At 46.0% G+C, this 144,179-nt stretch overlaps 1 protein-coding gene across 1 annotated transcript; it reads right to left on the bottom strand.

The window, feature by feature from the left end:
• Positions 1-86,319: 86,319 nt before the first annotated feature.
• On the bottom strand, positions 86,320-127,538 carry LOC138480804 (homeobox protein CDX-1-like). Its single transcript, XM_069612550.1, has 3 exons — positions 127,041-127,538; positions 94,648-94,793; positions 86,320-86,682 (listed from the first exon to the last, which is right to left on the bottom strand). The coding sequence occupies exons 1-3, from the start codon at positions 127,435-127,437 to the stop codon at positions 86,452-86,454; spliced, it is 774 nt and encodes a 257-aa protein (XP_069468651.1). The 5' UTR covers positions 127,438-127,538; the 3' UTR covers positions 86,320-86,451.
• Between the last annotated feature and the right edge of the window lie 16,641 nt (positions 127,539-144,179).

The raw sequence follows: 144,179 nt of genomic DNA, 5'->3' as shown, positions 1-144,179 counted from the left end.
TCCCCCGTCACCGTATTCCTGCCTAAGGTATGCTGCCACTGGTTCAATCGCTAAGATGTAAAGTAGAGGGGATAGGGGGCACCCTTGTCGAGTGCCTCTGGCCAGGCTCCATTTTTCAGAAAAGGTGTTGTTGGTACGCACTCTGGCAGTGGGGTTGGTGTAAATGAGTTTTACCCAGTTCAAAAAAGCCGTTCCGATCCCCATCTTTGCTAAGGTGGCATAAAGCCATGTCCATCGGACCGAATCAAAGGCCTTAGAGGCGTCGAGGGACACAACTGCATATTTACCGGGCATGCCGTTTGTGCTGTGTATCACGTGGTGCAGCCTTCGCAGGTTCTCGGACATAGAGCGACCCTGCATGTAGCCCGTCTGATCCTGGTGTATGAGGTGTGGGACGGCTGCACGAAGCCTTCTGGCCAGTAATGCGGTGAGGATTTTGTTGTCTACATTCAACATGGATAGTGGGCGGTATGAGCCGCAGTCAGAGCTGTCCTTGTCGGGCTTAAGTAGGGGGATGATGGTGGCTTCAATCATGGTGTCGGGGAGGTGGCCTATGTCGTACGCCTCGTTATATACTTTGGACAACAGGGGGGCCAGTATGTCCTCATAGGCCTTATAAAATTCGCTCGGGAGACCGTCCGGTCCCGGCGTTTTACCCGAAGGCAATGACCTAATGGTGGCTGTGACCTCGTCGGGGGTGACGGGGGCTCCGAGGGGATCTGCCAAGTGGTCTTCCAGGCGTGGGAGCCAGATGGCGTCCAGGGCGTCTTCGATCGCGTGGTCAGGGGGCGGGGCTGGATCGGAGTAAAGGGTTTGGTAATATTGTTTGAACGCTGCGTTGATACCCACTTGCGTGTGGAGGGTCAGGCCGTCTGCATTACGAATGGAGCAAATGGGGTATCTGGGGGCTTCTCGTTTATAAAGCCATGCAAGAAGCTTCCCGGGTTTATCGCCCAGGGCATGATTCCTCTCCGTGAATTTTGTATAGCTCAACTTCCCCAGCGTCTCCCAGTGTGTTAGGCATGTTTGTTTAAGATCAATCCTCTTTTGCAAGTGGGCGGGATCAGGGGACGGGGTGGCTTCGAGATCTTGGAGTTCAGTCTCAGCGTGCGCTAGCAGGGACGTGACGGATTTTAGGGCCCCTCCAGCCGCGGCTATCATTTCCCCCCTAGTTACCACCTTGTAGGCTTCCCAGGCTGTGCCTAAGTATCTGACGCTATCAATGTTGGTCTGCCAGTAATGTGTGGAACCCTCCCTGATTTGTTCGCTGAAGGCTTTGTCCAACAGCGCTTCGCTTCTCAATTTCCACGTGGGGATGGGGGGCCTGGGCGTCGTGGTCACCCACGAGGTCATCAAAGGGGAGTGGTCTGAAAGTACCCTGGCTAGGTACTGCGTGTCCTCAAATCCCGCCACGTGCTCTTCGCTAATGAACAGGCAGTCTATCCTGGTATGGACCTTATGTGGGGGGGAGTAAAAGGAGTAGCCTCTGGTTTCGGGGTTTTGCACTCTCCACAGGTCTTTCAGGGCATATTGCTGCGTGAGGGCGTTCAATATCTTGGCGGGTGGGGAGGGGTCCCCGTGTTTACCATCCGACCTGTCTATGCAAGGGTTCAGGGTACAGTTATTGTCACCTCCCCATATCGTTATGCATTCATCACTCGGGGTCAGCCGAGCGTACAGCGAGCGAAAGAAAACAGTGGCATCATGATTCGGGGCATAGGTGCAAATCAGGCGGACGTCCCTCCCCTCTATGGTGCCCTGAACCAGGGCCATCCTACCTTCATTGTCCGTTTTGGTGTGGGTCAGCTTGACTGGGACAGAGGGGGCGATCCATATCAAGACGCCTCTGGCGTAGGTGGAGTAGGGGGAGCCCACTAGGGTGCCCCGCCAGACCTTGGCCAACGCTGCAAGCTTAGGGCCACATAAGTGGGTCTCCTGAAGGAGGGCGATTCCGACCCTGTGGCGTTTCATGTAGGCGTGGATGCGCCGCTGTTTGATATAGCTGTTTAGCCCCCTGACGTTCCAGGACATGACTCTGATCCTCTCAGCCATGGTCTGTGTGTGGTCGTGCGGCTGTGGGAAGCGTGAGGTTGAGGGGTTTGACGAACCTGGTCGTCCTGGTTGCAATTCCGCTGCGCTTGGTCCCGGTCCGGTTTGTGTCCAATTCAAACTGCAATCCCAACTTGGGGTGCGAACCCCCACAAACAACAACGTCTAACTTAACAAAAAACACAACTTCAAACATAACACGTCTAGCGAGGTTGCCCTTGCTCTGACATCCCCGTTTCTGCCCCATCAGACCAGAGTCTTCCGGTGCCCTACGGGCGGGTGAACTCACCCAAAGTATCCTGGGGTTAGGAAAGGGGCTGCCTCCGAAGGTGTTGTCAGGAGGTGCGCCACGACCGGCGCGGCTCCGGTTCCATCAGTGTCGCCACGACTATTGTCATATGAATGTACAATCGGCGACTGCAGTCAACGAGTGGAGAAGTTCCTATGTTGCGGGCGGCTAGGGCCCGCGCTGCTTCCGTTCGATGTCCGGGATCTGTTCTCTGTCCATCCATTCGCAGGCCTCTGCTGGGTTATCAAATAAGTGGGCCTTGTTGTTGCGCAGGACCTTGAGTCTAGCCGGGTAGAGGAGTAGATAGCGCAGGCCTGCTTCCTTGAGTCTCGCCTTGGTGTGGTGGAACTGGGCCCTGCTCCTTTGAACCTGCAGGGTGTAGTCAGGGTAGATTGCTATCTTTGCGGCGTCCCTCTGTATGGATCCGCCCATCCTGGTGAAGGCCAAAATGGATTCCCTGTCCCTATAGTTGAGGACTTTGGCTATTATGGGTCTTGGTGGGGTCCCCGGTGGGGGCCTCCTGGCTAAGGAGCGATGGGCTCTTTCAATAGTGAAGCCCTGCGACAGTTTCCCGGCCCCAATTTCCTGTATGAGCAGGTTCTCGACGTAGTTGGTAGGGTCGTTGCCCTCGATGCCTTCGGGCAGGCCGATAATTCTGATATTGTTTCTGCTGGCCCTTCCTTCGGCCTCCTCAGCCCTGTCCTCTAGGTTCTTCACTTTCTGCGCCAAAATGTCTACATCCTTTAAAAGTTGAGTTTTGGCATCGGTATTGTCTCGGACTTGGATCTCGAGAGCGTCCGTTCTGCCGGTGATAGAGCGCACATCCTGCCTCAGTAAATTCAGGTCGATCGCAACCGCATCAATCTTGTCCTCCATGGTTTTCTGGAGTGTCTTGATGGCCTCTAGCAGTTGGGAGTTAGCTGGCTCGGGTCTCGCGGCGCCCGGCACCTCCACAGGGGCAGAAGCCTCCGCGGGTCCGATCGCTCCAGCGGCCGCGAAGGACTCCATGGTAGTTTGGCGGTGTCTGCTTCGGGCGCCCTTAGTGGTCATGTCCTATCTTCGTGGTCCGTCAGGCCTCGGCAGGCACTACACAGTCTGTGTCCGATGGCGCCGTGCTGGGGATACTTCGTGGGGGGGGTTGTGCGTCGGCCGCCCGCCGGGCTGCGCCAGTGGGCCGCTCAGCAGGGCCCAGTGAGGGTGTAGTTAAGGCCGCATCAGGCGCTCCCCCCTCCGTCTCCTCGCTGCTCTTCTTCGGGACACAGGAGCACAGGTCTCAGCTTAGGCGATCTCTGCCACTTCAGATCGAGTCCCATAAAGGCTGGCCCCTTGCGGGTTCCTCCCGGTCGGACACAGGGCTCCGCTACAGCGTCAGGCTGGGCATCATCATGGCCGCCATTTTCTGTCCTCGTACGACGTTCCGTTTCTTTTCGATGGTGCGGGCCCTCAGAGGGTCGTGAGGCTCCCAAACTTCGTCAACAGGCGGAACACTCCTTCACACGACCTATATTCTGTTTTCAAGTGGCTGCAGTCAAGTTTAAGCGGTAGTTGGTGGCGGATCCATAATCGTATCGAGCGGAGCTGCGCCGAACACGTCCTTCCTACATGGCGGTTAGCCACGCCCCCCTCAGTAGGGCCATTTACGGTTGGTTCACGATGCCGTATTTCTCGCCATGGCAGAATGGTACTTTCCGCCATGCTTGATGGCGTTATGTAAATGTCCGCTAGGGTCAGAATTCGCGTACCGTTGCGCCATGGTGGTAATTACGGTTTTGCATGGCGCGCGTGCGCGTACTTGGTGCAGTTAGCGTTGGCGTTCACTACGGTGTCGCTAATGGCATCGTACTTTACGGTGACGGGTCATAGTCGCAACGAGCGGTATTCGATGGCGGTATTGCATTTCCGCCATCGTTTTTCGATTTCCGCCAGGGTCGTAATGAGGGCCAATGAAAGAAAATGGATTTAAATGACCATCTGTGTCCCCACAGGCCATCCCCACCCCCTCGGGTCCCCTGGTGATGTTCCCTTGTGCCCCCCCCTTCTTGCACACATGTGTTGCCTGTTTTGCTTGATTCGTCTACCCTGCTCCCCCTCCCCCCTCTCCAGTCTACTTATGCAGGAGTCTGTCCCGATACATTCTGGTTTCACCATCACCATCTTGTGGCCAATGCTGGATTTGACTTTTATAGACTTCATTGATTCACAGTGCATCACCCTTTCTCAACTCTCATGCTGGACTTCCTTTGCAGCTTGTACTCATGGTGCCCCTGGATCACGCTGTTCCCGTCAGCATCTTGTATCCTGGCTTGCAACAATATGTGTTACTACTGACTTCTGCAATTGTATTCGCTCTCCCCTCTTGCTTCTCCACTCTTTTTGACTGCTTACTCTCTGTTCTCTCCCTTTCTCCCTTTTCCTAGCTCCTCCCTTCCTCCCCTTACTTTCTTCTATGCACTTACTCTATCAGAATTCTCCCTGGACCTAGTATGATAGCAACCTCTTCTCTCTCCTCCCACCTCCCCTTACTTGTTTTTTGTCCTACCCCTCACACCCTCCAGCACTACCAGAAATGTTGTCAGGCCTAGTACAGTAGTCACCTGTCTGTTTCCATTTCCTTCCCACTCTCCCCCTCCCTTCCTTATCTATGTCTTCGCTCATGCACTATCTGAAATGTCGTCAGGCCGAGTACGATAGTTAATTTCACATCCTTACTGTTCATGGCCTGTAAGAATGTCATTGTATTTTCCCTTGTTCCCTCCCTCGCCTTGAAGCGCTTTGAAACACATTGTGTATATGCGCTATATAAATAAACATATCATATCATAGACAGTTCAGCTTGGATAGGTATGGTTTAATTGCGTTGATGAGTTTAGTGGTGTGGGCTGAGACGGAGGTGATGGCGCTGACCTGTCTAGTCATAGATAGTGTGGAATCTATGTAGACACCTCGAGTCTTGACGGATGTGGAGACAGGGATGATTGTATTATCAATGGTGAAGTTGGAGTACAGTTTGTCTAGTTTGCCTAGTGTCGTTTTTTGACCTAGTATGATGATTTCGGTCTTCTCCCCATTGAGGCAGAGGCCATTGACTGCCATCCAGGCTTGAATGGTGGTGTATATAGAGTGAAGTGCTTGGGCATCACTGTTGTAGGAGCCGGTGAGAGGTACGAGTACCTGAGTATCGTCGACATAGTTGGTATACGTGATACCTAGGTCATCAAGCTTTTCGAAGAGGGGCTTCGTAAACAGGTTGTATAATGTGGGTGCTGTGCAGGAACCTTGTGGGACTCTGCAGTGGATAGTGGTGGAGGCTGCATTGGCTATGTTGGAAAATAGTTCAATTGCCCTACCTTCCAAGAAGGATGTGATCCAGAGAGCTGCTTCATTGGAGAAGTTAGCTGATTGGGTGAGGTGTGAGGTGAGTGTTTTATGATCCACCAAATCAACAGCTGCCGAGAGGGCAAGGAGTAGTAGGAGGGCTGGGTTTCCTTTGTCCATGATTTGGGTGATCTGGTTTTTGAGGTCCACCAGGGCTGTTTCAGTGCCGTGACCTTTGCGGAACCCAGATTGCCTGGTCCCGAGAATGGAGTGTGATTCAAGGAAGTGTTGGATTTGGCAGTGGGCTGCTTTATCCAAGATCTTGACGAGGAACGGCACAGTGGTTATGGGATGATAATTGTTGGGCTGTGCGAGGTCTAGTGTGGGCTTTTTCAGAAGGGGGCGTACCCACGCTTCTTGAAGGCTGGCTGGAATGGTGCCTGTTCTGAAGGACGCATTAATAAAGACTGTCAGAAATGGGACAAGGAGGTCTGCGCAATCCTTTATGAGCTTGGGTGGAGAGATGTCCCCTTTACATGGAAGGTTTAAGGTTTTTGAGGAGGCTGATGACTTCGGGTTCAGTGTTGTCTCCAAAAGAGAAGAGAGGTTTGGTAGTGTTTGGTGGAGGGGAGGAGGGGTCAGGTGTTATGAGCCCAGTATGGTGAGGTAGGGCTTTGTAGTGGTCCTTAATTTCTTTTTTGAAGGAGTTCAATTTTATTGAGCATGGCAGATTGGATACTAGCACACCATGCTTCATCTTTGATGATCTCATCTGGGGTGTTTGGAGGAGAGATGAGTTCATTGAAGATAGCAAAGATTTCCTTTGATTGTGAGTTAGCATTGAAGATTCGGACATTGAAGGAGTTTACTTTGGCTTTGGTAATAGTATCTTTATACTGGCGGGAGATGAGGTTAAAGCAGTTCTTAGTATTGTCACTGGGGTCGGTTTGCCAGTTTTTCAGAACCTTCCTTTTGAGGGAGCGTAATGACTGCAGTTCTTCAGTGAACCAGGAATTATTGTGTAGCGAGTTTCCTTTCCTTTTTGCATTCAAGTGGTGCTATGGAATTGATGGCTGTAGAGAGGGTATCTTTGTATATGTCTGCTAGGGTGTTTCGGATCGTTGGAGAAGGGTGGGGCTAGTGCTGGGATGTTAAGGTAGGGCCGTAGGTTATCCTGTGCAAGTTATTTGGAGCTTCTTACTTGAACTGTGGGGGCCAGTGTGAGGATTTTCGGGGTGGAAGAGATGGGTACGGTGAACGCGATACATTTGTGGTCTGTCCAGGGCAAGGCTGTTTTGGCTGTGATAGTGGTGAGACAATTGTGGTCTGCAACCCAGTCGAGGGTGCGACCTTTGGAGTGTGCAGGGCTTGAGACTTTTTGTGTGAATCCTAGATCGGTGAGCTCTTTAGTGAGGGAGGCGGTGACTTTGTCATTGGAGTCATTAAATCCTACGTTTAGGTCTCCAAGAAGGAGGTTCTTGGTAGAGCGTGTGATGTTATCGCTAAGTAGGTGGGTGAGATGTCCCTGGAAGTCCGATGGGAGGCCAGGGGGGCGATATAGTATGTGAATGTTGGTGGTGTTATTGGGGGACAATGCAAGCTTGACAGATAGGATGTCGGAGTTGCTATCCCATGAATGACTAACAGGTCTGATGGCGAGGGTTTTTTTTACAGATGAGGGCTACTCCTCCTCCTATGTGACCCGGTCTGTCTTGTCTGAGGATGGTGTAGTCAGGAGGGAGTGCGAGAGCGACCGCAGGGCCGGATGCTTCATGTAGCCATGTTTCTGTGATGGCCAGTAGGTCGAGGTTATGGTTGGAAAGGAGGTTGTGTATTTCTAATGCGTGTGCTGGGAGTGAGCAAACATTGAGGAGGGCACATTTAATGTGTGGAGTGGGTGCATTTTTAGGCTTGATGCTGGCAGGGATGCTGCCTGCGTCAGGCGAAATGTGTGTCGTGAGTGTGTATTTTTGTATGTGAGTGTGTACGATGTGTGGGGTGCGATTGTGGGTGGAACGGGAGCCTAGGCGGAGAGTACGGTGGGCTGTGGACAAAGGAAGGTAGATGAGATCTAATGGTTGAGTTCTGTCTCTAGGTCTGGTGCGTCTAGTGGATAGTAGACATGAGGTGGCTATGTGTGAGCATAGAGGTTGTTGAGTGGTGATGAGAGTGGACATGATGGCGTGAAGGTGGGGTGCGGGAGTGGATTGGTGCAGTGGTAGTTGAGTGTAGAGAGAGTTAGTGAGTGTAGTGATATGGTGGTAGGTGGCTACAGTGAGTAAGAGAGCAAATACTGTTGTGATGGATGTAGAGCGACTGGTGAGTTTCTTACAGGGGAGCTTGCTTGTGAGATTGGGCAGCATGGTGCGGTTGATGGCGAACAGAGGACAAATATCACTATAGTCTGCGGACAGCACGGTGAGCAGGCAGCAATGGGCAAAATTGTCATTACAGGCCACATTTATACACAGTGAGAGGGCAGCAATGAGCCAAATGTCATTACAGGCCACAATTATACACAGTGAGCAGGCAGCAATGGGCAGAATATCACTATAGGCTGCGGATAGCCCGGTGAGCAGGCAGCAATGGGCAAAATGTCATTACAGGCCACAATTATACACAGTGAGCAGGCAGCAATGGGCAAAATTGTCATTACAGGCCACAATTATACACAGTGAGCAGGCAGCAATAGGCAAAATGTCATTATAGGCCACAATTATACACGGTGAACAGGCAGCAATGGGCAGAATATCACTATAGGCTGCGGTACTCCTGCAGAGCCTTCTTTTCTTTGAGGGACAAGGAATACATCCTACCGAAAGGTATGAAGGCCCCCGGAACGAGATCAATGCCACAGTCTTCAGGCCTGTGTGGTGGTAAGTCCTGGTTGTTCTTGTCAAGAAACACCTCTTTAACCTGAAGAATCTCTGTAGGCAGACAATGAACTCCTCTAGAGTCAGAAAGAAATGTAGCTACTGACCTGACTGTCTCGTAAGATAATTCCGATGGGCAGGACTTGCGACACAGTGCCGATGCGAACTGTAGTTCCTTGTCCAATCAATTGAGGGATTATGTTTTCCCTTAATCCCCGACGGAAGATAGTATACTGGGCAGCTACAGGCCAGCTGGTCTCTGTCGCAAGCCTCTTGAAGTGCGTAATGTAGGTAAGTAATTCAGTTGTGCCTTGTCCGAAAGTTCCTCACCGGCCACATAGGTGGTTTCTGGCCTTTCAAAAGTTTGTTTGAGCAGCGTCAAAAATGCTCCAAAATCCTGAAGAACTCGACTAGCACTGGTGACTAAAGGCATAGCCCAAGCATGGTCCGAAGCATAGGTGTGAGCCCAAAACGCAAAGTGCACCATACAGGCTTTGAAGAACTCTTTCAGCCATCTTGGTGCCCCATCGAACTTGCCTGACGCAAGTGCCATAGGGGGAAGTTCTGAAGGGTGCTGGTCTCTGTCTGTTATGATTTGCCACAAAACAGTGTTTTCAGTCTTGAGGGACAGTACTTCTTGCGAAAGCCAGTTTACTGCAGTACAGAGCTCCTGAAACTGTTCGGCAGTCGCCATTGGAGTGGTTTGTGGGTGTTGCAAACTGACAGGATGGCCTCCTTTACTGATTTCGTCACTCAATTTCGATAGATCCCCCTCTTCCTCACCTGATTCACTGTAGAGAGGCTGAGTGTCCTTATCCCTTCTTCTTCGTCTTGAACCTCGCTTTTTTTGGAAGAGATATGGTCTCCCTCGGAGGGAAGCCACTATGCCCGCCTGAATAAAGAGGGTGGGCAAGTGGCCTCCCTCCTCCGAGGAAGCCAACAAGAGGAAAAAGCCTAGGCCGGCTGAGAAAAACCTCTTGAGAGCATGGTAACCGATGATCTGGTATAAAGCGGAGAGATCGGTAACAGCTCCTGCAAGCAGCGGGAAGAAGACAGTCGGTACTCCAAGTGATCTGTACGTTAACAAATCCAAGGCAGGGAAAGGCCAAGGCAGGAGGTCTAATGCCGAGCTCAGAGGAAGCAGGGAGATCCACTGAAAGGTGAGTGACAGGAGGGAGTTGCGCTGAAGGGGAGCGCGAAGCTGGTGCAACCAGGAAGGGGAGTGGGAGACCTGCTGGAAACTGCAAGCAGACGGGGGCTCAGAGAGATAGAGAGCGTGAGTCAGATGCAAAGGAGAATCCAGAGCAAAGGTAGGAACAAGTGCCGTGCAAGAACGGCGAAGCGAGGGAGAGCCAGAGAGAAAGCAAGCAGAGCCAAGCTGCTAGAAACAGAAAGAAAACTAGCGACTCACCCAAAGGGATTCCAGGGGTTGCAACACGCTGACCGCCGGGTGCCAACTGGCTAAGGCAGCCCGGCGGCGGTCATGTTTTGAAATGACTAGAGCACGGCTGAGGGAACGGCGATGAACGTGGTGGCACTGTTCAATGGCGCCATAGCTTCCATCGGTTCCACAGGCGCCACTCTAACGGCGCGTGACAAGATCCTTGGCATACTTAATTAAAGTAAATTCATTATTTCCCCTATAGAAATCACGGGATGAGTCTTGTTGGCATTCGGAACCAACAAGCTCTTTCCAGTGTGTTTTGAGCCAGTATAGACATAAAGATTTGTCAAAAGAATTAATCCGAAAACCCTCTTTCCATGTGAGTGTGCAGGATGCAAAACGAAATTCCCCTGGATGCCCTTCATTTTAAATAAGAAGTGTGAAGCCTGGTAGTGCCTATGCACGTGCAGTGTGCAAAACGAAATTGACCCATTGTTCCCATTGTGCTCTGACCAAAACCACAAAGCTCTGCCTGTTATTTTTAGGTGTGGCAAAACAAATGTTCCCATTGCTTTTCTTTCCCTCACATTGCATCTGTGATTAGAATCCCCAAAACGATTTTCCCATTGTGTTCCCACTCTCTGCCACTGGCTTTCAATTCAGAGGGGTCAAGTGTAATTGAAGCTTGAAGGGTGGGGGTTGCTGGGAGAAAAGTATTATAATCAAATCAGCAATCACTGTGTGTCTTGAATTGTTCTTTTTCTGTATTGGTGGGTGATTTGAAATTACATTGTAACTGCATATCTCAGTTTTATCTGTGTGTTGGTGCCTTTACAGAACTCGTTTTTGTTCTTGTGTTGCCACAGAACTGGTGGCTGATGTTAGTCTATTTATCAAATTTGGTTTTAATAAATTGATAAATATATTTATTCTGACTACACACCGGCCTGGTTGTGGCACTGGGTACTTGTTGGGGTTGACTGCGAGACGGGTTGGAGGCCTTACCATACTGAACCTTAACAAAACTAATAGTGCTTTATTGTGTGCCACATTCATTGGGGGGAAAGGAACTCCCTGAGTTGAGTGTGACCGCATAATAAACCGTGACAAGACTGGGGGCTCGTGCTGAGATTGGTAGAGTTTTCACTCATGACAGTCCAGTAGCAGCAGATTATTCATTTAGGTGTAATTGCATTTCAGTGGATAGAAGTTGTGTTGCATTGTGAAGGCACCATTCAGACCTGTACCCTGGGTTTCAGAGCAGTGTGTAGATAGAGGTGTTCATTGAGTTGTCATTGTGAGTACAAACTAAGCAGGAACAGGGTTGAGATTCTGCCCTTGCATGGAGAGCACATTAGGTGCAGAACACATTTCAGAATGAGTACCGTAGAAATCAATATGGCCAGGAAGCATCTTCTATCAAATTGTTTATTAAGGGTGAATGGGTAGAACAGGAGCATGAAATGTGGCAGGCTAGAATGATGCATGAGGCTACCTCTGCAAATGTTGGTATGTGGCAGGATAATGGGCTGTTACATCAGGCCCTGACAGACCTTTATATGACATGGACCAGCAGAGATGAGCAAATTAAAATGGCTCAGCTCACAACATATGTACTTCCATGTGATGATCATGGAAAAAAAGATACCAGGATAGTGTAGCCTCTGCAAAACCAATCTGAGCTTTTGGATCAAGCACAGAGAGAATTGAAACAATTAGAGGAAAAAACACAACAGAGCCAAAATTCAGAGTTAAAATTGGAAAACGGTATTCAGCAGCTAAAAGATAAGTTAGTGACACAGCGGAAAGCGAATTTAGAGTTTGAGGCTTAATTTTCTGCACTGAAAGAGGAGTATCAAGAAAGTGTTGAAAACTTGAGCGCGAGTCAACAAAAACTAAGTGAGCAGGTTGTGCACAATAGAGCCTGCTTATAGGACATTTTTGCATTTCAAACGAAGATTAAACAACTGAAAGATGGGAGTAGCTAGTTGTTAATTAAGTATTTCAATTCTCAGGCATAATTCAATCAAATACGCCAAAATCTGAACACTCTGAAACAACAGAGAGAGTAACTCAGGGAAGAGAATAGCAAATTGTGTCAGGAGAAAAGTGCCCTTTGTCAGGAAGTGTGTCCGTTAAGGACGGACATGAATAAAAGTGAGTTATGTTGTCACAAGCTGACTGACATGAGGGTAGAAAATGAAAAATTAATGGGACATGTGAGGCAAGCAGTGTTTGACATAGAGCAGGCAACACGGGCCAAAAGTGCACAAAGGGAGGAGATTAGCAAAAGAAGAGCTCTGAATATGCCCAGACGAGACAAGCCTCACAGAAGGAAAATAACTCCCTTTGTGAGGAGAACAAGGGACTCAGTGACCAAGTGGTGGCACAAAACAAATTACTAGACGCTACTCAAGCCCTGGTATCAGAGTTGAAAGCTCAGGCCTCTATATATATCACCAAGAGATAAGGGCTGAGAAAAACAAATCTGAGAGATTTCAGAAGTAAATAACCAAATACAGACAGGCTTTGAGGCACCCGACGGTTAGAGTATGGAAAGGCACCCACCGATCACGGAGTGATGACCTCCTTACCAGGGACCTCAAGCCAACTCACCACATTATATACACACGGTGCTGCTAACTTCATGCCTACCAGTGAACAAGAACAGGGGTACATGAGGCAGCTGGACTCAACCAGGCCTAGTCCAATTAAGCCGGAAGGCCAGTCCTTATCAGACATTGGGGGTCATTACGAGGTTGGAGGTAAGTAACGGTCCTTACCGGCATGGCGTAAATAGCGTGTCCGTGCAGTCATTAGTCCGCTAACAGAGGACTATTATGACTTTGCGAGCACAAGCTTTGCGCCATGCCGGTAAGGGCATTACCGCCATGCCGTTAAAGGCACGAAAAATGCCCTTAGCGGCATCATGCATAGCGCAGATAGCACTACCGGCATGAACCAATGCGGCATTAGCGGGTACCGCTAATAACGGTCACCGTAAATAAGCGGAACCAGAAGTCGCGTCATCGCACAGGAATGGGAAGGAGCACGGCGGCCATATTTAAAAACACAATCCATTGCCATCCTCAGCAGATAGGACCTGTGGGACTCTGCTGTTTGTCAGAAAACCTTTTCCAAACACACCACAATGCCCAGGGCCCTTAAGAAGGGAGCTGCCCGCCAGCGCAAGGAGAGATTCAACGATGATCAGTTGGAGATATTAGCCTGGACACTGCAGGAGCATGCTGGGATTGTCTTTGCCAACCGCATGAAGAGGGAGGCAATCTAAAAAAAAAGGAGATCTGGGCACTTGTGGCACAGAAAGTTAGTGCTGTTGGAAACACCCCACGCACCACCAAAGACTGCCATAAGCGCTGGGACGACTTGCGACTCAGAGTAAGAAACATACTCTCCGTCAACAGGAGCCAGGCAATGGCAACATGAGGAGGTCCCAGCTCACCCATCAAGCTGACCTCATGGGAGGAGATCTGCGCCAGCATGATCGGAATGGAGCGGATAGAAGGTGTCGGTGAGATGGAATGTGGCGCCACAACATCGGCCGATGGAGGTGAGTGTCCTAAGAAAACACTGTAATGCAGAGTCTGATGAAAGTCAACCAATATGTCAGTCAAAAGAGGCAAGCCATGGTCCAACACACACACACTCCCAGCAAAGTAGGCGGACGCATCACAGACACATGCAGATGCCTGCAGCAAGGCAATGCCGTACCTGACACATACCACACAAAGATGTAAATGCCATAAGTCACACAGCATGCAGGCCATAACAAATATGCATGTCAGATAGCATAGCTCTTGGCCAACATAAGTGACCCCGACGTATGCCTGCATAACCCAAACATGTACCAAGCAACGTGCACATCCAAACTCAAATGCCTATTACCCTCAATTGTGTGGATGATCAATTGTCCAAATGTATGTATGATGCCTATCAAAACATCACTCATGCCGTCCCTCTCTTCGACCCCCAGAGGCTCTGACCATGACAGCGATGGGCAGGACGCAACCCCCGCGAAGACCACACCCCGGAAGAGGTCCCGGGATGATGCCAACCGCCCTTTGACCTCAAAGGGACAACCCAGGGGCCGCAGTGCACCACCAGGCAAGACACCCCTGCTTGCCAGTACACCGGTGCCGCCAAGGGCAATAGAGGCCGAAGCACCAACACCCATTGGCCGGCCTGAGGAATCAGCCGAGGCACCACACTCTGAGGAGTCAGGTTTGGCTGGGGAGGTGGGTGGCAGCCACAGCACCCCAGGCTGTGGAGGACCCACAGGTTGAGGCATGGGTGCCCATTGAGGATGATGCATCAAGAGTGCTCCGCACGCCCAGTCCACCGGCATCCCCCCACATATCATCCCTTGGAACAGACCACGCCACCACTCCGGAGCAGTCTTGGCAGGAGCAAATGGAAGGGCACTTCAGTCCCATATCGCCGAGTATTGAGGCTGAGCAGGACATCCAGGAACCATCAACCTCCACAGGTGCACCCGCAGGGCCGCAGCGTGCAGAACAGCTGACTGCCCTTGTGCGGCAGTTCGTTGAGGACAACGCACTGGCTAGGCAGGAGTGGCGGGAGAACATCGTCTCTCTAGGCAGGTCCATCTCTGAGAACACCGCCTCCATGGCCAAAATATTTGCTGAAAACAATAGCTGCCTCTGCGACGAGGTCTCCACCCTCCGCCAGGTAATAGGCCGCATAGCCGATGCCATGGAGGCAGGGCGTCTGGATACCCAATTCGAGCAGGCGGCCACACCGTCATCTTCTAGCTCGTCCCAGACGAGCCCACTCTGCAGGTCAACACGCACCCTGCGCCGGCCAGACATACCGCCACCTGGTCCGGGGAGTGTAAATTGATAGTTGGGGCAGCCTCATGTAGGCATTGGAGACTTGATGGGACATGTGTGGGGGAGTTGTGGAGGGAGGGGGGGGGGTGAGGGTGTGTGGGGGAGTTGTGGAGGGGGAGGGGGTGAGGGTGTGTGGGGGGAGCATAAGGGGGGTGAGGGTGTGCGGGGGAGTTGTGAGGGGAGGTGGAGGGGGGTGAGGGTGTGTAGGGAGTTGTGGGGGGAGTGGGGGGGTGGTGAGGGTGGTGGAGGGTTTTTGCACTATTGTTATCATTGTTATATTTAATACACCAGTTGTGTCAAAAGCAAGACCTGAGTGGACATTCATCATTGCGCATGTGTCATTTATTCATATACAGTGCATAGAGGGCATGTACCCACACACCCAGTGGCCTCTGTCAGAAGATCATGTCACCCTCTGCAGCCATGTCTGTCAGTAATATTGTGCAATCACTGACTGACTCACAGCACGTCCCTTCTGTGCATCGGCACCACAATGATGTGCAGCCACTTCTTCATCCCCTTCATCATCACCGGTTGGTACCAGTTCAATGTCAGGGGCACGTTGCGTCGGATAAACATGTTGTGCAGCATAACACATGCCATGATGGTCTTGGCCACCTTCTCATGCCTGTAGAGGAGTGCCCCACCTGACTGCCTAAGGCAGCAAAACCATGCCTTCAACAGGCCAAAGGTCTGGTCAATGACCACATGGGTAAGGGTGTGGGATCGATTGTAGTCCTCCTCATGCCTGTTCTGTGTGTTTCGGACAGGGGTGATGAGCGACGGCATCAAGGGATAGCCACTGTCACCTGCATGGGAGGCATTAAAAGCTATATGTCAGTCGATTGATGATGGACAGCTGTGCTAGTCACACATGTTGGCAGATTATCGTTGGCCACATGCACATGTCCCTGGTTGTATGGACGCCATTTTTAGGCCCTCAATGTGTCCTGTGCCATGGAATAATGGTGTGGGTTGCATCTTCAAGATAATACACGGTGTGCTCTGCCGTATTGTAGCTCATGCATTGTGTACGCATACCGCTGTGTTTGTGTAAATTTAGTGAGGTGTTGTGTTTTGTAGGATTTTCTGATGGGGAGCGTTGGCAGTAGGCTCTGCAATGCTAGGCATTCTGCGCTGATTTTTCCCATGATGACATGCAGCATTTCTGTGGTTGATCCGGGATATCGGGCACAACAATTTGTGATGATCTTCCTTGCGTCACCTTCCTTCTGCACCTGTTTGTAGTGGTATAGTTTGTGATTGCTGTAAACCAACTTCATGGCATGGAGGCCACCTATTGTTTCAAGAATCTCCTGGGGAGTCCGTGGTAGAGATCTGTATTCCGTTGTGTGCTTGAGGAGGGCATCCATAACTTGCTTCTGGATGCAAGTGAATGAGGGTGGTGATATGCCATGCATGTACCACACTGTGTGCTGGTAGGTGGCTGTGGAAAGGAAGTGGAGCACCAACACTACCTTCAGTAGAGGGGGGATGGCGGTGCGTATTTCAATGAGGCTGACAATCGTGTATCATGTCCACAATGGTGTTGATGGTGTCCCGGTCCAGACGGTACAGGGTGTGGTTGTGCTGTGTGGTTGGGTTGGAGGGACTGGCTCTGATGTTTGGGATTGGGGGCTGCATGCGTGGTTACGCTGGCTGCACTGGTGTGGCATGCTGGGCCTGTCTCACCCTCCTTCTCCTGCTGCGTCTCCTCTGTGGTGCCTGCTGTTGGTGTTGTTGCTGGTGTTGCAATGCATGCATGTCCTCCAGCTGAAGTGTTGATGCTACTATTGGATTGATCTTGATGTGGAAAGGGGTGTGGGTGTGCTCCTTTTGGTCAGGCCCAGACTCCATTGCCTCTACCTGTGCTGATGGGTGTGCACCTGTGGCAGTTGGGAACACTGCACATGGCATTTTAAAGTTGGTCAGAGATGCCGGTATTTACGGCATGCCGGAAACCACTTTTAACGCCTTCATGATGCCGGTATTTGCATGTCCGCTTCACTTGTGATCTCCTCCAGTTGACGGCATGCCGCTATTGCCGTTATGATGGCCCGCGTGGCCGCGCCCATGCCGCTAATAGAGGCACCGTTATTTACGATGCCGCTAATAGCGGTTTGGCTGGTCGGAATAGCCCGGAGCGGTAAGCGATGCCGGTAATCCTTTACTGGCATCGTTTATCCCTTACCTCCAACCTCAGAATGACCCCCATTGACGGGTATTAATCTTTACCAGATTTAAAAATACCCTAGCATGTACTTCTGACCAGGAGGGCTCCTATGATGAGAAGATCAGGGTGTCAGACTGGCAGATCCAAAGTTACAAAGGGACCACCTGGTCGGCTTTGCAGACAGAGAAGAACCAGAGTCCAGGCCTCAAAAGCGTATTTTAAAAACCATCACACATTCTGCGAGGTGGGGGAATTCTCCACCATACCCGGAAGAAGGGATAAGGAAGATGAGTACTCCCCTGTGCAAAAAGGGGAACCCAAGGGACGTGACCCTGATAGCCCACAGTGCCACAGGGGAGAAGAGACCAGACCCTGCCATTCTGGGAGGGATTCCCAGTCTCATAGAGGTAGGGAGCGCCTAGAGGACAGGGAGTGGACCACCAATAGTAGCAGCTCTGAGTCAGAGGGTGAGTGGAAAAGGAAGGCTGCCAAACAGAAGAGAGGTCTTGTAAAAGACCCAATTTGGCAAATAAAGGCCATAAAGAGCTTTATGACACCCTACCACAAGAATGCCAAATACTCAGTATGGGAGCATCTAGAACTGTATGACCAAATGGTATCAAAAATGATCAAACTTCCATGGAGTTCGTCAAATTGACATACTCCCCGGAATACTCCAGCTTCTTTGCAGAGTTGGAGGATCAAGATCACCAAAGATTGTCCACCTGTAAGGCAGCTATCTTAAAGCATTTCTCCATTCACAGGAACCATCAGGAGGCCTGCAAGGCGGCCTACAACCTGCAGTGTGGGGAACACCAAGCACCTAGAGAGTTTGTGCAAGAGCTGAAGCGGGCATTTACCCAGACCTCTAGGTGGGTGCACACAAATAGCCGGGAGTTCATTAACACTTACTTCCATGCACTCCTGAAATACATTATGACCCAACAGGTAAGTGACTTCCATGAGCGTAGGACCCTGGATTGGGTGATAGAACAGGCCACCCGGATTTATGAAGTACTAAAGCCCCCTGAGAATAAAAATCCTAAAAAACCCAAACCATCAACACACCCGCCGCTGCAAAGGTGGTGGGGGTGAAAAATACCCCCATATTGGACTTGGAAATGGATGGGCCTAAAAATACTCCTCCCGCTAACACTAATAAGCAGAATGAGAGGCAGAGGAGACCGTCTGATCCAACCCAATCGGGTGGTAGCCAGGCAGGGTATCTGACCATCTGACACTGCCACCTATATCAGCTCTAGATACAAGGGTAACAGACCCATCTTGGGATATATATGGACTCCCACGGCACAAGGGGGGGTTCCAATCAGGTAATTACTGCCCCAGGAAATCTTTCTCAAAACTTCCCTCAAAGAAATACTCCACTCCCCAACTTATGTTTCTTTCTCAGATACCCTTCAAACCCCAACAATCTTCCTCTCTCTCTCCCCGCTTTCAGGACAATAGATTCCCAAATCAGGGAGAAGGGAGACCAATGATGAAGGGTTATCAGGGAAATTCTCAATACCCGAGCTACTCTGGGAGAAGGGACAGCTACCCTTTTCAGGAGCAGCACAGGTATGAATCCAGACCCCCATACCAACCAGAAAGGATGTCTCAACTGGAGCGGCAGGTTTAACATTTGACACAAGACCTGGGTCACATGTTGAGGGCTCAGCAAAGCCCTCCAATGGAAATTGCTGCCTAGAACAGCTCGACATCCGGGCCCGGTCCCCGGAGCAATGACGGGAAGAAAACCCTGACAACCAGCTGATTCCAGAGGAAGGGGCCTGGGGGAGGGGAGATGCAAAGCCCTAGAGGAACCTTCCTTTCTCACCAGAGCAAAACCCATGGAAACATCTTAACCTAAACACAAATCTCCTACCCTCTGAAAAGCTGGAACCTAGGGAACAGGGCGTAAGTAGGAAAAATCAAGAGCAAAAGAAACCCCACTTTGTGGAGGAAGTCTGCATCATCCCGTTCAAAGGGGGAACAATCCTTGGAGGATTCAAGGAAGAAAATCTTCTCTTTCAGGGATGGGAGGATCCCTCCTAAGGAAAAATGGGTCGAGAAGACCCTAAATTAGGCTGGGTAAGTATGGGGACTTACCCAGAGCAACACATTCTTAAACCCCAACAATGTCACCCAGGTGACCCTGATAGCAATGAAGGATCCTCCCCCCAAATAGGTTCGGGGAACTGTCTCCATCAAAAGGGGGACAGCAAAGAATCAGGGGAGAAAGGGGACTTCCCCAGCCAGTTTGTTGCTGGGTGCAAAATCTTCTTTACAGATTACCAGACTCTGACACAGGAAACTTTCCAAGATCACACAGTGTCGGAGTTCAAAATAAAAGAATTAACTGCCAAGATGGCACAAAATGCTAATTTTCTTTGTCCCCTTGAAGATAGAGGAGGGCGATTTTATGCCTCCTTCAAGGTACAGGGTCATTGTGCCTTTTGAGCACTGGTGGATACTGGATACAAGCCACCCTCATGTCCATAAAGGTCTTTGACCAAATTAATTCAGAAAGAGGGAGAGTCACCAAATTCCCCTCACACCTCTTCTTGCACAACTTCAAAACTTCGATGGAAATGATATTTCCATTGAAGGGACTGCAATCTGGAGATCAAAAGTGGGCGACATAGGGTGAAACAGCCGGTGATAGTCGTGACTCTTGAGGGCACACTTCGTCTGCTGGAGAATGACCTCCTCTGGAGGTTATCACCCCTGATTGACTGCGTGAACCAGGTCCTCTGGACTAACCGGCCAATCAAATTAAAACAAAGTACAAATTATGTGAGTTTAAATGGCACATGCCACACGCTTGAACAACGGTCCGACCAAATAGAATTTCACTTTAGGAACAATCAAGTCCCAGGCATCACTGTCATCTATGTAGGAGAACAAACTGGTGATGGGAACCCTTCTCCATTTTTGAAAACTGTAAGTGGCATTCCACACTGGAAGGAAATACTCTGAAATATTATACCAATCCACAACTGAAAGCCCAAATTTCTTGATAAAAGATGATGAAAAACAGCTAAAAGTTTGACTGACATCCAGATAAAGGGTGAACAGCTGTTTTCCCCATTCAGATAAATTACGGTGGGGAACTTTTCTTGCCACAGTATGCCTGAATAACGGAAGAAGCTTAATCGGTGATGCATTATTCAGGAAACTCCCAAAATATCAGGCCATTCCCACGTTTAAGTTGATTGATAAGTGGGAAATGGATCTGGAAACTCCAAATTCCAAGCATCTCCTGCCTAGTAGGTGCATGCTAAAAATTTCCATTGGCGATAAAAGCATAGACCATTATTGTTGGGTTGTGAGAGATGTCCCCTCTACCTTTTACTTACAGTGACATTCTCAATCTATTCATAATTAATTTGGACCTAATTAATTACAAAGCCTGCTCCCGACTGGGGGGTAACCCCCTGGGCTTTGACAACACTGAGAAAACATTTTGGTCAGCTCAATTGCTACCATATGCAGTTAAAGTTCAAATAGGAGAAGAGGTCACCACTCGAGGACAGGTACGACAATTTACAATTCCCCTAAACCTTGAGCGAGGACAGAACCTCAAATACGAGGATGCTTATATAAATTTGAATTATCACCTCCAACAGCAAGGTTTGTATTTACATCCGACACCCCTAGTTGACCTAGTACTTGACACCATTTGAATATTGGTGGATAACAGCGACCCTAAAAGTATCACTTTGGGCGCAGACACCTTTATTGGAATGGTGGTTGATGCCCAACATTATTCTTTTGACTAAGGTAATTAGATCATGGTACCAATTCCAAATGACTTAAAATTTTGATGATATCCCTCTGGAAAAGATCTTCACCCGGCAAAGAGGGAATATCTTGGTGTACTCCTCCTGCCCTTATGGTGGGGAAAAGGTGACCTGTGACATCAGGGAGAATAAGGTGGTATTTCAGGTCAACAGTGACTACCTCCCATCCTTGAAACCTCATGTCCAGGTCAACACCATAACAAGAGATCTCTCTACCCAACTGGAGGATACCGCCAGAATTGCCAAACCTGATGTCTTTCCAGGATTTAAGCAGATGGTTGAACAACAAATCAATCTCGCTGATGCCTGTGAGACAGAGGAGCAAAAGCAGAAGCTGAAACAGGTGTTTTTGGATTTTCAGGATATCTTTGCATGGATTTGTACGACTGTGCTTGCACAGAGATACATTCAACCTCCATACATACGGACCACGAGATGGCTCCCGTATTTGTGAAGCAATACCGGTTGCCTCTAAAATCTATGGAGTCACTCACAGAGATTATTAAAAACTTTGAATCCCGTGGGATAATTTGTCCAGTTCACAGTACCTTTAATAACCCGATGCTGGGTATACTCAAACCCAACGGCCAATGGAGACTTTGCGCCGACCTTAGGGAGTTAAATAAACGGGTCCACATGCCAAGATGGCCCCTTCCCTACATCGATCAGGGACTGGCCCAGATCCAAGGGTCAGCGGTGATCAATGGTTACTGGACAGTACCTGTGAGTAGGGAAGACCAGTACAAACTTGCCTTTACCTTCAGGGGGCAGCAATACACGTGGACCCTATCCCCCTTTGGATACATAAACTCTGGCAATTAATTTAAAATCTTCCTACATAAGGCCATGCACGACTTGGGCAAAAGGGGAATCCTAGCCTATGTAGATGATGTCTTAATCAAGAGCTCATCTGTGAAGGAACACATATCTGAAATACGGTATGTGCTGATCCAGTTACAGAAAGACTGAACAAAACTGTCCTTTCAGATGGTGTAAAACCAGCGTAAACTTCTCAGGGCATGAAATTACCTCTGAGGGACTCAGTCCCCAGGCGAAAAAGGTGGAAGCATTATTGAAATTAAAAGACCCTACTACTCTGCGTGAACTAAGAATCCTTCTTGGACTCACTAATTATAGTAGAAAGTGCATTGAAGGCTACGCAGAGGTCACACAACCGTTGGTCCATTTATTTAAGGCTGGGGTCAAGTGGGAGTGGGGTCCAGAACATCCTGAGGCAGTGAAACAACTCAAGAGAAGCCTTTCCCAAGTACCTTGTTTGGCTTACCCCATAAAGAACAAGGAGTTCTTCTTGAAGACGGGGGTTCTCAAATAGTTGCTTAACAGCAGCATTATACCAAAAGCACGACAAGGTCAACAAAGTAATCTCGTACGCGAGCAAGACTTTGTCCTCCATGGAGGAAAAATTCAACGATTGCGAAAAGGCACTCCTGGCCACGGTGTGGCCGTTAAAGAATTACCGCCTGTTCATCCAGGGGGAGCACATCATTGTCGAGACTCCTCACCAGCCCTTGCAATATCTCCAAAGTAACCAAATCCGAACAGGGAACGTGAGTAATTCCAGAATTACTTCCTGGATTCTGTCCATGCAAGGCTTTCCTGTGGAGGTCAGATATGGCCAAAACAAGAAGAGTACTCTAGCGCAAGGTTTGGCTGATTTGCATGATTGTGCTCAAGAAAACTGTCTCGAGGATGAAAGTCTAAAGAACAAAGACAATATGGAGGCATTCCTTACTTCCCTGCACACAGTCTATTAGGAAGACACGTGCCAGGGGATACCCACAGTTAATGGCAATGGTTGCCTCTACCATGTTCATAATCACAGGAACAAAGAACTAGTGGCTGGCGTTGGGAATGCCTGGGTGAATGATGCCCCAGAGCCCTCTGCTGGGTAAAAAGGTCCCCAAAGTAGTCAGGTGGCAGTGTTGATAGCTGGACATCAAGCCATCTTCACTGCTGTGCAACACCAACTCAATAAACTGGTCATAATCATTCATTCAGATTATGTCAGAAATGGGTTTGTGGAGCACCTGATTAATTGGAAAAATCGAGGCATGCTGTGTGCGAATAACAAACCGCTCCGCATGGGAAATTAATCCAAGCAATTTATGATCTGGTCACCTCGAATGAGATGACATCTATTAGAAAAAGATCAGAGGTCACTCCAGAATAGAGGGACCAGACAAAACTGGAAATGACTTGGCTGGCCAGTTGGCCAAAACCGGAGCCATCCACAGGGATCTTATAGAAACTGAAACCCTGTTGGGGTAAATCCAGGTTGCTGCTGTCACCAGGTCCCAAAACACATGCCCAAAATGAACTCTTGACTGCCCTGTGGAGTAAAGAAACCCCAGATGCTGATTTCATAATGGCGCAAAAAGAGGACCTGATTATTGGGAAATGTTATCAACATATTGAAGACCCCGTGAATTTTCCTTTGACAGAATCCGATTATATCAAGAAAGAGGATCTCCGGGATGTTGATGAAGTTTTCCAAAATATTCTGAATCCAAGATAGTTTGTTGGTACGGACATCCATATCTGAATGTGACCAGTGGGTGGTACCTCCCTCATTCTAAAGCCTGATGTTAAGTCACACCCTTGATTCAGCCACTGCAGGTCATAGGGGGTTTCATACAACTTTAGAAATCTTGTGCAAGGTTGCATACTGGCCACACATGGGTCAGGACCTCGACCTATTCTTAAAGGAGTGTCTTGTGTGTGCTCAGTTTCAGGCACGTTCCCTCACACACAGAGCTCCCCTACAGAAAAGGGGAGTGACACTACCTTGGTCAGATTTGCAAGTCGATTTAATCAGCCCAGTTATGTTATGTTATTTTACTTGCCATTTATATAGCGCTCTATATATCATTGGTATGACCTCAAAGCACTGGTGATTCATGTTGACCATGAAATGCTTGTTTAACAAGTGGGTGGAATGTCTTCCGGGCCCAAATTGCAAGGCAGAGACAGCTGCCGCCCTAATGATCAATCACATCTTCTCTCGTTTCGGTCTTCACCAAAGGATTGAGTCATACCGAGGAAGTCATTTTACCAATGAGGTGATGACAAAGATGTGGGAGATACTTGTGGTAAAGAAAAAACTGCACATTGCCTACCGCCTAGCAGCGGGGGATTTGAGAGATACAATAAAACGATTGTAGACATTTGCGGCGGACTCTGAACCTAGTTGGGACATCCGACTACCGCTTGTGTCCTGATGGCCATCAGGTCTATACCATCCTCTGTTACAAACATGTCTCCATTCGAGCTCATGACTATACGAAAAATTGTGCTACCTCAGCATCTGCTCTATAGAACTCAAGAGCAGACCCTAATCAACGTGTCCACGGCTCAAAAGTAAATTAGAATTTACGAAAACACCTTCAGCACGCTTTTGCATACACTCAGCGAAACTTAGAAAAGTCGGCAGAGGGGATGAAAACCCACTACGACTTATAGACTACCAAGAAAGAGTATGAAGTAGGTGACAGGGTCTACCTGTACGATTTCCAAAGGAACCAGACCAGAGAGCAAAAGTACCTCCCCTCTTTGCGCAGTGCTTTTGAAATTGTCGACAAAATCTCACCTGTCGCATATACGATTTGCATCCCTAAAGGAGAACAGACAGAAGAGAAATGGGTCCATATCAATCAGTTGAAAAGCTGTCATCTCAGACAGACTTTGGGACTGATTGAAGAACCCAGTGAGGGTAGAGCCGAGGAACCATCTGAAGAATAAAGGTAAAGAATGGGTACCCGGATGGAGAAAATCACACATTTACACAGAGTAAAACCACTTTAACTTATCAGCAAGGTACCAAGAATAATTGTCAGTTTATGAATTGTGTACATCACGTAAAATGTAAGGTGTAACTTGTTTGTTGTCAATTCGCATGTCAATACCAGGGAAATTAGTACTGTATGAAATACTTAACTTCTCTTTTATTCTGGGCAGATTAAATAACTCCTTGCCTCTGCAGGCCAGAGGTGGAGGTACTGGAAAGGGAGGGGGTCCAGGACCAAAACCCAAAATCCAAAGAGTGCAGTGCAGACCAGAGCGCCACTCCCTCAGGACAAGGAAAAGAGCGGACATGCTCAGAACGAGATCCCTAGAATGAACACAGGCCACAAGGAAACAGAAACCCCACTCGCTCCTTGCATTTCTCTCTGTCTCATTGACGGTGTGGGGTGAAGTACAGCCCCTGAATGCTAGAACTAAAGACGCCAGAGTGATTTATAAATGCCCATTGAAACATAAGGCCAGCAGAGAAATGGTGATGTCAGACATGAGGCCTATTGAACCAAAAACAGGCCTAAATCACCAAGGAAAGAAAGTGGGCTGGAAATTCAAAAGTGCGAAGATATGCGCAATGCATTTCAGCAAGGAAATGAAAGACATGCGGATGATAATGCCATTTTACTCAATCCATGGAGAACTGAACTTTTACTTAAAGAGACAGTATTGTGTACATTATCTTCAATGCAATAACTGATGGTGCTCCAGGCAGCTAAAGTGAAACCAAGCTCATTGTGTTTACAAGAAATAAAAGAATTTCCTTTTTGTTTTTCCCTCATCCAAATGACAATATACAGAGAAAAATGCTCACTAGACTTTCAAAGTTTGAACCGGGTTTTCTCATGTAACTGCCCTATACATATGGACAATCCAGAAGTGATACTCATGTATTTTGATATTGTGAAATTAAAGAAACGTAGTACCTATGGATAAGGCCCAGGTGCCTTACAAGATGTTATGTCAAGTGTATTGAGTGAGAGTTTAAAAGGCCATTGCTTGCAGGGTACATAAGCCGTCATTTCTCCAAACATGAAACTTAACCTCCAAGACCTTTCCTCTTTGGCCCTTTAGAAAGGGGCTTCGGTGTCAACTATCAATCAGGGCCATTACTTAAAAATATAGAAAGAAATACACTGCTTTAGATGTAAACCACGGTAAAGACAGATAAGGCCATGCCTGTTCTTTCAGCAGAAGTGACCTTGAAGTCACAATTCCCATAAAATGTCTATTAGAGTTGCTATCAGGGCCCTCGCTGGCCTTGGGTGATGGGGAGGCGAACATAAACATGAGCCAAGCTCTTGCTGGTCATGCTTAAGTGAAAATTAAACTTAAAGTGAATAAAGCAAAAGCTGCAGTTTAAGTGAATGGAAAAATACATATGATTGCATAAAAAGGGCAGTGTAGATGCCACAATGGTCATTCCAGACGTTTACTAAAGGTGACAGTAACCCCCTTTGAACCATGCTTAAACGATTTCTGTGTGATAAACATAACTAAAGTTATTAATGAAAATTTGATTTGGGCCTACCATTGATTCCAATATATTTGAAAGTTGGTGTGAGGGAGAAGGAAATAATTCACATGAAAAATATGAAGTGGCATAGTTTTCACTGATATAGCTCCTGAGTAAATGAAGAAAACCCATATCTTTGCATAGGAAAGGCGTGCCGACTTCAGGTTAGCATCATCTGATTTGCCTTAAAATGGAGTTCTTAAAAATATACTCATACATGTTAAGATTTGAAAATGTACGGTACTTGCCAAGTTGATCCATTTGTTTTTAGTTTTAAACATGCTGAGCCCACTGTTATTTTGGGATGACAAAGCTTTCTCCTTCCACAGCTGTCATAACTCACTCCCCCCATCTCCTTTTCCTATTAGCACACAGGTGGGAGATGGGTAGAGAAAATCAACCAATCCCTTTCGCGGGAATAATGATATGTTTGTGATGTCATTTCCATATAAGTAAACCAGTTTGCATTAGAACTGGGATTTTTGTCACTTATTCTGGGAGGCAACCTGCTGCTAAACTCTTGCGAGAAACATCTTAGCAGAGAAGCCTAAATCTTGCAGTGGAGACAGGAACCAAGAGACATAGAAGCTGACTGGGACCCCTTGGATGATTCAAAGGAGGCAATCCTTGACTAACACCCTTGCTGTCCCAGCGGTGCCCTCCTGTTCCCTGATGGCCATTCTATTGTTCTTTTTCTGTATTGATGGGTGATTTGAAATTACATTGTGACTGCATATCTCAGTATTATCTCTGTGTTGGTGCCTTTATGGAAGTCAATTTTGTTCTTCTGTTGCCACAGCACTGATGGCTGATGTTAGTCTAATTCTCAAATTTTGTTAAAATAACTTAAGAAATATATATATACATATATATATTTATTCTGCCTACACACCGGCCTGGTTCTTAGTCCATTGTAGCACTGGGTACTTGTTGGGGTTGGGTGCGAGACGGTTTGGAAGCCTTACCAAACTGAACTAACACAACTAATAGTACTTTATTGTGCGTCACATTCATTGGTGGGAAAGGAACTCCCTGAGTTGAGTGTGACCGATTAATAAACCACAACAATGGGGACGGCAAGGAAGGGGCAAGACGCCACTTTATAGAGTTTAGTAAGGGGATGGCTTGACTAGGTACCTTCTCCTTGAGGATATCCTCAATAAAGTCTGAGTCTGGAGCAGCTTCATGCTTTGCAATTTGATAATTATTGGCTGCGTTTTTTAAAATGGCGTTAAACAACATCTGGTCGTGAACAGGTGGTAAATCCCTCTGTGGAGTAGAAGAAAGGCGATCTAGGCAAATGGCGTCCGGATCAGGCATATGCGTTGGTGGTAGCCAAGGGCCCTGATCCTCCGCCTGATCCTGCATTCAGTCTGGGTCCTGATCAGTCAAGTCTTGTGCAAAAGGATTAAGGTCTTCATAAGAATCCTCCTGTGTTGGGTCATCTGGGACCTCCAAGATATCTTCCTGGTGTCCTTGTGCAGAGATGGGTAGTTTCTGCAATTTGTAAGATATGGGGCAGGAATCCTCCTCTCTGGGTCGTTTGGGTGTAATATAATGTTCTGAAAAGTCAATGAACTGGGCCATTTTGTCCATGTATTGCTCAAACCTCTCCCTAGTCCATAGAGAAGGGGCAGAAAGGTCTGGAGGAGGAAAAGGCTGTCCATGAGGGGGAGATTTTCCCAATGGTATGTTATGTTACATGAATTTCTAAAGCGCACGGTCACCCTGAGGTATCTTGGCACTAGAGGGCTCGACAGACAAAACAAATATCATTCCGCCTAAAACAGAAGTGTCTTTACGGCTTTTCTAAAGGACAGGTGATTGGATAGTTTCTTAATGGCCAGCGGGAGCTCATTTCATAGCACAGCTGCTGCTATGGAAAAGGCTTGTCCTCCAAACCGCACCCACCAATAGGTAGGCACAACAAGCAGAACAGCTGATGCGGAGCACAGCCGTTGATTCGGAAGGTAGCTAATTAACTTTGCAAGGAGGAATTCGCACCCTGAGCGTGCATCGCCCCATGTACGATACACAACGCTTTGAACCTGATGCGTTGGGACACCGGGAGCCAGTGAAGGGTCTGAAGCACTGGAGAGATATGGGCTTCGTAGGGCGTGCCTGTTGCCACATAAGCTGCTATGTTTTGTAAACGTTGCAGTCACTGAATCAGGCCATTCGGCTGCACCAGATATAGTAAATTACGATAATCTAGCTAAGATAGTGCCATCGCTGTCACCTCAGACGGATGGAGAGGGGCAGGGATCCTGGGAAGCACTTTCCTTAATACTTTAAGCTGAAAGTGACCAGCTTGGCAGACAGCTGCTACTTGACTGTCCATGGAAAGCAATGCTGACAGGAGTACACTCAGATTTGTCACCTTATCCGCCGGGACTGGAAGAGAACTGAGAGAGCATGGCCAAAAAGAGGACACCCAGAGTGAGGGGTCAGGAGGACAGCCCACCATCAGCACCTCAGTCTTGTCTCCGTTCAACTTAAGCCAATTGTGGTTCCTCCAATCCCCCACGGCTGCCATAGGCATGACGACATCTCAGCCTGATCAAGATCTAAACGGATCAGGATCTGAGTGTCGTCGGCATAGGAGTAGCACCTGACGCCGAAGGAGTGGTTGAGACACACAAGTGCCCAGATGCAAGTATTAAATAGAATTGGAGACAAGGAGGAAACCTGCGGCACTCCACAACCAAGGTGACAAGGGGCATAAAGAAAAGGGGGCATAGAGAGAGTCTGAGTATGATCCGCCAGGAACGAGGTGAACCAGGCCAGTATCTGCCCAGATATACCCATTGGGCAAGACGTGATAGCAGAATGGGGTGGTCGACAGTGTCGAATGCCGCTGACATATCTAACAGAATCAAGGCACCCACACCACCTGCGGCAACCAGCCTGGCCATACCATCCTGGACAGCGACCAGAACACTCTCCGTGCCCCTGTCAGGGTCCAGGAGGTGAGAAGATTCAAGAAACGTGGAGAGTGAAGGTGACTCCTGGGACTCCAGAAGCTTCGAGAGGAAGGGGAGAAGGGAAATAGGATGGGAATTGGATAGAACAGAGTGGTCAAGTGATGGCTTCTTAAAAAGAGGAAAATCCCTAACAGTTTTGAGCTCTTGCAGGACCAGTCCTGACTGGCAGGAATTGTTGATGACTGCTGTGATCTCCGTCAGAATATCCGGGGAGATCGTTTTGATGACAGCCAGTGGGACAGCATTAGAAGGGGTGCACGACTTTTTTGGATGGCAGCCAATACCATCTCTACGGAAAATTGGGGAAAGGAGGACCACATCGTCGGATCACCATGGTCCACAATTTGAGTAGGATCGTTTTCACTAGTAGAGGAAATATTCATCACAGTGGAAATATTAACACGAATGGTTGTGTTCTTCGTGATAGAATATTGAGAAAGGGCATCACACAGTTCTTGTGTGGGTATAACATTAGGAATCCGGTTAGCTGAGGACGAAAGAGATACATTGTATTACCTGCTTTAATGGCTACCGCATAGGCAACTGAGCAGGCCTTATATTGTACTTTAAAAATAGGATCATAGGCCTTGCGCCATTTGCGCTCTGCCTGTCTCAATTTAAGCTGCGCAGCTTTCAAAGAATCTGAGAACTAAGGCTCGGATGGCAGTCTACGAGGTTGAATGAGACGTAGCGGGGACACTGGCCCTCATTACGACCCTGGCGGAAATCGAAAAACGATGGCGGAAATGCAATACCGCCATCGAATACCGCTCGTTGCGACTATGACCCGTCACCGTAAAGTACAATGCCATTAGCGACACCGTAGTGAACGCCAACGCTAACTGCATCAAGTACGCGCACGCGCGCCATGCAAAACCGTAATTACCACCATGGCGCAACGGTACGCGAATTCTGACCCTAGCAGACATTTACATAACGCCATCAAGCATGGCGGAAAGTACCATTCCGCCATGGCGAGAAATACGGCATCGTGAACCAACCGTAAATGGCCCTACTGAGTGCCTGTACACCACACCCTGGCCACATTGCACAACTCCTCGTAGGTGCAATGAAGTCACACAATGCAACCAGTGAAATGCACAAGTCACCCACGCATGCCAACGAACAAATGAATGTAGGGGCTCCAAGTGCCTTGTGAGTGGCCATCCATATTTGGCATGTCACCATTGCCGTACTGATGCAGCACAGGCATGCGAAGGTTCAAGTACAGCAAAATGAACTGAAACATGAGACAAAACAACAACAGGCCCCCATCGCCTGACACCAGTGCAAGGCAACATTCAAAGCAGTATCCTGAGGGAGACTGCACCAGCCCTGTACACATGCCAGTAAACAAACCAACCATCAGCATAAGCATGTACCACACAAGTTGGCAGAGTGACTGAGCAGCCAGGCTCATCTCAAGAGGGGCCAATGGGAGCTGCAGGGCACAGATGGCACGAATACAGAAGCTATTCCAATGGACATGACCTCAGTCTCCCTCCAAGAAACGCACGCAAACACAGGCACCTGTGACCAGCCATTTCCTGATAATCGCATCATTCCACCAATCCACCTGGTTGACCGGCATCTGTTACGCAAAAGCTAATCCCCCGCCCCTAAGCATGACATCATTAAAACAGTCATGATGGCAGCCCCTATCCCTGACCTTACTGGGCTTCGTAGGCAAACGCGGCCAGTACAGTACCACGCAACTATACTCAGAAGCCGGAACCCAATGCAGATCTACTCACAATACATCGCTCCACAAATAGGAATATGCAACATTACTTGCAAAGAATAACGCTACACGGTTAACATCAGACTAAAATTTTAATGCACATCAAATTCACCAAGCCCATACAGCTATTAGGTCATAAACCCCGAAATAACTACATTACTGTGGGCTGCATCCGCAATAAATGACCAGCCACTCCTTGTGTGACGCCCTGTTCCTTCATGGTACAAAGGGCTACATTCACGTTCAAAAAGGCAACATGGAAGCGCCTAGAACCGCAGGCCCGTCCCATTAGGTAGGCACTAGTCCAGCTGAAAGGTAGATATGTTGCTCCTAGCCACTAGTACTGCGTAAGGGCATGTGGCCCATTGGCGATCGTCCCATAAGATCGTAATGGTGCTCCACTGATTAACTCGAAGCAGCAGGTGTCGGGAGTAAAAGCCATCTGCAGGAGTGGCATACAGATGGCAGCGGCAAAAGGGGAGGAGATACCTGTCACCCAAATGAAATGAAAAAGAATAGTATGGCCATCAGCACTTCATTTGAATCACTCACTTCAATGATCACACCAAATCTACAGCCATATGCATGCTAGCCCACTCAAAAGGATTATTTCCACCCAAAAATCACTTGCCAATCATAACAATAAAAATCGAGGTGAAAACACTATTACAAACGAGTGTTCGTGTGCATGCGTCTGTTAAAACAGAATCCATGAGATGGGATTAGTAACGTGCATAGACACAAGTGTTGGAAGGCGTGTCGAGACAGGGAGGGTTCAACAAGGGCAGATAGACGATGGTCCCACTATGGCAGCTCTGCATCACATAGCGCAGGGGAAGGGGATAGATACCAAAAAGCCATGTACATGGCTAACTCTCTATTAAATCATCTGTCCATGCATCCATACATCATTCCCTCATCCCTGTATTAAAACGCCTGATTATTTACTCACATAACATTTGAAATTTCCATTGAGTCTGTGCGTAATGCAGTCTGCAAAATCCACTGTGCTCCAGCCCGGAATTCTAGTGATGTGAAGTAACATGTATTTGGGAACGTCCTGCCTTATCGTCCACTACGCTATTGCGCATCCCATACTATTCATATCAATCATTGCATTCTCGCCATGGCCCCTGTCCCAAGGACATTAAACAATAGAACCTTATATTTGCAGTCAGACCTGTGGGCGTCTCCTCGCCGCTAGCTGAAAACCGAAAGCGCTGTCCTTCGAATTCCTCATTTGCAACATCACGTCGAAAAGGCATCTGTGACCGCTTGAAATCACAAATTCATCCATGTAGTGCGGCAGTGTGTGAAAATGGCAACTGGCTTCACTCACAAATGGGACGCCCCGCCCGTCGGTGAACCTCGGTACAGTGCTCGCCCAAAGGGGATTGCAGCTGGCACAGGTGGAATGAATCACCACAGGTGGAGGCTATACAGCCTGAAAACACATAAATTGCACACCCAACCCCCTCCCACAACCACACCCACACCAAAATGCTACCGGCAGGACTAGCGATGTTGGGCCTGGGGGACCTGATAGCACTGCAAGTACTCCAACTCCAAGAAGAAGACGAACACCAACTACTACAACAACCGGCCGCACAGAGGAGACGCAGGAGGAGGAGGAGGGCAAGGCAGGGCCAGCAAGGCCCACCAGCACAGCCACTACCACCACGCAAGCAGCCCGCAATCCCACGCCTCCGAGCTCATCCGTTCAACCTCACTGCTGAGCAGATCCACACCCTCTACCGTTTGGACCGGGACACCATAATCTCCATTGTGGACATGACACACGCTGACCTTGTCAGCATGATAGATAGCCCAACCGCCATCCCACCCCTACTGAAGGTGGTGTCTGTACTCCACTTCCTGGCCACAGGCACCTACCAGCACACAGTCGGACAGTTGCATGGCATTTCACAGCCACTGTTCTCACGGACACTATTGCAAGTGCTCGATGTCCTCCTGAAGCACGCAGACGACTACATCTCATTACCACGCTCGGAGCTGGAGATTACAAACACAAAAGTGGGATTCCATGCACTTGCCGGCATACCGGGTTGCATTGGTGCCATCGACTGCACCCATGTGGAATTGGTTGTCCCACATGCCATGGAGGTCCAGTACCGCAACCGGAAACAATATCATTCTCTTAATGTACAAATGGTGTGTGACTCCAACAGGATCTTTACACATTGTTGTGCCCGATTTCCTGGATCAACCCATGATTCTATGGTCTTGAGGAACTCTACAATACCACGCTACATGGAGCAACACGCAGGGAACAGATCCTGGCTACTTGGTGAGTCTCAATCCATGCATGATAATGTGGGGTATGTGATGCGGCAATGACCTGGCAGGAAGGGGGGGGGGATGCGTACGTAGCAATGTCATCCCACAAACATCCTATCTTGTCCACATACAGGTGATGCCGGGTATCCACTGAAGAGATGGCTCCTTACACCACTCCGGAACCCACAGGACCAGCATGAGGAGGACTACAACCATGCCCACTCACGTACCCGTGTAGTCATAGAACAGGCATTCGGCCTACTGAAGGCTCGTTTCCGCTGCCTCAGCAGGTCTGGCGGGGCACTCCTGTACCGCCATGAGAAGGTTGCAAAGATAGTCATGGCATGTGTCATGCTACACAACATGTGCGTACGTAGAAATGTGCCTATGCCCCCTGACGCAGAACTGCAAGCACCTGAAGATGGTCATGATGAGGCTGGGGATGTGGCAGCACCTCAGGGAGTCCGCGAGGCACAGGAGGCCCGTGAAATTCGTCAGAGTATCATAGATTCATGCTTCTAGCACTCACGCCTGGTGGCTGATGCATGGACACGGCACTTGTGGCACTGTGTGTGTCGGGAACATGCACAATGTGGACTGTACGCCTATAAAGGACTCATACACAAGGAACAATGTCCACACATCTCATTGGATGATTATGTAATGTTCATAGCATATGTGAAGTTATGTTACACACCCCATCGACCCGCCACCCAAGTAAGCCCAACACTCCCCCTCCACCCTCCTACCTCCCCCCCGAACACCAGTGTCCAAAGATGCTCATTGTCAGTGGGCAGACGCTATTGCAAGCCCCCTCTCCGGGTTTCAGGGGCACCCCTGCCTGTGGAGCGCAGGTTCCTCCCAGATCTACGTTGGGGGCTGCCCTGGACGGAACTTGCAACGGATGATGTCTCTGCCTGCTCACGTCCATGCATGTCCCTAAGGGTTTGTGAGAGCTCAGTGAGCACACGGCGCACAGCGGCAAGTTCACCACATACGTCTTTGGACGTCGCATGCAGTTCCCCCCTCAGGCTCTCGGTGCTTCTCTCCATTTGTACCCTTAGTGTCTCTGTACTTCGCTCCATTTGTGCCCTAAGTGTCTCAGTAGATGTTTCTATGGCTGCCTTAGAAGCCCCACATTCATCAGCATGCTCCTTGAGGAGCGTGGCCAGTTGCTGCTGTTGCACGATCACCTGGTCGAGGGACTGTTGCCTCTGCTGGGCCATGGCCATTTGCGGTGGTGTCACAGAGGGGCTGATCAACTCCTGTTGCCTTGCCACAGGGCTTGTGGGGGATGGCCAGTCGTCGTCTTGTGGGTGCCCCTGCGTGGTATCCTCATGGTGTGGGGGATGAAACAAACAGGGGGATTGAGACAGGTCATGGATGGGTCCTACATCGACAGCACCGTTGTCTGTGTCGGAGCATGCTGGCATTAATGCAGTGTCACCTATGGTGCTGCTGCCATCAGAAGCAGTGCCTTCTGTGGCATCCATTGGGGGGACCTGTGGTGCTGCTGTTGTGGGCATGCTGGCTGCTGGGGTGCCTGTTGAAGTCCCCTCCTGTGTGCTGCCACTTGATTTGGGCTGCTGCCGTGTCTTGATCCGTGCAGCTGAGGTGGAGGGTCTTTGGCCGTTAGTCTTGGCCCTCTTTGCAGGTGTGCTGGTAGGGGTGTCCTGCAGCTCGTCGTTTGACTCGGACCCTGTGGTGGAGTAAAGGAGGGCGAGCGTTATTTATGGGTCTGTGGAAATTGGAATGGCAATGTATCACATGCATTGGGGTGGTACCTGAGGGTGATTTGGGTCAGGGCCTTGGAGGTGGTTTCATTTCTGTGTGGATTGAGGATGCAGTTGTTTTGCAGCCTGCAGTTAGGGTGTGCATGCTGCACGTGTAGAGGGTGTTTTTAGGATTTTTATTTATTTATGTATTTAATGTGACTTTTAAAGTGCGCTATCAGGCCAATGTATGTGGCCGTTCTCCTGGACATGTGTTTCTGTTGCACTATGTGGCCACATGGTACTTCACATGATTGGACATTGTGGATTTAGCATTGTTTTATTTGGCCCACCTACCTGATTCTTCGGATGTCTGCACTCCTTTCTCCATCCCTCCGACTCCCTCTATGCTCTCCATTCCAATGGTGGAGGCACAGATTTCTTCCCAGGGGGTCAACTTGATGGGTGATTCCGATCCTCCCCCGGTAGCTGTGGCAATGTTACGGTTGGCTGATAGTATGCTCCGTACGCGTATCCGCAAGTCGTCCCATCGCTTTCTGCATTGCTGTGGGTTGCGGGGTGCGGTCCCCACCGCACTTACCCGCTGTGCCACCAGGGCCCATATGGCCTTCTTGTTCGCAAGTGCCGTCCTGGTCATTTGCGTCGAGAAGACGACGGCAGCATTCTCCTGGAGGGTCTCTGTGAGCACGGTGAGTTCCTCATGGGAGAAGTGGACCTGCCGCTTGCGGTCGCACGCTTTTTTTGCTACTTTTCCCATTTTGTTTGTTATAACTAGGGTGGCTGTCGGGTTGGGATGTGTCTCAGGGTCGGATTTTTAATGGTTGTGTTGGGATTCTGATTTTATAGGTGTACGGCGTGCTGTTTCCCGTTCCGGCCCCATGTTTTTACTTCCGTTTCCGTATATTTACGGTCACAGTATTTTGCGATTGGCGCTCATTACGGTGACCGCTATGATGGGTGGCGGAATTGCACCAAGGGCGCCGTACGACGGCGGAGAGGGGCGTTTTGGGGACATTTCCGCCTTCGCGGACTTTGCACTTCCGCCATGGCGTAATGCTCGTGCCCGATGGGTCATAATTGGCCGCACTTTACTCCATCGTGCAATGGCGGAAACGCTATTTACGCTATGGCGGTCGGGTCAGTTACTTTCCGCCAGGGTCGTAATGAGGGCCACTGCGTCTGCTGGCTCAAGCAGTGCTTGAGAGAGGGAGGCAACTGGAGCCAGCCTGCACTTAGCAGTGATCACGGAAACCATGCTTTGAGTATCTGCAGTGTGCCATTAGCGCTGCCAGACTCTACCCGCAGGAATCTTAAGTTGCACCCCTGCTGTTTCACACACACAGGTCACCAAAAAAAATGGCCAGTCCACAATACAGGTTCAACTGACTGCAAAGTCAGAAAAGTTTCTTTTGCAAAAACAGATCCAACGTGTTGCCTAACTTGTCCGTAGGGCCTAATACATTTTGATGTAATTCAAGGTCTAACAGACTGTCAAAGAAGAGATTCAGGCTCGGAGACCTAGGGAGGTTGAATTTCAGATTAAAGTCCCCAGGTACCACCAGGTGCATATATTGTACTTGGAGGTCTGCCAAAAGGTCTGTGAAAAGTTCTGGAAAGTTCCCCGGAGGACGAGGGGGACGATATATAAGCAAAAAATAACATATGACCACAGGAGAAATAACACATTTAAAAAGTAGGACTTCCATGGCCAAAAAATGGTGGAAGCTAAACTGGGTGACGGTAATCTCTGAACTGTAGATTACTGCGATCCCACCCCCATACTGGGGTGGCTGTCAGTCCAGATGGATAATGCAGTAGTCAGGGGGGATAGCCTGGACAAGAGCTTGGGCCGAACCAGCCTGAAGTCAAGTTTCTGTCAGGCATAGTACTTCCGGGCGGCGATCTGATAGAAGAAAGCAGATTTCATCCGCATGTGCTGGTTAGGAGCGGGTATATAATAGCATCAGAGAGAGAGGTGGAGCATTTGCCATATTAGTCAACAACTGCTGTGACGGGGCTACCCTAACATCAAATGAGTTGTCGCTCCAACCAGGCGAGAATTTAGTACCTGTAGGGGCGAGCGACAGCAGATGCAACTTAAAATGGTATAGGCACCCATCCATCCCGTCCTTGGCACGGACGGGCACAGACGGGCTTGCCTTAAGTGTGCCCGCTGCGCCTGTCCGCTGCCCAGGCGACCGGCACGGCACATTTAATGCCTGCTGCAGAGTGAAATTAGGCCAAGGACTGCCTCCTAGAGAGACAGAAAGAGGACTGTCCGCTCTTTACGGCGTCCAAATACACAATCTTAAAAGGAGCGCAATGTCACATAAAAAACGCATGTGCGGCGTAAATAATAAACACAAAGTAGTTAAAAATAATCAGACAGTAAAATCAGAACTGTAATAGGGCAGAGTAGAGTGGCTTTATAATGGCCTTCCTGAACCTCTCGTTATGCGGGCGACCTGCACGGCACATTTAATGCCTGCTGCCGAGTGAAATGAGGCCGAGGACCGCCTCCTAAAGAGACAGAAAGAGGACCGTCCGCTCTTTACGGCATCTAAATACACAATCTTACTAAGAGGTAAAGAGAGGGGCCAGATAAAGGTGCCTCGGAGCGCCTCTCTTTTTCAATCTGTTTTTGGCAGACATGGGACCTTTCCTAGAATCGGCTGCATTGGCCAGCCCTACCTTAAATGGGAGAAAGATCTGTTGGCTGGCTTACGCAGACGATATAGTACTTCTAGATAGAACACTAATTGGTCTGCAATGTTGCTAGCGAGACTAAATGAGTATGTTCGGATAAACAAACTAACAGACAACCCTGCCATATCAAACATCCTCATCTTTAAACATCCCTTGTCAAAAACAAAATATAAGAACTGGAAACTGGGGGGCGAATGTATTAGAGTTGTAGAAACTGTAAAATATCTGGGTTATATTATGCACGCCCATCCAGCCCATTACAAGGCAGAATCTGAGATTATGGATAAGGTAACACAAGCTGCATCACAAATGATCAAACTGAACTATAAATTCTGTAAATTTTCCATCCTTCCGCTAGTGAAATATTACCTAGCAAAAGTGGTCCCAGTGATACTTTATGGTCTGGAAGCTAAACCGGGTCTCTGGTCAGCAAACTGGGAAGGTTTTGAAGGTCGACTGTGGAAAAGGGTCTTAGGACTTCCAAGCTGTACATCTATAGGAAGTCTGAGATTCGAGCTGGGCCTAAAGTCGCTGAAGTGTATGGCAGACTGGAAATTGATTTCCCTGTTTCGAGAAATAATTACGGGCAAAGAGACCTCCCTTTATGGAGACCTTAGGTCTCAGAAGCTACAGGGCAAATCATCTCTTTTGGTCTCACTTGGGGAAAAGGTAACAAAGGAACTCATAAAAATAGACCTTGATGAGGAAACCTTGGTCTTAAACCCACTCAAAATTTTTAAAAAAACTGGAACTCTCAGACTGGATTGAAACCATAGAGAAGGTTAGATCAGATCCAGTTCAAAGTGTGTTCTTGAGGGGGGAAAAGGAACTTAGGTGTCTTTCGTGCTTTCTAATGAAATTTCCAAACAGAAAGCTGTGGTCAAAATTCCTCAGAATGAGATTAAATTTGGTCCACTGCGGGGCAGTTTTAGAAAAGCGAAACCAAGGGGATAAGGCAAAAAAACTGTGTTCGATTTGCATAAACCCTGCCAAACACACATTAAGGCATTCACTTATGGACTGTGAAGGCTCATTGTTACACCGGTCAAGACTATTCAGGAACTTCGTGCGCAGAGAGGAGGACATTATCTCAGACCTTTTGTGGGACAGACTTATTTCTGGCATCAATGCCGCGTTGACATCAGCAGCCATCCAGGTGTTAACCAACTGTGAAATAATCATCTAACCAGTATAGCCCAGGACAATAGTCCACCACAACATTGTGCATTCAAGCGATACGTGAAAACATAAAACCAAAAAGCACAAACGCCTTGAAAAGTGGCAGGGTTGGCAAAAAGGAGAACAAAACGTTTTTTTTTCTCTCTGTCTTTTTCTTTTATTCTCTTTTTATTTAGACAAAAAATGTGTACATTTGCAAAGAAATTCTGTAACTTGTTTGATCCTTTGTAAAGGCTCATTGAGCCCAAAAAAATAAAAATAAAACATTTTTTAAAAAAATACAGAATCTTAAAAGTAGTGCAATGTCACATAAAAACCGTGAGTGCAACGTAAATAATAAACACAAAGTAGTTAAAAATAATCAGACAGTAAACTCATAGCTGTAATAGGACAGAGTAGAGTGGCTTTATAATAGCCTTCCTGAAGCAGGAACAGCCTGACCTCTTGTTATGCGGGCGACCGGCACAGCACATTTAATGCCTGCTGCCGAGTGAAATGAGGCCAAGGACTGCCTCCTAGAGAGACAGAAAGAAGACTGTCCGCTCTTTACGGCATCCAAATACACAATCTTTAAAAGTAGCAATGTCACATAAAAACCACGAGTGCTGCGTAAATAATAGACACAAGTAGTTAAACATAATCACACAGTAAAATCAGAGCTGTAATAGGGCAGAGTAGAGTGGCTTTATAATGGCCTTCCTGAAGCAGGAACAATCTCACCTCTCGTCCAATAAGACCTTAGAGAGAGGATGGGGGGCCCTCAGAATAATCCTCTGGACGTGAGGGGGCATCTTTGTATTCTGTGGCCACCGGAATTATAACCGCAAGGCTTTCAACGTTGACTCCACCGAGGCCTTAGGCACTTGTGCGCCCTTGGACGTTGTGTCAACAAAAGTGTGTTTTTTAGGGTGAACGCCCATTCTAGAGATATGCCCAGTCGCATGCGCGTGGAGGGCGTCGAACCACTTGGTTTGGAAGGTGCCATCAAAATATTTGGCGGCCCTGTGGGCATTGTACGTTTCTTCAACGACTCTTGTCTAAGAAGCCTTAGGGGTTGTGTGCTTGTGGTGCGTGGGTGCCCTGTTCGCCGTGGTGTGATTACCCCATAACAGTGCCAGTGGCCTGTCTGTCGGGCTGGGCATTTGGGAGCCTGAGGGCTCCGCTGAGAGGTCTATGGCTTCCAATTCGGAGCCAAGGTTGCTGATGGATTCCTCGTTGTCCGAAAAGACAGCGCCAATGGGGGAAAGGCTTTCGGCCTGCATAGTGTAGGCCGCCCACCGTTTAGTCCTCGTGTCTTTCAATGTTTTCGGTTGAAAGAGCTTACAGGCCTTGCGTGAGCGCCCCGTCGTGGTCGCGAGGAAGACACTGATTGCATCAGCGATGGGTGTCCTTCCAAGGAAACTTGCTGTTGCAAGACGGGCAGAATTAAAAGGGAGTCCTCTCAACAGCAGAGGGTAGTGACAGCCAGACCAAGAAGAGAAAGAGGGGGGTGAAGGAAATACATTCTCAGAGAGGAATAAACCCAGGGCCCTACTTTCCCTACTGTAAGGGCCTGGCCAGAGGGCCGTGGCCACGTTGTCGACAGTCATCGAGCAGTTGTAGATGCATTAGCGGCAGGAAACCCACGAAGCAGTCGTCGAGAAGGTTTGTCAGGAGACTAGACGACCGTAAGGCATGGGGACAACTTTAGCAATATAAAACTCTTCCGAGCTCTGCATACGGGACCAACTAGGTTGGCGGACAAAAACAACCTGAGGGACCTGTAAAGTTTTAAATTCCAGGGTGAGTCTTGTTATTAATGATATTTCTAAAAAGTGAAATGAGCACAGAATTTGTCATCCTCCTCTTACAAAATATTGCAAAGTGTTAAACCCCTGTAGTCCCGTATCTATGAACCTGCATAAGCAGACAGATGTGTAATGTGAAAGGGTAAGGGTGTTTTAACTTTGTACATTTTTACTGGAGAAGATTACATCGCCAGCCCAGAAATAGATGGAGACTGAAAATTGCACACACAGGCACATTAAAAGCTTTGTGCATATTCATAGATGGAAGTAAAAAACACATGTTGAGTGAAGTGCTGCACATATGTGTATTTAAAGCTACCCACACACGTATATTGAAAGTTGCACACACTTGTACATTGGAAGACTACACACTTGTGTGTTCACAGTAGAGTGAATAATCTCTGAAACATTATTTTCCAAATCCAAACCTGCACATACCGAATATATTCACAACCCCACATTTATATAGGGGAGCTAAGTGAAAAAATATATATTTGAAAAGTTGTTTGTTCAAGTAACTTTTCTCCAGTAACATACTTGTCTTGATACTGGGAAAACAGAGGGTAATTGGTGTATGCAAGCTGAAACTGAGGAGCTTAAGGTTGCTTATTGGGCACAAACGATTTGCGCTACTCTGACAAGGCTTCAGATGGGGACTTGTTAGGGCAAATATCTGATAAACCAGACAGGAACAGTCAATAAATAAGACACAAGAGCCTGTGTACGTTGTGTGATTCCAAAACACTTAATATCTCGATATTTGTGTGAGATTCTTTCAGCTGCCTTAGGTATGTTTGTGGTTTACTTTAACCCGTGATAGAAAACAATTAGCACATCATTGAAGGGGTCATCATCCCACTTTTAACTTGTTAGGCCTTTGTGCTTAGATACCTTGGGGTAGGAGCGCATTAACAACTACAGATCATTGTTTATCTACAAAGTATTTTTATTAATAACATTTGATCATCAATATAATATAATTTGATAGAACAACAGAATATATTTACATACAATGATCTAAAACATTGAGGAAACTATTCACACCTTACCTCAAATTTTGTATCATTCATCACATTTTTATTCATCTTTTTAAAGCTTCAAGTGAGCTCTTTGTTCTTGGTGGAATTTACTGGTAGAGGTATATATTGGTAGACAATTGCAAGGCAGCAGCTGCAAACCTATTCCACAATAAGAGGATTCAGTGCATGGAGAGAGGGAATCTGTCATTGTATTTGCATAAGTCAAAAAGCCACGTCTAAGACTTCTTTCAGTTTTATCGAGAAATGTTTGTTTTAAATTATTTCTGTAACTTAAGTCTTCCTTTTTATTAGTTTATATTTATAAAGATACATACAAACATGTATACATATAATTCTGAAAACACTCACAACTTGGTCCCTTTTCCTTAAATTATGTGTCTAGTATAGATTTGCAGTCCATGTAAAGGTTTCATTGTAACCTTTGTTTTCAAAACAAAAATCAACCCAATTGAGTCTTGACTTGGGAAACCTTACAGATTGACCATCTGTCATTAGTGCAAAATTATGTCTTTGGTCTAATACTGGGGAAAAGCAAAAGCCACAATATTTCTTCAAGCCTTAAAATTATGTGTCAGTTCTTGGTGAGAAACATATCTTTTTGCCGCTCCTAAAACACTTTTTGAGGAGCTGGTCTTTCATTCATAACTGAGAAATTATTTTGGTGAGTACTGAACAGAGAGCCTCAGTTTTGTGGAAAACTGTTTTCTTTGGAGAACTAGGCCAATCTTAAATTCTGCTAACAATGGACACCATCTTACATTCAAGGAAACCACAATGGTCATACAGCGACTGTTAGGAGTGTTGTATAGATGAGAAGCCCAAATAGTCAGTGCCCTCTTGATGTGACTTTATAAAAAATGTTTTAGGTGCATTTTCTACTGGCTCTCATTTTTGCTGAATTGACTTTGACATATTATTTCACCGTATGGATCATAAGTCAGCATATTATCAGCTGCAACAGGAATGCTTTCATTTACTCAACCCAATTATTCTTTTGGAACCCAAGTTTGACTGTGTGGTATCCTAGCTACCCCAATTTTCAACATTGTCATGTTAGTTATGGCTTGTAACTGATTGATTTAGTGACACCATCAACCTTGATGCCCTCTGTGAGTGGTGCCTATGCCCGGGTTTGAGAAACCCACTTCTACAACAAAGCATTATCAGATATGTGTCACTATACTGAATATATAGAAACCTCTACTTTGGTTAATTAGTGCTTGTTCAGTGATTGATTCAATCTGTGCCACAGAGTTGTAAGCACGCCTCTAATTGTTACACAACATCCAATTCAAACAGCTAAATTCCTTTAACACGTTTTGAAGTGTGCTCCTACCCTCTAGAACATAAAGTGACATAGGCCCATTGTTAGGTGATTGGCCCTGAGCTTGAGCATTAACTGTATATTTGCATTCTCTGGCAGTTAATGTCCCTGATTTTCCGCCAAAAGTCTATTTACGAAGAAATACATAAATCATTGAAGTCGCAAATAGGGATACCCAGACATGTGCTAGACTGTGATGTTCCACTCTCCATAGTTGTACTCATTGTTCTTGCAAACTTAGGAAACCAGATGTAACCGGAACTGTTGAAGCCAGAAACTAGACATGAAAATACGAGTGAGTTAGGAAGCCAACCTCTTATCACTATTCGACCCGAGATTTTTGATTCCAAATTATAAACGCCTGCCTCCCAATTGTTTGGGATTTTGAAGACATCCTGCTAAAGGAAAAATGAACTTCATCTTCACGTCCACTGAATCAGGATGAAAAAGACCAAAATCGCCCAACCGGTCTCTCCTGAGGCCTTTACAGAGTATGGGCCTCATTACAACCTGCCAGTCCGGGACCGTGCAAAATCCGTGATGGCGGTAAAAACGTTTCCGTGTCCGCAAGGGTGCGGAAAAACCGTCCGATTACACGCTGTCGGTCGCGCGCACCACACGGACTCGGAAACGTTGTTACCGCCGTCACGGAATACCCCACGGAAATGGAAATAACGAAGCCACAAGTGGCGCAAAACCCGTTTCCGCCTCCGCCGCCACGGACACGGAACCGGAAATACCATGATCGCCAAAACAGGAAACAGAGAGGCGGCCATCATATAAAAGCACAATCCATTGCCATCCAGAGCCAGCACAAGCACAATCCTGACTCTGAGAAGCCAAAAGGGACCACCAGCATGTCTGCCAGGATTCCTGCTCAGAGGCAGCGCAAACAGCGCTTCAGCGAGGCGGAGCTAACCGTCTTGGTGGAGCACATTGTGGACAATGCTGAGATACTGTTCAGCGCCGACCAACGGCGTGCCACACAGCAGCGGAGGAAGGAGGTGTGGGCCGAAGCTGCACGCAAGTGCACCGCTGTGGGCGTGGCAGTGAGGAGCGTGAAGGACTGCCACAAGCGTTGGGACGACCTGAGGCTGAGGGTACGCAACCTCATTTCCACGCACCGCCAACGCAGCAGTGGGACAGGCGGAGGACCCCCTTCCCCACTGAGGCTGCAAGCATGGGAGGAGCGTTGCAGCAGCGTCCTCCACCTAGAGGGAATCCATGGGATTGGGCAGGCTGAGGCAGGAGTGAGCCCACCTGCAGATGCCGGTAAGTGCCCAAACATGAATGCCTCATGTAAATATGCAGTTGTGAGTACTGGGCCAAAGGACCCATTAACAATCCCCCCCCCCCAGGCAGTGCATGTGTGGGCCAAAGGACCCATTATAATAATAATAATAATAATAATAATTTGGCATTTATATAGCGCTACGAACCCTTAGGTATCTGAGCGCTGCTTATTACCCACGGTGTGTGGTGCTCATTTATCGACCTCGGAAGGATGAAACGCTGAGTTTGGCGCTGCCGGGATTCGAACCTGCGTTCGCAGGCTCTGCACTGATGTCAAAGCGAGCGCTCTACTCGCTATGCCACTTGACCGGCTCCCCCCAGGCAGTGCATGTGTGGGCCAAAGGACCCATTAACAATCCCCCCCCCCCCAGGCAGTGCATGTGTGGGCCAAAGGACCCATTAACAATCCCTCCCCCCCCAGGCAGTGCATGTGTGGGCCAAAGGACCCATTAACAATCCCCCCCCCAGGCAGTACATGTGTGGGCCAAAGGACCCATTAACAATCCCCCCCCCAGGCAGTGCATGTGTGGGCCAAAGGACCCATTAACAATCCCCCCCCCCAGGCAGTGCATGTGTGGGCCAAAGGACCCATTATGATCCGTATGGCAACCAATATCACTGAATGAAGACACCAGCAATCAGATGCATGTGACTAACACTATTCAATGTACAATCTTAATGACGCATGTGATGCACCCATCTGCCACCACAACAACACTAATTGCATGCCCTTTGTGTCCCCACAGCCGTTTCAAGTGACAGTGATACTGCACAACAGGCCAGTCAATCAGCATCGGCAAGTACACTAGCCACCGCCACCACACAGGAGGATGCTGCCGGCAGTTCTGCACCTCTGGCCACATTACCAGCCACTACAGATGTGCGGCACACCACCACCACCACCAACATCCCCACCGTCTCCACACTGGCTGAGTCCAGACAGGTGCCACGGGAACCTATCATGGCCACCCAACACAACACCGAAGGCAGCAGCACTGCAGAGGGGGCGGCCTGCAGTGATAACAGTGCCCCGCAAGAGCACTCGGAAACGGGGCCACAGGGGGAGATGCCCACATTGGAAGACCTGGGCTCCTTCCATGAGCTGGGGTTCAGCCCCACTTCACTGGGGAGTCCCATGAGGTCGCCCACCCCATCCATGGCCGAACTGAATGCCCGCATGCAGCGGATGGAGGACCAGCAGGCTACCCTCACCCAGCTGGTGGAGAGGCAGCTAGAGGAATCCAGGCTGCAGAGGGAGAGCTACAGCGCCTCAGTGCGTCGCCTGTCGAGGTCCATTGGACGCTTTGCGAGCACCATAATGACCCTTGCACGCCATGTGCGGGAGGGCAATGACCACACCTCCAGGCTTGTGGAGGCCATGTTGGTTGGCCAACAGGCAAATCTGGCACGGATGCCCTCAATCCCTGATTCTGGCCAATCAAACACTACCACCCCATCCAGCTCCACTACTGCCAGTCCGAGAAGGCGCTCGAGTAGGCTAACGGGTCCCTTGGGCAAGGTTGCACAGAAGCGCACATGGAAGTGATGGCATGTGTGTGGGGCAGTGCAGGACACATGTGGACTACAAGGGTGTGAGAGGGGTGGGCACGTTTGGGTGGTGGGGTAGGTAGTTTTGGGGGTTTGGACAATGGGCTCTGGGTGGGGGTGGGCACGTTTGGGTGGTGGGGTAGGTAGTTTTGGGGGTTTGGACAATGGGCTCTGGGTGGGGGTGGGCACGTTTGGGTGGTGGGGTAGGTAGTTTTGGGGGTTTGGACAATGGGCTCTGGGTGGGGGTGGGCACGTTTGGGTGGTGGGTGGCCCCGGGTGTACAGCTTCCCTAACCAATGCACCTTCTTCCCTGTTGTTATTACATCAATACAGCACCATTTCAAATCACGACATACATGTGTGGACATTGATCATTTATTTTGCAGTGCAACTATTAATTCATTGTCGTCACCATGTTTGTGCATTACTGTGAATGTGCTGTGACTCAAAAGTAAATGCGAATCAGGGCATCCCGTGCTCTCTGGCCATCATGTGCACCCCCAGGGGGAGGCGGTGCCATCCTATCCCCATCTCCATCCCCATCTCCATCCCCATCCCCATCCCCATCTTCCTCATCTGCGTCTGGTGGCATTGGGATGTTCCTGTGCAGGCATATATTGTGCAGCATGGCACATACCAGCGTGATTTTGCCCGTCTTCACTGGGCTGTACAGCAGTGATCCGCCAGATCTGCTCAGACAGCGGAAACGGGCCTTCAGCAGTCCAAATGTCCTCTCAATCATTCCACGTGTGCGGATATGTGCCCTATTGTATGCCTCTTCATGCCTGTTCCTTGGTCTCCGTACAGGTGTCATCATCCATGGCGTGAGTGCATATCCCGCATCACCTACATGGGATGTAGATGGGGGAACATGTCAGTGTTTGTGGCATCATGTCCTCATCTGCTGCTGTGCATTCTTGTATCATCATTCATTCATGCATATGTACCATGCATTGTCTGGAGGTATGTTTTGGCCATCACGAGGAATGTCGCTGACTGCATATGGGCCTACACATTAACTTGCATGTTTGCTGTGCCCTGCGGGTGACATTTGATTGTGTGCATGTCCTGGTGCAGTGCTGTCCACACATGGCAGAGTGACTCCACTGTACGGAAGTAGTAAATACACGTCGTATCATTTACACGCCTCTCGTGCTTTTTGGGGCAGTGTTTCAATTGAGGGTGGGTGTCTGCAGTGGCACAGGGTTCATGGGACAGTGACGGGATTGGCTGTGGCAGCGTGTGCACGGGCACATTGTGGTGCCCTGTCATGTCTCCCTTCATGATGTTTGGCATCCGCTGTGTATTTGGTAGATGGAAGGGGGGGATGCATGTGCGGTCACAGCGGCACACTCACAATGCTCATTGGCCTGGACACACACACACCACTCCGACAGGGTTGTAGCATCGTCAGCTGTACTCACCCAATAGCCATGTGCTTTGTCCGGCATAGCGTTCCATGTACCGTGGCAACGTGGAATTCCGCAGTACCATTGAGTCATGTGATGAGCCTGGGAAACGTGCACAGCAGTGTGTAATCAGTTGCATGGCATCACAAACCATCTGGACATTCAAAGAGTGATACTGTTTCCTATTGCGGAACACCGCCTCAATTGCATGTGGTACTGTCAGCTCGACGTGGGTGCAGTCAACTGCGCCTATGCAATTTGGCATGCCTGCTATGGCATGGAAGGCCAACTTGGTGGCAATGACCTCGGGGAGGGTGCGGGGTAGGGCTATGTGTTCCGACACATGGCGCAACAGGGCATCCAGTACCTGTACCAGGATTTTTGAGAAACACGGTTGTGATATGCCGTGCAGCTCACCAACCGTGTGTTGATAGGTGCCAGTGCCAAGGAAATGCAGAACTGAGACAACCTTCAAGAGGGGGGGGATGGCGGTGGGGGTGTCAATTAGGCTGCTGATGTTGTCCTCAATCATGGCGGTGATGTGCAGGATTGTTGCACGGTCCAGCCGGTATAGGGTGTGGATCTGTCCTGGGGTGAGGTTCCAGGGTGAGGCCCTGATGCGTGGTATTGGTGGCTGGCGGCGGGGTCGGGCTGGCTGGGCAATGGGGTTTGCCATAGCTGCAGGGTTGGCTGGTTGCCGCCTGCGCCTCCTCCGCCTACGCCTCCTCCTCTGCGCCATTACTGCCACCATGTGCAGTACTGCCTGTTGGTTGAGTAGGCCCAGTCCCAGTGCTACTAGCCCTGCTGCCTGCATGGTTCTGTGTTGTGTTGGGCTGGGTGTGGCTCTTTTGTAGGCTCCCAGTGGCCTGCTAGGTCCAGCTGGGCTGATTTGGTGCACCTGTGCCCTGATTCAGTTCAGCAGGCAGTGTATAACGCCATGTTCGCGGTGGCGGCGGTTCCGCCACCGTGATCACGGTATTTCTGCCATTTTTTTCCCGGTATTTCCGTGTCCGCGCTAGTTGTGATGCTCACGGTGTTTCGTGTTGCCGGTAACGGAGGGGTTTCCGTGCAGGCGGAATTAAGGAGAACCCTATTTCCGCGGTGGCGGTTTAGGGTGGTGCTATTACCGGGGCCGCGGGTCATGATTGCGCGGACATGGAAACGGTGCCGGTATGGTTTTACCGGCAGTGTTAATTCCGGACCGGAGTACTTGTAATGAGGCCCTATATCTTGTTTTGCAGACCATTGTCCCTGTTATTTTAGGGATGCAGTGCTCTGTGCCCAGGTGGTTTCATGGATACCATCCTAGAATGTGCCTTTCATATGTTGGTTTTTGACCTGATTTTAAAGTTTATGGGGAGACTGTGACCTGCTGCAAACTGCCATTATGCTGTAATCCATTCATGGCTGGCGGTGGATATAAAGAGTTTGTCATGCCATTGTGAGTCATGGAGTCTGCAATTGGGAGTGGGCTTGCAGAAGCCAGGTCGCCCTGCACAGAGTCCAGCCCACCATACTGAATCATTTTCTTCTTAAATATTTTCCTTTCTTTCGCTCTTCGGTTCTGGAACCAGATCTTGATCTGTTAAAATAGAAAATGGTCGTGAGTTTTTAATTTAAAAAAAAAGGCTCTATTAGCTTAAAATAAACGTAATCAACTTAATCATCAAGTGCTAGCAAATATTCAAGTATTCCGAAATATATTATATGTTTAAGCCAACCCCACAAGCTCACATTTTCATTCTTTAGATATCAAGGGTCACTTTTGGGTTAAATATGTCTGGTTCTTACAATATCTTGGTGGTTGACTCGCAGTCAAAGTATGATAGCACTTGTCAGAAGCACACACTTCATTCACACTGCCACTAAATAGTCCGTTCGTATTCTCCTGTTGGGACAGGACACAAGCTAATAGATCCTCAGTTGAAGGCAAACGCTGTTTTCATAGATTAAAGCTTTTCCCTGGTAAACAGAATTCAGAACATGTAATTGCGTACCAGGAAGAGTCAACAGTGGCTGGCCATTATTAGCAAAAAGGCCTGGCTCTTTCTCAAGTTTTGGAGAGCACATAATCTCTTTTTGGAGCACATTTGAAATGAAGCAAATAAAAATAGTTTTAAATCTTTGATATTAAAAAGACGCATAAATATTACGCATTGCAAGTTGTTTTTACAAAGGGAAATGCCTATTTAAAACAGACATGTTAAAACAAGGCGTGACCTCTACATAACCTAAGCACTGTAAAGTTGTTCCATAAGCAACTCATTATTAAATAATATAGTCGCACTGTAAACAGTAGCAGAAACCCTTTCCCTTAGAACAGTAGCCAGTTTTGTACATATTTACCACGGGACATTGCTCAGTTTCCTGACATTTTTATTTTAAAGTTACACGTTGTGCATTTCTCTTTCACCTGTCTTAAGCAAAGTGAACAGGCGCATTTGCTTTGTAGACTGCCTGCGATTTACAATCTTACACTTTATTTGTCAAATGGTAAATTCTGAAGTATGACATTTAAAACGGCGCTGATCACTCCATTCAGATGGCGCTTCTTTTTCGAAATAGAACACAACGTTAACACTGCATTCTATGTTTTTACTGAACATTATTTTTAATGCTTTCCTTATTGTGTATTTTTTTTGGCATTATTTAAACGGTGTACCGAACAAATCCCTGATTTTGTAGGCAAGATACTATATTTTTTAAAAGTGGACTTAAAAGAAAGCTTGGCTCTTCTTAGTAGGACAGGGCTCTGTACTCTGTATTACGAGCTCTAGTCAGGCCTCTATGTCAGCTGCCAGACCAGTATCATTAGTGAAGAGCACAACCCTTCCACAACAGTGCTTCTGCCCGAGGAAGTAGGAGAATATGGATCTAATTCATGGAACCTTTAGCGCGGTGCAAAGTGAATTTGCACAGCCAACAAAGTTCCTGTTTCACAGAGCAGTGAAAAGTGTATTTTTGCAGAAAAAAGTCACTTTGCACAGCAAAAGTACTCTGCACCATGCTAATTGGGCAGTGTGTAGAGTACTTCTGCAGTGCAAAGTACACGTTGCAGCGCTCTGTGAATCGGGGTGTTTGTTGGCAGTGCAAAGTCACTTTGCACAACTCCACTTAGACCTTGAGCATGTGTGTATGGATAAGTATTTGTGATGCAGGAAAATTGCAATGCTTTAGAAGTATAAAGGATAGAATTACCCTAATTTGAGATATAAATTCTAAACTCAATTTATTAACATTCTCAGTCTCACCTAAAAACGTACTCAAAGATTCTGGGTAAGTACAAAGCGCAATCCATAAAGTGACATGTGCTTCCTAAAACATACACCAATTACTTATGCAATCAAGAAAATAACTAAAGCAACTAATGTATACGGTTAAACAAACAGCAATACTCAATACGTGGGAAGGGCTACAATACATATATAACACTGGAAATACATATACAAGACTACAAAACTAAAACTAGTTGTGCTTATTGTTATCTGGTGTTCTGCACAACCTCTCACAAACAACTAATTGATACTAACACACTCCTACCCAGTAGGTTAAAAATTAAAATCCAACATGTTTCATTCCTAAATAAATGGTCTAAATATCAGGAAATTCTTCAGGGGAAAATAGCCTTCTTCATTGTTGACAATTTGACCCACTTAAATTGCAGGGTAGCGTGGAGTATGTCACTAGACAGCAATCCTCAATATGTTGTAATTTCTCATGACAACTATTTTCCCAATAACAAAGTTTGCTGTACAGAACGTTGCTACCTTCTGTAGCTTTTTGTCTGTACAACGACACAACAATTTTGTGTCTTCTAATCGTAAATGGTTCCTGTCTGGATGGGATTCCCACACTGTGTTCCCATGCAATGTTTAATTCGAGCATTCATAGGCGTGGATACTGTTTGCTGGTCTGTCCTCCAGTGAAGGTCTAACTAGCTCTGATTGATCTCTGGTGGAACATGTCATCCGTCCCGGGCTCTTGCTACCTTTACAATTTCGTAAAATCCAACCCTGGTTACCGAAGACCCCTAAATCTGACGATAGTTTAAAAATGTTACAAACTATATACCCCTCCCTCCCCAATCTCGGTATCCCACCAAGCGAAGAAGGGAGCCTTGCCAGAACTTTTAAGAAACTGCTGCTCCTGTAAACTGTTCAGCTTGCCCCTGTGACACGTAGGGGCCAACAGTTCCTTTATTCATGATATTTTGCAATGGAAAAGAGATGAAAAGGAGTGTATGGTATCTTGGTCCTGAAAGATTTAACTAATTCCTCCCACTTATAAAATTTAGTATGGTCATCCTGGTCAACATCATTGTTCATACAAATACAGAGAGTTGTCAGGCCACCAGGGCACATGCATTACAGGACGCATGCATTACAACCTAATCTGGAAGTCTCTTCATAATTCCCCTGTGTTGGTGAGTTTTGGAGAATTCATTACTCTCAGTTGCATCAGAAAATCTTTTCTGTAATTTAAAAACTTCTGTACATTCCTGCCCTTGTCTTAGCCATCCCTCCTCCCCTTGGCGCCTGAAAAGTTTATATTCTTTCGTTAATAATCAAACCCTTGGCATTCGTGAAAGCTTTCCCTTCGCTTCTCCAACCCATATTCTGGCTATACTGTGGCCTTCCCCTCCCCCTTCTACTCTTCTCCTTTCCTTTACTCCTCTTAAACTTGATGACCTCAACCTTCAGTTATCACACAGAATATCGATGTCCTCTTGATCCCTGCCCCATCAAGATTCTTTATCTTGCCTCTACTGTTACTGCTTCATCTCTTCTTCACAACCGAAATGTGTCTTTCTACAGGCATGAGTCCAATTTAAAAAAAAAATCTCTTTATACCTTTTGACCATCAAATTACCAACTAATCTCCCAGCACCTACCAACATTCTCGAAGCCCTTGTTACTTCCCATCTTCATTACTTCATGGAAACGTTCTTTGCTTCACCCTTTTAGGCTGGGCTTCCTTCCATGTAGAGACACTGAGCATGTTTCTCACAACTGTATCTGTTTATCTTAATCTGAACACAGTGTTTGTCCTACTTGATCCGGACTTCTGTCTCCTGGCACCCAGCCCTCCACTTTTGCCCTCCAAACATATCCCCCACACACCGCTGTATGAAATCTCGTGTTTAGAAGTAACAAGGACCTTTCTTTCCTCAGTCACATTCGTGCTTGTATTTCCTCTTGCTTTCATCAGCTCTGCCTTCTTTGTCAGCTTCATACATGCCTTTATTGGCACAGATCTGGTGACCATGTATGCTATGGCCTCTGGGAGCATCCCACTCTCTTTACAACCGCACATGGGTTTTCTTGCTCTGGCACTCGTGGTTCAAATGGGTCTCCTGGCCATTTTGCAGAGAATGCAATGGTCTTAGCATAGCTTTTACAAGACAATGGCCCTCATTCTGAGATTGGAGGCAGCCATGGCCCAATACCGGGTCCGGCACCAGTCTGGTTCAATGGGGACATTGAACCAACCATTCCCAATTCCCATTGAGCCCGTATAGGGCTCAATGGGAATGGGGAAGGCACTAATAACGGGCCCGCACCTGGTCCCTTAGTGGGACCCGTAAAGGACGTGTGGTCAGACCACACATCCTTTAAGGTTCCCGCTAAGGGACCTCAGAATTGGGCAGTAAGGGATTACTTGTACCAGTCTCCTTAACGGTGCCCGGTATCCCTTACTGCCCAACTCAGAATGACCCCCAATGTTTTGTTGGACCAGTTATAATTTAGTGTCTGTGTATATAGCTAGAAATGTAGAAGGCTGTCACAGAGAATGTGTGTGAGGTTTAAGTTGGCATTTAGTAGGTTGCAAACCCCCTCTGTGGTAGATTGAGCTATGTAGGGTGCCCACATTTAGGGGAAGACACTTTTGGTGGCAGTACCAACTTAGAGAAAGACAGACTCTGATTGATGAAGTGTAGGGGTGACAGCAAGTCGGTGAGTGTATACATTCTCTGGTGCTTAGCAAGAGTACTTCAGTCTCAATGCCATTGTGTTGTAGATGGAGGTCAAGTGTTTCAGTGCCCCCTACATTTAATTATACAATTGGCTTGTGAGTTTAAGATGACACTGGGGTGATTAGGAATGTCCAAATAAGGGGAGAATGTAGCTCATGAACATAGGCAGTGATTCTGCACTGATAAGCATTGGTGTGGAGCCTGCTGAAACTAATAACTGAACTGAATGTCTTTAAGCTTGTGCAATAGTGGTATCTTGGTGACACAGAGTCTCCAGTTTACTAGACATGTTTCTTCATATAATTAGACCTGAAAGCAATCTTCCCCACTTTTCATGCTTCTGTAAGCGAAAGTAGTTATTTTGTTTTGTTGTGTGCCATCTTTATAGTTGCACAAGTGTGGAATACTTAAACTAACCACTTTGGCCAGCCGACTATGGATCTTATAGACTGGGGAATTCAGAACACATGTCCTTTGTCATCTCGCTTATGAATCAATGTTTTATGTCAGACTTAGTCGACAAATTCTGCCGAAGCTCGGATGACTGTTCCGTTTTCTAACAAGTGAAGCTCAACTCTAACTGCCTGCTAAATGCAGCCGGTTCGGACATGGGTCAGAGATTAGACGAAGGGGACTCCATTTCAGACAAGTTCAAGTGGTCCACATGTTAGTCTCCAACATTTCCATAACCATGGCAAAGCCAGTAGCAAGACAATCAGAGCTTCTCTTCTAACAGTCCTGTTGTGTGTTCTAACTCATTTGATTCTTGGACCTACTGTGCTTGACTATATTTATGATAATGCGCATCCCAAAAAACGAGTCCTCCTTTCTTTTAAAGGAACTGAGAGAGTTATGCTTCTTCCCTCAGTTGTTTGGATTAGGTGGCCTTCTGTGATTTACTGTAAGTGATTCGTTGTTCTGTTGACCTTGCCTTGCCCACCACACAAGGACCATGTAGATTGGGCTTACCCCTCAGCATATGTCTAAAGGAGCAAACAGTGTTATCATTTCCTCCCCTTGCTCTGAAGGAGTAAGAGATCTGCAGGTCTTCCGGCTTACATCAATGTGAGTGAGGCTGAATAACTAGATTGAGGGATCCAATGTGGTCCTATCAAGGACCACATTGACTCCCTGTTTCCTGGCCTGGCTGACTTTTGCAATCACTCCTTCGCCTATGGAGTCTTCCCATCCACCCTTAAGCACTCCTGTGTGCACCCTCTTCTTAAGAAACCCTCTTCCGACCCCTCCTGCCCGGCTAACTATCGCCCAATCTCCATCACTCCCTTCCTGTGCAAGCTTCTGGAGAAACTGGCTATCTCCCAGCTTAATCTCCATGCTGAATCTGTTTGTAGTCTTCATGACCATCAGTCTGGCTTCAGAGCTGCCAGAAGCACGGAAACTGCTCTCCTGAACATCCGTGAGGACCTGCTCTCGAACCTTGACTCCAACACTCCATGTGTTCTCATTTTGCTCGATCTCTCTTCTGCTTTTGATACTGTCAACCATACCATCCTGCTCAACCGTCTCCGTGATAACCTGGGTATCACTGGTCACGCTCTGCCGTGGCCGACCTCTTTCCTCTCCAATCGACCCTCCCAGGTCCAACTGGGGTCCTTCCTCTCTGACATCTTTTTCTCTACCTGTGGTGTCCCCCAGGGATCTAACCTCTCTCCCTGGCTATTCAACCAGTATCTGGCACTCCTTGCCCACTGCATCGCCGCTCTCTGCCCCAACTTTCAGTGCTATGCGGATGACACCCAGCTCATTTTCATGCTACCCTCGACCTCCTCCTCTCCTTCCCTCATCTCTGACTGTCTGTCTGCTGTTCAGGAATGGTGTGCCGTAAGTGACCTCTGCCTAAATGCCAGTAAGACTGAGATTCTACTCATCGTCACACCCACTCCCTCCTTCCCTGCAGCTCTCTGGCCGGCCTCTCTTGGCCCTCTTCCTGCTCCTACCTGCAAGGCAAAAAACCTTGGGGTCATCTTCGACTCCACACTCTCCTTCTCTCCTCACATATCTGACGTCTCTAAGAAGTCACACTACCAGCTGCACCTCCTCAGAGGTATTCTTCCTTTCCTCTCCTTCCCCCAGAAGCTCACTGTCTCCCGAGCCCTGGTTCTCTCGAAGCTGGACTACTGTAACAGCCTCTATCTAAATCTGCCTGCCTCTACTCTCCGCCCTCTGCAACTTATCCAGAACAGGACTGCGAGACTTGTCCTTGACCTCAAGCCCAGGGACCGTATCTCTCCAGGTCTGAAATCTCTACACTGGCTCCCAGTGGCTACGAGGATTAAGTTCAAAACCCTTTGCATTGTCCACAAGGCCTTATGGGGCCTGGGGCCTAAATACCTTCAACTCTCTCTTACTAAATATCTTCCTTCTTGAGCTCTTTGCTCATCCGTCTCCAACTCCCTCAGGGTCAGCCGCTTCTCCAAGCAACGAGTTGGGGGTAGATCTCTCTCCTCAGCAGGGGCCTCCCTCTGGAACAGCCTTCCTGCCTCCCTGAAACTTGAGGAGAACCATCTCCGGTTCCGGAAGCACCTCAAAACCTTCCTCTTTGCTTCTGCTTTCTCTCCCCCTGTCCCCTGTTAAATTCTTGACTGAAACTGCACTGAATCTGCAACTGACCACTCTCACCGATCTCGGTCCTGGCCCAGCCACTCTCCACTTGCACTGCCTCCCTGGCAACCCCTGCAATGCGGGACTGTCTCTGTATCCCTACAGCCCGCTTTCCCAGCACTTGTCTGCACTTACCTTGCACTTGCCACTCGCTGGCCCTATTATTTAGTTGTTATTCTACTTCCATGTACTGCACTTTCCCCCCTCCCTGTCCCCTTGCACTTTTCCCTTCCCTCCACCCATGCACTTGCGCAATCTGAATGACACTTGGCCTAGTAGGATCGTTGTCTGTCTTCCCTTTGTTCCACCCTCCCTGCCTCGTCGCGCCTTGAAACACTTGTGTATAGGCGCGTTACAAAAGCCATATCATATCATATCATATGTGCCTGCAGTGAAAATACAGAGCCGTTACTTAGCACTGCAACTAGTTGGACTAGGTTAGGTCCATGCTAGCATTAATTCACAGAACTTTTATTTTTGAGCCCGACATTGCAAAATGTTTTTGTGTACGTGTTGTTGTGTGACTTTTTCATTACACTAGTTATGTAAAAAACAAAATATTACAGGAAAATCCTTTCCACGGTGTACTAGAAATAAGATTGTTGATTCAGCCATGATGAACAAAACTTGCTTTTATTCTTATTAAAAAATGAATATATATAGTTAGGCTCGCAAGAATAAACAGTGGTGCAGCACATGGAACATCTGGGATAAGTATACATGGGCACGGTACAGCTAACTTAAAAATGCCCAACATTATAACAAGTTGGTGAAAATAGTATGCTTTTATTTATGTCTCCACTCAAGGGATGTCGACATGTTTTGACATATTTGTGTTTATTTCTGTGGGCATTATTCAGGACAAACCAAGCTGTTAAACACATTATAAGGCAGTATTTCAAAAGGAAATGTGTATAAAGATTGTTACATAATACAACATTTTGTGATATACCCATATGAGGGATTCATGTACCTGTCTTTCCGAGAGCCTCAGATTGGCTGCAAGTTGTGCTTTCCTGGTTATTGTAATGTATCTATTGTAATGAAATTCTTTTTCTAGTTCCAGCCTCTGGTGGTCTGTGTAGACAACCCGATATTTTTCTTTTGTCCTCGTTTTACCTGAAAGATATAATAAAATAATTGTAGGTTACATTTGTATTACTTTCATCAATTCCTTGGAAACAATATCTAAATTACTGAATTAGCAACGGTTTTTGATCTCTTTGGACTCTTGGGGTCAAATTACATAATTTGTGTATTTGAATCAAGACACAAGGGGTACATTAAGAACATTTTTAATGATGGTTAAAAAAAGGAAAATAAAAATCTTATTTCAAATCTGATCTAAAGGTGACAAGCGGATTGCTGGCAAATCCTGCCTATGTTTGTCTATGGAAGAAAATACATTCTATATGAAAATCGCCAAAATACAGGTTCCTGAAGCTGTTTTCAAATATGTTTGAACTAGAATCAACAAGCGTATAAGTATACTATGTGGAAACCCCTCCTTTTTTGAAAAATGTGGCTGTTCAACCAAATGTAGATATCTCTCCAAAATGTTCAACAAAGTTAGTATGTCATCTTTTTTGAGGCTCAAGAATGTGGTATTGGTAGCATCCTTTTGGACGTGAAGTATGATCGCTAATACTGTACACTAGAAAAACGGCACTCCGCCACTAATTGTAACATTCAGTGGAAAAGATACACATCCTATGACAATCTACACACCACACACCCTGCAGCCATTTATTGAGGGATGTATTCAACCACAAATGTTTTTCTAATTTTTGATATATCAGTTCCAGGTACAGTTTGTTTAATTCCAGTGATGTTGAGGATCATTTTTTAATTTCATTAAATGGTGTAGTGCCAATATTACTATAAAGAAAAGTATTTACTAATAATGGAGACATTGTTTTTTTGAGTGTAGTAATAATTCACACTTTTCATTACAGCCTAAAATAACTAATTCATTTTGTATAACACGTTCAATACTTCTAAGCGTGGCACTGCGTTGTCTTGTTTTCAAGATAAGCACGTTGCCCCAGAGCTATCCTCCCGGCCCCTTTTCAGAAAATAAAATTGGACATGTACTGTTATGAAAATATACCAAAATATGTCCTTGCACCTAGGCACCATATGTTCCATTCAATTGCCTAAAATAGATTTTCATAAACCCACCCATCTTGTATATTTTGATTAGGAAATGCTTTTTGACTTTTTACTTGTGCTAGTGTAGAACAACATACGCATTTCGTATTGTTTTTTTAAAAGTTTCAAACTGTAGATTTATGAGACACCTTTCAGTCCGCATTTGTATCAGAAATACAATCATGCTATTTATGGCCTTTGTTTAGTTGCTTCATAACATTTAAGTTGTCAGGCTTAATATTTTGTGACCTAAAATTGCTTTCTTTTTCAGACACTGAGTCATATCTGTCTCTGACGACATCTATCCTGACTCTGTGAATCAGGAACTTAGTTGGCTGTGCAAATTCACTTTGCACCGCGCTAAAAGTTCCATGAATTAGATCCATATTCTCCTACTTCCTCTGGCAGAAGCACTGTTGTGGAAGGGTTGTGCTCTTCACTAATGATACTGGTCTGGCAGCTGACATAGAGGCCTGACTAGAGCTCGTAATACAGGGCACAGAGCCCTGTCTTACTAAGAAGAGCCAAGCTTTCTTTTAAGTCCACTTTTAAAAAGTATAGTATCTTGCCTACAAAATCAGGGATTTGTTCGGTACACCGTTTAAATAATGCCAAAAAAAAATACACAATAAGGAAAGCATTAAAAATAATGTTCAGTAAAAACATAGAATGCAGTGTTAACCTTGTGTTCTATTTCGAAAAAGAAGCGCCATCTGAATGAAGTGATCAGCGCCGTTTTAAATGTCATACTTCAGAATTTACCATTTGACAAATAAAGTGTAAGATTGTAAATCGCAGGCAGTCTACAAGGCAAATGCGCCTGTTCACTTTGCTTAAGACAGGTGAAAGAGAAATGCACAACGTGTAACTTTAAAATAAAAGTGTCAGGAAACTGAGCAATGTCCCGTGGTAAATATGTACAAAACTGGCTACTGTTCTAAGGGAAAGGGTTTCTGCTACTGTTTACAGTGCGACTATATTATTTAATAATGAGTTGCTTATGGAACATCTTTACAGTGCTTAGGTTATGTAGAGGTCACGCCTTGTTTTAACATGTCTGTTTTAAATAGGGATTTCCCTTTGTAAAAACAACTTGCAATGCGTAATATTTATGCGTCTTTTTAATATCAAAGATTTAAAACTATTTTTATTTGCTTCATTTCAAATGTGCTCCAAAAAGAGATTATGTGCTCTCCAAAACTTGAGAAAGAGCCAGGCCTTTTTGCTAATAATGGCCAGCCACTGTTGACACTTCCTGGTACGCAATTACATGTTCTGAATTCGCTCTTCTTAGTAAGACAGGGCTCTGTGCCCTGTATTACGAGTTCTAGTCAGGCCTCTATGTCAGCTGCCAGACCAGTATCATTAGTGAAGAGCACAACCCTTCCACAACAGTGCTTCTGCCCGAGGAAGTAGGAGAATATGGATCTAATTCATGGAACCTTTAGCGCGGTGCAAAGTGAATTTGCACAGCCAACAAAGTTCCTGATTCACAGAGCAGTGAAAGGTGTATTTTTGCAGAGAAAAGTCACTTTGCACAGCAAAAGTACTCTGCACCATGCTAATTGGGCAGTGCGTAGAGTACTTCTGCAGTGCAAAGTACACGTTGCAGCGCTCTGTGAATCAGGGTGTTTGTTGGCAGTGCAAAGTCACTTTGCACAACTCCACTTAGACCTTGAGCATGTGTGTATGGATAAGTATTCGTGATGCAGGAAAATTGCAATGCTTTAGAAGTATAAAGGATAGAATTACCCTAATTTGAGATATAAATTCTAAACTCAATTTATTAACATTCTCAGTCTCACCTAAAAACGTACTCAAAGATTCTGGGTAAGTACAAAGCGCAATCCATAAAGTGACATGTGCTTCCTAAAACATACAGCAATTACTTATGCAATCAAGAAAATAACTAAAGCAACTAATGTATACGGTTAAACAAACAGCAATACGCAATACGTGGGAAGGGCTACAATACATATATAACACTGGAAATACATATACAAGACTACAAAACTAAAACTAGTTGTGCTTATTGTTATCTGGTGTTCTGCACAACCTCTCACAAACAACTAATTGATACTAACACACTCCTACCCAGTAGGTTAAAAATTAAAATCCAACATGTTTCATTCCTAAATAAATGGTCTAAATATCAGGAAATTCTTCAGGGGAAAATAGCCTTCTTCACTGTTGACAATTTGACCCACTTAAATTGCGGGGTAGCGTGGAGTATGTCACTAGACAGCAATCCTCAATATGTTGTAATTTCTCATGACAACTATTTTCCCAATAACAAAGTTTGCTGTACAGAACGTTGCTACCTTCTGTAGCTTTTTGTCTGTACAACGACACAACAATTTTGTGTCTTCTAATCGTAAATGGTTCCTGTCTGGATGGGATTCCCCGACAAGACTGGGGGCTCGTGCTGAGATTGGTAGAGAGTTTTCACTCATGACAGTCCAGTAGCAGCAGATTATTCATTTAGGTGTAATTGCATTTCAGTGGATAGAAGTTGTGTTGCATTGTGAAGGCACCATTCAGACCTGTACTCTGGGTTTCAGAGCAGTGTGTAGATAAAGGTGTTCATTGAGTTGTCATTGTGAGTACAAACTAAGCAGGAACAGGGTTGAGATTCTGCCCTTGCATAGAGAGCACATTAGGTACAGAACACATTTCAGAATGAGTACCGTAGAAATCAATATGGCCAGGAAGCATCTTCTATCAAATTGTTTATTAAGGGTGAATGGGTAGAACAGGAGCATGAAATGTGGCAGGCTAGAATGATGCATGAGGCTACCTCTGCAAATGTTGGTATGTGGCAGGATAATGGGCTGTTACATCAGGCCCTGACAGACCTTTATATGACATGGACCAGCAGAGATGAGCAAATTAAAATGGCTCAGCTCACAACATATGTACTTCCATGTGATGATCATGGAAAAAAAGATACCAGGATAGTGTAGCCTCTGCAAAACTAATCTGAGCTTTTGGATCAATCACAGAGAGAATTGAAACAATTAGAGGAAAAAACACAACAGAGCCAAAATTCATGGTTAAAATTGGAAAACGGTATTCAGCAGCTAAAAGATAAGTTAGTGACACAGCGGAAAGCGAATTTAGAGTTTGAGGCTTAATTTTCTGCACTGAAAAAGGAGTATCAAGAAAGTGTTGAAAACTTGAGCGCGAGTCAACAAAAACTAAGTGAGCAGGTTGTGCACAATAGAGCCTGCTTATAGGACATTTTTGCATTTCAAACGAAGATTAAACAACTGAAAGATGGGAGTAGCCAGTTGTTAATTAAGTATTTCAATTCCCAGGCATAATTCATTCAAATACGTCAAAATCTGAACACTCTGAAACAACAGAGAGAGCAACTCAGGGAAGAGAATATCAAATTGTGTCAGGAGAAAAGTGCCCTTTGTCAGGAAGTGTGTCCGTTAAGGACGGACATGAATAAAAGTGAGTTATGTTGTCACAAGCTGACTGACATGAGGGTAGAAAATGAAAAATTAATGGGACATGTGAGGCAAGCAGAGTTTGACATAGAGCAGGCAACACGGGCCAAAAGTGCACAAAGGGAGGAGATTAGCAAAAGAAGAGCTCTGAATATGCCCAGACGAGTCAAGCCTCACAGAAGGAAAATGACTCCCTTTGTGAGGAGAACAAGGGACTCAGTGACCAAGTGGTGGCACAAAACAAATTACTAGACGCTACTCAAGCCCTGGTATCAGAGTTGAAAGCTCAGGCCTCTATATATATCACCAAGGGATAAGGGCTGAGAAAAACAAATCTGAGAGATTTCAGAAGTAAATACCAAATACAAACAGGCTTTGAGGCACCCGACGGTTAGAGTATGGAAAGGCACCCACCGATCACGGAGTGATGACCTCCTTACCAGGGACCTCAAGCCAACTCACCACATTATATACACACGGTGCTGCTAACTTCATGCCTACCAGTGAACAAGAACAGGGGTACATGAGGCAGCTGGACTGAACCAGGCCTAGTCCAATTAAGCCGGAAGGCCAGTCCTTATCAGACATTGGGGGTCATTACGAGGTTGGAGGTAAGTAACGGTCCTTACCGGCATGGCGTAAATAGCGTGTCCGTGCAGTCATTAGTCCGCTAACAGAGGACTATTATGACTTTGCGGGCACAAGCTTTGCGCCATGCCGGTAAGGGCATTACCGCCATGCCGTTAAAGGCACGAAAAATGCCCTTAGCGGCATCATGCATAGCGCAGATAGCACTACCGGCATGAACCAATGCGGCATTAGCGGGTACCGCTAATAACGGTCACCGTAAATAAGCGGAACCAGAAGTAGCGTCATCGCACAGGAATGGGAAGGAGCACGGCGGCCATATTTAAAAACACAATCCATTGCCAACCTCAGCAGATAGGACCTGTGGGACTCTGCTGTTTGTCAGAAAACCTTTTCCAAACACACCACAATGCCCAGGGCCCTAAAGAAGGGAGCTGCCCGCCAGCGCAAGGAGAGATTCAACGATGATCAGTTGGAGATATTAGCCTGGACACTGCAGGAGCATGCTGGGATTGTCTTTGCCAACCGCATGAAGAGGGAGGCAATCTTAAAAAAAAGGAGATCTGGGCACTTGTGGCACAGAAAGTTAGTGCTGTTGGAAACACCCCACGCACCACCAAAGACTGCCATAAGCGCTGGGACGACTTGCGACTCAGAGTAAGAAACATACTCTCCGTCAACAGGAGCCAGGCAATGGCAACATGAGGAGGTCCCAGCTCACCCATCAAGCTGACCCCATGGGAGGAGATCTGCGCCAGCATGATCGGAATGGAGCGGATAGAAGGTGTCGGTGAGATGGAATGTGGTGCCACAACATCGGCCGATGGATGTGAGTGTCCTAAGAAAACACTGTAATGCAGAGTCTGATGAAAGTCAACCAATATGTCAGTCAAAAGAGGCAAGCCATGGTCCAACACACACACACTCCCAGCAAAGTAGGCGGACGCATCACAGACACATGCAGATGCCTGCAGCAAGGCAATGCCGTACCTGACACATACCACACAAAGATGTAAATGCCATAAGTCACACAGCATGCAGGCCCTAACAAATATGCATGTCAGATAGCATAGCTCTTGGCCAACATAAGTGACCCCGACGTATGCCTGCATAACCCAAACATGTACCAAGCAACGTGCACATCCAAACTCAAATGCCTATTACCCTCAATTGTGTGGATGATCAATTGTCCAAATGTATGTATGATGCCTATCAAAACATCACTCATGCCGTCCCTCTCTTCGACCCCCAGAGGCTCTGACCATGACAGCGATGGGCAGGACGCAACCCCCGCGAAGACCACACCCCGGAAGAGGTCCCGGGATGATGCCAACCGCCCTTTGACCTCAAAGGGACAACCCAGGGGTCGCAGTGCACCACCAGGCAAGACACCCTTGCTTGCCAGTACACCGGTGCCGCCAAGGGCAATAGAGGCCGAAGCACCAACACCCATTGGCCAGCCTGAGGAATCAGCCGAGGCACCACACTCTGAGGAGTCAGGTTTGGCTGGGGAGGTGGGTGGCAGCCACAGCACCCCAGGCTGTGGAGGACCCACAGGATGAGGCATGGGTGCCCATTGAGGATGATGCATCAAGAGTGCTCCGCACGCCCAGTCCACCGGCATCCCCCCACATATCATCCCTTGGAACAGACCACGCCACCACCCCGGAGCAGTCTCGGCAGGAGCAAATGGAAGGGCACTTCAGTCCCATATTGCCGAGTATTGAGGCTGAGCAGGACATCCAGGAACCATCAACCTCCACAGGTGCACCCGCAGGGCCGCAGCGTGCAGAACAGCTGACTGCCCTTGTGCGGCAGTTCGTTGAGGACAACGCACTGGCTAGGCAGGAGTGGCGGGAGAACATCGTCTCTCTAGGCAGGTCCATCTCTGAGAACACCGCCTCCATGGCCAAAATATTTGCTGAAAACAATAGCTGCCTTTGCGACGAGGTCTCCACCCTCCGCCAGGTAATAGGCCGCATAGCCGATGCCATGGAGGCAGGGCGTCTGGCTACCCAATTCGAGCAGGCGGCCACACCGTCATCTTCTAGCTCGACCCAGACGAGCCCGCTCTGCAGGTCAACACGCATCCTGCGCCAGCCAGACATGCCGCCACCTGGTCCGGGGAGTGCAAATTGATAGTTGGGGCAGCCTCATGTAGGCATTGGAGACTTGATGGGACATGTGTGGGGGAGTTGTGGAGGGAGGGGGATAGGGGTGAGGGTGTGTGGGGGGAGCATGAGGGGGGTGAGGGTGTGCGGGGGAGTTGTGAGGGGAGGTGGAGGGGGGTGAGGGTGTGTAGGGGAGTTGTGGGGGGAGTGGGAGGGTGGTGAGGGTGGTGGAGGGTTTTTGCACTATTGTTATCATTGTTATATTTAATACACCAGTTGTGTCAAAAGCAAGACCTGAGTGGACATTCATCATTGCGCATGTGTCATTTATTCATATACAGTGCATAGAGGGCATGTACCCACACACCCAGTGGCCTCTGTCTGAATATCATGTCACCCTCTGCAGCCATGTCTGTCAGTAATATTGTGCAATCACTGACTGACTCACAGCACGTCCCTTCTGTGCATCGGCACCACAATGATGTCCAGCCACTTCTTCATCCCCTTCATCATCACCAGGTGGTACCAGTTCAATGTCAGGGGCACGTTGCGTCGGATAAACATGTTGTGCAGCATAACACATGCCATGATGGTCTTGGCCACCTTCTCATGCCTGTAGAGGAGTGCCCCACCTGACTGCCTAAGGCAGCAAAACCATGCCTTCAACAGGCCAAAGGTCTGGCCAATGACCACATGGGTAAGGGTGTGGGATCGATTGTAGTCCTCCTCATGCCTGTTCTGTGTGTTTCGGACAGGGGTGATGAGCGACGGCATCAAGGGATAGCCACTGTCACCTGCATGGGAGGCATTAAAAGCTATATGTCAGTCGATTGATGATGGACAGCTGTGCTAGTCACACATGTTGGCAGATTATCGTTGGCCACATGCACATGTCCCTGGTTGTATGGACGCCATTTTTAGGCCCTCAATGTGTCCTGTGCCATGGAATAATGGTGTGGGTTGCATCTTCAAGATGATACACGGTGTGCTCTGCCGTATTGTCGCTCATGCATTGTGTACGCATACAGCTGTGTTTGTGTAAATTTAGTGATGTGTTGTGTTTTGTAGGATTTTCTGATGGGGAGCGTTGGCAGTAGGCTCTGCAATGCTAGGCATTCTGCGCTGATTTTTCCCATGATGACATGAAGCATTTCTGTGGTTGATCCGGGATATCGGGCACAACAATGTGTGATGATCTTGCTTGCGTCACCTTCCTTCTGCACCTGTTTGTAGTGGTATAGTTTGTGATTGCTGTAAACCAACTCCATGGCATGGAGGCCACCTATTGTTTCAAGAATCTCCTGGGGAGTCCGTGGTAGAGATCTGTATTCCGTTGTGTGCTTGAGGAGGGCATCCATCACTTGCTTCTGGATGCAAGTGAATGAGGGTGGTGATATGCCATGCATGTACCACACTGTGTGCTGGTAGGTGGCTGTGGAAAGGAAGTGGAGCACCAACACTACCTTCAGTAGAGGGGGGATGGCGGTGCGTATTTCAATGAGGCTGACAATCGTGTATCATGTCCACAATGGTGTTGATGGTGTCCCGGTCCAGACGGTACAGGGTGTGGTTGTGCTGTGTGGTTGGGTTGGAGGGACTGGCTCTGATGTTTGGGATTGGGGGCTGCATGCGTGGTTACGCTGGCTGCACTGGTGTGGCATGCTGGGCCTGTCTCACCCTCCTTCTCCTGCTGCGTCTCCTCTGTGGTGCCTGCTGTTGGTGTTGTTGCTGGTGTTGCAATGCATGTATGTCCTCCAGCTGAAGTGTTGATGCTACTATTGGATTGATCTTGATGTGGAAAGGGGTGTGGTGTGTGGGTGTGCTCCTTTTGGTCAGGCCCAGACTCCATTGCCTCTACCTGTGCTGATGGTGTGCACCTGTGGCAGTTGGGAACACTGCACATGGCATTTTAAAGTTGGTCAGAGATGCCGGTATTTACGGCATGCCGGAAACCACTTTTAACGCCTTCATGATGCCGGTATTTGCATGTCCGCTTCACTTGTGATCTCCTCCAGTTGACGGCATGCCGCTATTGCCGTTATGATGGCCCGCATGGCCGCGCCCATGCCGCTAATAGAGGCACCGTTATTTACGATGCCGCTAATAGCGGTTTGGCTGGTCGGAATAGCACGGAGCGGTAAGCGATGCCGGTAATCCTTTGCCGGCATCGTTTATCCCTTACCTCCAACCTCAGAATGACCCCCATTGACGGGTATTAATCTTTACCAGATTTAAAAATACCCTAGCATGTACTTCTGACCAGGAGGGCTCCTATGATGAGAAGATCAGGGTGTCAGACTGGCAGATCCAAAGTTACAAAGGGACCACCTGGTCGGCTTTGCAGACAGAGAAGAACCAGAGTCCAGGCCTCAAAAGCGTATTTTAAAAACCTTCACACATTCTGCGAGGTGGGGGAATTCTCCACCATACCCGGAAGAAGGGATAAGGAAGATGAGTACTCCCCTGTGCAAAAAGGGGAACCCAAGGGACGTGACCCTGATAGCCCACAGTGCCACAGGGGAGAAGAGACCAGACCCCGCCATTCTGGGAGGGATTCCCAGTCTCATAGAGGTAGGGAGCGCCTAGAGGACAGGGAGTGGACCACCAATAGTAGCAGCTCTGAGTCAGAGGGTGAGTGGAAAAGGAAGGCTGCCAAACAGAAGAGAGGTCTTGTAAAAGACCCAATTTGGAAAATAAAGGCCATAAAGAGCTTTATGACACCCTACCACAAGAATGCCAAATACTCAGTATGGGAGCATCTAGAACTGTATGACCAAATGGTATCAAAAATGATCAAACTTCCATGGAGTTCGTCAAATTGACATACTCCTCGGAATACTCCAGCTTCTTTGCAGAGTTGGAGGATCAAGATCACCAAAGATTGTCCACCTATAGGGCAGCTATCTTAAAGCATTTCTCCATTCACAGGAACCATCAGGAGGCCTGCAAGGCGGCCTACAACCTGCAGTGTGGGGAACACCAAGCACCTAGAGAGTTTGTGCAAGAGCTGAAGCGGGCATTTACCCAGACCTCTAGGCGGGTGCACACAAATAGCCGGGAGTTCATTAACACTTACTTCCATGCACTCCTGAAATACATTATGACCCAACTGGTAAGTGACTTCCATGAGCGTAGGACCCTGGATTGGGTGATAGAACAGGCCACCCGGATTTATGAAGTACTAAAGCCCCCTGAGAATAAAAATAATCCTAAAAAACCTAAACCATCAACACACCCGCCGCTGCAAAGGTGGCGGGGGTGAAAAATACCCCCGTGTTGGACTTGGAAATGGATGGGCCTAAAAATACTCCTCCCGCTAACACTAATAAGCAGAATGAGAGGCAGAGGAGACCGTCTGATCCAACCCAATCGGGTGGTAGCCAGGCAGGGTATCTGACCATCTGACACTGCCACCTATATCAGCTCTAGATACAAGGGTAACAGACCCATCTTGGGATATATATGGACTCCCACGGCACAAGGGGGGGTTCCAATCAGGTAATTACTGCCCCAGGAAATCTTTCTCAAAACTTCCCTCAAAGAAATACTCCACTCCCCAACTTATGTTTCTTTCTCAGATACCCTTCAAACCCCAACAATCCTCCTCTCTCTCTCCCCGCTTTCAGGACAATAGATTTCCAAATCAGGGAGAAGGGAGACCAATGATGAAGGGTTATCAGGGAAATTCTCAATACCCGAGCTACTCTGGGAGAAGGGACAGCTACCCTTTTCAGGAGCAGCACAGGTATGAATCCAGACCCCCATACCAAACAGAAAGGATGTCTCAACTGGAGCGGCAGGTCCAACATTTGACACAAGACCTGGGTCACATGTTGAGGGCTCAGCAAAGACCTTCAATGGAAATTGCTGCCCAGAACAGCTCGACATCTGGGCCCGGTCCCCGGAGCAATGACGGGAAGAAAACCCTGACAACCAGCTGATTCCAGAGGAAGGGTCCTGGGGGAGGGGAGATGCAAAGCCCTAGAGGAACCTTCCTTTCTCACCAGAGCAAAACCCATGGAAACCTCTTAACCTAAACACAAATCTCCTACCCTCTGAAAAGCTGGAACCTAGGGAACAGGGCGTAAGTAGGAAAAATCAAGAGCAAAAGAAACCCCACTTTGTGGAGGAAGTCTGCATCATCCCGTTCAAAGGGGGAACAATCCTTGGAGGATTCAAGGAAGAAAATCTTCTCTTTCAGGGATGGGAGGATCCCTCCTAAGGAAAAATGGGTCGAGAAGACCCTAATTTAGACTGGGTAAGTATGGAGACTGACCCAGAGCAACACATTCTTAAACCCCAACAATGTCACCCAGGTGACCCTGATAGCAATGAAGGATCCTCCCCCCAAATAGGTTCGGGGAACTGTCTCCATCAAAAGGGGGACAGCAAAGAATCAGGGGAGAAAGGGGACTTCCCCAGCCGGTTTGTTGCTGGGTGCAAAATCTTCTTTACAGATTACCAGACTCTGACACAGGAAACTTTCCAAGATCACACAGTGTCGGAGTTCAAAATAAAAGAATTAACTGCCAAGATGGAACAAAATGCTAATTTTCTTTGTCCCCTTGAAGAGAGAGGAGGGCGATTTTATGCCTCCTTCAAGGTACAGGGTCATTGTGCCTTTTGAGCACTGGTGGATACTGGATACAAGCCACCCTCATGTCCATAAAGGTCTTTGACCAAATTAATTCAGAAAGAGGGAGAGTCACCGAATTCCCCTCACACCTCTTCTTGCACAACTTCAAAACTTCGATGGAAATGATATTTCCATTGAAGGGACTGCAATCTGGAGATCAAAAGTGGGCGACATAGGGTGAAACAGCCGGTGATAGTCGTGACTCTTGAGGGCACACTTCGTCTGCTGGAGAATGACCTCCTCCGGAGGTTATCACCCCTGATTGACTGCGTGAACCAGGTCCTCTGGACTAACCGGCCAATCAAATTAAAACAAAGTACAAATTATGTGAGTTTAAATGGCACATGCCACACGCTTGAACAACGGTCCGACCAAATAGAATTTCACTTTAGGAACAATCAAGTCCCAGGCATCACTGTCATCTATGTAGGAGAACAAACTGGTGATGGGAACCCTTCTCCATTTTTGAAAATTGTAAGTGGCATTCCACACTGGAAGGAAATACTCTGAAATATTATACCAATCCACAACTGAAAACCCAAATTCCTTGATAAAAGATGATGAAAAACAGCTAAAAGTTTGACTGACATCCAGATAAAGGGTGAACAGCTGTTTTCCCCATTCAGATACATTACGGTGGGGAACTTTTCTTGCCACAGTATGCCTGAATAACGGAAGAAGCTTAATCGGTGATGCATTATTAAGGAAACTCCCAAAATATCAGGCCATTCCCACGTTTAATTTGATTGATAAGTGGGAAATGGATCTGGAAACTCCAAATTCCAAGCATCTCCTGCCTAGTAGGTGCATGCTAAAAATTTCCATTGGCGATAAAAGCATAGACCATTATTGTTGGGTTGTGAGAGATGTCCCCTCTACCTTTTACTTACAGTGACATTCTCAATCTATTCGTAATTAATTTGGACCTAATTAATTACAAAGCCTGCTCCCGACTGGGGGGTAACCCCCTGGGCTTTGACAACACTGAGAAAACATTTCGGTCAGCTCAATTGCTACCATATGCAGTTAAAGTTCAAATAAGAGAAGAGGTCACCACTCGAGGACAGGTACGACAATTTACAATTCCCCTAAACCTTGAGCGAGCACAGAACCTCAAATACGAGGACGCTTATATAAATTTGAATTATCATCTCCAACAGCAAGGTTTGTATTTACATCCGACACCCCTAGTTGACCTAGTACTTGACACCATTCGAATATTGGTGGATAACAGCGACCCTAAAAGTATCACTTTGGGCGCAGACACCTTTATTGGAATGGTGGTTGATGCCCAACATTATTCTATTGACTAAGGTAATTAGATCATGGTACCAATTCCAAATGACTTACAATTTTGATGATATCCCTCTGGAAAAGATCTTCACCCGGCAAAGAGGGAATATCTTGGTGTACTCCTCCTGCCCTTATGGTGGGGAAGAGGTGACCTGTGACATCAGGGAGAATCAGGTGGTATTTCAGGTCAACAGTGACTACCTCCCATTCTTGAAACCTCATGTCCAGGTCAACACCATAACAAGAGATCTCTCTACCCAACTGGAGGATACCGCCAGAATTGCCAAACCTGATGTCTTTCCAGGCTTCAAGCAGATGGTTGAACAACAAATCAATCTCGCTGATGCCTGTGAGACAGAGGAGCCAAAGCAGAAGCTGAAACAGGTGTTTTTGGATTTTCAGGATATCTTTGCCATAGATTTGTACGACTGTGGTTGCACAGAGATACATTCAACCTCCATACATACGGACCACGAGATGGCTCCTGTATTTGTGAAGCAATACCGGTTGCCTCTAAAATCTATGGAGTCACTCACAGAGATTATTAAAAACTTTGAATCCTGTGGGATAATTTGTCCAGTTCACAGTACCTTTAATAACCCGATACTGGGTATACTCAAACCCAACGGCCAATGGAGACTTTGCGCCGACCTTAGGGAGTTAAATAAACGGGTCCACATGTCAAGATGGCCCCTTCCCTACATCGATCAGGGACTGGCCCAGATCCAAGGGTCAGCGGTGATCAATGGTTACTGGACAGTACCTGTGAGTAGGGAAGACCAGTACAAACTTGCCTTTACCTTCAGGGGGCAGCAATACACGTGGACCCTATCCCCCTTTGGATACATAAACTCTGGCAATTAATTTAACATCTTCCTACATAAGGCCATGCACGACTTGGGCAAAAGGGGAATCCTAGCCTATGTAGATGATGTCTTAATCAAGAGCTCATCTGTGAAGGAACACATATCTGAAATACGGTATGTGCTGATCCAGTTGCAGAAAGACTGAACAAAACTATCCTTTCAGATGGTGTAAAACCAGCGTAAACTTCTCAGGGCATGAAATCACCTCTGAGGGACTCAGTCCCCAGGCGAAAAAGGTGGAAGCATTATTGAAATTAAAAGACCCTACTACTCTGCGTGAACTAAGAATCCTTCTTGGACTCACTAATTATAGTAGAAAGTGCATTGAAGGCTACGCAGAGGTCACACAACCGTTGGTCCATTTATTTAAGGCTGGGGTCAAGTGGGAGTGGGGTCCAGAACATCCTGAGGCAGTGAAACAACTCAAGAGAAGCCTTTCCCAAGTACCTTGTTTGGCTTACCCCATAAAGAACAAGGAGTTCTTCTTGAAGACGGGGGTTCTCAAATAGTTGCTTAACAGCAGCATTATACCAAAAGCACGACAAGGTAAACAAAGTAATCTCGTACGCAAGCAAGACTTTGTCCTCCATGGAGGAAAAATGCAAAGATTGCGAAAAGGCACTCCTGGCCACGGTGTGGCCGTTAAAGAATTACCGCCTGTTCATCCAGGGGGAGCACATCATTGTCGAGACTCCTCACCAGCCCTTGCAATATCTCCAAAGTAACCAAATCCGAACAAGGAACGTGAGTAATTCCAGAATTACTTCCTGGATTCTGTCCATGCAAAGCTTTCCTGTGGAGGTCAGATATGGCCAAAACAAGAAGAGTACTCTAGCGCAAGGTTTGGCTGATTTGCATGATTGTGCTCAAGAAAACTGTCTCGAGGATGAAAGTCTAAAGAACAAAGACAATATGGAGGCATTCCTTACTTCCCTGCACACAGTCTATTAGGAAGACACGTGCCAGGGGATACCCACAGTTAATGGCAATGGTTGCCTCTACCATGTTCACAGGAACAAAGAACTAGTGGCTGGCGTTGGGAATGCCTGGGTGAATGATGCCCCAGAGCCCTCTGCTGGGTACAAAGGTCCCCAAAGTAGTCAGGTGGCAGTGTTGATAGCTGTACATCAAGCCATCTTCACTGCTGTGCAACACCAACTCAATAAACTGGTCATAATCATTCATTCAGATTATGTCAGAAATGGGTTTGTGGAGCACCTGATTAATTGGAAAAATCGAGGCATGCTGTGTGCGAATAACAAACCGCTCCGCATGGGAAATTAATCCAAGCAATTTATGATCTGGTCACCTCGAATGAGATGACATCTATTAGAAAAAGATCAGAGGTCACTCCAGAATAGAGGGACCAGACAAAACTGGAAATGACTTGGCTGGCCAGTTGGCCAAAACCGGAGCCATCCACAGGGATCTCATAGAAACTGAAACCCTGTTGGGGTAAATCCAGGTTGCTGCTGTCACCAGGTCCCAAAACACATGCCCAAAATGAACTCTCGACTGCCCTGTGGAGTAAAGAAACCCCAGATGCTGATTTGATAATGGCACAATAAGAGGACCTGATTATTGTGAAGACCCCGTGAATTTTCCTTTGACAGAATCCGATTATATCAAGAAAGAGGATCTCCGGGATGTTGATGAAGTTTTCCAAAATATTCTGAATCCAAGATAGTTTGTTGGTACGGACATCCATATCTGGATGTGACCAGTGGGTGGTACCTCCCTCATTCTAAAGCCTGATGTTAAGTCACACCCTTGATTCAGCCACTGCAGGTCATAGGGGGTTTCATACAACTTTAGAAATCTTGTGCAAGGTTGCATACTGGCCACACATGGGTCAGGACCTCGACCTATTCTTAAAGGAGTGTCTTGTGTGTGCTCAGTTTCAGGCACGTTCCCTCACACACAGAGCTCCCCTACAGAAAAGGGGAGTGACACTACCTTGGTCAGATTTACAAGTCGATTTAATCAGCCCAGTTATGTTATGTTTTTTTACTTGCCATTTATATAGCGCTCTATATATCATTGGTATGACCTCAAAGCACTGGTGATTCATGTTAACCGTGAAATGCTTGTTTACCAAGTGGGTGGAATGTCTTCCGGGCCCAAATTGCAAGGCAGAGACAGCTGCCGCCCTAATGATCAATCACATCTTCTCTCGTTTCGGTCTTCACCAAATTATTGAGTCATACCGAGGAAGTCATTTTACCAATGAGGTGATGACAAAGATGTGGGAGATACTTGTGGTAAAGAAAAAACTGCACATTGCCTACCGCCTAGCAGCGGGGGATTTGAGAGGTACAATAAAACGATTGTAGACATTTGCGGCGGACTCTGGACCTAGTTGGGACATCCGACTACCGCTTGTGTCCTGATGGCCATCAGGTCTATACCATCTTCTGTTACAAACATGTCTCCATTCGAGCTCATGACTATACGAAAAATTGTGCTACCTCAGCATCTGCTCTATAGAACTCAAGAGCAGACCCTAATCAACGTGTCCACGGCTCAAAAGTAAATTAGAATTTACGAAAACACCTTCAGCACGCTTTTGCATACACTCAGCGAAACTTAGAAAAGTCGGCAGAGGGGATGAAAACCCACTACGACTTATAGACTACCAAGAAAGAGTATGAAGTAGGTGACAGGGTCTACCTGTACGATTTCCAAAGGAACCAGACCAGAGAGCAAAAGTACCTCCCCTCTTTGCGCAGTGCTTTTGAAATTGTCGACAAAATCTCACCTGTCGCATATACGATTTGCATCCCTAAAGGAGAACAGACAGAAGAGAAATGGGTCCATATCAATCAGTTGAAAAGCTGTCATCTCAGACAGACTTTGGGACTGATTGAAGAACCCAGTGAGGGTAGAGCCGAGGAACCATCTGAAGAATAAAGGTAAAGAATGGGTACCCGGATGGAGAAAATCACACATTTACACAGAGTAAAACCACTTTAACTTATCAGCAAGGTACCAAGAATAATTGTCAGTTTATGAATTGTGTACATCACGTAAAATGTAAGGTGTAACTTGTTTGTTGTCAATTCGCATGTCAATACCAGGGAAATTAGGACTGTATGAAATACTTAACTTCTCTTTTATTCTGGGCAGATTAAATAACTCCTTGCCTCTGCAGGCCAGAGGTGGAGGTACTGGAAAGGGAGGGGGTCCAGGACCAAAACCCAAAATCCAAAGAGTGCAGTGCAGACCAGAGCGCCACTCCCTCAGGACAAGGAAAAGAGCGGACATGCTCAGAACGAGATCCCTAGAATGAACACAGGCCACAAGGAAACAGAAACCCCACTCGCTCCTTGCATTTCTCTCTGTCTCATTGACGGTGTGGGGTGAAGTACAGCCCCTGAATGCTAGAACTAAAGACCCCAGAGTGATGTATAAATGCCCATTGAAACATAAGGCCAGCACAGAAATGGTGATGTCAGACATGAGGCCTATTGAACCAAAAACAGGCCTAAATCACCAAGGAAAGAAAGTGGGCTGGAAATTCAAAAGTGCGAAGATATGCGCAATGCATTTCAGCAAGGAAATGAAAGACATGCGGATGATAATGCCATTTTACTCAATCCATGGAGAACTGAACTTTTACTTAAAGAGACAGTATTGTGTACATTATCTTCAATGCAATAACTGATGGTGCTCCAGGCAGCTAAGGTGAAACCAAGCTCATTGTGTTTACAAGAAATAAAAGAATTTCCTTTTTGTTTTTCCCTCATCCAAATGACAATATGCAGAGAAAAATGCTCACTAGACTTTCAAAGTTTGAACCGGGTTTTCTCATGTAACTGCCCTATACATATGGACAATCCAGAAGTGATACTCATGTATTTTGATATTGTGAAATTAAAGAAACGTAGTACCTATGGATAAGGCCCAGGTGCCTTACAAGATGTCATGTCAAGTGTATTGAGTGAGAGTTTAAAAGGCCATTGCTTGCAGGGTACATAAGCCGTCATTTCTCCAAACATGAAACTTAACCTCCAAGACCTTTCCTCTTTGGCCCTTTAGAAAGGGGCTTCGGTGTCAACTATCAATCAGGGCCATTACTTAAAAATATAGAAAGAAATACACTGCTTTAGATGTAAACCACGGTAAAGACAGATAAGGCCATGCCTGTTCTTTCAGCAGAAGTGACCTTGAAGTCACAATTCCCATAAAATGTCTATTAGAGTTGCTATCAGGGCCCTCGCTGGCCTTGGGTGATGGGGAGGCGAACATAAACATGAGCCAAGCTCTTGCTGGTCATGCTTAAGTGAAAATTAAACTTAAAGTGAGTAAAGCAAAAGCTGCAGTTTAAGTGAATGGAAAAATACATATGATTGCATAAAAAGGGCAGTGTAGATGCCACAATGGTCATTCCAGACGTTTACTAAAGGTGACAGTAACCCCCTTTGAACCATGCTTAAACGATTTCTGTGTGATAAACATAACTAAAGTTATTAATGAAAATTTGATTTGGGCCTACCATTGATTCCAATATATTTGAAAGTTGGTGTGAGGGAGAAGGAAATAATTCACATGAAAAATATGAAGTGGCATAGTTTTCACTGATATAGCTCCTGAGTAAATGAAGAAAACCCATATCTTTGCATAGGAAAGGCGTGCCGACTTCAGGTTAGCATCATCTGATTTGCCTTAAAATGGAGTTCTTAAAAATATACGCATACATGTTAAGATTTGAAAATGTACGGTACTTGCCAAGTTGATCCATTTGTTTTTAGTTTTAAACATGCTGAGCCCACTGTCATTTTGGGATGACAAAGCTTTCTCCTTCCACAGCTGTCATAACTCACTCCCCCCATCTCCTTGTCCTATTAGCACACAGGTGGGAGATGGGTAGAGAAAATCAACCAATGCCTTTCGCGGGAATAATGATATGTTTGTGATGTCATTTCCATATAAGTAAACCAGTTTGCATTAGAACTGGGATTTTTGTCACTTATTCTGGGAGGCAACCTGCTGCTAAACTCTTGCGAGAAACATCTTAGCAGAGAAGCCTAAATCTTGCAGTGGAGACAGGAACCAAGAGACATAGAAGCTGACTGGGACCCCTTGGAGGATTCAAAGGAGGCAATCCTAGACTAACACCCTTGCTGTCCCAGCGGTGCCCTCCTGTTCCCTGATGCCCATTCTATTGTTCTTTTTCTGTATTGATGGGTGATTTGAAATTACATTGTGACTGCATATCTCAGTATTATCTCTGTGTTGGTGCCTTTATGGAAGTCAATTTTGTTCTTCTGTTGCCACAGCACTGATGGCTGATGTTAGTCTAATTCTCAAATTTTGTTAAAATAATTTAAGAAATATATATATACATATATATATTTATTCTGCCTACACACCGGCCTGGTTCTTAGTCCATTGTAGCACTGGGTACTTGTTGGGGTTGGGTGCGAGACGGTTTGGAAGCCTTACCAAACTGAACTAACACAACTAATAGTACTTTATTGTGCGTCACATTCATTGGTGGGAAAGGAACTCCCTGAGTTGAGTGTGACCGATTAATAAACCACAACAATGGGGACGGCAAGGAAGGGGCAAGACGCCACTTTATAGAGTTTAGTAAGGGGATGGCTTGACTAGGTACCTTCTCCTTGAGGATATCCTCAATAAAGTCTGAGTCTGGAGCAGCTTCATGCTTTGCAATTTGATAATTATTGGCTGCGTTTTTTAAAATGGCGTTAAACAACATCTGGTCGTGAACAGGTGGTGAATCCCTCTGTGGAGTAGAAGAAAGACGATCTAGGCAAATGGCGTCCGGGTCAGGCATATGCGTTGGTGGTAGCCAAGGGCCCTGATCCTCCGCCTGATCCTGCATTCAGTCTGGGTCCTGATCAGTCGAGTCTTGTGCAAAAGGATTAAGGTCTTCATAAGAATCCTCCTGTGTTGGGTCATCTGGGACCTCCAAGATATCTTCCTGGTGTCCTTGTGCAGAGATGGGTAGTTTCTGCAATTTGTAAGATATGGGGCAGGAATCCTCCTCTCTGGGTCTTTTGGGTGTAATATAATGTTCTGAAAAGTCAATGAACTGGGCCATTTTGTCCATGTATTGCTCAAACCTCTCCCTAGTCCATAGAGAAGAGGCAGAAAGGTCTGGAGGAGGAAAAGGCTGTCCATGAGGGGGAGATTTTCCCAATGGTATGTTATGTTACATGAATTTCTAAAGCGCACGGTCACCCTGAGGTATCTTGGAACTAGAGGGCTCGACAGACAAAACAAATATCATTCCGCCTAAAACAGAAGTATCTTTACGGCCTTTCTAAAGGACAGGTGATTGGATAGTTTCTTAATGGCCAGCGGGAGCTCATTTCATAGCACAGCTGCTGCTATGGAAAAGGCTTGTCCTCCAAACCGCACACACCAATAGGTAGGCACAACAAGCAGAACAGCTGATGCGGAGCGCAGCCGTTGATTCGGAAGGTAGCTAATTAACTTTGCAAGGAGGAATTCCGCACCCTGAGCGTGCATCGCCCCATGTACGATACACAACGCTTTGAACCTGATGCTTTGGGACACCGGGAGCCAGTGAAGGGTCTGAAGCACTGGAGAGATATGGGCTTCGTAGGGCGTGCCTGTTGCCACATGAGCTGCTATGTTTTGTAAACGTTGCAGTCACTGAATCAGGCCATTCGGGTGCACCAGATATAGTAAATTACGATAATCTAGCTAAGATAGTGCCATCGCTGTCACCTCAGACAGATGGAGAGGGGCAGGGATCCTGGGAAGCACTTTCCTTAATACTTTAAGCTGAAAGTGACCAGCTTGGCAGACAGCTGCTACTTGACTGTCCATGGAAAGCAATGCCGACAGGAGTACACTCAGATTTGTCACCTTATCCGCCGGGACTGGAAGAGAACTGAGAGAGCATGGCCAAAAAGAGGACACCCAGAGTGAGGGGTCAGGAGGACAGCCCACCATCAGCACCTCAGTCTTGTCTCCGTTCAATTTAAGCCAATTGTGGTTCATCCAATCCCCCACGGCTGCCATAGGCATGACGACATCTCAGCCTGATCAAGATCTAAACGGATCAGGATCTGAGTGTCGTCGGCATAGGAGTAGCACCTGACGCCGAAGGAGTGGTTGAGACACACAAGTGCCCAGATGCAAGTATTAAATAGAATTGGAGACAAGGAGGAACCCTGCGGCACTCCACAACCAAGGTGACAAGGGGCATAAAGAAAAGGGGACATAGAGAGAGTCTGAGTATGATCCGCCAGGAACGAGGTGAACCAGGCCAGTATCTGCCCAGATATACCCATCTGGGCAAGACGTGAAAGCAGAATGGGGTGGTCGACAGTGTCGAATGCCGCTGACATATCTAACAGAATCAAGGCACCCACACCACCTGCGGCAACCAGCCTGGCCATACCATCCTGGACAGCGACCAGAACACTCTCCGTGCCCCTGTCAGGGTCCAGGAGGTGAGAAGATTCAAGAAACGTGGAGAGTGAAGGTGACTCCTGGGACTCCAGAAGCTTCGAGAGGAAGGGGAGAAGGGAAATAGGATGGGAATTGGATAGAACAGAGTGGTCAAGTGATGGCTTCTTAAAAAGAGGAAAATCCCTAACAGTTTTGAGCTCTTGCAGGACCAGTCCTGACTGGCAGGAATTGTTGATGACTGCTGTGATCTCCGTTAGAATATCCGGGGAGATTGTTTTGATGACAGCCAGTGGGACAGCATTAGAAGTGGTGCACGACTTTTTTGGATGGCAGCCAATACCATCTCTACGGAAAATTGGGGAAAGGAGGACCACATCGTCGGATCACCATGGTCCACAATTTGAGTAGGATTGTTTTCACTAGTAGAGGAAATTTTCATCACAGTGGAAATATTAACACAAATGGTTGTGTTCTTTGTGATAGAATATTGAGAAAGGGCATCACACAGTTCTTGTGTGGGTATAACATTAGGAATCCGGTTAGCTGAGGACGAAAGAGATACAGTGTATTACCTGCTTTAATGGCTACCGCATAGGCAACTGAGCAGGCCTTATATTGTACTTTAAAAATAGGATCATAGGCCTTGCGCCATTTGCGCTCTGCCTGAATCAATTTAAGCTGCGCAGCTTTCAAAGAATCTGAGAACTAAGGCTCGGATGGCAGTCTACGAGGTTGAATGAGACGTAGCGGGGACACTGCGTCTGCTGGCTCAAGCAGTGCTTGAGAGAGGGAGGCAACTGGAGCCAGCCTGCACTTAGCAGTGATCGCGGAAAGCATGCTTTGAGTATCTGCAGTGTGCCATTAGCGCTGCCAGACTCTACCCGCAGGAATCTTAAGTTGCACTGCTGCTGTTTCACACACACAGGTCACCAAAAAAAATGCCCAGTCCACAATACAGGTTCAACTGACTGCAAAGTCAGAAAAGTTTCTTTTGCAAAAATCAGATCCAACGTGTTGCCTAACTTGTCCGTAGGGCCTAATACATTTTGATGTAATTCAAGGTCTAACAGACTGTCAAAGAAGAGATTCAGGCTCGGAGACCTAGAGAGGTTGAATTTCAGATTAAAGTCCCCAGGTACCACCAGGTGCATATATTGTACTTGGAGGTCTGCCAAAAGGTCTGTGAAAAGTTCTGGAAAGTTCCCCGGAGGACGAGGGGGACGATATATAAGCAAAAAATAACATATGACCACAGGAGAAATAACACATTTAAAAAGTAGGACTTCCATGGCCAAAAAATGGTGGGAGCTAAGCTGGGTGACGGTAATCTCTGAACTGTAGATTACTGCGATCCCACCCCCATACTGGGGTGGCTGTCAGTCCAGATGGATAATGCGGTAGTCAGGGGGGATAGCCTGGACAAGAGCTTGGGCCGAACCAGCCTGAAGTCAAGTCTCTGTCAGGCATAGTAATTCCGGGCGGCGATCTGATAGAAGAAAGCAGATTTCATCCACATGTGCTGGTTAGGAGCGGGTATATAATAGCATCAGAGAGAGAGGTGGAGCATTTGCCATATTAGTCAACAACTGCTGTGACGGGGCTACCCTAACATCAAATGAGTTGTCGCTCCAACCAGGCGAGAATTTAGTACCTGTAGGGGCGAGCGACAGCAGATGCAACTTAAAATGGTATAGGCACCCATCCATCCCGTCCTTGGCACGGACGGGCACAGACGGGCTTGCCTTAAGTGTGCCCGCTGCGCCTGTCCGCTGCCCAGGCGACCGGCACGGCACATTTAATGCCTGCTGCAGAGTGAAATTAGGCCAAGGACTGCCTCCTAGAGGGACAGAAAGAGGACTGTCCGCTCTTTACGGCGTCCAAATACACAATTTTAAAAGGAGCGCAATGTCACATAAAAAACGCATGTGCGGCGTAAATAATAAACACAAAGTAGTTAAAAATAATCAGACAGTAAAATCAGAACTGTAATAGGGCAGAGTAGAGTGGCTTTATAATGGCCTTACTGAACCTCTCGTTATGCGGGCGACCTGCACGGCACATTTAATGCCTGCTGCCGAGTGAAATGAGGCCGAGTACCGCCTCCTAAAGAGACAGAAAGAGGACCGTCCGCTCTTTACGGCATCTAAATACACAATCTTACTAAGAGGTAAAGAGAGGGGCCGGATAAGGGTGCCTCAGAGCGCCTCTCTTTTTCAATCTGTTTTTGGCAGACATGGGACCTTTCCTAGAATCGGCTGCATTGGCCAGCCCTACCTTAAATGGGAGAAAGATCTGTTGGCTGGCTTACGCAGACGATATAGTACTTCTAGATAGAACACTAATTGGTCTGCAATGTCTGCTAGCGAGACTAAATGAGTATGTTCGGATAAACAAACTAACAGACAACCCTGCCATATCAAACATCCTCATCTTTAAACATCCCTTGTCAAAAACAAAATATAAGAACTGGAAACTGGGGGGGCGAATGTATTAGAGTTGTAGAAACCGTAAAATATCTGGGTTATAATATACACGCCCATCCAGCCCATTACAAGGCAGAATCAGAGATTATGGATAAGGTAACACAAGCTGCATCACAAATGATCAAACTGAACTATAAATTCTGTAAATTTTCCATCCTTCCGCTAGTGAAATATTACCTAGCAAAAGTGGTCCTAGTGATACTTTATGGTCTGGAAGCTAAACCAGGTCTCTGGTCAGCAAACTGGGAAAGTTTTGAAGGTCGACTGTGGAAAAGGGTCTTAGGACTTCCAAGCTGTACATCTATAGGAAGTCTGAGATTCGAGCTGGGCCTAAAGTCGCTGAAGTGTATGGCAGACTGGAAATTGATTTCCCTGTTTCGAGAAATAATTACGGGCAAAGAGACCTCCCTTTATGGAGACTTTAGTTCTCAGAAGCTACAGGGCAAATCATCTCTTTTGGTCTCACTTTGGGAAAAGGTAACAAAGGAACTCATAAAAATAGACCTTCATGAGGAAACCTTGGTCTTAAACCCACTCAAAATTTTAAAAAAAACTGGAACTTTCAGACTGGATTGAAACCATAGAGAAGGTTAGATCAGATCCAGTTCAAAGTGTGTTCTTGAGGGGGGAAAAGGAACTCAGGTGTCTTTCGTGCTTTCTAATGAAATTTCCAAACAGAAAGCTGTGGTCAAAATTCCTCAGAATGAGATTAAATTTGGTCCACTGCGGGGCAGTTTTAGAAAAGCGAAACCAAGGGGATAAGGCAAAAAAACTGTGTTCGATTTGCATAAACCCTGCCAAACACACATTAAGGCATTTCACTTATGGACTGTGAAGGCTCATGGATACACCGGTCAAGACTATTCAGGAACTTTGTGCGCAGAGAGGAGGACATTATCTCAGACCTTTTGTGGGACAGACTTATTTCTGGCATCGATGCCGCGTTGACATCAGCAGCAATCCAGGTGTTAACCAACTGTGAAATAATCATCTAACTAGTATAGCCCAGGACAATAGTCCACCACAACATTGTGCATTCAAGCGATATGTGAAAACATAAAACCAAAAAGCACAAACGCCTTGAAAAGTGGCAGGGTTGGCAAAAAGGAGAAAACGTTTTTTTTTCTGTCTTTTTCTTTTATTCTCTTTTTATTTAGACAAAAATGTGTACATTTGCAAAGAAATTCTGTAACTTGTTTGATCCTTTGTCCAAAAAAAATAAAAATAAAACATTTTTTAAAAAAATACAGAATCTTAAAAGTAGTGCAATGTCACATAAAAACCGTGAGTGCAACGTAAATAATAAACACAAAGTAGTTAAAAATAATCAGACAGTAAACTCATAGCTGTAATAGGACAGAGTAGAGTGGCTTTATAATAGCCTTCCTGAAGCAGGAACAGCCTGACCTCTTGTTATGCGGGCGACCGGCACAGCACATTTAATGCCTGCTGCCGAGTGAAACGAGGCCAAGGACTGCCTCCTAGAGAGACAGAAAGAAGACTGTCCGCTCTTTACGGCATCCAAATACACAATCTTTAAAAGTAGCAATGTCACATAAAAACCACGAGTGCTGCGTAAATAATATACACAAGTAGTTAAACATAATCACACAGTAAAATCAGAGCTGTAATAGGGCAGAGTAGAGTGGCTTTATAATGGCCTTCCTGAAGCAGGAACAATCTCACCTCTCGTCCAATAAGGCCTTAGAGAGAGGATGGGGGGCCCTCAGAATAATCCTCTGGACGTGAGGGGGCATCTTTGTATTCTGTGGCCACCGGAATTATAACCGCAAGGCTTTCAACGTTGACTCCACCGAGGCCTTAGGCACTTGTGCGCCCTTGGACGTTGTGTCAACAAAAGTGTGTTTTTTAGGGTGAACGCCCATTCTAGAGATATGCCCAGTCGCATGCGCGTGGAGGGCGTCGAACCACTTGGTTTGGAAGGCGCCATCAAAATATTTGGCAGCCCTGTGGGCATTGTACGTTTCTTCAACGACTCTTGTCTAAGAAGCCTTAGGGGTTGTGTGCTTGTGGTGCGTGGGTGCCCTGTTCGCCGTGGTGTGATTTCCCCATAACAGTGCCGGTGGCCTGTCTGTCAGGCTGGGCATTTGGGAGCCTGAGGGCTCCGCTGAGAGGTCTATGGCTTCCAATTCGGAGCCAAGGTTGCTGATGGATTCCTCGTTGTCCGAAAAGACAGCGCCAATGGGGGAAAGGCTTTCGGCCTGCATAGTGTAGGCCGCCCACCGTTTAGTCCTCGTGTCTTTCAATGTTTTCGGTTGAAAGAGCTTACAGGCCTTGCGTGAGCGCCCCGTCGTGGTCGCGAGGAAGACACTGATTGCATCAGCGATGGGTGTCCCTCCAAGGAAACTTGCTGTTGCAAGACGGGCAGAATTAAAAGGGAGTCCTCTCAACAGCAGAGGGTAGTGACAGCCAGACCAAGAAGAGAAAGAGGGGGGTGAAGGAAATACATTCTCAGAGAGGAATAAACCCAGGGCCCTACTTTCCCTACTGTAAGGGCCTGGCCAGAGGGCCGTGGCCACGTGGTCGACAGTCGTCGAGCAGTTGTAGATGCATTAGCGGCAGGAAACCCACAAAGCAGTCGTCGAGAAGGTTTGTCAGGAGACTAGACGACCGTAAGGCATGGGGACAACTTAAGCAATATAAAACTCTTCCGAGCTCTGCATACGGGACCAACTAGGTTGGCGGACAAAAACAACCTGAGGGACCTGTAAAGTTTTAAATTCCAGGTGAGTCTTGTCATTAATGATGTTTCTAAAAACTGAAATGAGCACAGAATTTGTCATCCTCCTCTTACAAAATATTGCAAAGTGTTAAACCCCTGTAGTCCCGTATCTATGAACCTGCATAAGCAGACAGATGTGTAATGTGAAAGGGTAAGGGTGTTTTAACTTTGTACATTTTTACTGGAGAAGATTACATCGCCAGCCCAGAAATACATGGAGACTGCAAATTGCACACACAGGCACATTAAAAGCTTTGTGCATATTCATAGATGGAAGTAAAAAACACATGTTGAGTGAAGTGCTGCACATATGTGTATTTAAAGCTACCCACACACGTATATTGAAAGTTGCACACACTTGTACATTGGAAGACTACACACTTGTGTGTTCACAGTAGAGTGAATAATCTCTGAAACATTATTTTCCAAATCCAAACCTGCACATACCGAATATATTCACAACCCCACATTTATATAGGGGAGCAAAGTGAAAAAATATATATTTGAAAAGTTGTTTGTTCAAGTAACTTTTCTCCAGTAACATACTTGTCTTGATACTGGGAAAACAGAGGGTAATTGGTGTATGCAAGCTGAAACTGAGGGGCTTAAGGTTGCTTATTGGGCACAAACGATTTGCGCTACTCTGACAAGGCTTCAGATGGGGACTTGTTAGGGCAAATATCAGATAAACCAGGCAGGAACAGTCAATAAATAAGACACAAGAGCCTGTGTACGTTGTGTGATTCCAAAACACTTAATATCTCGATATTTGTGTGAGATTCTTTCAGCTGCCTTAGGTATGTTTGTGGTTTACTTTAACCCGTGATAGAAAACAATTAGCACATCATTGAAGGGGTCATCATCCCACTTTTAACTTGTTAGGCCTTTGTGCTTAGATATCTTGGGGTAGGAGCGCATTAACAACTACAGATCATTGTTTATCTACAAAGTATTTTTATTAATAACATTTGATCATCAATATAATATAATTTGATAGAACAACAGAATATATTTACATACAATGATCTAAAACATTGAGGAAACTGTTCACACCTTACCTCAAATTTTGTATCATTCATCACATTTTTATTCATCTTTTTAAAGCTTTAAGTGAGCTCTTTGTTCTTGGTGGAATTTACTGGTAGAGGTATATATTGGTAGACAATTGCAAGGCAGCAGCTGCAAACCTATTCCACAATAAGAGGATTCAGTGCATGGAGAGAGGGAATCTGTCATTGTATTTGCATAAGTCAAAATGCCACGTCTAAGACTTCTTTCAGTTTTATCGAGAAATGTTTGTTTTAAATTATTTCTGTAACTTAAGTCTTCCTTTTTATTAGTTTATATTTATAAAGATACATACAATCATGTATACATATAATTCTGAAAACACTCACAACTTGGTCCCTTTTCCTTAAATGATGTGTCTAGTATAGATTTGCAGTCCATGTAAAGGTTTCATTGTAACCTTTGTTTTCAAAACAAAAATCAACCCAATTGAGTCTTGACTTGGGAAACCTTACAGATTGACCATCTGTCATTAGTGCAAAATTATGTCTTCGGTCTAATACTGGGGAAAAGCAAAAGTCACAATATTTCTTCAAGCCTTAAAATTATGTGTCAGTTCTTGGTGAGAAACATATCTTTTTGCCGCTCCTGAAACACTTTTTGAGGAGCTGGTCTTTCATTCATAACTGAGAAATTATTTTGGTGAGTACTGAACAGAGAGCCTCAGTTTTGTGGAAAACTGTTTTCTTTGGATACTAGGCCAATCTTAAATTCTGCTAACAATGGACACCATCTTACATTCAAGGAAACCACAATGGTCATACAGCGACTGTTAGGAGTGTTGTATAGATGAGAAGCCCAAATAGTCAGTGCCATCTTGATGTGACTTTATAAAAAATGTTTTAGGTGCATTTTCTACTGGCTCTCATTTTTGCTGAATTGACTTTGACATATTATTTCACCGTATGGATCATAAGTCAGCATATTATCAGCTGCAACAGGAATGCTTTCATTTACTCAACCCAATTATTCTTTTGGAACCCAAGTTTGACTGTGTGGTATCCTAGCTACCCCAATTTTCAACATTGTCATGTTAGTTATGGCTTGTAACTGATTGATTTAGTGACACCATCAACCTTGATGCCCTCTGTGAGTGGTGCCTATGCCCGGGTTTGAGAAACCCACTTCTACAACAAAGCATTATCAGATATGTGTCACTATACTGAATATATAGAAACCTCTACTTTGGTTAATTAGTGCTTGCTCAGTGATTGATTCAATCTGTGCCACAGAGTTGTAAGCACGCCTCTAATTGTTACACAACATCCAATTCAAACAGCTAAATTCCTTTAACACGTTTTGAAGTGTGCTCCTACCCTCTAGAACATACAGTGACATAGGCCCATTGTTAGGTGATTGGCCCTGAGCTTGAGCATTAACTGTATATTTGCATTCTCTGGCAGTTAATGTCCCTGATTTTCCGCCAAAAGTCTATTTACGAAGAAATACATAAATCATTGAAGTCTCAAATAGGGATACCCAGACATGTGCTAGACTGTGATGTTCCACTCTCCATAGTTGTACTCATTGTTCTTGCAAACTTAGGAAACCAGATGTAACCGGAACTGTTGAAGCCAGAAACTAGACATGAAAATACGAGTGAGTTAGGAAGCCAACCTCTTATCACTATTCGACCCGAGATTTTTGACTCCAAATTATAAACGCCTGCCTCCCAATTGTTGGGGATTTTGAAGACATCCTGCTAAAGGAAAAATGAACTTCATCTTCACGTCCACTGAATCAGGATGAAAAAGACCAAAATCGCCCAACCGGTCTCTCCTGAGGCCTTTACAGAGTATATCTTGTTTTGCAGACCATTGTCCCTGTTATTTTAGGGATGCAGTGCTCTGTGCCCAGGTGGTTTCATAGATACCATCCTAGAATGTGCCTTTCATATGTTGGTTTTTGACCTGATTTTAAAGTTTATGGGGAGACTGTGACCTGCTGCAAACTGCCATTATGCTGTAATCCATTCATGGCTGGCGGTGGATATAAAGAGTTTGTCATGCCATTGTGAGTCATGGAGTCTGCAATTGGGAGTGGGCTTGCAGAAGCCAGGTCGCCCTGCACAGAGTCCAGCCCACCATACTGAATCATTTTCTTCTTAAATATTTTCCTTTCTTTCGCTCTTCGGTTCTGGAACCAGATCTTGATCTGTTAAAATAGAAAATGGTCGTGAGTTTTTAATTAAAAAAAAAGGCTCTATTAGCTTAAAATAAACGTAATCAACTTAATCATCAAGTGCTAGCAAATATTCAAGTATTCCGAAATATATTATATGTTTAAGCCAACCCCACAAGCTCACATTTTCATTCTTTAGATATCAAGGGTCACTTTTGGGTTAAATATGTCTGGTTCTTACAATATCTTGGTGTTTGACTCGCAGTCAAAGTATGATGGCACTCGTCAGAAGCACACACTTCATTCACACTGCCACTAAATAGTCCGTTCGTATTCTGTTGGGACAGGACACAAGCTAATAGATCCTCAGTTGAAGGCAAACGCTGTTTTCATACATTAAAGCTTTTCCCTGGTAAACAGAATTCAGAACATGTAATTGCGTACCAGGAAGTGTCAACAGTGGCTGGCCATTATTAGCAAAAAGGCCTGGCTCTTTCTCAAGTTTTGGAGAGCACATAATCTCTTTTTGGAGCACATTTGAAATGAAGCAAATAAAAATAGTTTTAAATCTTTGATATTAAAAAGACGCATAAATATTACGCATTGCAAGTTGTTTTTACAAAGGGAAATGCCTATTTAAAACAGACATGTTAAAACAAGGCGTGACCTCTACATAACCTAAGCACTGTAAAGTTGTTCCATAAGCAACTCATTATTAAATAATATAGTCGCACTGTAAACAGTAGCAGAAACCCTTTCCCTTAGAACAGTAGCCAGTTTTGTACATATTTACCACGGGACATTGCTCAGTTTCCTGACACTTTTATTTTAAAGTTACACGTTGTGCATTTCTCTTTCACCTGTCTTAAGCAAAGTGAACAGGCGCATTTGCTTTGTAGACTGCCTGCGATTTACAATCTTACACTTTATTTGTCAAATGGTAAATTCTGAAGTATGACATTTAAAACGGCGCTGATCACTTCATTCAGATGGCGCTTCTTTTTCGAAATAGAACACAAGGTTAACACTGCATTCTATGTTTTTACTGAACATTATTTTTAATGCTTTCCTTATTGTGTATTTTTTTTGGCATTATTTAAACGGTGTACCGAACAAATCCCTGATTTTGTAGGCAAGATACTATATTTTTTAAAAGTGGACTTAAAAGAAAGCTTGGCTCTTCTTAGTAAGACAGGGCTCTGTGCCCTGTATTACGAGCTCTAGTCAGGCCTCTATGTCAGCTGCCAGACCAGTATCATTAGTGAAGAGCACAACCCTTCCACAACAGTGCTTCTGCCCGAGGAAGTAGGAGAATATGGATCTAATTCATGGAACCTTTAGCGCAGTGCAAAGTGAATTTGCACAGCCAACAAAGTTCCTGATTCACAGAGCAGTGAAAAGTGTATTTTTGCAGAGAAAAGTCACTTTGCACAGCAAAAGTACTCTGCACCATGCTAATTGGGCAGTGCGTAGAGTACTTCTGCAGTGCAAAGTACACGTTGCAGCGCTCTGTGAATCAGGGTGTTTGTTGGCAGTGCAAAGTCACTTTGCACAACTCCACTTAGACCTTGAGCATGTGTGTATGGATAAGTATTCGTGATGCAGGAAAATTGCAATGCTTTAGAAGTATAAAGGATAGAATTACCCTAATTTGAGATATAAATTCTAAACTCAATTTATTAACATTCTCAGTCTCACCTAAAAACGTACTCAAAGATTCTGGGTAAGTACAAAGCGCAATCCATAAAGTGACATGTGCTTCCTAAAACATACAGCAATTACTTATGCAATCAAGAAAATAACTAAAGCAACTAATGTATACGGTTAAACAAACAGCAATACGCAATACGTGGGAAGGGCTACAATACATATATAACACTGGAAATACATATACAAGACTACAAAACTAAAACTAGTTGTGCTTATTGTTATCTGGTGTTCTGCACAACCTCTCACAAACAACTAATTGATACTAACACACTCCTACCCAGTAGGTTAAAAATTAAAATCCAACATGTTTCATTCCTAAATAAATGGTCTAAATATCAGGAAATTCTTCAGGGGAAAATAGCCTTCTTCACTGTTGACAATTTGACCCACTTAAATTGCGGGGTAGCGTGGAGTATGTCACTAGACAGCAATCCTCAATATGTTGTAATTTCTCATGACAACTATTTTCCCAATAACAAAGTTTGCTGTACAGAACGTTGCTACCTTCTGTAGCTTTTTGTCTGTACAACGACACAACAATTTTGTGTCTTCTAATCGTAAATGGTTCCTGTCTGGATGGGATTCCCACACTGTGTTCCCATGCAATGTTTAATTCGAGCATTCATAGGCGTGGATACTGTTTGCTGGTCTGTCCTCCAGTGAAGGTCTAACTAGCTCTGATTGATCTCTGGTGGAACATGTCATCCGTCCCGGGCTCTTGCTACCTTTACAATTTTGTAAAATCCAACCCTGGTTACCGAAGACCCCTAAATCTGACGATAGTTTAAAAATGTTACAAACTATATACCCCTCCCTCCCCAATCTCGGTATCCCACCAAGCGAAGAAGGGAGCCTTGCCAGAACTTTTAAGAAACTGCTGCTCCTGTAAGCTGTTCAGCTTGCCCTTGTGACACGTAGGGGCCAACAGTTCCTTTATTTATGATATTTTACAATGGAAAAGAGATGAAAAGGAGTGTATGGTATCTTGGTCCTGAAAGATTTAACTAATTCCTCCCACTTATAAAATTTAGTATGGTCATCCTGGTCAACATCATTGTTCATACAAATACAGAGAGTGGCCACCAGGGCACATGCATTACAGGACGCATGCATTACAACCTAATCTGGAAGTCTCTTCATAATTCCCCTATGTTGGTGAGTTTTGGAGAATTCATTACTCTCAGTTGCATCAGAAAATCTTTTCTGTAATTTAAAAACTTCTGTACATTCCTGCCCTTGTCTTAGCCATCCCTCCTCCCCTTGGCGCCTGCAAAGTTTATATTCTTTCTTTAATAATCAAACCCTTGGCATTCGTGAAAGCTTTCCCTTCGCTTCTCCAACCCATATTCTGGCTATACTGTGGCCTTCCCCTACCCCTTCTACTCTTCTCCTTTCCTTTACTCCTCTTAAACTTGATGACCTCAACCTTCAGTTATCACACAGAATATCGATGTCCTCTTGATCCCTGCCCCATCAAGATTCTTTATCTTGCCTCTACTGTTATTGCTTCATCTCTTCTTCACAACCGAAATGTGTCTTTCTACAGGCATGAGTCCAATTTAAAATAAAATTCTCTTTATACCTTTTGACCATCAAATTACCAACTAATCTCCCAGCACCTACCAACATTCTCGAAGCCCTTGTTACTTCCCATCTTCATTACTTCATGGAAACGTTCTTTGCTTCACCCTTTTAGGCTGGGCTTCCTTCCATGTAGAGACACTGAGCATGTTTCTCACAACTGTATCTGTTTATCTTAATCTGAACAGTGTTTGTCCTACTTGATCCGGACTTCTGTGTCCTGGCTCCCAGCCCTCCACTTTTGCCCTCCAAACATATCCCCCACACACCGCTGTATGAAATCTCGTGTTTAGAAGTAACAAGGACCTTTCTTGCCTCAGTCACATTCGTGCTTGTATTTCCTCTTGCTTTCATCAGCTCTGCCTTCTTTGTCAGCTTCATACATGCCTTTATTGGCACAGATCTGGTGACCATGTATGCTATGGCCTCTGGGAGCATCCCACTCTCTTTACAACCGCACATGGGTTTTCTTGCTCTGGCACTCGTGGTTCAAATGGGTCTCCTGGCCATTTTGCAGAGAATGCAATGGTCTTAGCATAGCTTTTACAAGACAATGGCCCTCATTCTGAGATTGGAGGCAACCATGGCCCAATACCGGGTCCGGCACCAGTCTGGTTCAATGGGGACATGGAACCAACCATTCCCACTTCCCATTGAGCCCCTATAGGGCTCAATGGGAATGGGGAAGGCACTAATAACGGGCCCGCACCTGGTCCCTTAGTGGGACCCGTAAAGGACGTGTGGTCAGACCACACATCCTTTAAGGTTCCCGCTAAGGGACCTCAGAATTGGGCAGTAAGGGATTACTGGTACCAGTCTCCTTAACGGTGCCCGGTATCCCTTACTGCCCAACTCAGAATGACCCCCAATGTTTTGTTGGACCAGTTATAATTTAGTGTCTGTGTGTATAGCTAGAAATGTAGAAGGCTGTCACAGAGAGTGTGTGTGAGGTTTAAGTTGGCATTTAGTAGGTTGCAAACCCCCTCTGTGGTAGATTGAGCTATGTAGGGTGCCCACATTTAGGGGAAGACACTTTTGGTGGCGGTACCAACTTAGAGAAAGACAGACTCTGATTGATGAAGTGTAGGGGTGACAGCAAGTCGGTGAGTGTATACATTCTCTGGTGCTTAGCAAGAGTACTTCAGTCTCAATGCCATTGTGTTGTAGATGGAGGTCAAGTGGTTCAGTGCCACCTACATTTAATTATACAATTGGCTTGTGAGTTTAAGATGACACTGGGGTGATTAGCAATGTCCAAATAAGGGGAGAATGTAGCTCATGAACATAGGCAGTGATTCTGCACTGATAAGCATTGGTGTGGAGCCTGCTGAAACTAATAACTGAACGGAATGTCTTTAAGCTTGTGCAATAGTGGTATCTTGGTGACACAGAGTCTCCAGTTTACTAGACATGTTTCTTCATATAATTAGACCTGAAAGCAATCTTCCCCACTTTTCATGCTTCTGTAAGCGAAAGTAGTTATTTTGTTTTGTCGTGTGCCATCTTTATAGTTGCACAAGTGTGGAATACTTAAACTAACCACTTTGGCCAGCCGACTATGGATCTTATAGACTGGGGAATTCAGAACACATGTCCTTTGTCATCTCGCTTATGAATCAATGTTTTATGTCAGACTTAGTCGACAAATTCTGCCGAAGCTCGGATGACTGTTCCGTTTTCTAACAAGTGAAGCTCAACTCTAACTGCCTGCTAAATGCAGCCGGTTCGGACATGGGTCAGAGATTAGACGAAGAGGACTCCATTTCAGACAAGTTCAAGTGGTCCACATGTTAGTCTCCAACATTTCCATAACCATGGCAAAGCCAGTAGCAAGCCAATCAGAGCTTCTCTTCTAACAGTCCTGTTGTGTGTTCTAACTCATTTGATTCTTGGACCTACTGTGCTTGACTATATTTATGATAATGCGCATCCCAAAAAACGAGTCCTCCTTTCTTTTAAAGGAACTGAGAGAGTTATGCTTCTTCCCTCAGTTGTTTGGATTAGGTGGCCTTCTGTGATTTACTGTAAGTGATTCGTTGTTCTGTTGACCTTGCCTTGCCCACCACACAAGGACCATGTAGATTGGGCTTACCCCTCAGCATATGTCTAAAGGAGCAAACAGTGTTATCATTTCCTCCCCTTGCTCTGAAGGAGTAAGAGATCTGCAGGTCTTCCGGCTTACATCAATGTGAGTGAGGCTGAATAACTAGATTGAGGGATCCAATGTGGTCCTACCAAGGACCACATTGACTCCCTGGTTCCTGGCCTGGCTGACTTTTGCAATCACTCCTTCGCCTATGGAGTCTTCCCATCCCCCCTTAAGCACTCCTGTGTGCACCCTCTTCTTAAGAAACCCTCTTCCGACCCCTCCTGCCCGGCTAACTATCGCCCAATCTCCATCACTCCCTTCCTGTGCAAGCTTCTGGAGAAACTGGCTATCTCCCAGCTTAATCTCCATGCTGAATCTGTTTGTAGTCTTCATGACCATCAGTCTGGCTTCAGAGCTGCCAGAAGCACGGAAACTGCTCTCCTGAACATCCGTGAGGACCTGCTCTCGAACCTTGACTCCAACACTCCATGTGTTCTCATTTTGCTCGATCTCTCTTCTGCTTTTGATACTGTCAACCATACCATCCTGCTCAACCGTCTCTGTGATAACCTGGGTATAACTGGTCACGCTCTGCCGTGGCCGACCTCTTTCCTCTCCAATCGATCCTCCCAGGTCCAACTGGGGTCCTTCCTCTCTGACATCTTTTTCTCTACCTGTGGTGTCCCCCAGGGATCTAACCTCTCTCCCTGGCTATTCAACCAGTATCTGGCACTCCTTGCCCACTGCATCGCCGCTCTCTGCCCCAACTTTCAGTGCAATGCGGATGACACCCAGCTCATTTTCAGGCTACCCTCGGCCTCCTCCTCTCCTTCCCTCATCTCTGACTGTCTGTCTGCTATCCAGGAATGGTGTGCCGTAAGTGACCTCTGCCTAAATGCCAGTAAGACTGAGATTCTACTCATCGTCCCACTCCCTCCTTCCCTGCAGCTCTCTGGACGGCCTCTCTTGGCCCTCTTCCTGCTCCTACCTGGAAGGCAAAAAACCTTGGGGTCATCTTCGACTCCACACTCTCCTTCTCTCCTCACATATCTGACGTCTCTAAGAAGTCACACTACCAGCTGCACCTCCTCAGAGGTATTCTTCCTTTCCTCTCCTTCCCCCAGAAGCTCACTGTCTCCCGAGCCCTGGTTCTCTCGAAGCTGGACTACTGTAACAGCCTCTATCTAAATCTGCCTGCCTCTACTCTCCGCCCTCTGCAACTTATCCAGAACAAGACTGCGAGACTTGTCCTTGGCCTCAAGCCCAGGGACCATATCTCTCCAGGTCTGAAATCTCTACACTGGCTCCCAGTGGCTACGAGGATTAAGTTCAAAACCCTCTGCATTGTCCACAAGGCCTTATGGGGCCTGGGGCCTAAATACCTTCAACTCTCTCTTACTAAATATCTTCCTTCTCGAGCTCTTTGCTCATCCGTCTCCAACTCCCTCAGGGTCAGCCGCTTCTCCAAGCAACGAGTTGGGGGTAGATCTCTCTCCTCCGCAGGGGCCTCCCTCTGGAACAGCCTTCCTGCCTCCCTGAAACTTGAGGAGAACCATCTCCGGTTCCGGAAGCACCTCAAAACCTTCCTCTTTGCTTCTGCTTTCTCTCCCCCTCTCCCCTGTTAAATTCTTGACTGAAACTGCACTGAATCTGCAACTGACCACTCTCACCGATCTCGGTCCTGGCCCAGCCACTCTCCACTTGCACTGCCTCCCTGGCAACCCCTGCAGTGCGGGACTGTCTCTGTATCCCTACAGCCCGCTTTCCCAGCACTTGTCTGCACTTACCTTGCACTTGCCACTCGCTGGCCCTATTATTTAGTTGTTATTCTACTTCCATGTACTGCACTTTCCCCCCTCCCTGTCCCCTTGCACTTTTCCCTTCCCTCCACCCATGCACTTGCGCAATCTGAATGACACTTGGCCTAGTAGGATCGTTGTCTGTCTTCCCTTTGTTCCACCCTCCCTGCTTCGTCGCGCCTTGAAACACTTGTGTATAGGCGCGTTACAAAAGCCATATCATATCATGTGCCTGCAGTGAAAATACAGAGCCGTTACTTAGAACTGCAACTAGTTGGACTAGGTTAGGTCCATGCTAGCATTAATTCACAGAACTTTTATTTTTGAGCCCGACATTGCAAAATGTTTTTGTGTACGTGTTGTTGTGAGACTTTTTCATTACACTAGTTATGTAAAAAACAAAATATTACAGGAAAATCCTTTCCACGGTGTACTAGAAATAAGATTGTTGATTCAGCCATGATGAACAAAACTTGCTTTTATTCTTATTAAAAAATGAATATATATAGTTAGGCTCGCAAGAATAAACAGTGGTGCAGCACATGGAACATCTGGGATAAGTATACATGGGCACGGTACAGCTAACTTAAAAATGCCCAACATTATAACAAGTTGGTGAAAATAGTATGCTTTTATTTATGTCTCCACTCAAGGGATGTCGACATGTTTTGACATATTTGTGTTTATTTCTGTGGGCATTATTCAGGACAAACCAAGCTGTTAAACACATTATAAGGCAGTATTTCAAAAGGAAATGTGTATAAAGATTGTTACATAATACAACATTTTGTGATATACCCATATGAGGGATTCATGTACCTGTCTTTCCGAGAGCCTCAGATTGGCTGCAAGTTGTGCTTTCCTGGTTATTGTAATGTATCTATTGTAATGAAATTCTTTTTCTAGTTCCAGCCTCTGGTGGTCTGTGTAGACAACCCGATATTTTTCTTTTGTCCTCGTTTTACCTGAAAGATATAATAAAATAATTGTAGGTTACATTTGTATTACTTTCATCAATTCCTTGGAAACAAGATCTAAATTACTGAATTAGCAACGGTTGTTGACCTCTTTGGACTCTTGGGGTCAAATTACATAATTTGTGTATTTGAATCAAGACACAAGGGGTACATTAAGAACATTTTTAATGATGGTTAAAAAAAGGAAAATAAAAATCGTATTTCAAATCTGATCTAAAGGCGACTTAAGCGGATTGCTGGCAAATCCTGCCTATGTTTGTCTATGGAAGAAAATACATTCTATATGAAAATCGCCAATACAGGTTCCTGAAGCTGTTTTCAAATATGTTTGAACTAGAATCAACAAGTGTATAAGTATACTATGTGGAAACCCCTCCTTTTTTGAAAAATGTGGCTGTTCAACCAAATGTAGATATCTCTCCAAAATGTTCAACAAAGTTAGTATGTCATCTTTTTTGAGGCTCAAGAATGTGGTATTGGTAGCATCCTTTTGGACGTGAAGCATGATCGCTAATACTGTACACTAGAAAAACGGCACTCCGCCACTAATTGTAACATTCAGTGGAAAAGATACACATCCTATGACAATCTACACACCACACACCCTGCAGCCATTTATTGAGGGATGTATTCAACCACAAATGTTTTTCTAATTTTTGATATATCAGTTCCAGGTACAGTTTGTTTAATTCCAGTGATGTTGAGGATCATTTTTTAATTTCATTAAATGGTGTAGTGCCAATATTACTATAAAGAAAAGTATTTACTAATAATGGAGACATTGTTTTTTTGAGTGTAGTAATAATTCACACTTTTCATTACAACCTAAAATAACTAATTAATTTTGTATAACACGTTCAATACCTCTAAGCGTGGCACTGCGTTGTCTTGTTTTCAAGATAAGCACGTTGCCCCAGAGCTATCCTCCCGGCCCCTTTTCAGAAAATAAAATTGGACATGTACTGTTATGAAAATATACCAAAATATGTCCTTGCACCTAGGCACCATATGTTCCATTCAATTGCCTAAAATAGATTTTCATAAACCCACCCATCTTGTATATTTTGATTAGGAAATGCTTTTTGACTTTTTACTTGTGCTAGTGTAGAACAACATACACATTTCGTATTGTTTTTTTAAAAGTTTCAAACTGTAGATTTATGAGACACCTTTCAGTCCGCATTTGTATCAGAAATACAATCATGCTATTTATGGCCTTTGTTTAGTTGCTTCATAACATTTAAGTTGTCAGGCTTAATATTTTGTGACAGAACTAGACCTAGCTGACCTAGACGGGAAAGCGGAGATACTACACAAATGGATTGCAGATACAATCGACAAGATGGCCCCAGAAAAACCATTCACACCATCAAAAAAAAGAGCAATGGCAAAATGGTTTACCCCACTACTAAGCACCATGAAAAAGGAAAACAAAAAGATGGAAACTGAATGGAGGAAAGATTACAATCCAGACAAAAAAACAATGTTCCAGAAGCACATTCGCGCATACAAGAAGGAAATTCAAAAGGCAAAGAGAAAGCATTATGATGACAGAATCACAAATGCCACCAACACACAAAAAGAAATGTTCCGTATCATTAAAGAAATGAGAAACCCACCAGGCTGTGACAACACCCCAACCCCCTCGGAGAAACTATGCAACCACCTTGCAGACCACTTCAAAAAGAAGATCAATGACATCCGACAAACCATCCAACAGAGACCAACCAGCAGCGACTTACAACCAAACGAACCCAAATCAGAACCGCAGCACAAACTCAATAACTACCCTCAAATATCAGCAGAGGCATTCGCAATGCTAATAAAACACAGCAAGAAAGCGGGCTCACCGATGGATCCCTGCCCCCCGGACATCTACAAATCAATCCTCGGACAAGGAACACCAGCAGAATACTTCAGAAACCTTCTAAATCTATCACTGGCAACAGGGACAGTACCAAGGATCTTCAAATCGGCTTACATCAAACCACTTCTGAAAAACAACAAGCAGGGACGTAGATGACCTCTCCAACTACAGACCAATCTCCAAAATCCCCTACCCAGCCAAACTCCTCGAAACCTACGTATACAAACTAACCGAAGAATACGTTGAAGAACACCACCTGCTAGACCAAGCTCAAGTCGGCTTCAGACCCACAAGAGGTACAGAAACAGCACTACTATCCATCTGGGATGACCTAAAAACAAACGCAGACTCCAACACAACATCTGCCCTTATCCTGCTCGACCTCTCAGCAGCCTTCGACACAGTTAGCCATGACACCCTAACCAAAAGACTAGAAGACATAGGCATAACAGACACAGCGCTACGCTGGACTAAATCATTCCTAGCAGACAGAACTGAAACCGTCTGGATCAAACCCTTCAAATCCACCCCACGAGTCAACGACTGTGGAGTACCACAAGGATCCTCACTATCTCCATTGTACTTCAACATCTACCAAACCCCTGTAATCAGAATCTTCAAGAAACGCAACATCAAATGCTACAACTATGCAGACGACACTCAAATCATCTACAAGATCGAAGACACCCAAGCCGATCATTCAAACCTAACCGACTGTCTAAAAGAAGTCTTCAACTGGATGAATGCCAACAACCTGAAAATCAACCCAGGAAAAACAGAAATCATGATCATATCCAAAGACCAAGAGAAGGAAACCGCCATCCCGTGGCCAACAGAAATGGGATCTATACCATCACCATCTAAGGTAGTAAAAAATCTGGGAGTCCTGATGGACAACACCCTAACCTTAGAACTGCAAATAAACGCAACAGTCAAGAAATGCTTCTTCCTCCTCCACACGGCAAGAAAAATACTACCTTTCCTCTCCTTCACACACAAAACACTCACCATCCTCGGCCTCATCATGTCAAGTATCGACTATGCAAACAGCCTCTACCTCGGTATACCGGAATACCTACTGAAGAAGCTACAACGGATCCAAAACACTGCAGCCAGACTACTCCTCAAACTATCCAGAAGAGACCACATCACCCCGGCCCTAAAAACACTACACTGGCTCCCAGTAAAACAGCGTATCATCTTCAAAACAATGTGCATAACGCACAGGGCAATCAGCGGACAAGGAGCCGAATTCCTACAAAAAAAAATAACAATCTACAAGCCAACGAGACCACTCAGGTCAACCAACGAAATCCGACTAGAACAAAAACCTTACATCAAGAAGAAACTCGGAGGCACCGCTTTCTACCACTTAGCCGCGAAAACCTGAAACAACATCCCAAAATTGATAAGGAACACCAAAGACCACCTTAAATTCAGAAAATTACTAAAAACCTACCTCTTCAACACCGGAGACTAAAACCGAAACAACAATAAGACAAACGAATCATCAAAAAAGGACAGTGACAAACCGCTAGAACCGACAGAAGTACCCTGGGCACCAGCAGGGCTGACGCTGGACACAGGGGTCCACCCGCGAGACCCGGAGAAACGGATACAACTACTCCAGCCAACCCTTACCATCCCCCACCGCCCTCACAGCCACAACTAGGTCCCACGAGGCTGTGGAACAGACAAGATACCACCAATCACCACACAACCGGGTGTATGGACAAAAGCAGCGGCGCTAGTCATGTGGAGGGGGGAGGAGCATGCAAGGTTATTAAGGGAGCGGGCGGAGGGGACAGCTAGATCCTCAAACGGCCTCGAATGGAAAATCGGGCACGTACCTCCTGAGGCTCAGGGTGTACAAGCATCCCGTCGGGTAAGATTACACGAGCCCAACCGGTTTCAGTCCAGGATAGAGATGACTAACGAATACCATTAACAATTTCCTTCTCTGCATACACCTCTCACACTCCAAACCAAACACAACCACAAACCTCTAGCGCAGCAAACCGCACGAACTTCACTACACTGCAACAACAAAACAAAAAAACACATACACTCGCACATCAGCACACGACGACTACCGGCCGCATACACCCCAGGCCCAGCCGACGGAACCACCGGGCTGAGGCTGCCAACAGCACATCACTGCAATCTTGCACTTTTCCAGCCTCCACCCACTAACCCACCATCCCCCCCCTCTTTCAGAGCCGCCAGAGCGCCAGGGGACCACTCCGGTGGTGATAGTGCGTGGTACAAATGACCTTTAACATTAACATTAACATTAACACTGAGTCATATCTGTCTCTGACGACATCTATCCTGACGTCTACCTGACTTGTAAGTGGAAAGGCTAGAATGGCCTGCGATAATGTAATTGGCAGGCATACATGATTAATAGTTAATTTAGACAATGTCCTCTATGACGTGGCATCTTAAAATTGATTGTGGCATTGAAGGCATGCAGATGATTTTATATTTAACTGTAATACTTTAAATCTTACAAAAAAGTATTTTTTTTTACATTTGGAGAGGTGGCTGCTAATTGTTAATGTTATGTTAAAGGATATTTGTACAGCGCACTATCACCACCGGAGTGGTCCCCTGGCGCTCTGGCGGCTCTGAAAAAAAGAGGGGAGGGAGGGAGAGTTAGCGGGAATAGGTTGGAAAAGTGCAAGAAAGCCGTGATGTGCTGTTGGCGGCCTCAGCCCGGTGGGTCCGTTGACTGGGCTTGGGGTGCTTTCCGTTTGGTAGCCGTCGTGTACTGTTGTGCAAGTCTATGTGTGTTTTGTTTTGTTGTTGCAGTGTAGTGAAGTTTGTGCGGTTTGTTGTGCTATAGAGTTGTGGTTGTGTTTGTTTAGAGTTTGAGAAGTGTATGCAGAGGGTTGAGATTGTTAGTGAGTTGGTTATTGATTCATGATTGTGCGCTGGGTGGTCCAGGTTCGGTGAATCGCATGTCAATCATTGAATCACATTTCTATCTAGAAGTTGCGCAGACTAAACTTAAGAATTCTATCTGAGTGTGGTATATGCAAAGAAAAACCCATTTCTGTCTAGATGTCGCACAAATTAAAGTTGAGAGAATTTCTTCTATGTGTGCACATGCTAACATTCACAATCCTATCTAGATACGGCGCAGGCTAATTTTGTCAATTCTAAATGTGACACATGCTAACGTTCACAAATTCCATCTAGCTGGGGCGCATGCCAAGATCAAAAATTCCTTCTGTGTGTGCACATGCTAACATTCACAGTTTCATCTAGATGTGGCGCAGGCTAAGATCAAGAATTTCTTCTGTGTGTGCACATGCTAACATTCACAATCCTATCTAGATACGGCGGAGGCTAATGTTGTCAATTCTAAGTGTGGCACATGCTAACATTCACAATTCCATCTAGATTTGGCGCATGCTAACATTAAGAATGCCTTCTGTGTGTGCACATGCTAACATTCACAATCTCGTCTAGATAATGCGCAGGCGAATGATTATTGCACCTGCCTAAGGTGATATAGGCAAGTCTTGACCGTTATCTATAGGTCAGTTAACATTGGCTTAGCGGACCTACCAATGGTATATAAAGCGCTATGTAAATGCCACGTAACATAACATAGCAGTAGGTTAGTGCGTAGTGCAGTGCAACATTTATAGTGCAGCCAAGAATGTTTTATGTAGGTGGTCATTAATCTCTTTAAATATGCGTGTTGTAATTCTATCGCAGTTAACGTTATGGAGAGGCAGGATAGAGTGGCGAGGGCTTTCTGGAGTAGAGTGATTGCTCTACCTCCTACCCGAGCCATACTTACAGTTTTGTTGGTGTCTATTGGTTGCTGTCTTCCTTTGCTTCCTCTGCGGACACCTGCAGACACTTTCTGGAGCCGCCTTAGTTGGAGCGGCCCTTTGCCTTGGGGCCCTTAGACGCTGGGGCTGCCAGGCAGAGGGCTGCCCTGGGAGGGTTCTTAAAATGGGGCGAGGGGCCAATCGGGTCGCGTGGAAGGGCTAGCGAGGCAGGATTGGGCTTGTGAGGAAGCATGGGGAGTAAAGGCCTACAGCGCCAGGTGCGCTGAATGTGCATTTAAAATAAAATAAAAGCACATTATGGGATTTGGAGGCCCCTTGGCTCCCGTGTGCAGCACAACTCACCTGAACCGCATGGAGGGCTGGAATGGTGCCGGCAGGGACGCCGTGCACTTCGTATTTGTTTGGATGGGGTTCCCCAGCCAATCGGGTCGTGTGGGTGGGATAGGGAGGCAGGATTGGGCTTGGGAGGAAGCATGGGGAGTAAAGGCCTACAGCGCCAGGTGCGCTGAATGTGCATTTAAAATAAAATAAAAGCACATCATGGGATTTGGAGGCCCCTTGGCTCCCGTGTGCAGCACAACTCACCTGAACCGCATGGAGGGCTGGAATGGTGCCGGCAGGGACGCCGTGCACTTCGTATTTGTTTGGATGGGGTTCCCCAGCCAATCGGGTCGCGTGAGAGGGCTAGGGAGGGAGGATTGGGCCACACCGGGCCCAATTGAGAAACAGGGGTAACAAACTTTCTTTTCTTGGGCCTCACACATCTCTAATAAATAGATAACTGTAATGGGCTTTTCTGCATGCTCACTTGAGAACATTTTGTGGCGAGAATATTATATGCTAAAGGTTTTTAAAAGTATGCCTTTTTGGTCAAATCTTCTGAAATGTGTCAGCATTGGTGGGTTAGAAACAAGGACCTTCTAGATACAATCTGGGGTTCCAACAGCAAACTTATCTTTCATTTCACCAATGGGTAGGTAGGTGCAAACAAACTGGTTAGGCTTAAGAGTGAGATAACTGAATTGCCTATTATCGCCACACAAATGAATTGCCGAAGATCTGTCTTACTTCAGCTGTCTGCTGACTCTACTATCTTTCCTGTCTTGCTTCACGTGAAATCCCTGAGCATTATTCTTCACTCTCAGTTCAGTATGGGTGCCTAGGTTATTTCTGCCGTGAGCTCTATCAACTACTGCATCTGGTTTTTCGAACAGAATATTACCAGGAGATGAGAGCTAGTCAGCTAGAGCTTTTTTTTTCACAAGTAGCACTGAAGAGAGAACAAGCTACATTAGTTCCGGAAGCCAGTCCAAGATTTCTCATAAGGTTGCATGATTAACTCAACCCTTTGTGTGTGGAAAGGCCCGACCATGCAGGACTGACTCTCCCTTCATCATCGTAGGTTTACCTTTAGATTCCCCTATTCAATTTAAGTTCAGCCAATGGAGCACGCTTTTTGTCCAAGTAGCTCAGATCTGGATTGCCTTACCTAACGAGCTGCAAATTGTATCAAATCTGTTTATTTCGGTCAATGCTTAGCTTTTGAGTGTGCATTCATCTTGTATGCCACGGTTTGATTTCATTTGTTGCCACATTTTAGTTATTTCATTCTATGGTGCTTTCATACCCTCACTTCAGATATCATTCTAATGTATTAATGTGACAAATTGGATTCTGCCCTGCAGACGTACAAGGATGAGTAAAGGCTAAAATGCCCACTCAGACCTCACACTGCTACAAACCAAGAGCCAACACAATCATAAAGGTAAAACAGGGACAGCTAAGAGATATACCCCCTTTGCCTTTTGTGGTAACATGTGCCGAGGTAAGGCTATGCTCTTAAGAGGGGTGTGAATGTAATTCAGTAGCAACCGAAACAGCAAAGCATTACAGTCAAAATTAAAGAGAATGGCCAATCAAGGTTCTACAAAAATAGACCTACTTTAATAAAACACACCAGCTGCAAAATAACTAAACAGAAACACACTACACATAAACCCAACCCTCACTAAAGAGCCATGAATAAGCAAGGATAGCACAGTGCAACACTCTGGGTAATGTATAAGGGGTGTACGATAAGTGAAAATCCTACTGTTCATAAAAGGATGCTTCTTCGGTGAAAAAAGGTGCAAAAGTGACCTAACCAGTCTATAGTGCTCAAATGAACCAAGGGGTAAGTTATTGGTCAACGGTAGCTCGTTTCAGTTCTTAGGTGGTTCAATGGCATCGGACCTCAGCTTGGGGAAATGGTGGAAGCGGTCAAGCTCTGTTCGGGCACAGTGGATCACGTGTGTCCAAGCGGCAAGCGGGAGTCGAGCAGGCTCCAATGCGGTAGCTTTGTGGCTCAAAGGCGGCTTTTGGCAATGCAGGTCGGCGCGCTCACCAGGATCTCTTCGAGGTCGTGCCTGGGTCGAGACAGGTGTAACCTGTGGTAAGGGTTGATGAGTGAGGCTCTAGCGGTTCCTGACAGTTGTTGAAATGCTGATCCTGGGGCTCCGATGTGCGGTTCTGCGAAGCGGAGGTTCGAGATCGAATCATGGTGTAACTCCTGGTTAGATTCAGCAAGTGACTCTCCAGCAGTTCGTGTTGGGTTCTGGCATCGGTTGATTTGAGCCTAGCAGATGACTGGCTCAGTGAGGGCACGATGCAGCATTGAGCGGCTCAATATGCAAGCAATTGTTCGAAGGTTTAGATGAGTACCAGAAATTGGCATTGCCAGTATCCCTCAGCACTGATGCAACTTGAGGTCAGTTCAACACCAGTGTCAAGGCTGCAGAATGGAAAGCCTTAGCTTATCTGATCACCCAGATGCTGTGAGACCCACTTCGGGGGATTGAGGCAGGATGAGCAAGTTCAGGGTATGCTCTCTTAGCTTCAGGAGATTCTGGTAGGTGCAGTGTGTCAGGTCCTGGTCCACAGCAAGAGTCCCCCCCAATATGCCCTAGGAGTGGGTAGGTAGCAGAACTTTCCAGTGAATCCTTCTCAGGTGATGTTCTAGAGTGTATCAAAGAAGTGGTGGGAGACCGCTTCTTTTAAAGGTAAACATCCAAAGGTGCTTGAGCCAAAGCAACCCTGCTTAGTGGTCCAACCTCTGTTCTTGAAATAAACAGACTTTGCCCTTCTGACATCACACCCAAAGTGCTTTGTGCTACAGGAAGTGAGGAGGGAGGGAGGGAGAGAGGGAGAGAGAGACGGAGAGAGAGAGAGAGAGAGAGAGAGAGAGAGAAGAAAACAAAAATAATAATAATTATCTTACCCAAACTGTACAGGTCTCTTCCTGGCTACATTATCCTCGCCCCTTCAATTTTCAAGAGTCATGGGCCTTTAGAAAAGCAGCACCCTGGTGTGAGACCCAGTCCTTTGTGAATCACGGTGCCATTTAAGTCCTCTTCCCAGGCTAGCTTCCTGTGGAGTGGCTGTCCTGGGGAAACGGTGTTACCTGCCCTTACAATGTAACAAAGCCAGGCAATCCCTCAGGCTACAGTACTGGCAGTGGGCAGTGGGGGTGGGCTTGTCTGGAATTAATATACATAAAACTCCAACGACTGAATTGGGTCCACATGGCTGAGGCATGTGATATAAAATTGAATGTAGCTGCAATAATTATAAGTAGTGCCATGCACCATGCCTTAACTGTGGCATCGTTATATTTTAGATTTCATCCTGCCACCATCATGAGCTACTTATGATCATGATGGTGGCAGGGTTTTGGTACAATGGGTATATCCTAAATGCAACCCCTGCACTGAAGAATTGTGGCTGTCACTACAGCTGTCAAATGGGCACATGTGACCTCTGAACCTGCTCTGTGCCACTGGTCGAGCAGGAGGTGCAAATCAGGAAACTGATGCAGCAGGACCCAAATACACACTATGCTTTTGGCATTAAGTTTATGAAAAGGGTATCTGGTCAGCAGATTACCCTTTCAGGGATGGAATTACTTGCATAATTTAGTTTTTTTAATAATAAATAAAAAAGCCAGGGCTTGTACACACTTTCCAAATGGCAAATCGTCACACACCCCCAGCCAAAGAAAAGTTGAGACTGACCCTTCTAAGGGTCAGGCTCGCCCTTAAGGTGAGAAAATAACCAGATGCCATTTGCGCTAGCAGGTTGAAATCCAGACTTAGGCAGCATGCCCACTTGTCACCCATGGCCTAGTGTTTCCCTGATCCCATCAGACACCTGTGAGGGAGGTATTAAGCTGATCAGCAATTTTTATGTTCAGCTGCACTGAGTCTACTCCAATTCCTGTTGTACAGATGCCTGCCTGGCTTTTATTTCCGTGCCCATAGTCTGGGTATCCTAGAAGTAATGGCCTGCGCAAAACAAAATTTGAGTGCTGGAAGGTTTTTTTGGCCGGCAGAGGCCTACTGATGTCTCTGTGTGTCTGCATAGCCATAGACCGGGTATGGGGTCCACTTGAGACATTATCTTTCCTCTCACAGTGCCTTGCTGATGTGGCTCAGAAATGGCAAACTTCCAGCAATGGCTAGTCCCTGGAGATCTGTCATCCAGGTGGCCAAGAATCGGCCATCGCTATTGGATCCAGTTCCTGGGGGTGGACTAGTGCGGGAGGATCACCTGGACAAGGGGTGTTCGGGGAGTGGAAGTGGGACACCGAAGGTTGAGACGTGGTATCCCCTTCCTTGTGACACCTTTCCCCATCCTGCCTAGTAGGATACTTAGAAACTTTACCCCCCACCCCTTTTCTAACACAAAAACTTTCTCACAGGGTGAACGACAACGGACTAATACCCAAGCCATTTACCTGACATGTCCCAACACAAAGGTCAGGCAGAGTCAGGCAATTGCCGACAACTACACACACCCGAATACCGTTTTCCTTCCCCATAGGAACAAGAGCACACTCCGAGCAAGGCTGAATGCATGAGGAAGCAGCCATTCCAGGACGGCAGTTCAAACGGAGGAGAAAGGCGGCGAGACCTGAAAGGACGTCAAGGAGGGAGTTGCCCTTGCCCTTTTCAACCCAGATCCACAAAGCCTCTGATGAAAGAAACATAAGACTGGGAATTGCAGCTGGCAAATGGTGTGACGGATGTTTGCGGTACATGGAACCCTCCCCCATTGATAGCCAGAATGGGGAGACGCTGTTGCCATTGTGGTACCGTCCTTGACTCCAGCGACAAAGGAACCACCAATGAGCTCAGCACAGTCGGTGAGTCGGAAGAACCCGATAGTCTACCGAACTGTGTTAGACTTAAGGTTGCAGTGGAAACATCAAGAAGATAAATAATCAAGAGGTCTTGTGTGAACAAACTTGGTACCAGAGATAGATTGGACCAGTGCCACGTGGGTGCTCGTTCAGAGGTCTCTAGCTGGTACCCCTCTCCTGAACAAAGAGACTGTGTTGAAGATTGTGAGTAAAGAAACTACAAGTACCAAGAGGCCATAGGAAAGGCTGGTATAAGGTGTTAAGGTGGTCATACAAGGGCCAAGCCAAATCCCTTGTACAATCGAAAGTCCTCGACACATTGCAGAAGTTTTTATATTGTGAAAACAAGTGTTTTGTGCCCGCTGAGGGGAACGCTGTGTGAACTGTGATTGTGTGAAACCCGCGCTTGCCATAGACTGACAGAGTGATCCAGCGAGACGAGATCGCCCTTTGGAAGTCTGTTTAAAACTGGCAAGCACTTTGGGAGCTCTGAGTCTGGATGAGGGGGGCCTCGCTAAACCGAGGAGGTTGTTTAAAAGGACATGGACACTTGTGAATATTACAAAAAAGGACATTGTGATTGAAACGCAATACTATAACTGCGAAGAAGCTAGTTGAGCAACATTGTGATGACAAGTATGAAAGCGACTGAGGGGTGTGTCCACAGTGAGTGGTTGGTCTGAGCCCAACTGAGGGAGGCTGACGACTAAGAGAAGGATCAGAGCCTGGCTGAGGGGGATTCCAGGGTGAAGGGTAATCTCCCAACGTAAAGGTTAACAGAAGGAACTTTTGTTTTGTTGTTTTGGCATATCAGACCCTCTGAAGCAAGATACTTTGCATGAGAAGAGACTTGGGCACAGAAGGCCCTGATATTGAGAAAAGGAACTGTAAGCTTGTGCCGGAGAAGCTCAGGATTGTGCTGTGCGCGAGAGTCCCCCCTTGTCCCATGCTAAAAACATGGGGAAGGGAGACCCCAGCCATAACATTAAGACTTATTATTTTGTGAACACTGCTTTCTTTTCTTGTGAACAGTATCCCACACTCTTTTGTAACATAGCGGTAATGATTGGCAATAGGTTTTCTTAGTATAGGCCCTTTCTATTTGACCAGACTCCACTTGGACAGTATTATTGTTATTGGATGGTCGTAGCTTGCTCCCATCTTAGATTTAGGTTTAGATTAGGCGTTTATCTCACCCATTTTACAGTTTAATAAACACCCTTGAACTGTGATCACTTGTGTCTGTCTTATTTTGATGCCATGCCTTTCTTACACATCTTAGCCAAGAAAGTCAAGCCAATGAAAGACAACCTGCTTCATGGGTTCACGGATGTCTGGGCACCGGTTCTCGAATATGACCAAACTTTCCGCCTCAAACCTATAAACCACAACTTCTTACATACTACTTGCAATCTTAAAAAGGAGACAACCAGACGCGAGGAAAGGGGTGTGAAGGGGGAAATTAAAAGGTGAAAACTGGAAGCAAACCGAGTGTAACTGTTTTATCGATCTCATCGTTTGTATACCTCACTTGCATCCTAATTTAAATAAAGTTGGGGGGAATAATAAATGCAGGTATGGGTTTAAGAAAAATCACTGCTTAGCCAGTTCCAAACTGGATTTCGCAGTGGATCTGCAACCACTCACAACATTCTTGCGCTTAACATGCTAAAAAGGAGCGCCATACGTGAGCGCTTTTGGCTAAAACTATGGAAGTGGACCCTGAGGCCTGTTTTCTGCTTAATCGATACAATTACACACAGATACAGTTGTGCAGTTAAGGCTTAAGGTGGGTTGGCATTATACAGAGAACTTAGAAGCAGGAAGAATATGGCATGAAGCGCTATACAAGATGAAAGTTTAATATGCATTTAAAAAGAAAACACAAAAATAGGCCAGGCCAAATAGAGTACATTTTTAATATATCGATGTACGAATAGTAAAATAATAGACAAGGTCAAAGTAGGTATGCCCCTTAAATGACTTAATGATATCTTGCGATGAAGGTTCCAAGCCACATCCAGTTATCAAGTACCGAATGCCATCCAGAATTACATGGAATATCCCAGTGCCATTAAACATGAAAGTCACTATTGGTGTTCAGGCTTGCAACGCCCGTGGCTATATATCTGAGAAATCCCCTAGTACCAGTTAGATATCAAATATTCCATGGGCATACAATAATACGGCATTGAAATTATCGCTCACCATCCATCCAGGCAATTTTCCGGTACCATGAAACACTCTACTAAAACAAAATCCTGAAATTCAGTGTCAGCATTTGTGGATATGATATGGCATTTATAACCCGCCTATACACAAGTGTTTCAAGGCGCAATGAGGCAAGGGAGGGGGAAACAGGGGAAGAAAGACAACGATCCTACTAGGCCAGGTGTCATTCAGATCGCGCAAGTGCAAGGGAGGGGAAGGAGGAGAAGTGCGGGGGGAAGTGGAAGAGGAAAGTGCAGTACATGGGATAAAGAACAAAAAAATAAATAACAATAAGTAAACAATAATCAAGTTCTGCCAGCAGGTGGCAAGTGAAAGAGGTAAGTGCAGACGTAAGTGTCAAGTGCAGGTAGTGGGACCGTAGGGATACAGAAAACAGTCACCAAGTGCAGGGATTGTCTGGAACCGACTAGCGGGGGAGTGGATCTGGGCCCGAGAACCAGTGCAGTTCCCGTGACAGCCAGGGAATCAGCAGGGGAGAAGAGGAGAAAAGGCGGACGAGAAGAGAAACCTTTTGAGGTGCTTGCGGAACCGAAGATGATTCTCCTCAAGTTTCAGGGAGGCAGGGAAGCTGTTCCAGAGGGAGGCCCCAGCCGAGGAAAGAGATCTACCACCAGCTTTTGTTGCTTGATGAAGCGACTGACCCTGAGGGAATTGGAGGCAGATGAGCAAAGAGCTCGAGAAGGAAGATATTTAGGAAGAAATAGTTGAAGGTATTGCGCCCCAGAAGGCCTTGTGGACGATGCATAGGGTTTTGAACTGTATCCTCGCAGCCACTGGGAGCCAGTGCAGAGATTTCAGTCCTGGAGAGATACGATCCCTGGGCTTGAGGCCAAGGACAAGTCTTGCAGTTCTGTTTTGGATAAGTTGCAAAGGGCGGAGAGTAGAAGCGGGCAGATTTAGAAAGAGGCTGTTACAATAGTCCTGCATGGAGAGAACCAGAGCTCTGGAGACAGTGAGCTTCTGGGGCAAGGAGAGGAAAGGAAGAATACCTCTGAGGAGGTGTAGCTTGTAGTGGACATACGCATAGCAGTTGACTCTCTACACAAATAGTTAAAAAACGATTCTGATTACAGCCACAGAAGCCCTAGTAACAGTACCAGGTACTTTAATACGAGGCATTAAAATGCTTTTTATTGGTGACTGATTTCTAAGGTGCCACACAGCACTGTCTGATGTTTCAGATGATCAAAAGATAAAAGGGCTAGGCTGGAATGGAGTGAGGGTGGAAGGTAACTTTCACCTTTAAAGCCAAGGCCACATATTCCTCCTGCTGTTCACGCTTGCCCAAAGAGTCTGGCTTTCCAGGGTACAGACTCAGGCCGTTCAACAGCAAATTAGAATAAAAGAAACTGAAAACGTGAAATAAAAGGAAGAATACATGGTGGCAGAGTGGAAGAGTGTATTGAAGGCACATTTCCGGTTATTAAAAACAAATCTAATCACATTAAAAACATGTTGTAAATAAAATAGGTATGCAGTGAATAGGGTCAGGGACCTTTTTGAAACCATAGTATATCTAACGATCCCTAATCGGCTGCACCAAATTGTCCATTTCCTAAAAATATGTTTTATGAGGAACTTTACCTCTTTCTATTTCTTTTTTGTTAGAAAAAAACGAATCCCTTCAAGCATATTATACTTTCCTTTAGCTAGAAATTGCCTAATGTGTCCATGGACCGCACCTAAATACAACTTGCTGTTGAAATCAAATCCTGCGCTTTCTCTCCAACATTACTTTGTGTACTAACTTACAATTCTCCAAGTTTGCCTTGGAAACACGACCCAATTATCATAGCGCTATAGGACATACCTGCCTCCTTCCTATTGTAGAACCATGATCTACCTAACCAAACTGACACGCACCCATGCTGTCACAAAACATTTTTCCCCTGCTGCATCTCTACCGCCCTGTGTTTGTTGCATGTACTTTCCCACCGTCTTATCGTCACTTAACTTCACTTATGTTCTTTTTTTTTACAGCAAACTAAGGGGTGAATACTCCTAGCAAGGTTGGGGGAGGGGGGACACAGTACACCACTGAAGGACAAACTTAGGCGCTCTGATACTACTACAGTTGTTATTTGGCGTAGTATAAAAGCATATTAACTTAATACACATCGTTTACCTTCTCAAAGGGTTATTTAAGTATTTCTTTTTGGCATTTTGTTTACTCTGACATGCCACTGAAGCCAATTTGTCATGTTAGTTATTTCTATAGACCCTGTCAGTTCGCTATAGCTTTTGGGGCTATATCATTAATGACATCCGGAATCAAGAGTGCCAAAAATACAAACCCTCGGTTCAAATTTGTATGTAGTGACTTTGTACTGTAAGGGCTAACTGAAGCATAAGGCGTCTCCCCACCTCCTCTCCAAGCTAACTCTAGGCTCCCTTACACTGTCCCGAACCTCCTACGACCTTCTAGACCCAACTAGGGCAGGGCATGGCCACCTGGATGCATTCCTTACTAGCTGTCTTATTCTTTTCCCATACTTTGCCTTGTTCATTAGCTCTTCAATAAATCTCTGGTCTCTGTAGTCAATTGCCGTCTCCTTCCTACTCCACCCCATATCCACTAAAGACCGCTCCTCCCCTCCTTAACTTTCCTGGTTACCTTCTCCTTTACAATGCCTGGTTCATTGAATGTCTCTTAAGTGTAAAGCCACTTCCCTGATGTTCTGATTGAAGTTCAAACACGGTTACCATGCATACTTGCATTGTCTGGTGATCGGAAAGGGAAACGCGTTTTTCTTCACTAGAGCTGGAGATCTATTTGAGAAGGACTGCAGGCTCTCTCAAATACGGATGTAGGGGTGTCTAATGTTTACTGTGCAGGGTATCCCCATGGGTTTGGGTAGTGCAGGGGTTTTAACATTAAGCTGCAGTAGTGGACTGATATATTGAGGAGGATCAAAACGATCAGGGCCTGAGGTGAGGCAGTGTTACTGGCTCCTGCCAAGCGACCAGGACCCCAGGAAAGTGACCCGGTGATCCTGCCCATTCGGCCCTCTGGTCTATCATCCAGTGGCTTGGGTTGGCCCCCTTCAGCCACTGTCCCAGAGTTCCAAAGAGCCAGGACTGGTATTTGTATTTGGTTTGACATTTATAAAGCGCTTTAAGCTTTAAACAAAAGCTTTGTACATAGAACCAAATCAGTGCAGTATATGAAAAAGGAAAAGAAAATGAACAAACGATATAAAATCATGCGTAAGAATGAGGAAGCTAGGTTTTCAAAGAGAGACAGAATTGGGAATAAATAGTAAGGGAACGAAGAGAGGGGGAGCATTCCAATGAAGAGGGGCTTAGAGCGTAAAAGAACGAAAGTGTGATTGAGCACAAGGAGGTTGAGGAACAGAAAGAAGAAATTGAGATTGAGAACGAAAAGAAAAAGCAGGCCTATAAAAAGCAACGACAGAGGAAAGATAAATAGGGGCAAGACCATGAATTGATTTAAAAACAAGACAAAGAAAAATAAATTTAAATCAGGGAATGAAACCAACGCCAGCCAAGCAGTAGCAAGAGGGGAAAAGATAGATCATGAGGGCACAGAAGAAAATATGTCGAATAGACGCACTGAAGACAGACTTGCAAGCCGATAGATAGGAAGGCCAAAAAGACAAGAGGAACAATAAGGAAGTCGAGGAAAAATAAATGCATAGATCAGAGGTTTGGTAGCATCAAAAGTAAGTCGGCAGTGGGTATTCAGCCACAGGTATTGCCTCACCTTTGGCTGCCTTGGTTAGGAAGCCATTGGGATTCTTTGTCCTTCCCTGCATGGTGTCATCTAGTGGGTATTGGTAATGTTATGTGGGAGGATTGGAGCGAACCAGAGGAATGGTGGCTATGGGAGAGGAAAGGAGAGAAGTTGGCTGGCAGAATTAGAAATCGAAATGGCTCCTGGGATAAATGCCGTGGGCCATTAAAAGTCCCTTTGATCTCTGTGAACCTGTGTCATTGAGAAACAGAGGGACAGAGATCTGTTAGCCAGATCCCTGGACTCCATTGAGGTGTTAATATGGAGCACTGGGAATACAAATGAGATACCAGGTGATCTTATCTTAAAGGCCCTTTCACATTGGGGAGCCATAAACAAAGCGCAGACATCCTTTCATCTCCTGAAAGGCCTTAGAAACAAGAAGACTCTCTGGTTTGCAATTAACCATAGGGCCAAAACCATGCAAATTCGAAAGCTGGCCGTGCGTCATAGCGACGTGTGTGTGTTTATATTTCAGTGCAGTGTGTATAAGTGGAGCATAATGGTACTTCCCGTTTTTAGACCAAATGAGGATATTTCATTGCAAGCATAAAAATAAAGGTATTCTGGTATATTAATATGATAACCGCTATTGTTAAGTCTTCCGTTGCAATGCTTGAACTCATTAATTGGAGAAATTAATGTATTGACGCCCTGGTGTGTATAGTCTCAGTGATGTCAGAAATCATCCATGTAAATGGTGGGCATCTGGCTGTTTTTATGGGTCTGGCCTACATAGTGTACCACGGGTTAAATGAGGCAGCCAAATATGTAAGCCCCTCTTTTGATAATGAACAAGGCCAAATTGCCTGTTTTGTGGTGCTCTCCATTACAGATTTTGAAATACTTGTGGTATCACCCAGAGTTTGTAATTCTTGCCTAGACCCCTTCTCTAGAGAGATAGCACCTCAGTCACACCTCACTGATGATAAGCACATGGCAGACACACGTGTGGGTGTATTTGTTGTCGTTCTGCAATGGTAGCATGTTGTCTTATTTGGGTGTTGGACTGTGCATGTGGGTGCGGCCAGACTGATATTCAAATAAATATATCTTCCCTGGTCAGCAACAGTGAGCTAAATAAACCGTGATGATAGCCCCTCGTGTGTGGACACCATCCTAGAGGACAAGTAAATCCAGGGGCTATGCTAATGTCGGGACTGTCAGGAATCAAGGCTAGCTAGCCTTTTGGGTGTAGCCCCTGAACTACTATCTGGGGCAACAACCAAAAGACCTGGGGCTGTAGCCCCTTTACCCCATAACCCAACCCCAGTAACCTGAGAGGCCCCGTATGTTTTCCAATAAAGCACAACCGAACTGTAAGAACTGACCAAACGTCTGAAGACTACTGCTGAATGTGCTCAGTAATGGCAAGAAGACGTCTCAAAGGAACCTTCTACAAGGAACGTAAGTGAAATAACAAGTAACATGTATGGGATTGCACAGGGGAGACTTCTCATTCTCATCCTGGCTCATTCAAGATAAAGCCAAGCTATCCCCATACTCTTGTATGATATGATGATAGTTTATTTATATAGCGCCTATACACAATGTGTTTCAAAGCACTTCATGACAAGGGAGGGAACAGGGGAAAATACAAACATTATTACAGGCCATGAACAACAAGAATGTGACGACGTTTCTGGTAGAGCTGGAGAATTACACAAGGTGAGGGAGGGGGAGGAGAAAAGAGGAAGAACAAAACAAGCGAGACTATCGTACTAGGCCTGATGACATTTCAGATAGTGCTGAAGGGGGAGGGGTGGAATAACAAGTAATTGGGGGGGAGACAAACATGTGTCACTTGGGAGGATAGCTCAGCGGCAACGTGCTCGCCTTGGAAGCAAGACGACATGGAGCAACACAAGTTCGATCCCCAGGTTTGCGCTTAGAACCTTCTGGGTATTAAGCGCGTTATAAATAACCTATCATATCATATCATACTAGGTCCACAGACAATTCTGATAGAGTAAGTGCATAGAAAAAGTAAGGGAGGGGGAGGAGAGAGAGAGAGAAGAGGGAAGGGAGAGGAGAAGAGAACAGAGAATAAAAACAGTGAAAAGACAGCAGAGAAGCAGAGGGGAGAGCGAATACAGTTGCAGCGGTCAGTAAAACACATAATGTTGCAAAGGAACAGAAAATGTAGGCATGGATTCATGGTGATGATGGGCACTGCATGATACAGGGCCAACTGAGTATGAGATCCAGGGGAGGTCCAGCATGAGAGTTGAGGGGGTGATGTGCCAAGAGTAAATGGGCCTCATTACGAGTGTGCTGGCCGGTAACAACCATGTCAGTAAGCTACCAGCACTGTTGTTACCGGACTGGCATACTCAGAGGTCTGCGAGCGGGTGCCTTTCAGCCCGTCAGGTCTGACCTGGCAGCCGGAACGCCACCCGCTTGCAGACCTTGACGGATGCACCGGCACCGTTTTTACCAGAAAGTTTACTGCCGGACTCATAATGAGGCCCACTGCGTCCAAAAGTCAAATCCAAGCATTGGCTAAAAGTCATTGATGGTGAACCCTTCGTGAATCAAGACAACTCCTGCAATGAATGGGGGGGAGAAGAGATCAAGGAAAGCACGGGCAGGGGAGGACAACAAGTGGGGCTAGAGAGGGACGGCGGGGGGCACAGAGAGTGTTTGAATGTCCTGACCATGACTGCCTTGTTTATGTCAAGATGGTAGCTATCAAAAGATGAGTAAAGTCTGTTATGGATAATTAAATGCTGGAACAATGTATATTCTGTTAACAGATTGTATTGCTTTCTTACCTTCTCTGCTGCAGTAGCATATAGCTCAGGGACTGAAAAACTAAACAAATGTGGGTGACCTATTGCTGGCTCAGCAGCAACCACAGCATTGCGCTCTGTACCCTCTGCACCACATTAATCACGCTCTTGGTGACGTCAAGGTGGGGTTCCCATAGACTAGTGGCATGCCATTTTTGGCTCTCCACACGTTTTGGGCTACAGCTCCAATAAGCCCTAAGTAGCACAGTCAATGTTAAGGTATCATGGGAGTCTTAGTCCTAAACATCTGGAGAGCTACAGGGTTGCAGACCCCTGCCTTAGACAAACCTGGAGAGTGTGATGGCTTCTGTCATACCATAATCCTCTTGTTAAGGGAGAAAGGATGACACATCCAGCCCTGGCTCTAAACGTTCTGTGGACTTCAGTATTGAGAGTATTAAAAGGCAAGATACGCTTGCTGGAGTTGCAGTTACTGCGAGAATGACAACCATTATAATTGTTGGTAAAGTCAGACCTAGACAATATTCTATAATATAATCTCTCAATCCAAAAATTTGTATTAATTTTAGAGAGACTGGGCCTAATTGAATGCCACTTTTAGGCTTTGGGGCAGATATCTGCACCAGTAACATTATGAACCAGTCATTGAGAGCTAAGAAAATCCGAGTTATTTTGACGCATTTGTTAGCAGCCTGGAACTCACATCGTCGTGTATGTAATACATAAGCGATTATCTGGCAGGTAACTGCACCATTTGCTGTCTGTGAGAATTGACTACACTCTCAGCAGTAGTCAGACGGAGTCTGAAGTCTGTCAGACTAAATCTGAATCGAGTGCTTGTGGAGATGTTTGTCACCTTGGGGTAAGGGACATTTTGCCACTGCCTCCTTGCAGTTATAGCCCAATAACCTCCGCTAGCTGGTGCACTACAAGGCTGCCTACAACGCTAGGAGCTGAGTTACTGCTAGGATCAAAACTCAAGAGTCCTCGATTAGAACCCTTCACCAGATCTAAATGTGTGCTGTAACCAGGAGTCTGCCACCCGTGGCTCTCCCCGTGATTTACACTGCAACTCCCATGATCACTCACTGTTGACTACACTGGTTAGGGCTGATCACAGGTGTGGTCCAGAACATCTTGAGAGACAAATGTTGCAGACACTTGAGGAATGATACCAGCCTTAAAGTCCTTATCTGTAATTGATTATCATATTATTCTGGAATAGGTTTTAATAAGCCGTAATCTCATCCCTAAACTGCCCGGAGTATGGAATCAGAGGACCACTAAGCAATTTCTGTCCAGTTCTGAGGTTTCTAAAGGGGACCGCAGTATCCACGTCTATCTTCCAGGGTTAGGAGACCGCCTCAGTCACCTCCTCTGCCTTTCTCCTTCCCCTCCCTATCCTAAATGCCCCTCTCTATCTGTACGCCGCAGTAAAAGCGCATGATCCTGCGGGAACCAATGACCCCCAGGAACCGGTGCAAGGCCCTTAAGAATGAAAGCGTTTGATGTTTTCTGGGCTGCTCCCACAACATGAACGAGTCCCCAATTCAATTTAAATTGCTTTATTAGCATGGCGTGCTGTGCAAGCAGTGCCTCTGCTTTCACCGCAAAGGGCTATTTAGAACAATAGTGAAGGGACATGAAGTGACCCCCAGCCCCCAACCTCCCTCCGGATATATGGGGCAGGCGACACTCGCATGCACAGCAAAGGTTACAGCATTTTCTTTCTGCTGCCTGACTGTGTGCCCTAGCCCGACGCATATCGCCCCCCCCCCTCTCTCTGGCCCACTTGTTAATTGGCGCATTTTTTTCACTTCCTTGAAAGGGCAGAGGAATGTTCCTGTGCCTCTTGTATTGGTGTCTCCGGTGGTGTGAAAGAGGAAATGCCTCTGCTCGGGCCTTTGTGCTGCTACATAGCACCTTGGTGAGGAATAGCACCGGGTGTTAGGACATTTATCTACTTCAGGCTCAGATGCGTTTCCCAGAGTTCTGAGGTCTCGCCAAGATGGTGGCCAGGGATGACACAACATGCGAAAAGCAGCAAAAGCGAGAGTCCATCAACTTTGAACCGTTTTTTCCCCTGCATGTTCATTTGAGAAGGTGGCAAGCATGTGTTTTAGATAATTTGGGCACATTACATAGTGACTTGGCATAACACAATCAAAGAAGTATATCAATTGTTGGTAGGTTGTTGCGAAATCATGAAGAAAATGCGCAAACGTGTCCGAAAAGTGGTCCAAAATGCGTTTTATCCAAGCCCAATTATTCATGCAGCAAAAATAGTGCCCAGCGTGAAACGCTTCTTTGCTCTAGGTTAAAAGTAAGTGCACTGCCGTTTGGAAGTTGGTTATTTGATGAATTGCGTGCGTTATGTGTCGGTTTTCTCCCCGTCGCAACGCTGTATGTCATATCTCAGCTTGTGCGTCTTCCCTGGCAGACCTTACAGATGGCTTGCCTCCTGGAACGGCTCCAATCCCTTTCAGCTTTCAGAGCGTGCACCTGTGTTTGAGGGGAACACCTTCCCTTCCCCACAGGGGTAAAAGGAAGGAATGCACGTTCTTACTCCAGGGAGTTCATTGTGTGTTCTCATTATGGACGCTTCGTGCGGCCTCACGGGCAGAAGCCTCTAATGGCGCCGGTGCAAACCCGCAGTTCACCTGCAGTAAAAGGCGCAAGTACAAAAGTGCCTTCAGGCTTCAGACATCATTGGTTCAGATGAAGTTCCCTTTTTAATTATCGGTATTTTAATGTCTGTAACGAGTTTTTGGGCTATTGGTGGACGTTTTGTGAAAATGCAGGGTACGCATTATTTGTCAGGTTAACGTGCTGTAGTGTATTAATTCCAGTGACCCGGGCGTCTATACAATGTACAACGTTAATAGTCGTATTTTGTCTAATTTGTCGCTTGCCTCTGGAATGCACGTCCGTATTTAGTGGTTACTGTCAGTACCCTCTCATTGGTGCAGATTATTGTTGGCACTGCTGCTCGATTAGTCAAAGTTATCGGGAGACTAGGGGGAAACCGGACTAGAGAAGGTGGGGGGTGAACGGGTTCTGGGAAGACAGGGGGAACAGCCGTCCCATTCTCCTTGGACACAGAATAGAGCCTTTGCTTCGGAAGGGCAATAAAAGCAAACCGGGCCTCTTTATTTGCTGTGAAAATCATCACCCTTTCCTGTAATATAACCCCTAAAGAAAAAGAGGGAACAGAGGAAGGGACGTGGCTGCATATCAAAGCAAGAGAGGAGGTGTGAAAAGTCCCTGCTGCCTGGGTGTGAAACAGAGGGTCCACGACATCAGACAATGTAACCAAGAGGGGAAAACAAGCAGACCTCACAACCTGTATACAAAGCGAGCGGAATTAGCATTTGAAGTAGGTCTGGCGCTCTTTCCTCCCCCAAAGCACCAGGCAGAGTAGTTCTCCCCTTCTGCGTCTCCAAAAGAGCTCGACCGTTTCTACGTACATGCGAACTTCTTATGTCTGTTTGCGCCTTCCTGATGTAATGTTGACTTGTCCTGGCGTTTTTTTCTGTGAGCAGCACAGGGGCGAGGCCACTGCTGCTTAGCTCTAGCGTAAAGTTGTCCGAGACTCAACGTGTTAGGATAAAAAACGGAGCACATGTGTATTTTATCAAAATAAAAGAAATTGGCATATTTAACTGATGTCTTGAAATACCAAATTGCCCAGTCATTCGCTACTGAGCTCTCTAGTGTTCCTGGATTTGGACACCATTACTATTTAGCCACCTGTTCTGGCATCTTTTAGCATGCTTGTAATAAAGCATTGTTTATATGTTTTAAATGCAGTGATGGAAGGAAAGAGGGAGCAACTTTGATGTACTGTGCCTATGACATCAGTGTAGACACAAGCACCGCGAAGTCAGTTTGAAGAACCAGCGGGCCACTGGTTCATTAAAGGCCCCAACCCCAGAACCTGCACGGGAGGTATTGAAGAACATAGTTTCCCCTGCACCCCCCCCCCCCCCCCCGCACCCGCCCCCCCCCGGCTTTCACCATTCATTTTGTACCTGTTATTTAAAGCTTGTGACACTGGGTTACACGCCCTGGTCTAGGTGCCTTTCAAATATGAACTTGGGACCCAATGAACATGCAGATGCTGGCAGTGCAGTGTCATTCTGCACACGCGGAAGTCCCGCCAATTTGTTTAATCAATAACTTGATTTGTCTTGCTGTTCACCGAAGCGTTGAGAGAAATATGTGTGACATTTCTGAGGCCCTTTGCGCCCCTATAGTCACAGAGAGAATCAGGTGGTTGTTAAGTGTATTTGTAAGTGCTGTGGTATTGCAACAATAGGTTGCGAGTTGCAGAAATCACACATGAAAATAAAAAGGATTATCATTGTGAATGATTGCCTTGTGTTAAGCAATACACAGGCCTGCCTCGGATGCCGCCAACAAGTGGTTATTGTTCATTCAGTGCCGGTATCTGATATTCAATGGACCCATTTCTCAATATCATTAAAGGGACGCTTTACATTGAACATGTATTGCAGCATAAGCACTTTGGACATCTGTTGCTGAAAACAAAAGAGTATGGGCGTTTGGTCCGGTTTAGAACGGATGACAGAAACCAGGACGTGAAGACAGGTGGCTGGGAACCTGTGCAAAAGTAGGTGTGGGAGTCCCTCTACCTGCACAAACACAGCCCATGGACCTGTTCTTGGGTGGGTGGCCCCTGGGAGAGTCTCAAACACTTTAGCTCACTGTGCATTTCACAGAGGAGACATTTCCATATGCACATTAGTCTTTGTCCCACCCAAAGGCAGTCCAGTACCGAAATGCTGGGCAAATCTCCTCTGAACAAGAGTACCAACAGCAAACCCTAACACGTGTTTTGGCTGAGTCAAGCCTCATCAGTGAGGTGGAGCTTTGCCTCTATGAGCACAGTGAGCAAGGGGTCCGCGTCTGGATTACCCTGGTAACTTAGGGTGAGGCCCCAAGTACCTCAAAATATGCAAACGAAGGTCTGGGAGTCAAAATATGCAAACGAAGGTCTGGGAGTCCCTCAAAATATGCAAAAGAAGTCTGGAGAGTCTCAAGCACGCTTAAGCTCGCTGTGCTTGGCTGGAGACCCCCCTGAGTGGAAGAAATGTCATAGAACATGGGTATTTCGTTCTCATTAGAGGGGCCCCCACACTCCTTTGTAACCTATACCATTCTTTTGTTTTTTCATATTTTTATTGGACGTTTACGCTAGTAGACATAGGGAGAAACAGTAATTTGGCAAGAATTGCACTATTTTTGATCAAGTGGAAGATGTGATCAGAACCTAGGTCACTGAGGGCCAAAGTCGTAAATGTAACCAAGAGATCAAACTTGAATGTGCAAGGAACAAGGCCTCTTTGGGCGCATTCTATTGCAAAGCACATGAGAGTCTATTATAAAACTCGTCTCCATTAAATCCCCACCTCTAACCTCAGATCAAGCAAATTACATGTCAATAAAATATGCAAACAAACCATTGCGATAACCCCATCAAGTTGCAAGAAAGCTGCTTCTATAAAGCATTCGCATGCCAGCTTAAAACGCTGCCCAACCAACCAACCTCCTTAAAGAAAGTCCTCAACTTGTTTCTTTCTAATAAGGTTTTCCCCCACCTACTGTGACCACGATGGGACCTTACTTCTCGTAAAAGAAGGAATGGACTCCAGCCCCCAGTTTTCATCCGAAGCCTGGGGTTATCCACACAACAATCACTGCCTCATTTAGACCTATATTAAAGGAATGTCACCCCAGGATCTACGCTCAAGCAGAGGCTGTAGGTGTGTAGATGGTTGCACCAGAGATGTCGCTATACGTCTGGCTACATGAATTCCAAGCAGAACTCCGAAACATTGTCACAATGTACCCTGACTCTGCTGAGGCTGCTCCCAATCTGTCTCACCTGTTCAAGTGTAGGCTTGTGGGGTGTAGTTGCCATATTCCCGCAGTTCGGAAGGCCCTGCCAGTATGTGATCTGAGAAAGATGAGATGTAAAATCTCTATGCCAAGTGCACAAGAGTGCCAGAATATCTCTCCAACATCTTTTTAGAGTGAACATCTGTCCCTGGACCTTCTGGCCATACACCGTCTACCTATAAGGGGTTCTGTGGGAGATCTCTAGGTTCACGTGTCTTAGCCCTCTTGAATGTATTCTCCCTCTCTATTATAAATGAACACGACTGCATGGCATTCTGCACAGGCCTTGCTGGGTGCTTTTGCTGAAGCCCATTATCTGGATGTCAGGCCCGAGTGGTCTAACTTCTGAGGACATTTAGAAATTGTTTTCGCACACCACAAATTATTTGGTTCCAAAAAATATAAAAACATACTTGCCAACATGACCCGTTGCAATCTCTAGGTGCTTATCCAGTCCTGTTTTTTTCTTTGCATTCGGGACTTGTAGTCCGAGTTTTATAATGGGGAAAGTGGAACTACAAATCCCAGAATGCCAAGAAAAAAACAGGACTGGATAAGCACCTACAGATTGCAATGGGTCATGTTGGCAATAATGCAAATACATAGTGTGTACCAAATTACAACTATAAACCTCATATAGGAACTGGAGCTAATTGAAGGGGCAGTGCTCGAGTCCTTGATTGAAAAATAGTGGCTGGTTCATTTGGTGATCTCAAGTTCTAATGTATATGCCAGTGAGAGGTGCCGGAGCTGGCTTTATGTAGTTTTTTCCTCCTGGCACTTATGAGTTGTGGACCTGAAGGGCCACACAATGGGATTTTATTAGGACATAGACCATATCATTCCTGTGTGCTTTTTCGTGCTCCTCTTAGAATGTTTCTTGTACTTTCCTCCCCAAGGGCCTGATTTTCAACGGGACATTCCCGTGTAAAAACATGTTGAAAAATCAGGCCCGAAGAGTTCACAAGCACATGGATCCCATGAATCGACCACTCCTTCGGTAAATAGCGCTGGTCTGCTCCAATCAAGCGGTCTGTAATGGCTGCAAAGCAGCATGGGCGCTCTATATGAAAGAAATGCTTTAAGAGTAGTCCTGTTTGAGGGGTTGTGGCTTCTCTTGAATGCTTTGCAATACTTCTGGGTTAGTCTGGTGTATTGCAGACCTGCTGACCGCCTTCTTTTGACCAGAGAGAACTAGGGTATTGAGCAGCGAGTCCAACTTGCATAACTTGCTCAGAAGGGTTTCTTGCTGAATCACTCACTATTAGAGGCATACTTCAAATATAAACGTATGGCATTATTCTTATGTTCCTAAAATGCTCTTCGCTTTTATGCAAATCACCAGGATTGGGTGCCTTGAAGAGATGTGGTGCTGCTTGACCCGGGCTGGTGCTCCACCCCTCAGCAACATCTGCATTACCCTCCCTCCCAGCCTCCCCAAAAGATCCCTCCCCACGCAAGATGAGGGAGAGGCACCACAGTGAGGGGATTGCCGCATTATAGGGTGTAACCGTTTTCTTAACAGATGACTGTTTAGTAGACATGATGGAGGCATGCGCGTCACTTTTGTTCAAGCAACCTGTAATATTGTCAGGAAAAAAACGCAGTGCCTAAACCAAACAACAGGTCTTCCTGCCACCCAGGGCCTGGCGATTGCTGGAGCATGCCTGAGAGGTTCTAGCTAGAGGAATGGAACCAAGAACAAGGCTGAAGTCCTCACACCTGACATGGGGCAATTTGAGGTATGCGTTGACCCCAATCACATTTGACTTCAAGCGATGGGGCAACAACAACATACAGTAAAAAGGTGTCTGGACTGCTACATACTTGGGAGCCTGCCCAGCTGTCACTTCTCGCACCTTATGATCGCAACATGTGAGCAGTGCAAAGCTTTGAAGTGGTTTCCAGGGAGTCACGTGCTCGCGCTCATCCGCCATCTCGCAAAACAGCATATATGTGCAGCCACAGCAGAAGCAAGGAACACGTGTACAGGCGAGGGACATCTGGTGTGGCAGCAGTAGGCGGTGAACTGTGCGATGGCAATCTGCGCCCGCTGCCCCTCGCCCCTTTCTATGCAATTAACGAATAACAACTAACAGGAAACGGGGCTAATGCCTCGCTTTCACTTTCAGAGCTTAGCCCATGAAAGGCCCCCTTCTACCGAAATGTGTGTTCAATGTTAATAATGTCATGGAGTGGAGGGTGATGAGAACATTCGAGCAAAGTCAGTGGGAAGGTGGTGCAACGGGTAGGGAGAACTGTACAGGTAAAGGAAAATAGTCTGTGGTAGAAGTGCACCGAAAAAAGCAGTGGAACTGCGGTCTCACGGGGAAGAGGGTAGGCTGTAGCTTAGTGCAACACGTGGCAAGGTGTTGCGGCAGTGAATAAGAGTCCTATTACAACTTTACAGCTGCACAGGGACATTAATGGACCAATGCTTTGTATAGAATGGGGAATATGGTTATAAAAAGTAGAGTAATGGTAAACAGAAAAAAATAAAAGTAGTGGAACACCGCTCCCGACTGCTCCCGCTCACTTCGATCACTGTAAATAGTGCATGGCTTTTACCCAGTGAAGGGTTTCAAAACGAAGGCACTTTGACGTTTGTGTGTATAGGGTACTTTTTTCACAGAGAGGTGAGTGCCCCAAAACACAAGTCGCATATATATACCAAGGCAAAGAAGTGGTGGCTATTTTTTAAAATACACTCGGCATAGCACTAATCTACACCTATCAAGAACGGGCCAATCTGCCGCTTGCGCGAATATGTATATGCGCGGCAGTGATTGGCCGAAGGAGCCTTGCTGCCATTTTCTCCCCTCGGGAATGCAGGCCGGGAAACGGGGTGTCTGTTGTTATTTTTTGCACTTGTGGTAAATGCAGTGAAATTGACCGTGGTCTTTTGGTAAGGGCAAATCTCATTTTCTAAATCAGAGGCGTACTGGTCATACTATGAGTACTGATAAAAGAGACTGCTGAGAGCATGTCATGTGACTGTCAATACATTGCATTGAGCGGTGCACAATGGCTAGGACTCACGGTTTTGTATAATAGGAGGTCGAATCCCAGATTAACCAATTTTGGGGACCCCATTTTGGGTAAATCACTGTGTCAGCGTGGCTTAAGCGCCATCGGCTATGGCCTCGTTGGCTAAATGGGTACCTGCTTAGGTGAGTGTGGTTTCCCCCTGACGCGTCGCGCTCACTTGCCCTGGAAAGGCCGCGCTCCCCTGCGGGCCCCTCGGTGTGACCTGGAGTGTGCCACCCGACCTCTGTGTAATCCATCCCTTCCCCTGCCTCCCGCCAGCAGCCAGGCAGCAGCTGCTGCTGCAGCACGTGCGCTGCTGCCCCTGCCAGCCATATTTCACTGCGCGCGTTCTGCTGTGGCCTCGGTGCATGAATCTGATCGCTCTTGCGGCTGTCACTGCGGAACATGGCATCTACCCACATCCTTCCCCGCCACAACCTAACAATCTCAACGCGCGTGCACTTGGAACGCGGGTGCGTCTCAGAGACATTCGCGTTTTCAAGGGAAATAAAATAGGACACGAGTCATCTTCAACCGAAAATTCCAGATCAACATATAGGAAAGGGTGTGGTAGCAGGAGAGCCACGAGCAAACACTTTTCATGCAGAGTGGAAAATCCCCAAAATTCAGACACTGATAATATCATAAATCGAAAGATTGCGCCAAGCTGGAGACCAAAGAAGGGCTTAATTGGTAACAATAGGCATAGAAACGGGAAAACGGACAACAATGAACAGGCCGATATATACCAACGAAAACATCGACCAGACCGATACGTAGACACACACATGCACCATGCACGACTCTCGAAGAGGAGTTAAACCTGGCGCAACGGCTATTCGTTAATTCTGCTAATTTCACAGCTCGATGACAGACAATGGGGGCAAGTGCCAGTCCAGTATGCCCACATTGCAGTCTTACGGCAGGGCCCAAGCATCCTACCCCGTTCCCCGGTTTTCCCGCTTCTGATAAAACATCCACAGGCGCAGTAGCCAGCGGGCAGACCATGTCGGCAATGCCAGGCCTTTCTACCTAGTTTGCCGCACGTATGACTCAGGGAGCTAAACAGCAGCACGGTCCGCCCGGCTTATCGCGTTCTCTCCTAACACCCGAGGGCATAACATGGCAGCAAAGTGAATCACGTCCACCCATTATTATCGAGGGCAGTGCCCCCTGTTCTCTGGAGTGGCGACACCTGAAGATGTGCCGGCACTTTTAAGCGCTTGTTGTCAGACATCGCACAGTTGGCTCCATCATTACCAGATGTACCAGGGCGCCTATGAATCGGGGTTCCCCGCAGGACAGCGCATGCCTTGAGGTCCCTTTGCTTTGTATGCTTGCTCACCTAACCAGGGAGCCTCGCTAAAGCTTTTAAGGTGTGTTATTTTTGACACAGGGCTGATGTAACAAGGGCACCTCTTTATGCAGATTTGAAACACTCCCTGTTTTCCCATGGATTCATGGCGTCATAAAAGTAAACTTTTTACGGGGTGTTATAATTTATGTTGTTTGCCTAGTAGTTGGTAATTAGCACACCTTACTTTCACTGGCGTGCTGTAAAGGGGAGGAAAAAACCCGTGTCAGGCTAGTAGACTTGTCCACCGATCATGTATCGTGCCCCCTTCAACGAGACCTCGGGTGTTTCTAAGCGCTAGACCACGAAACACCACGCAGTGGGGAAAATCGAGATCTTGTCGGGAATGCTGTTTGGTCCAAATGTTGCAGCGACTATTGGGCAGGGGGGAGGGGAGGGTGGACAGACACATACTTTGATCCATGTCTTTCAAAATTAGGAGTCGCAAAAGCTTTTTAGCCCAGAAATATTGGTTTGCCGTACTTTTGGATTCAGGATGCCATTAGCGGGGGATGCGAATGCGACCCAGTGACTTAAATCATCCACTCCACAGAGGAGAAGCGAGCTCTAATGATATGGAAACGCGACGAGCCATGAGCCCGGGTCATGAGCCCGGGTCGCGCGGGTGCACACTGGCACATCAAAGCAACACATCCATTGATGGCAAGGGCCGGGCAATAAGTCCGCTGCACACCTGCTTTGGCTCAGACTGTATGCCCCTTTCCCCAGAGTTAGCACCTGTTGCCATGCAGCTGGGCAGACTGAAAGGAGCGCAAGTGAAGCATTCCGAATTTCGATTTCAACAGGCGGCACCCCCCAATCGAAGTGTCTAAATGGGGGACTGGGTCTACTCCAATGGAAAGTTTAAAGAAAAGGAACGCACGGCTTTTGGTGATTTTCGGCATGTTCTCTTTGCTCATTATACCATTTTTCATATGTGTGGCGGCAAACTACCGGCATTCTCACAGCGATGTGGGACCTGGCCCATACACAGCCAGGGGGAGGGAGGGGTTCGGGTCACAGTACCTGCGTGCTGCACAATTATGCTGCCTTACTCGGTCACTCGCACTCATCCACACTCATCCCACTCACTCAACCCATTTACTTCATTTTATGGGTAAAAACTGTTTGCTCAATTGAAAAACACTCGGCCTGATTTTACAACGATACAACCCCATTAAAATGCTCTGCAAATCAGCTCCTTAGGCTCCTCGAAACCATGTTTATTTCTCCAGATATTTCAGGAGGCAGAGCATTTCTGGGGAAGACCCCGCTCGCTGAAACGTGAAGATGTGTACAGGGTTAACAGCTTGTGGGTGGGCGAGCGGATCTGTGAAGCACACACGCCGTTTCCGCGGAAGCCACGGGGTCTACCCCTGGCGTATGCGCTCCAAAAAGCCGCCCTGGCAGCAGGGCATGTCCCTTTGGCTCCCTCCCGGCTCTGCCCCCAGGACACTCGCCTTTGATCTCTGGAATACCCCCCTTATCTCCAGCCATCTCCTTGTCCACCACAGGAGCTTTATGGGCCGCGCAACGTTACGTATGCGAAGGTGACAGGCCTCTGTGGTGCACGATAGAGCGGCCCGTTTTCCCGGCTAAAAAAAAACAACGTGTTTGCTAAACTGCATATTAGGAACAAGTACCGTTTACAAATAATTGCTCTTTCAGAATTAAAGTTTGTATTCCAGTGGAGAGACTGGCGACTATTTCACCTCACATCGCGATCCCCGACTAGACCTGTCATCGCTGCGAATTTTCAAATGAAGGGCACTTTAGTGCTTGAGCGAAAATTAACGCCATCCTTTTTACGCACTTTTTGCTCTTTGCTTCTTAAGGAACGGAGCAAAAAAAAAAAAATATGACGAGCGACCGTGTTCACTTTTACAAAGGGACGGCCTTGATTGGTTCTTGTAATTAAAGCAACTAGAATAGTGCAACAGCCATCGAAAAGTGGAACATAAATCCGAAATGGCCAAATGTACCGTATCTGGTGAAATTCGGGGGGACGTTTGAACCGCTAATACCAAAACCCTCTGCAAACGCCGGAGTTTCCATGCACTTTCCCCAAGCTGTCATCTCTACTCTTTCCGGAGCAGACTCTCCATGCCCTTCGGAGGGGCCGATTCAAATGGTGAACTATTGCAAAACGCAGGCAGACTCCAGTGGTGTCGACAGTTCTCCCACCTACAACTAAATGTAGGGCGCAAGGCTCGGCCACATACCCACACCATCACATCGCTTGAGAAGGGGGTTCTCCACTCACCCGGCAGCCAGGCTCTTTTTTCTAGTGATGTACGAGAAGCAACACACAGCCCAGAGAAGAAGGATAAAGCCAGCTTACCTACTGAAGTGGACTGGGCGGTTTTCCCCATCCATTGGTAAGGGTTATTCTTGCCAGCCTCCGGCGAGACCTGCACTATGTGAATACCATCCGTAGCCTGTAACATGTCCGCCTCCGAGGGGTGCAAAGAGCCGTAGTCGTGCTGCGGGCTGTAGGGGACTTGCCCCGGAGACAGACCAGAGAGCGGCGTGGAAACCGTGCTGTTGGTGCCAGGTCCGTAAGCGCACCATTCCTCCCGCATCGGACCGTAGTGCGCGCCCCATTCCCCGGGCAACTGCCCATGGTGCTCCATCCGCGGCGCGGGATAGTGGTAGTCCACATACTCGGGGTAGGGCGTGGGCACGAAGGCCTGCGCTGGCGGGACGCTGCTGGTGCACCTCAGGGATCCTGGATACATGCTGGCCTCTTCACCCAGGCACGACGTTCATAACCAGCCTTTGTCCTGCAGGGTCATTCTGCTCCTCAGTGGCGCTCCCTGCCTGTCTGCCTCCTCTGGTGTCCTGGCTGGCCCTATAAATGACTCATGCTAGCTCTGGTGGCTCTTTACTGCACGTGGGGAACAATGGTGTTACCAGGTGCTGGAGGCAAGCGCTTCGCAAGGCCCTGCCCGATGTCAGAGATAGCCGGCCGCCCCCAACCCTCATTTGCATTCGAATGAAGTACTGATTGGACGGGCAACCCCACCTTGTTGTTACATGAGAGCTTGCTGTTGTTTTTCACCGCTTCACTGTTCGTGCCTTGATCTTTTTTTGCTAGACCCCCAAGACCATCGCCCGGTGAGCTTCTGCAGTCTGTTCCTTTACGGTTGACTTTTCCTTATCACCAGAGGGCCAAGGCAGGCATAGCAGTCCTTTAGAAACCTTTAGGACTCAGAGTTCTGTATTACGATTGGCTTTCTCCATAGTGGGACTCGGAGAATAGGGCACCATAGAAGTCACCATCAGAGTGGAACAAAATGGGCCAGACTCTGAAAAAAACAATCAGAATACATTTCTTTGTGAAAAGCAGGAGTCATACTTTCTGCGAATTGATCACCCAGAAACAGCGTACTGAGGCATACTGTGACGAATTGGATTCTGCCCTGCACAAGTACAACGATGAGTAGGGGCTAAAAGGCCCACTCAGCCCTCACACTGCTACAAACCAAGAGCCAACACAATTATAAATATAAAACAGGCACAGTTAAGAGATGTACCACCTTGGCCTTTTATGGTATAGTGGGCCAAGTGAAGGCTATACTCTGAAGAGGGGTGTGAATGTGATTCAGTAGTGACCCAAACAGCAAAGCATAACAGTCCAAAATAAAGTCAATGGGCCTCATTACGAGTCCGGCGGTAGCTGTGCTGGTAAAACCGGCAGGCTGCCGCCGGACTCGTGGGGATTTACCGGCTCTGGACTTGCCGGAAATACTGGGGCATTACAGCCCCGGTGGTCTGGTAATTCCGGAGCCGGCAATCTGTTACTCACCATTCCCGTGGAGTCCGGTAGGCCTCCACGGGAATGGTGGCCGTGGAAACACCGGCACCATGCGGTAATGGTGCCAGTGTTTCCACATCCGTCTGCGGCTGGTCCGCCTGGCGGACGTAACACCACGCAGCCACAAAACTCGTAGTTAGCTGGTCCGGAAAACGTTGCCGGTACGGTTTTATCGATACCATTAAATCCGGACCGGCTAACATGTAATGAGGCACAATGTCCAATCAATGGCTATAAAACCTGGCTGCGGAGCACACCGTTTATAGATGGTTTTGACATTTTTATTAACCCATCATTGAAAGGGGCTAAAGGGTGGCCTTATGCAAGGTGGGATTTGTAACGGCTTTGGTGCTTCGCCTGCTCTCTGGCCCCAACCCAATGCCTATATTTTGGCGGTTGAGTTCTCATGGAATAAGAACTCACGCCTCCCTCTGGAATATTCGCTACTCATTAATATCTATTGGAATCCCTCTGGCATCATCCAATTGGAAATATTTGATGCAATTGAAAAAATCTTGTTTGAGTGGCAGAGGTTCTAATAGTATTATAGTATGTGGTGCCCTGAATTCTATCTGTGAGCTTTTAATGCCGAACGCGGCAACTAAGGGTGGTTGAGATAGACATACCTGATGTAGAGCTAACGCCTGGCGTTTCTCTATTTGAGTCGTGGGGCCTTTCCATGTTGAATTGTTGGCTTAAGTATGCCAGAGGGACTGGGGGTCACACTACAAGCTCACCGTTCTAGCTCCTAGAGCCTAATAAACCTCCCCCCAGTGCACAGATGGAGGACTCAGCCAAGGGCAAGGTAGAACTGTCATTTATTACACAAACAGATAGGGATCTTACAGGACATTCGAAATCTCCCAAACTCACAGCTCCTACACCTGTGCCAGACCATTTTGTTTCATTTCTGCGTCACAACATGGGGCTCTTCCCCAAAAACCTAAAAGCCCGCTTGATTGGGTGAATGGGGTGGTATCACCTATAGCTGGCAGGTATAGATGTTATTTTGTTGATCCTCACATGTCAGATGGTTTGCCTTCACCTTCCCCAAGAAGCTATCTATTACACTGTTGCAGGGTTGCAGGATTACCGGCCCTTGTCCTCTGCCATCCACCCCTGAATTTGTGTTCCCTAATTGACTGTTGTGTTCCCTAATTGACTGGAGCTGATCTGCCCAGGCTTGGGACCCAGCTCTGTTCTCAGCGCTCAGTGCACCTTTTAAAGGTGAAAAGAAAGACTATGTTCCCAATGTAACTGTTAGTACTACCACATTTGCCTGTGAGAGTGCCCTCAGCATTGCAACATTGTTAACTATTCCATGTTTCACTTCATGTCTGTGTTGCTGAGAACCGTTCGTCTTCCCACCGCGGGTGAAAGACCATTTGCTAGCTCGGCTGCATCATGTGATTGAGGACTGCGAAATCAAACTCTCTGGTCTGAAATGTATGAGGATTTATTCTGTTCTTCTGCAGACGGCTCTGTGTATCCTGGCTTCGTAATGTGCTGTTTGTTTCTGACCTTGGCTGCGGGCCCTGGCCTGCTGTTCTGTGCAGCCCAGTTCTGCTTTTCTTCGTCTCTCTTCCTGTGGCCTCATGTAACCTCAATATAGTTATACTATGATTTCTACATATATGTACCGTGCTATGATTCTCATAGGTTAGCCGCGTTTGGTCCTTCCAGGCTACTTACATGATCCTGTAGTTCCATAGGGTTAGTTGCAATAAACGTCTGCAAGCTTGCTCTGCATCTCTTCATTTGCCTTGCGTTTAGTGTTTCTGCACTTGGCTAATGAGAAAAATAATAAAAGCTTTTGACAGTATGTATATGTATCTGTTCTCTATCTACAGAACTGTGTAAGCATGTTTTTCGTGTGAGCATGTGTGTTCATGTAACTTTGTGCATGGCTGCGAGTTCTCTTCATGACTAACATTGCTATGTCATGGTGTCACTAATGACGTCAGCACTCCTGAATTCTCGTTATTAGTCAATCTGATCCATTGAGGCGTTTTGATCCATAATCAGGGTAGAGGCATCTGTATCCATAAAGACGTTGACTGGATCAGCTTTGAATGGCTGTCTAAGACAATATCTGTTTGCATATGTGGAAGTCACTGGCCTTCCTGGTAGCTGTCCAAACAGTGGGCCTCATTACGAGTTTGCCGGTGCAGTAACACCGGTACCAGTAAGCTTGCTGGTACCATTGTTAGCATACCGGCAAACTACGAGTTCTGCTCGCGGGTGCCTTTGCAGCCACCAGGTCTAACCTGGTGGTCGTACCGGCACCCATGAGCAGAACATGATGGTAGCACCGGTACCGTTATTTACGGTACCGGTTCTAACACCTTCCCCATTCCCATTGAGCCCTATGGAGCTCAAATGGGAATGGGGAAGATTTTTTTCCGGAGCCCAGAAAAGGGCAATTAGCGGGTCCGGCAAAGTCGTAATGACCCAGTAATTGCCCTTTTCTGGATGCCGGAAAAAAATGAATACCGGCGGCAGCCCTGCCTGTATTACAGGCATGTCTACCGCCTGCCTCGTAATGAGGCCCAGTGAGTTGCTTTGTGTGTTCTTGACTCTGAGGGCTGTCATATTTATGGGGGTGAAGGGAGACATTCCAGGGACCCTCTTGACCTGGGATAACTTCCCAGCTCTTTAAGGCGATTAGCAATACCCTGTAGATGGATGGGGATGCAGATTTTATTCATACATCAATAATCGAAACGACACAGGTAATTTGGCAAATGGTAGACTGTTTTATTTTCAATGATCTAAAACAGGGAGTACAACGAGCATCCGCTCACTCGCTCGATCCTCTCACTCAATGTATATTATAAAAAAACTGGGTTCTTGTACCCAGGATTAGTCATCAATGACGTTTTAACCTGCGTTACTACCAAGGTCCTCCTACGTAGCAAACTACAAAAACTTATGCTTAGTAATGATTGGCTCTCAATGAGTATCTAAGTAGGTTTTCTATACTAGCCTGCTAAGCCCTCCCCTCAAAATGGCCACTATGAACATCACTAAATGTATGACGTCCCATTGGCTACACAACTATAGGACCCTTAATTACGCAGTGCTCTACAATTGGTTGGCTTCTAACCCCCGTCAGTACTTCCCACCTATGTCTAGCAGCAGGCAGGCTGAACATCCAGGTGCTGGTGAGCTCGCCTTAGCACCAGCTTCCCACCAATTAGCATAACAATCCATCATCACCTCAATGGTCAAGTGTCAATTAGGGCTTTGAAATTCGTCTTTGAGTGCGTTCTTAGCTCTGAGAAATTTAGGGAGTGAAGGCATAGTCTACCCTCGTGCGTAGGTGTGACCACCTCGTTCATCCAACTTCATCCTTCCACGTGACTTAGAGACCATGGAATCCAGCTCCTTGTCCATTAAAAAAAATACGAATTCTTAATAGACCGCTGACGTCTTTTGTTTTTGCCTAGGCCTTCAGAACAGGAGTTCTGTTCTTTCAAATGATTTGTATCCAATGTCAGTCTGCTCCAGTTTGATAAGACCTTGGCTTCTTGGCTCATCCAGCTCTGCCTTCTGAGATTCATTTAGTTAATTCAACTGCCTTTTAAGTGTGACACACGTGAAATGAGGTCTTCTTGTTACTGTTCAGCACTGTTATAATGTGTAGTAGAACCATCCATCCTCTACTTGTTCGATTACATATATGTATATATTGGCGCTTGCCGCAATCTGTTCACTATAAAGCATAAGGCTAGCTTCATGACTACTTTGCTGCTTGCATTTCTTGCTTCTGTACAGATGTAAAATAACTCAATATCTTCATCGTTTCTGTGGCATAAGCTTCTTCACCTTGATCCCAAGATGTCACTTATCCTCAGTACTTTCTTGATGCCTTATAGAATGTCTGCATTCTACGATCTCTGCATCTCTTCTATACATGTCAGCTCGACTCTGTATGACGTCACGATTTATCATTGCCGTTTATCTGCTCTGCTTCTTCAGGAATCTCATTTAAACAACTATCTTACTTTCTCGTGTGCAGGTACGGCTTGCTCAATGGGAACTTTGTCTCCCAGATTCTCTTAGGTATTGATAATCTCACTGGTCCAGCACAGAGTCCATACTCTGTCCTCTGTCGGTTCAACTGTTCTGTGTAGGTCTCATACTCTTGTTTCCACTCCATAGGCAACATAGGCGATATAAGTGAAGTGGTTAAGCTGGGGGTACTTGGCTCCTCCTCTACACTCCCCCCTCTGGGCGATTCATCGACCAGTCTACCATCCTTTACATCTAGGAATCCTCTTCTGAAAAAGAGCTTCTGTGGGACCCAAATCTTTATGACTCCCTTCAGGCAACCTGCTGTTTTGACAAGCTAATCTTTGGTCCATGTCATGTGTTGCCATTGCCCATTTGGGCTGCAGTAGACCCATCTTCCCACGTATTTCTTATGATGCTTCATCTCTCAATTCTTTGGCCTTCCATCCCTGCTCAACATCGATCATGATCTTCATTTCTATTGCTTTCTTTGCTGTCTTCCTGCATTGCGAGATTATCACCTTGATCACACATAATCCAAGCAATACCATCAGTATCAGAGCTCCAAGGAACGTGAAGATGTCTGCCATTCACTGTGGAATCCAAGAAAAGATTGATCCAAACCAGCTATCATCGGCAATGTCTTCAACTTCGTCTATCATCTGACCATGGAGCGTAGTCATCATGTCTATAGCCTCCATCAAGCTTCCATTCTCGTCATCATGATAAGGTATGAATGTGCAACATGATTCTCCAATTTCTGCACAAACACCTCCATCCATAGCTGTGATCATATCCAGCACATACCTATTCTGGAGAGTCATCAGTCTTATGGCTCTCATTTCTTCTCTAATTGCGTTGAATTCTTTGATAGTTCTGTTAATCGTCTGTAGCAATTTCCATCTGGAGCCACTTGGTGTTTGCTCCAACCTGGATTCTTGGCATAAAGATCAGTGTGAACACTGATGAGGTCTGGCTGAACAGTCTGTGCTCATATGGAAGGGCATCAAAAGCCTGTATTGATTTTGCTGAGAAGTAGGTCTCTCTCTTCATTCCTTTCATCAGCTCCACAGATCTCTTCTTTCTCAGGTGAGCATCTACTTTTGGGAAACTGTCAATAATCAGATCACTCTTCGGAATCACCAACACTGGAGCATGGACATTCACTAATGAGCATATTCCTCCCCAATCTGCAGGCAGCCATATATAGGCTCTTGCTCCACATGCCCAATAGTGATCCATTATCACTGCTGTCCCAATGTTCATTCTTGGTGCATCAAAGATTCGTTCTCACTTCTGATTTTCTCCCATTTTTCTTGTACCATTATTTCTGAAGCACAACTTTGCACTTTCTAGTGGAACTATCTACCAGGGTCCTGCTCTGTCTTCGACCCAGGTTAATTGCTTGGCAATACTCGGCCAAACTGGTTTGCACAGCACTTGTACATTCCACACAGTTGATTCAGGATGATCATACACCATCCATGCTCTACAGATGACTACTCCTTCCTCCCAGCCATCTGGTGATAACACTGATTCCCAGATCTGCATCTGGCCTCTGTAATTCCAGTGTCAAATGCTTTCTTCAGTTTTGTTTGGACTGTCAAGTTTTTTGTTCACTTCCCATCTGATTCCAACGCCTTTTTCTCCAGGTCTTTCGTATCTGATCACATGATTCACTGTGTGTTGTCTGTCTCTCGTCTTTGAGTCTTGTACATAAACATCTTCATCTGGATCTGTCCATTCAGTTGCCCATTTGATATAGGCATCTCGGCCCATGAACTGGCCTCTGGTTCGGCAAAGTGCTACGTGTGACAGACAATGTGCTGTCTGAACATCTATTTCCATGGCTATGAAGATCTTAGACTTCCCCATACTGTATGGCAGGAGCGCACACACAACGCATTCTTTCCTTGCGGGTCTCCTTCCCACTTCCTTCATATGCTGATACCAGATATTATTTCCCAAGTGTGCTGTACTGTCCAAGTAATCATTCAACTCGAACTCATCTTCTTTGGAATTCCTTTTGGGTTTCATTCTTCTCTCATGACCTTTCATGATCATTGTCTGAAGCACATCAGCATAATTCTTCCTTTCTGGCCCAAAAAAAGGAACGTTTATCAATGGTCTGGGTGTATTCATGTGTACTATTTGAGTAGGAGAAGGTTAAAAAACGTTTCATTCTTTCAACATACCATTTAGGAATGAAAATGTCACGCAAAACCTCCCCTTGTGACCTTCGTCTAGGAACTGACCTAATATCATGTATCACAGGACCAGGTGTGTTTGCATGTATTGCTTGTGTGGGTTCACCTTCTAACAATTCTTTTCTGTGTTTCTCTTGCGAAGCCTGTTTCTGAAGTCTAATAATAATTTCTAAAACCTTTTTTGCATTTGACCAGTTATCAGAATAATTTATCTTAGACTCAGGCATTGTGTCATCTTTCTTTGGAACAGGAATGACTAGATAGGGTCTTGGCTGCCTAGTAGTTGCCACGGTCATACCTTCCTTCTGCTCAGGAATATTCACTGGAGTCTTAGCTCCGTGCATGTCAATATAATAAGACGTTCGAACCGTGAGTGAAAGCAATGCAATTATGAACAGAATGCAAAAGTAGATGATGCATAAGTAGGAAAATCGACAGCATCTACTTTGTGAACAATGTGGACGCCTTTCTCGGCCAGGCATGACCACATTGCTACTAGCTACACCCATCTTTAATGCCTAAGGAAGGAAAAAATCATTTAAAAAAAAATATTGCAACATCATACACTGCTTCTTGAAAACTGTCGAATTGACTCAGCGCTTTGTCCTGACTGATCAAGGACAAGACCCTTAATGCTCTTTCTGCATCAGTCTTTTCATCTGACAAAATGTAGATGTCTCTGAAGCATGAAGAAATGATTTCACCAATGTTCCTTTTTGCGTCATTTATTTTCACACAAGCTCTATAACATAAAAAAGCTCCCAGTCACTGCCTCAAATTTGTTTCAACCCAGACAACATAATGAATCTTCTTTCAGCTTAAACCAAGAGTCTTTTCTTGACCATTTAGCCTCTCGATCTATCCCTCGAAGGAAAGTTTCACACCACCGTCCTGTGGGTTCGCTCAGAGTATAGGCTCACTTGTATCATAATACCCTCCAAGATCATATTCAAATTTGTAGTGTTTCTAGGATCCCATATAAATGTGAACACATCCGTGTGTCTGCCAACAAGATGCAGGCACTCTTCAATGAGACGAAAGAAATCCCTCCAGACAAGTCTGCGTGCAGCATCAGTTGATATGGGCATTTGTGCTCTCCTCACTGAACTCAGGCAGCTGCAAAATCTGTTCAGCAATAACTATAAGCTACCTTCATATAACTGGACCATTTTTAGGATCTTGCAAAAAATCTGAAATGTGATTAGTTCTCCCCACGAGTGAAGGAAAAGCACACAACACGAAATCAAAATACGCACAAATGACTTGCAGAACGAGGTCATTGGGTAACACCATAGGCAAATCCAAACAGGAACTCGGTGTGGAAGGAATCAGGATATTGTACTATTTTCCAATTGTCAAAACAATGATCAGAATCTGGCATATTTTTCTCTTCTTATCAAGGCTTAAGCATGCCTCAGTCTAAAGTCAATAAGCTACTGTGGCTCAAGAACAACACAATTTTTCCACAGCTCTGCAAAAACTGCACAGAGCTTTCAAATCAGTTTTCCTCACTCTTTTATGAATGACTTAAAGAGTGTCCCAAACAAGCCACAATCCATTGAATTCTTTGATTTTCCACTTGTCAGCTCCTGCGTCCTTTTTCCTCGTGATAGACCTTGTCTGCTCATGCAGTGGTTCTTCCACAAAGCCTGTATATGCTTCCGATGGGTGCGAGGAGCAGTGGGGTTTCTCTGGCATGAACTTGGATGTCCCTTTATGAAAGTTTGTATATGCCTGCTTTAAACTCTGACTGCAGACGGCGTGATGTTTTTCCACAAGGAATGGACCTTAGAAGCGGGATTCGTCCCGCCTCGTCCTTGGATGGTTGCGGATTATGACTGCATCACCGGAGAGTAATTGGGAAAGACAAAGTTTCTAAGATTCACTTGTTGCAGCATCTCCTTCTGTGTTCTGCACTGCCCCGCACCCTCTGCGACATAGCCAACCTGAAATGACAGAGATACTTGAAGTCGTACAGTTCAAATCATCATCTAATTTAATTTCTTTATCAACTTTAACATTGGCTGAACATCACTTCTAATTTTAAATGAAGGGATTTTTATGGGCGTACTCATTCGCCTTCCTGTCACTATCTCATCGGGGGAGATTTCTTAATGCATGTAATGCCAGCGATAGGCAATGCAACCACCCTTTTTCAAGGTAAGCTTCAATTTGGCTATTCCTTCCTTAAACACACAATTGAGCCTTTAGCATATCTCATTACCCTGTGGATGATGAGCCAAAGCAATCCTTGTGCCTTTTACCAAGCAGCAAGCTTATCTCTTCAATTATCTAGTTCAATAAAGGACCATTATCCAACCTCATGACTTCACATACTCCCCATCTAGGAAAGACTTCCCTCACCAAAACATTTTCTACACTGGTGGATTTTGAGTGTGCGCATGGACCTGCCTTAATCCACCCTAAAAAGGGGCACATTACTATAATCATGTATATATATCCATTATATACTTACATCACATTGACATAATTGACATGTAAATGCTAAAAAAGGACCACTCAGTCTTGAACTAATTCCCTTTACCTATACATAGTGTATGCTTAGCCGTGAATTTCTGACAGACTATACAATTTATCATAAGAAATGCAACATGCTCTTAACAAATTCGGTATGAACCAATCCTCAGCACTTAGTTGCAACAAAATATCTCCCTAATTACATGTGCAGGGTAGCTTAGTTATTCCAGCGCCACCTTTTCTAAGCGCTACAAACATCACTGATTTTACAAATGCTATCTTGTCATAATAGTTCAGAGGGGTTTAAAGAACACCCTCTTCGCGTCCACAAATTCGTTTTCTCTTGGGGTGCTTCCCCATAGACCTCCACTAGCTGCATTTTTTACAAGCTATAATAGCCCTCAAATACAACCATTATAATATTCACCATTTCATACACATCACACATCTCCTTATGTCATCATCACTTTCTCTCCAAATGCTACGCGATTGGCCTCAGCATCAGCTAATTAATTTAGATAAATTTTTCTCCTTCTAGTGTGAGCTGCGATTTTAAAGACTGCTGTGCCCACTGGGAGTTGTAGTGCTTTAATGATCCTATCCAATAAGGCTGTATGCTGGACTGGAGTGCCGTTCCCTCGGAGGTAGCCCCTCCCTTTTCAACGTGCTAGCCCTGCATACACCGTTGACGTCACATAGGCGAGTCGCTGTACACTGTTACATCCTGGTCTGCGCAATTCTCAAGCGCAAGTATTAACGCCAATAATTCTGCAGCCTGTGCTGAATAATGAGATGGCAATCGTGTACTTATAAGCACCCAAAATTCCCCATGAGCTGTGTGCTTTACCACAGAGGCATCTGTATATCTCTACCCATCATTTTGATCGATACTCAAAGACCTGTCAATAAAAACAATCTCTCCCCCTGCTAAAGCATTTTCCTTTATCTTAGGGATTTCATCATAGAGCTCTTCATAGTTTGCACCATTGTGCACAGGCTCTCCCTCTGTCATTAGCTCGGCTATGAACATGGTAGGATTCACCATTTTTCATCAAACTATTTTGATCGCTAGATTTGACATAACTACCTCATACGCAGAAGCCATTTGGTCTCTCTAAAATAGCAAATGATGCACCTTTATAAAATAATCGTCATAGAATGCTCTCATGCTCAAGGTAAAAAATGCTCCTGGGTTCAATTTAGTTTTTACTTCTCTACCCCCTTCAGCAAACCTACGTCATAGGGACTTTCGGTCCTCAATGAAACTGGCACTTTTGCTGTGTCTCCATCGAATACTCAGGACGCTTCTGTACTATCATCATCTTCCGAGGAACTTCTCCTTTAATTGCTCTCATCCAATAAATAATACTCATTTCAAATATTACATTGTCATTAGATGAATGATCTCCAAATAGATCGTCATCAGTGACATCACTCAATCTGTAAGCTTTCTCTATGGTGATTGTTATACACCATCATCTGCCCTCATCATCATTTACTTCAAGCAAAGCCATTTCTTCTCGCATTATGGCTGCTTGTAGCTCTATAGGAAAAAACGTGTCCCTTCTCGTCAAGCATAGGTATTTTTGATCTACATAAAATTCATCAGGTACTCTCATCGTCCATGTCGACAGAATGCATAATTCATAATAAAAACCCTGGCTCTTCATGTGTTGCTGTCAGGGCCACTTGTCCTGCAGACGCCATAATAAACTCACTCATGTTTAAATAATGCATTCCTAGTATTGTACACTCTATGCCTCTGTCGGCAAACAAAATTGTCATACTCAATTTTGTCATTTTTAACTCTCGACCCAATATTTTGACAGGTGTCTGCCTCGAATATAGCAATGGCACCAACATGTCACACTCTTCTATAGCAACTGATAATTCTTCAACAACAGAACTCTGCTAATAACTCTTGTAAAACCCACAATATTTATAGCTTTTGCCATACATTGAAAAACTTTCTTCTTGTATACATGAGCGTGTTGCACCGGTGTCTATCAAAAGACAAAAAAACTCTTGCCTCTTATACTGACGTACATCCTATATTCTTCATGAGTATTCAGCGTCATAGATAATATCAAACACACCAAGTCTCCTAGTGAGCTGTCCTATCGTGGGTACAGGCTCATCCCGTTTCCCATAAAAAGGATTCCCTCTATCATCAGTGATACCATACCCCCTTATCCTAGGAGTCTATGACCATCCTGTACTCACGTTTTGTTGGAGCTGCATAAATAACTACTGCGACTTCCTTTATGGCGGATTGACCACTGCTTGCTGGGTCTGCAAGCCTAACTGCACTCTGTGTTTGCATCTGTCATATCATTTGATTCTGAGCAAATCCATCGCCACTCTGCTGCGAATACGCAGGCGGGTTCGATAACCCCCTTGTGAGGGCTGGCCGTTTCACACAAACCCCTGGCTTCTGTACATGCGAGCAAAAATACTTTGTCATTCCACACATCCAGCATATAGGCAGAGATTTCCCACTCTACCTATTCTACCTAATCTAAAACTTACCTTGATTATTTTGGCGCTTATATTATATATAGGTGGGGATAAGCAGTATTTGTGCCAACTTTATACTAAGTTCCTGGTTTTGAAGGTCAGTTCACAGATAGAAATAACTTGCACTGATCAGTTATTTTATGATCACAATAGAATTTTAATTTCCAAGGTTTCAGGTCTCACAGTATAACTCTCAACATGTGTTTCACCATTCAGACATTCTAAATAGCTCATCAGGAGAGATTTTTACAGAATATTATAATCAGTGTTTGTACCTGAAGAATTCAAACCAAAGAAAATTGCATTTGTCAAAAATCAAAGGAATATAGGTCTTGTCTCAATTCATTTAGAAAACAATTGAATTTAAACATAAAAATATCAATTGTCAAAGAGAGGGTTTTATGTCGCCTCATTTGATACTTTTGTCGCCTCATTTGATACTTATTGTGAGCAGCAGTCTCACAATAAGGATAACAACATTTGCATGACAACTTAACCTTGAAAAAAGTGGAATCGCCAGAGCAAGATACATAAGGCTGCAAAGTGCAGATATTTTGGAGGTTATCTTCAGGATTAGCTTGTGGATTCGAAACTGTATATCTGTGCGCTAGTGATAACCCATACATTTTTTTGATATAGTTGATGCAGTTTGGTAATATTAGTTGAGTATATGCAGGTAGTAATCACTCAAATCCCACCAAACTATCCACCCTGGTTGGCACAAATAAAGTATAACAGAGGGATATGGGATGGCGATGCGCTCTGCACCAATGATGTAATTACGATTATTACAAGTATAACAATTTAGTTTGAAGATTTTAATTCAATTGTGAACAGCCGACACGTGTTTCGACATGCTGGTCGTTTTCAAGGCCAATGTTGGTTTGAAAAATGAAATCTTGATAGTCCTGATAATCAGCAATGTATAGGTTAACAGCATCACATTTTGGAGGTTACCCTGATTATTATGCCCATTTCTTTGGTTACCTTGCCACTCTGCTGTATGAAAAAGCCTCTTCCCAGTGGAGTAAACCCATTATTATTCTGATCAAATTATCTTTACCCATCTGGGGCAATAATATATATCTGTGATCTGGCTCCCCTTTTTCTCTAGCAAGGAAAACTGTGATTCACTAAACTCACTCTTATTTCCCATCATTTTTTTATCTCCTATAGTGGTAATTTTCCTGCACCGCCTTCTACCTGGCAATGACCTCGTCCTGCTCATATATGATGGTGATGCCCCCCTCTCACCAAAGAGTTGCCCTTCAAGTCGGCTTGACTATATCAATGGCTCCCACGTTCTAGATATGGGTGCATTTTAAATCTGCCCATTTTACTTCCTTGCCCATGGGAAAGTATTCCTCAGGACCACATGCATCATCTCTTTGCTTCCCGAATTTGTCCATCTCTTTGTTTCACCCCTTTCCACCATTAATCATTCCTCCCTTTCTTTATAATTTTTGTCCTGTTCATCTCGATCTTCCCTTTGTCTTACATCCTTGATGCGTTTACCATCAAGTTTAAGCAAAATCTGACCACCCATTCATTCGCTTTGTATCAGTGCTAACTCATCAGTTTTATCTCTCTCTTCCTTCCATCTCTTCATTCCTCTTCCTAAGTCTAGAGATGTGTTTGCGCGTTCACTTCTTTCCTTCTCGCGTCTCTCTTTGCTTGTCCCTCGGGACCTTAGAGATTACACCTCTCTCAGCATTTCACCCTGGGCCATCGTCAACGCTTTGCACATGCGACTCATACATTAGGTTGCTATACCCTGTCATTGCTTTAAGTTCCCTCAATGGGTATAACCCCTCGTCTTTCTTACTCTCGCTGGGGCGGATGGAGCTGAGGGCTCTTCACCCCCCTCTTTGCATACATTAAATATCCAAATAAAAGGAGGCTTCTCATCTTTCTCCTGTTAGTACATTTTCCCAAAGCTCTAAGCTCACTAGGCGCTTATCAAGCTTCTTCATAGTCGACGCAGCATGCAGATATGCCGTCATGTGCTGCAAAACTGCCTTTGATAGTGACCCTTCTTGTGGCCACGGCATAAACATTTTGTATGCGGTTCCTTTAACCTAGTCTGTACTGCATTGTCTAAGCTTGGGTGCATGCTTTGGCAGCTGTCTACAGAGATGCACAAGTGAAGTAATCTCCTTCATTCTTAGCCCCATCGCTCTTTGGCTCTTTAACGCTTATTTACTTTTATCACAGGTTTAAAACTTTGCTTCAATACTTAACACAACATGAGCGTGCACCAAACGTCGCAGCTCCAATCCCTTAGATCACAATTATTTATTTTAATCTTGCTAAAAAACAATCATCAAGTTTAGTTTAAAAAACAATCAAATTCTTTTTCCACTTTGGCGCTTCTCGTTTATCACTAAGTCTTTAAATATGATGTCATCACAAATACACAAATACATGAAACGAACAGACGAACAAACACACTTGACTGGTCATTTATATTCCTTTCTACACCCCTTCTCTCTGGGTCTGTCTTGCCCTCTAAAATTGCTCCCATTGGAACACAAACCTATCTCTTTAGGACCGCCTTTAATTGGACTGTTTCATAAGTGTTCCGTTATGGGACTATAGATTAAGATGTCTTCTAACACTCTTTAAAGCTTAGGTACAGGGCGTATCCTCTTTATCGTGGCCTCAGTCACGATTTCTCTTTACTTGCTCAGCAACACTGAAGTCAAGTTCTATTCAATATCTCTAATACTCTTATTCTTACGTCACTTCTATCCCGCCTCCCTTTGTTACTATTCTTTCCCCTTAATGCTTCCTTTCATTCGCTGCGCATACATCAATTTGCCATACTCCTTAGTTTTTACTCACCATTCGCATTTTGTCTTCTATCGCTTGTCGGGATCGAACGCCTCTTTTATCACCTCTTCAAACTGTCTGTCCGATCAGCTGCTCGTAGACGTGGGAGGGGATTTTGGGAGAAAGCAAGGGACCCGTCACACCTACCCTGGAGGGCTTTAATAGTTATACTAACCACTATCTATGGGGAGCTTCACGTCCTGTCAGCCAAATGGCAAAGGTTGTGCGATATTGCCGGGACTCTAAAGTTGACTTATGGCGATGGATTTTTTACAAAACCATCCTCTCCGCTACCACGTGACTTGTGATAACTCCCCAGATCTTTAAGGCGAGTAGCAATACCCTGTAGATGGATGGGGATGCAGATTTTATTCATAAATCAATAATCAAAATGACTCAGGTAATTTGGCAAAAGGTAGACTTTTTTATTTTCAATGATCTAAAACAGGGAGTACAACGAACATCAGCGCACTCGCTCGATACTCTCGTCGATGCATATTATACAAAACTGAGTTCTTTTACCCAGTATTAGTCATCAATGACATTTTAACCTGCATTACTACCAACGTCATCTTACGTGACAAACTACTAAAAAGTATGCTCAGTAATGATTGGCTCTCAGTGAGTATCTAAGTATGTTTTCTAGTATGTTTTCTATATTAGCATGAGTCAGTGAATGAAAGTGATTGGTTTCTTAACATCAGGTGGGGCAGCTAAGCCCTCCCCTCAAAATGGCTACTATGATCGTCACTAAATGTATGACGTCCCATTGGCTACACAAGTATAGGACCCTTAATTACGCGGTCCTCTACAATTGGTTGGCTTCTAACCCCCGTCAGTACTTTCCATCTACATCTAGCAGCGGGAAGGCTGGAAATCCAGGTGCTGGTGAGCTCGCCTTAGCACCAGCTTCCCATCAAGTAGCATAGTAATCCATCATCACCTCAATGGTCAAGTGTCAATTAGGGCTTTTAAATTTGTCCTTGAACGTGTTCTTAGCTCTGAGAAATTTAGGGAGTGAAGGCACAGTCTGCCCTCTTGCGTAGGTGTGACCACCTCATTCATCCAACTTCATCTTTCCATGTGACCTAGAGACCATGGAATCGAGCTCGTTGTGCATTTAAAATACAAATTCTTAATAGACCTCTGACGTCTTTTGTTTTTGTCCATGCCTTCAGAACAGGAGTTCTGTTCTTTCACATGATTTGTATCCAATGTCAGTCTGCTTCAGTTTGATAAGACCATGGCTTCTTGGCTCATCCAGCTCTGCCTTCTGAGATTCATTCTGTTAATTCAACTGCTTTTTAACTGCAACACACTTGAAATGAGGCCTTCTTGTTACTGTTCAGCACTGCTACAATGCGGATTGGAATCATCCATCCTTTACTTGTTTGATTACATATATGTATATATTGGCGCTTACCACAATCTGTTCACTATAAAAGCACAAGGCTAGCTTCACGATTACTTTGCTGCTTGCATTTCTTGCTTCTGTACATGTGTAAAATGACTCGATATCTTCATCGTTTCTGTGGCATGAGGTTCTTCACCTTGATCCCAAGATGTCACTTATTCTCTGTACTTTCTTGATGCCTTATAGAATGTCTGCATTCTC

This window comes from Ambystoma mexicanum, chromosome 5p (genome assembly GCF_040938575.1).
Source record: "Ambystoma mexicanum isolate Mex_15411 chromosome 5p, UKY_AmexF1_1, whole genome shotgun sequence".
Taxonomy (NCBI): Eukaryota; Metazoa; Chordata; class Amphibia; order Caudata; family Ambystomatidae; genus Ambystoma; species Ambystoma mexicanum.
Note: the sequence above shows the minus strand (reverse complement) of the source record. Positions and strands in the feature narration are given on the sequence as shown.

Excerpts from the sequence above, each read along its gene's own strand:
- LOC138480804 (XM_069612550.1), bottom strand. The coding sequence starts at position 127,437 with ATGTATCCAGGATCCCTGAGGTGCACCAGCAGCGTCCCGCCAGCGCAG. Across the intron at positions 94,794-127,040 it reads CGCCCAGTCCACTTCAGTAG|GTAAAACGAGGACAAAAGAA; the intron begins GTAAGCTGGCTT and ends TATATCTTTCAG. Across the intron at positions 86,683-94,647 it reads TGAGGCTCTCGGAAAGACAG|ATCAAGATCTGGTTCCAGAA; the intron begins GTACATGAATCC and ends CTATTTTAACAG.